The sequence below is a fragment of the Mastigoproctus giganteus genome, chromosome 3, assembly GCF_048544385.1.
Source record: "Mastigoproctus giganteus isolate SK-2022 chromosome 3, ASM4854438v1, whole genome shotgun sequence".
Classification (NCBI taxonomy): Eukaryota; Metazoa; Arthropoda; class Arachnida; order Uropygi; family Thelyphonidae; genus Mastigoproctus; species Mastigoproctus giganteus.
This window is the reverse complement of record NC_143577.1, coordinates 3813258-3917554: the sequence shown is the minus strand read 5'-3', so window position 1 is coordinate 3917554 and position 104297 is coordinate 3813258. Positions and strand designations below refer to the sequence as shown.

At 39.7% G+C, this 104297-nt stretch overlaps 2 protein-coding genes across 3 annotated transcripts; both read left to right on the top strand.

The window, feature by feature from the left end:
• Positions 1-10810: 10810 nt before the first annotated feature.
• On the top strand, positions 10811-59194 carry LOC150087621 (uncharacterized). 2 transcript variants are annotated; one of them, XM_090369171.1, is made up of 6 exons: positions 10811-11142; positions 29068-29118; positions 30195-30725; positions 47934-48063; positions 53912-53989; positions 56979-59194. In XM_090369171.1, exons 2-6 carry the CDS (start codon positions 29077-29079, stop codon positions 57131-57133), a joined length of 936 nt encoding a protein of 311 aa, XP_090225297.1. In that variant the 5' UTR covers positions 10811-11142; positions 29068-29076; the 3' UTR covers positions 57134-59194. The 2 variants fall into 2 exon arrangements, with proteins under 2 accessions (XP_090225297.1, XP_090225296.1); XM_090369170.1 differs by lacking the exon at positions 10811-11142 and adding an exon at positions 23875-23994.
• Positions 59195-68659: 9465 nt separating this feature from the next.
• LOC150087620 (Golgi-associated plant pathogenesis-related protein 1-like) lies at positions 68660-103576 on the top strand. Its single transcript, XM_090369830.1, has 5 exons — positions 68660-68668; positions 81148-81240; positions 86591-86711; positions 90858-90935; positions 103401-103576. Exons 1-5 carry the CDS (start codon positions 68660-68662, stop codon positions 103550-103552), a joined length of 453 nt encoding a protein of 150 aa, XP_090225956.1. The 3' UTR covers positions 103553-103576.
• Positions 103577-104297: the final 721 nt, after the last annotated feature.

The following is a 104297-nucleotide window of genomic DNA, read 5'->3' as shown; positions in this document are numbered from 1 at the left end:
TGATCTTACTTGGATTTGACATTTCTAATATTGACCAGTAAACGGATCTGCATGAACTTGACCTATGAAAACCCCTATACGGGTAGGAACACTGACACTACTTATGTTGTGTGGGACATCTCACCTGAAAACCCCACTTCGGGTAAGATCTTCTTGTTGACACTTCCCTAGAGTTCGGGATGATACATCCTTCCTATGCTTTGAGTAGGAACAGCTTACCTTGCAAGCTCTCACAAGGGTAGGATTTTTTCGCTGATACCTTCGGGTATGGGATGCCAAATGGGGCTCCTCTTTTCTGAGTTCTCAGTCCCTGGGTTTCAGTGGGCTTCCTGACCCAAGGGTATCCAACCCTTCATTCCATCCCTGGCTTCCTCATCTGGAGGACACCTTCTTTCCTCGTCCTTTCATGTTCCTACCTGCTTTTATTCTCATTCTTCGCCTATCACCCATTCTTACACTTTTTTTTTTTTACTTGGACTTCGTCGAGGAAGCTCGGGCAACCGTGGGTGGCGAAGGTCAGCCAGAGAAACAACAGAATACACAACACTGTACACATACAACATGCCACATACACGTCTATCATTTACACAGTCCTGTATACTTCACAGGAGTAAGATGGTGCAGTTGTGGGGACCACCGGTTTTGCGCCTTACCCTAAATACTACGGTGGACCGCAAGACAGGCACATGCCAGTAATCTGGTACACAGAGAGCCAGACTTCAAGCATAAGGTTAAGAGCCAGACTTAAAGCACAAGGTTAAGAGCCAGCAAGAAAAAAAAAAAAAAAAAAGAAAAGAAAAAAGAAGATAGGAGCTAAGGAGAGACAAAGATGAAAAACCAAACTATTATTTTTAAGCCACCCGAATAATTAAATCCATCTGCTGTGCATTTTGTATTATGTCTGTAAATTGAGTTCTCTGGTCGAGTTGCCCGTTTTGCTGGACGAAAACACCCCAGTCTCTGTTTGTTGTTGTTTGGTTTTTATTAGGAGCATTAGCAACTAAGGTCATATTGCTCCGGGGATATGCAATGGTCATTCCCTGAACTTAAGCCTTTCTTCGTAAGGGCAACCCTTTGTTCCATTCACTAATCTTGTTGCCCTTCTCTGTACTCGTTCCAGCAGCTCTACATCTTCTTGAAATGAGGCCTCCAGACCTGTATACAGTACTCAAGGTGTGGTCTGACCATTGCCTTATACAAAGGAATAATTACCTCCTTATCCATGCTAGAAAAATTCCTGTATATCATTGACAAGACACCATGAGCTACTCTTGCAGCCCATCTGCACTGCACAGAGAATTTCATATCTGACTGCACAATTAGCCCCAGGTCCTTTTGATTCTCTACCACTGTCAGTGTAGTAGCACAGAGTTGATACGTTGCTCTCGGATTGCTGTTTCCCATATGTAGTACCTTACATTTGTCAACGTTAAACTTCATTTGCCACCTCTCAGCCCATCTGCTCAACCTTTCCAGATCCTGTTGCAGCATAGCGTCAGTAGTGTCCTTAACAACCCTGCCAACCTTTGTATTGTCTGCAAACTTGGACTTTAAGCTTGATATATCATCATCAATATTATTTATAAATACAGAAAACAATAATGGACCCAACACTGAACCCTGAGGGACTCCACTAATAACATTAGTCCACGATGAGCAGTCTATTGATTACGACTCTCTGTACTCTCCCCATCAACCACCCCTTTATCCATAGCAGAAATTTGCCTCCAATGCCACACTGCTCCAATTTTTGCAGCAGTCTTCCATGTGCGGCAGTATCAAAAGCCTTTCTAAGATCCAAGTATATAATATCAAAGTTATTCCCTGCATCCAGTTCTTTTGTGATTGCATCATAGTATCCAATCAAATTGGTCAGGAAAGACTTTCCCTTAACAAAACGATGTTGCGTCCGAGCTATAACTGAAGTCTTGTCTAGATGATCCTGCAGTGCTTCTTTAACCAGTGCCGCCATTAATTTTCCTGGAACAGAAGTTAAACTCACAGATCTCTAATTACTTGTGTTGCCCTTTGATCCTCCTTTGTAAATTGGGGGTCACATTTTCACATCTCCAGTCTATGATACCTCCCCTGAGTCCAAGGAAGCTCTCATAATTATCGCTAAGGGTTTGCTTACTTCCTTTGCTGCCTCCTTTAATATAACTGGATAGATCCTATCCAGCCCAGGTGCCTCTCTTGTGTTTATCTTCAACAATTTCTCCTCCACTTTACTCTCAGTTATTACAAGATTATTGTTATTATTATTATTAAAATCAGTTTATTTCCCAAGAAACCTTGAGTCACCCCGGGACGGCTCTCTGCCAGAAGGGTGTGAATATTTACAGACTAAGGTGCGAGGAACGCATATACAATTAACAACAGTGCATGTGTGCTCGATCCGAGACATTTACAGGATTAAATATACAATAATGTACAAAATATACAGTAATATACAAAATATATGATTGCATGAAGAGAAAAAGTCTTTGTCATATACAAATAGGCAAGTTAAAAAAAAAAAAAAAAACAGTCTGTTCAGGAGCAGGTGAGTAGTATAAGCTCATAATCTGGTAGCAGTTCTTGAGGATTTCCTTCGTGTTGGGCTTGTCTTCACAGAACCTATCAGGGTGGATCCTAAATTTATTAAAGATCCGAAGACGATTGGCTGGAAACATGTTCCTCAGGGAATCAATGCTTGACAGCGTAAGACGTAGAGGGAGACAGGAGTCGGGGTGCTTCCCTGTTGCCCTCCTAGGGCCAGAGATTAATGTGGATACCGATGGAGCATCAATTCGCCTCTTTATAAGCCGTGCAAGCGTGAGGACATTTTTTGTCATGATGATATGTCTCCAGGGAGTGGTGCTCACATTTGCTTGTAGGATAGATCTGGAGATAGTTAGGGGGTGGCCTACCATCCATCTCAGCAACCAGTACTCTAAACTGAGATACTTCTTAAGGTATGAGGCAGGGGCAGATGACCAAATTTCTGAAGCATAGAGAGGAATCGGCGTAATACACCTCAGGATGTGCCGAACAAGCAGCGCTGGCTGATGCCCACCAACGAGCTCTTGACGCACTGCCCAAAGAGCAGCGTACGTCTTCTGCCTCATTCTGGCAAAGTGAGGCACAAATGTGAGCCCAACGTCCCAGGTGAGGCCAAGATCAGTATGAGAGGTCACCGTTTGCACCGGTTCCTCACTAACAAAGATTTGGATAACATTTTTGACTTTCTTCTTGGTTATCGTCAGTTGTGTTGGAAGGGCTCAGATGCAGCCCAATTGTGGCAAGATAACTTTCCAAGTTCAATATCTGCCTAGAAGCTTGTTGGTTGATATCTTGAATCTGATGATTATGATCTGAGCTCACGAAGAACTTCAGATCGTCGGCATAAGAGACAAAGTTCGGATTCTGAGCTCCAAAACTGCTGCAAACAGGATAGCTGACAGTACGCTTCCTTGTGGGATGCCTCATGAGACGTCAATAGTTACTTGAAAGTCATTGTGGGTCACAGACAGATGTCTAGAGAGTAAAAAGACTTCAAAATTTGAAGTAAGGTATCCGCCAGGCCGAAGTAGTGCTTCAGAATGGTAAAAAGAGCTGGGAGGTGCATTTTGTCATAAGCCGATTTTATGTCGAGGAATATGATATCAATCTGTGATTTGTTGTTAAGGGTGCGCTGAATTCTGAAGAGGGTTTCGAGAAGATTGGTAGTTGTCGATCTCATTTGTAGAACGGTATGCAGGTACTCGGGCCTGTGTGCAAAGCAATGCTGGGCAATTGTTGGCTGAATTACGTTTTCAAAAATTTTGAGTAAAGAACAACTGATGGATATTGGTCGCAGGTCTTTAGGAGATTTGGCTTTCTTGATCTTTGGAATGGGCTTAACATGGTAGGTTTTCGAAATTGAAGGAACTATTCCAGATTGCAGGATTAGTCTGAAAAGGTGAAGAAGAACTATATATATGGGCTGCAAATTTTGATAATAAAGAGTGGGAAACCATCCGGACCTACAGTGGTTTTGTTGGGTAGTTTATTGATGACATCAATTATGGTCTCTCTGGTTATTTCTATTTCAGAAAAGTGTGCCATAGGTAACCAGTCCTCCTGCGAGAGAGAGGAATCAGAGTCAGGAAAATCTGCCTGTAGTAAGTTGAACTGTGCCCATCCCTGGACAAGCTTTTTGTCAATGGCTAGATGATGATAATGCGAAAGGATCCTTCTACCACTCTTCAACCTATTGAGAACAGCTGGGTTAAAGACCTGCCTTTTCTTTTTCAAGAATCAAGCTCTTTCTTTCTTTAAGATGGTATGGTCTGAGGGAAGTTGAGTTTTCTGCCATTTCCGGTAGGCCTTCTGCTTCTTGATGAAAGCCATCTCAGTTTCCTTATTGAAACCCCGATTCGACCTGTTACCAATCCTGGTGATTCTGGCTGCACCATGTAGTGCAATCAACTTCAGTTGTTCCGACAAAAGCATAACGGCAGCCTCCAACGGCTCAGAATAGAGACGCTCCCAGTCAAACCCAATCAAGCATTGAAGAATGATCTCTGGCTTCAGATATTTGGTAGAGAAAGCTATCCTAGGCAATTCAGCGAAGTACTCGTCAGGTAACCCAAGGAAATTACTCTGTAAGGATAGTTTGCATGCAATTGGCGAGTGATCAGATTGGAATCGAAAGTTGCTAGGTAGGAGTCTGATATCTTGTAAGTTGTGGAAGATTAGATCCAGCGCTTGACACGCTCTAGTTGGTTGCATCACTAACCGTGTAAGGTTAAAGGGCCTCAAGGGCATTTCCACGCCTGGGTAGTGGCAAGTTAAAATCACCTGCTACAACAGTGGGAATTTTAGGCACTAAGTCGGTTGCTAACCACGTGAGCAGCTCAGCTCTAGAGTCATCATTGTGGTCTGGAGGAAGGTAAACCAGGCAGCATTGGATTTGAAGAAGAGGACTCCTCAGCGTCAGGGAGACTGCCTCAAAGTTGTTTGACTGGCTCACTCGTGTCCTTATTGGCTGGAATCGATCGTTGAAAAGGATTTCAACATCCCCGCCTCGCCCGTTAATCCTGTGATTCCCAATGTGTTTGTAAGGGATGTTATAATGGGTAAGATCAAGCTGTCTATCCGCCCTTAACCATGTTTCTGCAAGGCAGATGACATCAAACTCATTAAGCAATAGGAGAGTCTGGAGACAATGAAGCTTGTTTTTTAGGCTACGTACATTCTGCATAAACCAAAGAATCTCTCCTTTGTGTGAACCTGGTAGCAAGTCATCCTTTTGTAGCTATGGCTGTTTATCTCGCCTGGATCCGCTGTAAGCGATTGATCTGCTTCTCTCTTGGAACGGCTTTATAAGGGTGCCTACCAGCCAGCAGCTAGAATCCAAGACGATATGCTTTGCATTTGCAGGGCAGGAGATGATAAAGGACGAATAGGTCGGGTGTCTAGTTTTGATAGCTTTTGCGTCTAAGTTGATCCCATGTTCTTGGGCAAAGAGTGCCCTGATACTTTTCGCTTTTGTTGCTGGTCCCAGTCTGGAAACAAAAATTCTCTCTCGGGTTTGGACAGCTGAAATATTACATATCTCAAGTCTCCGCGACAGAGGGACCGAGGTAGGTTCAGTAGGAACCGACATATTAGGCTCCTCGCATGGAATTCTGTTACCTTGTGTTTTCACAGTAAAAACACTTTGAGCGCAAGCCATTTGTGGGTTATGCCTGGGAAATTGCGCATGATAGTTAAATTGATCAGAGAGACAGAAGGCATCCGCTTGAGCATAGATCCGCTCCTCCATGTTTTGGCGTGGGGTTTCTCCCATTTCCATCCTGTTGTAACAGTGATGAGCCTGGCTCAGAACCTGGCCAACAAGCTTCTCCTGACGTCTTTTGAAACTTTGGTGCAGATTAGATTCACCAGGAATCATACACTTGTCCTGGATAAAAGGGCTGTCAGCCTCGAAGGTGGGATCGCGCTGATGGAAAGCGGTGTGAGGGGGATGACTACCCAAAGGGTTCAACATCACGGCCGGGGCTACGATCTGTTCAGTTGTTCTGTCTGCAAAAAGAGGAGAACTGTGCAGATTTTTGAGATCTTTTTCCTCGCTGGACGCGCTCAGTTTGAGTTGGAGGTCTTGGTAGTGCATCATCTGCTTCCTGTGAATGCTCCTGAGGTTCCAGATGGTCCATCACTGACGTCTGACTAGAGGGAAAACAGCATTCATTTTGAGATCCTGAGTTGTTTATTCATTACAAGCACTTGATCGAGAATTTCCCTATTTTAGGCTCTGAGTTTTCTATTTCGTCATTGAGGTAGGCAAGAGAGTCGATTATTGGGGACAGAATTATCTAGCTTACTGCCAGAGTTGAATACACCTCTGGCATTCCCCTTCCTGAATAACTCTTCATGTGTGACATGTTGATGCAAAATATTCATTTAGTTTGTTAGCTACCTGAACACGATAATCAACAGTTGAAACATCGATATCAAGTGGACCAATCTGATTCATCCCATTCCTTCTAGAGTTTACATAAGTAAAGAACTCTTTGCTGTTTTTCTTTGCATTCCTTGCCAAAGATTTCTCGTAATCTGCTTTCGCCTGCCTAACCTCCTTTATAACTTGGTTACAGATCAACTTGTATCTGCTTCTGTGTCACGTGTTAATTTGTATGTATCCCATGCATTTTTCTTCTCTGCCATATGCCTCATTAGTTCATCTGACATCCATTTAGGCCTAAACCTCGAACAATATTTCTTAGTTGGTATGTAAAGCCTAGTAGCTTCCAAGTTCATTTCTTTGAATGCTTCCCATTTTGAGTTTGCTGTTGGTAACATCATCAGTTGGTCCCACTGTATAGAATTTAAATACTGTCTCAGACTATCATAGTCGCCTTTACGCAAGTAAAAACCCTTTCCTCTACCCCTGATGGTAGTTACCATCAGAACCCTCTGCCTCCTGCCCTGAAGCTGTCCATCTAAGGATTTTTCCAGTGATTCCAACCTGTTCCAACTTATAAAGCAACCATAGCAAAGTAGTCAAAAGCTTTGCTGAAATCTAAATAAACAATGTCGAAATTATTCACTCAATCCAGCTCATGAGTGACCTTTTCAAAATAGCGAACCAAATTTGTTACACATGATTATCCCTTTACAAAACCATGCTGGGTATCCTTGAGAATTTCAGTTCTATCCAAATGATCTTGAATTCCGACCTTGATCATTGCCACCATGATTTTCCCTACCACTGAAGTCAGACTGACAGGTCGATAATTTCCCACTTCACTGTTAGAATCACCCTTATGTATGGGAGATACATTGGCACTTTTCCAATCCAAAGTACTATGCACCAGCTCCGTCAAAGGTACCACAGTGGGTAGAATCACCGTCCTCCGTACAACGGGTGGAAAAGACCTGAGTTCGAATCCTGTGAGGAATTTTAATGGGACTTTTTCACAATGTAGCTTAGTTAGTCAGCCTCGGGAGAGGGTAGCATGGTTTTTCTTCCTGAACCTCGGGTTATTCGTACAGCAAACAGAAAATCGACTACAGAACACATGCAATTCACAGACAGCATGCACGGAGAAATACAGCCTTAGTCACTGATGGTTCTAAAATCCAACAACAACAAATGTACGCCAGGACGTGATTGGAGATGTGCGTGCACACATTTCGAAGTAATGTCTGTACGTTGTAACAAAAAATGCGCCACTGATTTATCGACTGCAATGAAACAGTTGCCAATAAAACCGCCAACTTCTCTGGCTGTACAAAAGTACAAACGGAAATTTGTTATTTAGAATTTTGACCAATTGCTCGGGGATGGCGTATCAATTAAGCTTCCGTCCGATGAAGCAACGAACATTACGAAATTCCGAGGACCCAAATTCCGCACAAGCGCTCTCCATTTTGCATTCGCTTAATCAAAGCGTTTAAAGGCTTTTACGACTTTGACCTCCGTGACCTCAATTATAACAGCGGAATCAGTGAGGAGCGGATATCTGCTCCGCTGGGTCATGACTTCCTCCTCCTCCTCTCTTCTTAAGCCAGTCTTTCAGCCCATTAAGTACTTCATCGTGTACGTGTGTGTATTTGTTTCTGTTACTACCAACACCACCAAGGTGAGTCCAAAACCCCTCGTTAAATTTTTCTTAATTCCAGTTTGGCAAGGGACATTGAATTAATGGCTGAAGGGCGAGGGCGGGGGATGGAAGCGCCGTTAATTAGTATTAGATTACCCTCATCACCCTCATTAGCTCTAATCTCACTGATTCCGGGCTTTCATTTATACGTTCTGAGTGGTAGTAAACAGATCTTCCATGGGATCCGTTTACCAGCGACACAAATTAACCTGATTACGATTAATCTGGGTTGTATCCACAAGAGCAGCCAAAAGGCACGATTTACCAATTACAACAGGAATGATTAAATTAGTAACTCGCGTCACGCTTTAGTCAACTAGCTTTGCGTCACTTCACATTATATTTGTGAAAATAATCCCGGGTTTGGACTGGCTACGAAGCGCAGGTAGTTATCAGTGTGTAAGTTCAGCTGTAGAACCCATATCTGGTGACAGATAGGGACATAAAATATACGGGGCTATGCACGGAGGCGCTGTTTTACCGGTGCCATAAAAATTGAAGTTGTCAGTGGGTTTTAAAATTTTCATTTTTCCTTTTTTTTCCAAGCACTGAGTTACATTTCACAGTGTGTTGAGAGAGAGAGAGAGAGAGAGAGAGGCACACGAGATGTGGGTTAATCCATCGACAAGAGATTTGGTATAAAAGTCCAGAACAATACTCTATAAGAATCCTAGATTTCTGAAACGGATCGAACCGGTTGTTTCAAATTTGGGGAAGGTTTCAATAGGACAGGGTACTTCTTGGAGTACTGTGACATCCTTTGGATTGGAACTTCCCCAAGGGGGAGAAGAGTAAATCATACGCTGAAAATTTGGCTTCGATCCGACTCTTCTTTCAAGTAATGCTCAACATCCACACTAAACCAGGGTTCTGTAGTGGGGAACCGAAAAATGAAATTTGGGATAAATCTTAAAAGTTCCAAATATACAATTCTGGGAAAAATCCTTTCTGTGGAAGTCGAGTTGTCACATAAGAGACGCACGATGAAGACAACAGGCGTTTTACACATTTCCGAAGGCGCCTGAAGACTGTTCAAGCGCGAGAACTAAAATGTATCATTTTTTTGAACAACGTAACTACAGATTTTACGCCATCAACAGCGCATTTAGACTTATTATAAACAGGATTATCAATTGGGTAATGTGGACATGTGTGATGTCTTACGTAACGCGGCCCCTAAACGTTAGATGATCTCCGCCACGATTCTCTGTGATGATATACAAAACTCTTTACAATGGCTAGAAATGACTGTAGTGCTACGTGTGCGTAGTGTGTGTGTATGTTGTTTCTGGCCGCTTTGTTACCAGGCAACAGCGATCACCAGGAATGCTGCTTCCCAGTACCCGTCCACGCCACGAGGAGGCGGCTCAACTATACACGTACTAAACTAAATGTAATATTTCCATTAAATATAGGTTTTTCTCCCGAGTAACTGGGGTTTTTTGGTCCACCAAAATAGGCAAATCAACCATAGAACATACTCAATTTACAGACACAAATACGGGTTAATGTAATTAATTACGGGCAACACTAAAATAATAATAATAAAAATTTCCATTAAATATAATATCAATTGAGTAAAATAATTTGAAAATAAAGTACAATATTTTCATTCAAAATATTTTGTTTCTGTGTATTTTGCCAGGGCCTTATAATACGTAGGGACGCTGTTAGCAAATGAATTTACATTAATGAGACTGCCTACGAGTCTTCTGCATCGAAAGAATGACTCGAATGGCCTTCAAAGGTATCCACACCTCCGCTCTGAACTCCCAAGCAGTCCGAGTGTTCCGATTATGGTCCTGATATTCTGATAGTGCAGTGTACATGTCTGACCGCTAATGTTGACAGACCGGTAATGTTGGCTGATGTGCACGACGTTTATCTCTTCATTCACTTCTCGTAACAGGCCACTTCCGTCCGTCTTGGACGACACTGCGGGATCAGAAGCAACGGGTTCATCGCTACTGTAGCTGACGGCTTTTGTTTTTGAACTCCCTGCTGAAGTCGCATGATGTGGTCGGGTTGGTTCCCCGTTAAGTTTAGAATAATCGCCGGAGGAGTCACGAGGCGCCAGCGTTACAGCGTCTGTTAATGAGTTCGCTCGTCATCATATTGCTCATTTCAAGGATGAAAAACCTACGCAACCATCGTCCAAGGAAGCTAGAAGTGAATTAAACGGTGAATCTCGCAGATTCAGTTGGTGGGGCAAGCCGCGTGTCGAGGTTCCCTCAACCAGACAGGATTAGAAAGAAGCCCACAAATAAGAGCAGTCCACGAAGGCACAAACAAACTTAAAACCCCCGGTTGGATAAACCCCTTTATTAAACACTCAACAAATTGGCCCAGCTGTCGTAAGTCATGTAGAAGCAGCTGTCGGATGAGGAGGTCACGAAGCTGTACCTCCTTGGCGACTGTGGTATTGTATGCCACACGAGCCTCGGCTCTGATTTTCCTTTTAACTTTTGTGGCCTAGCTCTGACGTCATTTATTTCTTCAATTATTCGCGAGCAAAGGAATGTGGAGATTTCTCGAAACCGCGATTTTAATTTTTGCTTTCGTTTCAGTTTCCCCTTCCGTCGAACGCTGATCGCGCACCGACACAACACGTACCCGCATCACATGTCTCGTACCCGTACGCGTTCTCTCCTCGCGATGACAAAGAGTGTGTCACGCGCCACTGGCCGAAGACATTTAGAACGCGATAAACACGTGCCTCCCCCTTTCGAACGGGAACTGAGTCGGAGATCGGCCACCTTCTGCAAGGCATCCCTCTCGCGACCACCCTGAAGGGCCAGACCAGCGAAGGGACGTCGGACACAACGGCGTGACGTGTGATCGCTCTTTCGTCTGCATTGCGAATACTTCCGGCAGCCATCTCGCCACGGTAGGGGTTGCTACATTGCCTGTAACCTTTGTCCGAAAGATTAAAACGCTACGACCTACGTAAATTGAGCGCAATAAAGTCGAACACGACAACCTCCCTCGGCAGGCGACGAAAAGCAACGAAAAAGTAAGTACATTTTGAAATTGGACGCACTTTTATATAACTTTATTTAGTTGTAATGCTTTTCTTGCGTGCAGTGGGGAGGGGTGGTTCCCTCCAAGTGCTTCTTGACACAATGCAGGCCATGTTTCGGCTCAAACAATCGGAATCCTTCTGGGTAGCCCGCAGATCCATTCTTCCAATGTGGCACCTGGTGGCGTCAGATCTATGGGACCGCAACCGGCTGAACGCTTCTCTGGTCGGGGAAGGTGAAAGGAAAGCAGGATGGGTACAACTAAAGAAGACAACATACCAGGTCATGGACCCTTCTGACTGTAAAGTCCTGTCATGGCCTCAGAGTGGACAGAAACAGCTGAGGTCGTCACGCCTTAATATTCAATAGTTATTTGCTTGCCTGTTGCATAGTTGGGCAACCACCAGCTATCTAGATGTCAGGGAGATGGGTTAGGGGAGACACAGATACGAGCCTGGCTCCCCTAACTCATTGGCAACTTCGCGATGCCAATACCACCCTCCCCGCCCCTCACTCACTAACTTGGTTTAGAAAGGAAAACGCTCCCTAACAGCTCCTCCCGTTCCCAACAGAAAGCTTCTCTGAATTCCGGCCAGCAATGTAAACTGAACTCATCGACCACCTCGCTGATGCGAGGACTTTTCCAACATCTCATTCAAATTACTTTTCTGCGAATATAAAATACAATCTCCTTTCCGTTTTCAAGGCGCTTAGTTTATATGCAAAAGTGCCTTCACATATACGTTTGTCCGTCCGCATGTAGACACGCCCAGCGGACGGATTTTCGTGAAATTTTTGATTCATAAAGCAAAATTTGTGTCGAGTCATCACAAATTTCATTAAAAACAGATACATACAGAAAAATGGCAATGATTATTTCCTTTTCCATAGAATTTTTGTACGAGAAAAAATGGAAGTCATAGACTAAATTTACCACTCGTATTGTTTTAATGCAGGATTGTTATCTTTAAACAGCCCGTGCACACTTCCATGTATTGTTACGTAACACTCGTGAACGAGGTGTCGTTAGTAAACAGATACATGTATACAGAGAAAGAATAATTAAACGTACACGGGAGAAGAATAATAAATATCGCAGGTTGTAATTACAATGAACGGCTAAATTTTCAGAAAGTAAACTTATAGATTTTATTAAGTGTTCTACAAAGTTATAAATTTAGTAATTAATTGTAAGATAACTATGTTTATTTACTTTTCGCTTCAAACAAAAACAAAACAATAATTCGCATATTACTGTAGAACGAAAAGTCGGAACTAGGCCAAATTTTCAACCTGTGTTCTATGGGTCCTTGAGAAAATTCCATGTCCAGTTACGATTTCACAGCCCTCGTTTCCACCCCCCCCCCACCACACACAAAAATCGGCATGAATGAACTTTTGTTTTCGCATTAAATCGACAAGAAAAAGCGGATTTTTACAAAATATTTAACTTATGTTCTGTTGGGCCCTAGGATGGTTCTAAATTCAATTCCGATTTCATAGTGTTCCGTTCCGGTTTCCTGTACAGAAATATTACTACAAATGTGGAACAGGAGCGTTTGACCCATTTCAGATTAATGCTTACCAGAATAATTTAGGGTTCTTTGTAACAAATTTTCATGTTGATGGGTAAACTTATTTTGTTATAAATCGTGAATAATTATTTTCCACCCATCTGAAATACAACGCAAAATTAACATTTTGCGTTGTATTGTATTGTTATTTGCGTTGTTAAATTAATATTAGCATTAATATTAGTAATGGCCACATGATGCAAGAAAGCCTATAGCTTATGCTGCACCAGCCAAAAAAAAACAAAAAAAAAAAAAAAACACCCAAATAAAACAATGATAAAAAAATAATAATAATAATTAATAAAAGAAAAGGAAATTAAACCTATCATCCTATGCGTTTCCCTCACCCGAAGGTTCTATCCAGATGAGCTTTGAATTTCCCCAAACTGTCAGCCTCTACCACCCATGTAGGCAACTTATTCCAGTAATTTATAACTCGCTGGCTAAAATAAAACTTCCTGCAGTCCAATCTAAACATCTCCCCCCATAACTTGAATTTATGTCCCCTAGTTCTAGCATCATTTATAATCTTGAAAATTTCATCCTCATTCATTTTACCATTGCCTCTGAGAGCCTTAAACACCTCAATCAAATCTCCTCTAAGGTGCCTAGTTTCCAAACTCTGCAACCCACATATTCTTTCTTCATAAGAACGCCCTTTTGCCGATCTCACCAGGCGAGTTACCCGTCTTTGCACCCTTTCAAGAAGCTCGATGTCTTTCTTTAGGTGCGGTCTCCATACTTGAACACAGTATTCCAAGTGTGGCCTTATATAATGGGATTATCACGTCCCTATCTCTACTTGCAAAAGTTCGATAGATCATCGATAGGACACCATGGGCCTTCCTTGCAACCTGTTTACAATGCTCAGAGAATTTCATGTCTGACCGTATCGTAACACCCAAGTCCCTTTCCTCCAGTACTGGGTTTAGTTGAACTCCACCAAGTGAATAAGTTATTTTGGAATTATTGTTTCCCAGGTGTAATACCTTACACTTTGTTGGATTAAAGCATAGCTGCCATTTTTCTGACCATTCCTGAAATCTATTTGGTCTCTCTGAAAAAAAGTGAAGCTTGACAGTGATCATTAACTACTCTACCAATTTTAACATCATCTGCAAATTTTAACATCATCTGCAAATTTAGACATCACGCCCTCTATCCCTTCATCGATGTCGTTTATGAAAATTAAAAACAACAGTGGTCCTAATACTGATCCTTGAGGAACCCCACTTCTTACATCAACCCAATCTGAGGAGTAGCCATTTATCAAAACCCTCTGCCTCCTGCCCTGAAGCCATCCTTCTATCCATCTAAGGATTTTCCCAGTGATTCCAACCTGTTCCAGCTTATAAAGGAACCGCTCATGTGGGACTGAGTCAAAAGCTTTGCTGAAATCTAAATAAACAATGTCGAAATTATTCCCTAAATCCAGCTCGTGAGTGACCCTTTCGAAATAGCGAACCAGATTTGTTAAACATGATTTTTCCTTTACAAAACCATGCTGAGTATACTTGAGAATTTCAATTCGATCCAAATGATCCTGAATTCCACCCTTGATCATTGCCTCCATGATTTTTCCTACTACTGAAGTCAGACTGACAGGTCGATAATTTCCAACTTCACTTTTAGAGCCACCCTTATGTATGAGAGATACATTTGCACTTTTCCAATCCAAGGGAATCTCCCCAGAGTCTAGTGATGCTCGCATAATTAGCCTCAATGGTTCAATACATTCGCTTGCCGCCTCCCTTAAGATTATAGGGTATATTCCATCAACTCCAGGAGCCTTACTGGCATGTAGGCTCGAAAGTGTTTTTTCATTAAATAATCTTGCGAAATTTCAATATTATTAATCACATATTTTTCAACTTCGCTCCCACAATTTCCCATTGCCACAAAAGGCTTTTCATTTTTAAATACTGATGCAAAATAACTGTTGAGTTCATCTTCAACGGCAGCTGGTGTATTTAATACTATCCCCTTTCCCTTATGTAAAGGTCCAATCTGGTTTGTCCTGCTCTTCTTGGCATTTATATATGTGAAGAATTCCTTATCCTCCCCCCCCCCCTCTTTGCTCTGTTTGCTAGTGATTTCTCATAAACTGCCTTTGCCTGTCGAACCTATATAAAGAATTAAGACTTAAGACTTACTGTTCTTGTATATTTAACAACCTTAACACATCCCTTGAAGATTTTTAGGCTCGCTTCCCTGCATTAGCTACCCGCTCACTTGAAACGTTTCTGCCCCCAGAACTTCTAGATAATATGTCCAGTTGGGGTAACAGATAAGAACTCTTGAGGTATGTGCAAGAGTTACTTTGACCAATATTATCAGATAACTAACAGCTTCCCTGAACCTTTAAGGTATCCTTAATAATACTGGCAAAAACGTTTGCACCACCTTTGTTTAAGTGTATCCCGTCTCTACAAAACAAATTCCTTCTACCTACAAGTGTGGGCCATGCTAATAGAAATTTCCCCCCCTAAAGCCTTGCAGATTCCTTCAAGTCTTGAGTTAATCCACAAGGCTCTTAACATATAATCCCTCCTATCGTGTCTGGGCAGGATTGCAGACACAGACATTGTGGCCTAGCTTGCAGCATTCCCTCAGCATGGTCCTGTATTTTTCAACAAATCGTCAGATCGTGTACGTTTAATGTCATTAGTCCCTGCATGAATAATAATATTCTCTTTACCCCCTTAAAATCTGACAATCTGTTGGCGACATCATTAATAGTTGCTCCCGACAGAGATACCCTGGTTCTACTCCACCTATCTTTATTACAAAAAATAATCCCCGTTTCCCTGACAATGGAGTCTCCTAATAAAACAATGTCCTTTTTAACCAGAGTAGTTTCCACTTGGTTTTTCTGTTTCGACGCCCGAATCGGGTGTGCATCACTTGGTAGATTGCTAGAGTCACTGAAAAAAGCACCCGTTTTTTCAGTGACTCAAATTGTTCCATCAGTGCACCAAATTGTAATTTAAGATCGGTGCACTCTTTTACATCGATCACAACGAAAATAATCCCAGGTGAGCTATCATTAGTCACCAGGTCGACCTTGGAAAACATTCTATAGGTTCCGCAACGGATTAAATCATGACTCACGATACCCTGTGACGTGTTTAAGGCAGATCTCGTAACTACCATTATAAAATTAGCTAAATAGCAATGAAAATTAACTTTAAAAAATGAGATCTATAATATTATAAAAATCAAACTGTTACAGGAAAACCTATAACAATATAATCCAACAATATCTAAATAAATCAAATATTTAAAAGCACTAATCAACAGTAATCCAATCCACTTAACTGAGAAGCCCTGACGAAGCGCGTCCGCTCACCTCGAATGCCAACACTATTATGGATTGTTGAATTGTGCATAGACTTGCACAATTCAACAACGAACTAACTTGTTGAACTGTGCAAGAGTATCAAGTTTTGTCTCTTATAAAAATAATATTTTTCCTATTTTATAAAAGTACTAGTAGCTATGGCCCGCCTCCTCGTGGCATGGACGGGTACAGGGAAACAGCTTTCCCGGTGATCGCTGCTTCCTGGTATCAAAATGGTTAGAAAAATTTTTTAGTATAACACACACCTGTCTCTCTTATAGAACTCGATATCATCGCAGATAACCAAGGCAGAGTTGAACCAACCTATGAAAGATGCAATAAAGGACCATCAACGTTCCAAACGGAAGTGTTGGGTGATGTGCTTTGACGATGCAGGGGAGTTATCTTTTTCAATATACAGTACAATTAGTTGGGGTTCTCCCAACCAGGAAGAGATACTAACTCTCCATCCACATGAAATTTTCACTAGACCATTTATCTGCGCATAAAATGAAAAAACAAAACAGAAAGAATCTCAGACCATTTATTAAAAATGGATGTACAGACTCAAATTAAGGTTTTACATCGGGAAAATGAGAAAAATCAAAGTAGAACACGCATTTTATGGATTAGAAATACGAATGTCACATGGCCTTAGATCCCTCTGAGTTCCTTCTAAACAATCCAATTTTGCACTTGCGCGCGCGCACAACACACACACACACACACACACACACACAAACAAACATTGACAGCATGGCGTATTCGCCACTTTTTCATTTCCAGGCCGAGCTTGTTCTTTACACAAATATACGTGGTCTCAATTCTAATCTCAACGATCTCCATTTCCACTTGCAGTCTTCCAAACCCCGCGTACTTTTTCTCACAGAATCTAATTTATCGGTTTATTCAACTACTGCTCATCTCAGTTGCCCAAATTATTCGCTGTATGATTCCTTTCGCCTCAAAGATGGTACTTGTGCATATGTCCGTTCCGATATTCTTTGTCAGAGACTTGGTAATTTGGAGTGTCCTCTTTTCGATCTCCTCTGCCTTAAAATCTCTCTGCCTCATTCTGTCTTTACCGTTCTCCTAACTCCACTAATCACTTGGAGCTCTTTCACTTCCTCTCTTTGCAACTTGACTTTCTCCAGTCCAACTTTCCTAACAGTGAGGTAATTTTCCTTTGTGATTTTAATGTTCACAACTCCAGCTGGCTTCCGTTTTCTAGTCACACCAACCCAGCAGGTCGAGATGCTGAGGCTTTTGCAATTACTAATGACCTAGCACAGATTGTTCATTTACCTACAAGAATACTGGACAATCCTAATCATACAGCCAATACGCTTGATCTTTTTCTCACAAACAACCCTTCTAAGTACACAGTCGAAGTGAGAGGTCCTTTAGGCACCTCAGATCACAACTTGGTGATTGTCTCTTCTCCAATGGAGCCTTTATCTCATGGCTATTCCCAACCTCGTGTTGCTTGGCATTACAAGAATGCAAAATGGGATGACCTGCGAGACTTCTTTTCTTCTTTTCCTTGGTCGGATTACTGTTTCAAAACTTCTGATGTCAACGTTTGCTCAGATCGTGTCAGTGAAATTATTCTTGCAGGAATGGAATCCTTCATTCAACACTCCACTTTAAAATCTCGTCCTTTATCTAAACCTAGGTTTTCCAATAAATGTGCTAAGGCTGTACAAGAGAAGAACGTTGCATGTCGTAATTGGCTTGTTTCTAATTCTTCAGTTTCATATTCTGCCTACATCAAAGCTCGCAACAATTGTAAAGCAGTTATTAATCAGTCCAAACTAGAGTTTGAACAGACAAACAACAGAAAACTTGCTTCTTGCCCTAATGGTAGCCGAGCATTCTGGTCTCTTGCCAAAGCTATTGGCCGCAACTTTTGCTCATCTCTGCTCCCACCTCTTTCAAAAGCAGATGGTTCTGTTATCACTTCGACCAAGGATAAAGCTGACCTGCTAGCATCCCATTTTCCTTCCAACTCATGTATTAATGATCTTGGTAAAACACCTCCCAGCATTCTCAACACGCTCCATTCAATGCTTCCTGTGGTCTTCCGACAGAAGAATGCCAGAAGGATTTTGACGAATCTTGAATCTAAGAAAGCTCCAGGTCTTGATGGTATTTCTCCACTTGTTCTCAAAACCTGTGCTCCTAAACTTACTCCTGTTCTTTGCCGCCTTTTTTCACTTTCTTATTCCAAAGGAGTTTTTCCTTCTGCTTGGAATTTGCTCGCGTCCAGCCAGTTCCTAAAAAGGGTGACAAATCCGTCCCATCCAATTACTTGTGCTCTTTCTAAAGTAATGGAGAAATCAATGAACCGCCAACTCTTAAACTACCTAGAAACCTTCTGTCTGAGCAATGAACACCAGTATGGATTCGTCAGTGTCGATCCACTGGTGATATTCTAGCTTATATAACCCATTTATGGACAACTTCAATGGAAAAGTTCGGTGAAACACAAGTAGTTGCTCTTGACATCTCAAAGGCTTTCAATCGTGTTTAGCCTAAAGGTCTTCTAAACAAACTTCCATCTTATGGTTTGCCAACTGTTTTTTATAATTGTTTATCAAGTTTTCTCTGTGACCGTTCACTGAGGGTGATGGTAGATATCTCTCTGTCCTGTAACTTCTCCACTAACGCTGGTGTCCCCCAAGGTTCAGTTCTTTCCCCCACTCTTTTCCTCTTGTATATTAATGGCCTTCTTCCATTGACTGGAAATCCTATCCATAGTTTTGCCGATGATAGCACATTGCATTCCACTTTCCATTTTGAGAAACCTTGCTATGCTCAAACAGCTCCAACTTCTCGAATATCCGCTACCAATTTTTAAATGTCGATCTACAGGTAATTCTCCAGTAGAGCAAAAACATTTTAGTTGATTTCAGTCTTTCTAAAACTCAGTCTTGTCTTATATCTCGCAAAAAGGATTCTTCTGCCCCTATGCTTATCTTTGGTGACACTCCGATTTCTAGGCAAGTTGATATATCTCTTTTGGGGATTACCCTGACTTCTAATCTCTCTTGGCACAAGCACATTACAAATATTGCTTCCTCTGCAAATAAAAAACTTGGTTTTCTCTTTCGCTCTCGGCATTACTTGGAAGAAACAGCTGTTCACTCTGTACAAATCGCAAATCCACCCCACCATGGAATTGTTCCCACATCTGGGGCGGTGTCCCTAAAAGGTCCCATCTCGGGCTACTAGATTCCATACAGAAGAGAGCTATTAGGTCAATTAATGACTCATCTTTAAGAGTCTCTCCACTCGCTGTCTCATAGACGTACTGTTTCTGCTGCATGCCTCTTCTACAGATACTTCCATGGGCACTGTTCTTCTGAATTGGCTTCTATAATTCCCGATCTCTCCTTCAAAATAGTCCGAACTCCTGCAGCCATCAGCCAACATCCATTTACTGTCCAACTTCAAACTCACAGAACCAACTTTTCATCTTCCTCGTTTATTCATTCAAATGCCGTTTTCTGGTACAACCTTCCTTCGTACGTATTTCCTGAAAATTACAGTCTACAGAAGTTCAAGTCCAATGTCAACAAATATCTTCTTTCGTCTTCTTAACCTCCAACCCAAGCACCGTACTAAGTACTATAGGTTCTAATACCTCTCGTGTTTGGGGTTTTCATAATAATAAAAAAAAAAAGAAAAAAAGGAACCAACGTGAGAGTGAAACCAAGCGCAATTACAATATACCTATACTCAGTGGCTAATCAATCCAGTCATGGTAAACTTTTCGATTTTGAAAAAGGTGGCATTGTTGGAGCCCTACCGACCACAATATAGCAGCTGACAAATATCCTGATGGAAGAATGGTGGTTGAAATCTGGAACTAGATACCTAGTGAAATCTAATCTAGGTAAAATGTGGCCGTACTAGACGTTCAGGTTCTAATTTTTTGGTTGTGAGTGTAATTTTCTAATATTTGCTTTTACTCTTCAAATTTGTTTCATGTAATAATAAATATGTGAATATATATGTTTCTTGATAAGAAATATAAACAATTGACAAGGTCCAATAAATAAACTTTCCCAAATAATACTGCGGTTGAGCGATGATCCCGTGGAGATTACGAGTTCTGATCGAATCATCTCCGTGTTGTCTTCAGAGTGTCCATCAGCAAGCCGCGCATTTTCACGAAGCCAATATGCAAAGGAAGAAGCTGCCTACTGTCAAACCCAGAAGTCCCCCTTCCCCCCATTCAATTTCTCCAAAGGTATTAAGTCCATTAATTGCTGTTATCAAAACGGCTCGAGTGTCGCTTGTGGCCTTGAGCGAGATAAATTCTGCCGCCGATAACCACAGATAACTACTGAAGTTTCTTTATCTGGGGTCAAGGAGCTATTTGTACTGGCGATTAGAAACAGCAGCGTCGAAATTCCTCCCGTTGCCGGTGGCTCGCACTTGGGTGATCGCCTGTTCCGGGCTACATACACCAGACGCCGCAGAAATCCACGTGCCTTACAAGAAGGAAAACTGAAAAACGTCCCGTCCGCCCCTCCACACGAACGTGAGGCACAAAATATTCGCAGGGTAGCACAGAGCGATGAGGTCACGAAAACATAACCCATCCTTCCCACACACACTAAACAGTTCGTAACAGAACCCGCAGGAAGTTTGTATTTCCAAGGGCGTATTTTTAGTTTTGGTTGCTTAGCGTCGTGAGAAGCTGTGTTTGTGCTCAAACGCACACAACAATAAACTCCCCACACTCAACATAACCCCTTGGTTTAAACTACTGCAGCACCCGATGTTTATTAGCTTCGAATGCAAAGCTGCAAGTTTGGAGAGTTGCCCACGATTTCGGAAAATGTTGAACAAATTCTCTGTCTCCATAAGCTGAAGACAATCCTACATAAGCTGAATAATTTAAAAATGTTAAAATGAATCCCCATCAGGGATTCATTTTAACATTTTTCATGTTCTGCCAAAATTCACCGATGCTTTAGAGATGTATATTTGCGTGAAATCGAAAAGATTGCACACTGACCTGTTTAGAGTGGTACACAATACCGCGATTTTTACTGCCACACGATTGAGGAAGTTGTTGTTGTTGTAGAGTTTTTTAGAAGCATCAGTGACTAAGCCATGTTGCTCCGTGTATATCGTCTCTAAATTGCATGTGTTCTATGGTCGATTTTCTGTTTGCTAGATGAAAAACTCGATTTTCCGGGAGAAAAAACCATGCTACCCTCTCCTCACTTATTATTGTTATTGGTTTTAGGAGTATTGGCGACTAAGGCTATGTTGCTCCATGTATATTGTCTGTAAATTGCGTGTGTTCTGAGGTCGATTTTCTCTTTGCTGGACGAAAAACTCCAGTTTCCGGGAGAAAAACCACGCTACCCTCGCCCGAGACCAGCTGTTAAAAATACTCAAAAAATTCCTCCCGCCATCGATGAGATTCGAACTCAAGTCTTTTCCACCCGGTGTGGGGAGGACAGCAGTTCTACCCACGAGAGCTAGGAAGTAGTAATAATAACTTCAGTTGTCTGCATCGTCTGTAACTAAGTCAGTGGAAACTTTTTGGATAAACACACAACTTCAAAATATGCTCTTTTGTTCGGTCATTGTTCTCCATTTCGCGCATGACATCTAAGGCCATATTGGGTTCTGTATATTTATATCTCTGTACCGAAGCAGAATGGAATTAAGGGTAAGTTGCTACAATGGATAAAAGGGCGGTTGAGTAGAAGAAGACAGAGAGTGGTAAACAATGGACGCTGCTATTCGTGGACTAATATTATTAGTGGAGTCCCAAGGGTTCGGTCTTGGGCCCGTTGTTGTTTTGTATATTTATCATTAATATTGATGAAGGTACATCAGGCTTAGTGTCGAAGTTTGCAGATGATATAAAGATTGGCAGGGTTGTTAATGACAATAACGATGGTATGCTGCTCCTACAGAATCTAAAAAATTTGGGCAGATGGGCTGAGAAGTGGCAACTGAAGTTTAACATTGACAAATGCAAAGTACTGCATATGGGTAGAAGTAACACCAGAGGAATGTACCAACTGTATGGTACTACACTTAGGGTGGTAGAAAATGAAAAAGACTTGGGAGTAATTGTGCAGTCAGATATGAAGTTTTCTGAGCAGTGCAGATGGTCTGCAAGAGTAGCTGATGGTGTCTTGTCGATGATATACAGGAATTTTGCTAGCAGAGATAAGGGGATGATTGTCCCCTTGTATATTGGCAATGGTCAGGCCACATCTTGAGTACTATACAGGTCTGGAGGCCTCATTTTAGGAAGGATGTACAGTTGCCAGACCGAGTAAAGGGAAGGACACCAAGATTGGTGAGGGGAACAAAGGGTGCTCTTAACAAGAAACGCTTAAGTTCTGCAAATTGCAGCGCCTGGAGAATAGGCACTTGTGAGGTGATCTGACTGAGGTGTATAAGGCCCTGAATGGGTTGAGCATGCTGAATTATAATGGAATTCTTCCACTTGCTCAGATTACGAACCTGAGGGGGCATAGATTCAAATTGAGGAAAGACAGCTGTAGAATAGATGTGCGGAAATGTGCCTTTTGCCATCGGGTGGTTAATTGCTGGAACAAACTTCCATCTGTCGTTGTGGAAATTGATAGCTTAAATAAATTTAAGGAGGAATTGGACAAACATTTAGAAGGAATGGTCGTGTGAATTTTTTTTTTTACTGATAATACAAGAAAGCAAGCTCATACGCTTGCTTTCTCGCATCATATGCCTCTATTACTATTACAGTGTTCACGAACGAATTAACATATTGCTTCAAATAAAAAAAGAAAAACCTGGAGATCGGCTAACTGCAGCCGAACCGACATCTTTCTCCAAACGAATAACAACTATAGAAACCACCATAGAGTCACTTAGAACGACCTCTTTTTGGGTGAGAGCTCATTCATGATTACAACCTTCCCCTACGACTGCTACGTTTCCACACTGGTTTTAAAACTTCTGAGTTTGATTCACATGTGCGCGTTTCACGGACGGTTATGGGCTTTTCCACATCGTGGCCGGGTTAGTCGGTTTCGGGAGGCTGTTGCATGATTCTCCTGGAGACTCGGACTTTTCATCCCGCAAGAAGAATTTTTTCCACGCAATTTACAGGCACAAAATAACACTAATTTCCTGAGAGACATACTAAGACGCAAACAAACAGTTCATGAACGTCGCAATTCGCAAAGTGGTTTTGGCCCTCGTATGTACCACAGCTGGTAGAAGCGCCGTTCTCCCCGTACCGAGTAGAAAAGATCTGAGTTCGAATCCCGATTTTTATGGGTTGTTTCACAACGTAGCTGAGTTAACCGGTCTCGGGCGAGGGTAGGATGTTTTTTTCTCCAGAAAACTGGGGTTTTTCGTCCAGCAAACAGAAAGTCGACCTCAGAACATATGCAATTTACAAACAGTATACACGGAGCAACATGACCTTAGTGGCTGATGCTCCTAAAACCCCGCACCAAACAAACAAGTAAACAGCAAAGTGGTTTCGACTCCCACCAAGGGAGAATCCACAGAAGTTCACGTTGCTTCTGTTGGAGTGAATCCTTAAGAGAGTTGGTGGGGGCGACAGAGAACAAGTGAAAGTCACCGAACAATTCGGGATGCGCACCTGCACCATCACTGCGCTCTCCAACGTCCGGGAGGAACCCGCGCTTCTCGGACGTCCCTTTTCTTGTTTCCTCTACCAATCTGCTCGTTGACATCAAAACCTTCGCCAGTCGGTCACCGCGCTTGGAATTCCGTTTCCAGGGATACGGAATATTTTTTTGATTGCGTCCGTAGTTTGATGCCAGAGAGTCGCTCCTGCTGCTGCATTGCGACACCACCGACTGATGCGAACGTGGATTAATCGGATGGGCAGTGAGAGGTGCGGACTTCACGAGCAGTAGCCACGATACCGAGGAACAGTAAGCGAGCTTCATTTTCTCTTTTTAGTTTCTTAAGGGGTCGAGCTGTTCGATGTATGTAAGCTATGCAATTGTTAGTTTTTGTTTTGTTAACGATGAAAGGTTAAGGGCAATCATCGTGAACGGCGGTAGCATTTTGTGTTGTCCCTCTTTTTTTTATTTTTTTCAAAGGCTGACATCGTATAAGCTTGATATTTGCCTCTCCACGAGTAAAATTCGAATTGCGAGCGCTAACAAAGAGGGAGGAAGGGCGGTTTTATGAAATAGGGGGTTCCTAACTGAAACCGCAGTCGTACGCCTCTTTAGCTCCTCTCACTCGATAGATGTTTGTTATTCTAAGCTAAGAATTTAAACATTAAATTACAGTAATGATTTCATTATAATCTGAAAGGAAGTTCCTTGGTTAATTTTCCTTCCCTATCCATTAAGCATTTTGTCATTTTTAAGTGGGTCGTATTTTCCAGACGCTTGCTCACGTGATTTGCAGCCCAATCAAATGCGACAATCTTACTTATTAGCACGGGTGGATCAGCTTTATCAGGGAAGGAGGAGTGAGAAAGGGGTGGGGAAATGATATCAAACGGCTTCTCTTCTAGTACCTCAATTTTTTTTAATGGATGTGTTTGTGGAGGGGCACATTTACCCTCTTTTCATCAATTGAACGCGAGGCGTTAATGTATAATGAGTATATTAATTGTCGGATTAAAGTTTCGAGCAACTTCACATTGTGATCAAGGTTACGAGTGGTAACCTTGACAATTGTGATCGATACAAGACTTCTGTAGGCCAACGCCTGAGCGAACAAATCCAGGAACGCAGTCGGATACCTGAAATGATCAGCTTGGTAAGGTAGTGAAAAAAGAATGAATTTTTATGTTTTGGAGTTTCTCAAAATAATGGTAGGAATCTGTTGTGGGGCCGTCTTCGCCTTCCCCCCCCCCCCCCCCCCCATCTTCACAAAGAAAGAACATGCTGGAATTTTTGGAGATTTTGTACACTGAGATAGGAATCTACGAAACTGCCCTAAAAGAAAAACGAGGAATTTCCCCTATTTGCTTAAATTGAGGAAAATCAAAAACGTGTTGCATCACTTAAAAGAAAATTGGGGAATTTCCTCAATTTTCTTTTGCAGTGCTTAAATGATGTCGCGTGCATCTGAACTACTCGCGTAACTCCTCATCATCTCAGAGAACTATTTAAGAAGTTACACTTGAGTGCAACCCGTACGTAACTTTTATAATAATAATAGTCAGAATGTCAACCGTACGTAACTTTTATAATAATAATAATAGTTAAAGTGTCATCTGCAGAAACCATTTCTCGAAGGGTTTCGAAACGAAATCGAGGCTGCGTGCTGGAGTGGAAAAGAACGTTTGTTGCTTAGTATTGCGTAAATAAAATATTGTTTCGTCTTTCAAGGTGAAGGAGACTGCCCCTTCCTGTTCGAGCTTTGCGTGTCCGGTCACGTGTTTTGACAACCTGAACAGCGTCCACAAATTCATGGAACCATTACGCCACAACTCGGTCATAGACACCTCCTGGCGTTAGGGCATACATCAGCGCGGGTTCGCACATGCGACTGTTGTTCTTAGTTACGTTATTAATGCACTGCTGATCTTTATTTCCTTGACCTCTTGCTGTCTCCAAGAGTCAATTATCTAAAGCGATTTCGAACCTGAATTTAACGCCACCTGTCGAATTAGATGGAATTAAATCCATCAAATTCATTTAATCCCATTCCCTTCTTCGTTTTAAACTGCTTTCTCGACTCCTTTCTCGTGATGTGAACTATCTATAAAGCCGAACGTGTTTTATTTTATTTCAGATTGCAGACCAGACTCAGAATAATGGGAAGAACATGTTTTGGTATGAAGGTGCCGGCGTAAGTCTGTTCTTTTGTAGATAGGTGTTTAACCACAGCAACGGTGTGGCATCCGACATTAACAGTGCTCCCACATACACCGTGCTGCCACTTTATTACATACACCTACCTAGTAGCGTATTGAGCCCTTTAGCCTTCAAAACAGCCTGAATTAGGCATGGATTGAACAAGATGCTGAAAACGTGCAGGAATGGAGTACCATGCAGACATGAGTGTGTCACGCAGTTCCTTGAGATTCGCGGAGGTGTAGGCCTGCAGCAAACAGCCCTTTCCAGCTCAACCCAAAGATGTTCAATAGGATCCGCGGACTGAGCGGGCCACTGCAGCAAAGAAAAGTCATTGTCACATTCGTGGAACAATTCCATAGTGATTCGGGCTTTGTGCACCGGCTTCTCGCCGATTGGCGATCCGGGCTGGGCGTCTTGCCCCACCTGCTTTCTCTCCTCTTCCTTGGCGCCGGGTGAGGTGACGGATTCTCTGTCTCCTCCCCTCCTCGCCATCCCCACTCTTTCTCCTGGTGGGGCATGGGCATGCCCCACTGACATCCACTTGGGGCCCTCTTTCCTATCGACCTCATTCTTCTACCTTTCACCCCCAGTCTTCTTCCCTCTATCTTAATGCAAGCGAATGCCCCACACACCTAAATTTGAATACGTTCAAAATAACTTTCGCCCATATTCTAAGCCTTTTCTATATTCAAGAAAAATTGCAACCCTTTGCAATTGAAATAAAAATAATTAGTAAATTAAAAAATAATTAAAAAAATAATAATAATAATAATTTTTTTTAGGTCCTAGCCACTGAAATCTCAGGAAATTAGGTGGCAGGACCTGCCAGAGTAAATAATTATAATACTCGTGTACCTGATCTGCCTCCACGGGTAGAAAGTGGGGCAACGTTGGGCCTCAGCAGGGGTCCAGCGGCTAAATGACCAGATGAACAACGGTACACAACACTACACATGTACAATATCCATACACTTTTAAATCTCTGGCATTTCCAGAAAACTGGCACACCCACAATTCAAGCAACGCGGAGATGGAGGGGGACGAACCCCTGGTGCCGCTTGACACAAACCACACTTTACATTTTTATAATGGTAATCGTCCTGCTTGTAAAGGCGCAATACACCTTCATAAAATTCTTCAACTTCATAATCACTATGGCTATTTGTTGCATCATAAACTAGAATAATTTGAAGAATAATAGCGACTATTTAGCTTAATAGCACAGTACGCAGTTCTTTCGGTAAAACTTTCCGCCTTTATGATTGAATCTGTTATATCAGGAACTCAGTTCCACCATACCATCCATTATTTGTTCCTTTGTAGTACAGACAATGGCCATATTTTAGTTTGACCAGATTTTAGCCTTTCCTTCGGATCTCACATAAATAATCTCAATCGATGGTTCTTGTAATAGTTCTTCCAGGCATGAATCTGTACTTATAGACAGAATGTTCAGCATTCCAATGTTTAAAGTCCATGTACTTGAAAGTGAAGCGTTTCACTGTTTTTAAGATTTCTTCTTAGACATATGTAGTGAATGAGAGAGAGTTTACTGTAAGCTGTTTGTTGGTTGTCCGGCGAACAACGCATTTTATTGCTTCATATAAAAATAACTTTTTAAAGATAATATTAATGTAAAAAAAAAAAAAAAAAAAAAAACCTTGGCAGTGAGCCATTGCTATTAAGTTCAAAAATCTGTTTGGAAGTGAGTAATCAATTTAACGCATAGGTTAGTGCAGTTGCATCAGTTTAATTCGTAGCTATTTACCAAAGTAGTTAAGTTGGCATCGTTCTAATTATATCTCATATTCTGAATACCTTCATAACGAGTTTCCGTGGTATTGCACTACCTCGAATAAGCAATGCTTCACCAGTGGAGAAGACTAATGGTATTTATTCTCGGCGGATACCACCACCCAGACGGCACCGTTTGAAAAATGGTATAGTACTCTATTATCCTCATACTGTCCCTATTAAACTTAGGAAAGCAAAAAAGAAGGTGTAGTAAAGCGATAGTAGGAGAGGAAGAAAAAGAAGAAATGCCATCGAAAGAGGAAAGGGGCAGTTACTCTTCATATTCACACCACTCAAAAACTCCTCGAATATGCAATGCTTCCCCAGTAGAGAAGACTGTTGTTACCTATTCTTGGAAACTCCGGGCAGCATCAGGCATCCACCTGGTGACCGTTTCAGGGCTATCTGCCCCTTCTTCGGTGGGTGGGTAGGTACCCTGATGTTGCAATAGTGACAACACAGTCATGAAGTATAACTCCACAATATGAGAGATGCCTGAAGTATAGACTATATACTGCACTGTATTTTAGGGCCACGTAGCATGAGGTTACGTGGTAGAATGGCCACCAGTCATCTCTCTCTCTCATGAAATATAATTAAAACGACACCAACTTAACTATAACTACTTTGGTAGATGGCTACGAATTAAATAGATGCAATTGCACTATAACCTATACGTCAGTCATTCTACCACGTAGCCTCTTGCCGTAAAACACTTCGTAGTAATCAATTTAAGTAATACTTTGACTATTAATTTAATTTCTCGACGCACACGTGACACCGAGTATAACGCAGCGAGTGGCCACCAGGAAGCCATGATGACGATGTAGCTGTGATGAAAAACACATAACCGCAGCCATTTAGCCAGAAAGGGTAATTAGTTCTAAATAATTAGAAAAGACGCGCCTAAAGAGTGGCGCGAGTTGAATGCCCGGATGTCAGGAACGCGGTTACATGCTCGTGCAGCACTTTGGCGGTCGACGGCGATTCAGCCGCAGGCAGAAGAGGGCATCCACTTAGCCTTACTGTAATTTGCCCGCATTTCTCTTCGGCGAGATGAACGCGAAGCAACGGAAAGGTTTTCGGGTAAGTTCCTCAAAATGTTCACTTTTCATTAAATTAAAATTGCTGGCAACGGCGGTTTTCCAAATGTGTTACAACCCTCATTTTGTCACCCCAATGGTTTTCTAGGGTCATCACTATCGGTAATATCCCCTCTGCGCTTTCGCAACTCTGTGCAACCATGGCGGTGTAATTTGTGTACTCCGTTCGTCCTCTGGAAACCTGAGGGTCTTCGATGTAATCGTTTCCAAGGTTTTTGTCGGTTATTATGAATTGTGGGAGGAAGCAGTTTCTGTTCACGTGCTAACAACTTGTTTTCATTTTCAGACGATCGACATGTTCAAGAAGTTCACCCACAAGTCCAGTGAAGATGGACAGGTAAGATTAGCTGTGGTTACTCTTTAAAGTTCAACTTCTCGCGTACTCAATGATCGACAAAGAACCCTAATTCAAGCGATAATACCCTATAATAGACAAAATAATACCCGATGAAAGACGCGCTTGTTCTTCTTTGATAACAGAAACGTGCAATGATATCTTGACATTTGCTGTTCAATAACTTAAACAAAATAGATCTTCTCACTTTAAGAGGGCGATGCAGAATTTATTCACTCGACTTTAACTCTAATAAAGAAAGTAGTCGCTGCATAAAACGTCGCAACATTCTTACAACGAATTAGTTTAGATTTATTATAAATAAAGGAATAGAAAATGAACAGTAAAAACTAAAATCTCGAAAAATGCTACAGCCCTAAACCCGGCTATCTGTAGATTTGGAAGATTTCATCAGTTGTAGGCAATAGCAATAGGAGAACTCCAGCAGTGATAAAGAACGAGTCCACCCTTCTTCCTCGATTATTTTGGGGATTTTTGAATATGGGGTAGCAGTGGTCATTCGCTTCATTTAAGGAATTCTTTTCCTAAAGAAGCTTAAAATAAATCGAAGATGACACGATTGCACCCCCCTCCCTTGTAACTTGAATAGGTTAATAAGATTATAAAATAATCTTATAAAGAAATATAATGGCCTAACTTGCCACGATTCGTATGAAATTTAAAATTAAAAAAAAACACATTAAGTGCACTGTCGTGTTGTGAAGAACGTGAAAATTACTTACAGAAAGAAATAATATCCTGAAAAGAAGTTTGTTGTTTAGGATTTTAAGAAGCGAAGAGCGGTAATAGTTGGTCTTGTAGACAAAGACCGCACACAATATTATTGGAAATAATCGTGGCGTGTGTTTTTAATTTCTCCAACAAGAATCATTGAATTTCATTCAATACATTACGCGGAAAGTGCAATCCTCGTTAAAAAATACATTCCATTGCTGAACAAACGAAATAAAAATCAGTCAAAAACGTATAATTAGAACATCTAAAGAAAGAAAAATAAAACCCATTCAAAATATTAGATAGGAAACAATTTAATGAACAATTTAAATATTTCGTTGCAGAACAAAACGGTGATGAAGGAGACGGTCAGGACGATGCACACACAGGAGGGGACGAAACGGGAGGTGAGGACTTTCACGAGCACCACCACCATGCGCACCGAGGAAGGCTTCAAGTCGTTATCGCTGTCGGATGACAACTTCAAGTCTCCGATGGTCACTCAGAGTCGGACGGTCACTTACACCACCTCTGATGGAATGATGTCCAACAGCGAAGATTTCTTCAAGAAGTTCGACAAGAGCAGTTTCACCAACGGATCGGACGTCAAAATGACTATCCAGACAAGATCCGACGTTCCAACAACAAAGACTGTCTTTGCTAGTCCAGCATCCGCGTCTTCCAAGACATCGTCGCCTTTCAAAGCAGCACCCACGCCTTCTAAGGTATCATCACCCTCCAAAGCAGCTCCTGCGCCTTCCAAAACATCTCCATCCAGCCCAGTGAAACCAGGATCGTTTGAAGAAGGCTGTCTTAAAGCCCACAACGACTGCAGAGCCAAGCACGGGGTGCCTCCCCTGAAACTCTCGAAAAAGGTAAGGAACTCCATTTGTGCTAAAAAGTAAGTGTTCTACATGGCAAATAGGGTTCTTCATCCCTCAGGATACATACTTAGATAACAGATACGATATTTCTGCTACGTTAACACTGGAAAGCTTTGCTAATCGAAAGACCTTCATAATTTATTCATTCTAATTACCACTTCTTTCATAAGTGTTAAATTTTTTTTCTAGATTAAAAAGAGTTTTTTTTTATTTTTTTTATTATTATTATTATTGGTAATTCAAGTTATCTCGATATATTAGCCCGAATGATCACAGAAATAAGATTACCTTAATTTACACACTGTAAACTGCGAAAATAACTTCTAATATATTTTAATTAAATAAACCAAATGAAAAGACTACGCACCGTTCCTTTCTCTGTTCCCAGAAGGATAGAATGATGATCAAACTTCTCTCCAGAAGATATCACGTGGAGAATAATTTCAGCTTTAAATCTAGGATTCATCTTTAAACAGAGCAGTGGTCCACTGCTCTGTTTTTTATTATTATTATTATTATTATCCGTTTATTTCCATAAGGAAACCACCCCGGGACGGCATAGTGCCAGGAGGGTGCTAAGTACAAATCAGGGTACGAGATACTACGTGCAGTGGGTTACATATACTGAACACGTAGTCTCGTCCCGAAATATTATATACACATTTTATGTTTAATATATATAGTATTTACACATTGATGATTCTGTACATACATTATACAACTGATATATTTACAATTCACTAATAATTCCATCTATAAATTACATATTTACATAACTGTTACAGAAGGTATATTTTTACAGTCAACAAATTATTATTGTTCTGAAAGCAGAAAGTTTCTCTTTTACTCTAAATTCTTTGGTACTTTGCAGCCGATTCATATTTTGGTAAGTCTGTACGAATCCTGGAAGATCTCTTTCCGGTATGTTGCATCCTCACACAGTTTTTCGGCATCTATGTGTAGTGAGTTAAATATTTTCGCTGCATTTGATGGGAAGAATCTTTGCAGGCTACTAAGATTGTTCAGGACTGGACGCAGTGGATTATTTACTTCCCCGCAACGTCTAGCAGTGACACGCGGTTTGACTAGAATATTATCCAGGACTGGAGCATCCACTCTGCCTGTGAGCATTTGTGCGAGAGTGTGTATGTTCCTGTTAATTGTCCGCTGCATCCAGGGTGTGATGTTAAGGTTTGAGTAGAGAATGGCCCTTGAGATAGTAAAAGGGTGGCCAGCAATTCTGTTAAGCCATCGCAAGAACCAGTACTCGATCCCAAGGACGGACTTATAATGTGAATCTGGAGCTGATGACCAGATTTGCGAGGCATACATTGCAATTGGCAGGACACACATTAAAATGTACTTGGTCGCTAGCTGAGGATCCCTAATTCCTACCAGTTCCTGTCTAGTAGCCCATAAAGCGGCGAATATTTTTGTCTTCATATGGGCGAAGTGTTGAGCAAAGGTGAGTCTGTCATCCCACTTAAGACCCAGGTCCAGGTGAGAGTGCACTTTTACCACATTAGACCCGTTCACAGAGATCGAGATGTCATTTTTATTCTGCTTGCAAGTTATGGTCATTTGGGCAGACTTCTGCGCATTAATACTGAGCCCGATGCAATCCAGGTAGCTCTCAAATTCTCTGATTGTGCTATTTGCCATCTGACAAATACCTTCTGCTGATTCATGGTCTTTGGAAGTGATGAAGAATTTTACATCGTCAGCATATGTTATAAAATTGTAGTACCGTGCAAGAAACGGCTCCAGGGCGGCCGCGAAGAGAGTAGCCGAAAGAACTCCCCCTTGTGGCACTCCTCGCGAGATGGTAAAGCAAGATTGTAGCTTTTGGTGCTTAACAATAAGTTTTCTATGTTCTAGCAGGCTGGTTATTATAGTTAACAAATTTCCTCTTACATTAAAATAATTCTTTAAAATCGCAATGAGCGCTGGAATTGAGACGTTGTCGTAGGCTGCGGAGATATCCAAAAAAATAATATCAATTTGCTCCTTCTCATTTAGTGCTCTCTGCACGCGAAAAAGGGTTTCCAGTAAGTTTGTTATTGTTGATCTACCCGAAATAACTGAGTGCAAATGCGGTGGTCTATGGCTGAAGCAGTGTTGATTGATGGTGGGAAGCAGTGCTTTTTCGAATACCTTCTGTAGGGTGCAGCTGACAGAAATTGGTCTGTAATCCTTAGCCAATTTTGGGTGTTTAATCTTTGGTATTGGGGTTACAATGTAATTTTTCCAGGCTTGCGGGAAAGCTCCTGACCTAATGATTTCCTGATAGATGTGCAGTAATAGATCTATTATAAATGGGCTACTTATCTTAAGGATGAACATTGGAAATTTGTCTGGTCCAACAGTGGCCTTATTGGGCAGATCGTTGATTGCTTTCATTACGCTCTCTTTGGTGATTTGTATTTCACTCAAAGGAGGTCTTGTTGGTTCCTCTATTGCCGAATGGTTTCGCTTGTTTAAATCTTTCAGGAATTCAAAAATTTTGTTACCATTATCAGTGTTCTCAATTTGATTCAGTCCATGCAGGTTACTAAAAGTGTTATTAGCCCATTCCTTGAAAATGCATTCGGTCATATTCTCTGTGCTATTTCTATTGCTAGTAATTCTTTTTGCTCGTTTTAGTTTGTTATGAACAACACTGCAGTGTGCCTGTCGTTTTGCTTTGATGAAATGTGCTCTTTCTTTCTTATAACGAATGTGATCGGCAGGATGACCTATACAGTTTTTGCTTCCTGAGGAAACTTGCTTTCAGTTGTGGGTTAAACCATTCTTTTGTTCTCTCAGATATTTTGATTTCTTTTGCTGCTCCTTCCAATGCTGTTTGGTATAGCTTTTTAGTGATCATTTCTAAAGCTTCGTCTACTGGCTTTTCTTGCAGGTCATTCCAGTTGTAACTAGTCAGGTGACTGAGAATGACCTCTGATTTAATATACTTCACGGAGAAAAGATACTTACTTTGCTTTTCCCAGTTCGTGTGGTTACCCTGCATGTATTTGTGTATCTTCAGTGCTGCTTCTATTTCAATGGGATTGTGGTCCGACTTAAATTTTATGCAGTTTTGCGCTAGCCTTATGTCTAAGGAACTATGATACAACAGGTCAAGTTGCTGCATTCCCCTTGTCACTGGTGTCGGAAGCTGCGTTAAGTGCAATGCACCCAATGTAGCATCCAGCTCTTTCTTGGCCTCCCTGTGTTTCGGAAAAGGCAAATTAAAATCTCCCGCTATTATTGTGTCGACTGATGGCTTTAGATTTGCAGCAAGCCAAGCATAGAGTTCGTTTCTTGTCTCCTTTGAGTGCTCAGGTGGGAGGTATATGATGCATAACTGTATTTTCACGTGCTCCTTTGAAAAGGTAACGCAAATCCCTTCAAAATTATTTGAATTGGTTTTTCGTTCTCTTATAGGCTGGTATTTATTTTGGTAGCAAATTATAACTCCCCCTCCTCGCCTATCTGTTCTTCCGGTTCCCACACATTTGCAGTTTGCTGCCGCAGTTAGCCGATCTAACTGTTTTCCATTTCCCAACCAGGTTTCGATTAGGCAAATGAAATCCAGGTCCTCGTACATCATCATCGTTTGTAGGGTGTGGAGCTTATTTGAGATGCTCCTCACGTTTTGTACAAACAGGTGGATGTGATGTTCTGCATTCCCAGCTGGGGGTAGTTTTCTCGATTGCTATTGAGCCCGATTCCTTGCATCATTTTTAACCAGTGGTCTGGCCCATCTGTCTTTGTAGGGCTTGACTAAGGTACCTACTGGCCAGGCGCTTACGTCTTGTAGGCGAGTTGCTTTATCTGGTGGACAAGAGATTATAAAGGAGGAGTAAGCTGGGTGTCGTGTTTTCACCTGCTTTACTTCCACAGTTATCCCATGTTCGCCCTCACACATGGCTTTAATGTTTCTGGGCTGTGTTGTGGGTCCCAGCCTTGATACAAAAATTTGCTCTCTGGTTGCAACGGAAGTAATGTTGTACATTTCAGAAAACCGTTTGTTTGTTTCAGGTGTGTTACAGGAAGACACGTTAATACTTTCTCTGTGAACTGGATTACGTCGTCGGCTGTCCTCGGCGAGAGTAGGCATGAAATTTTGGGATAGGCGGGTTTTTCTACCCTCAAAAGTGTTATGCTTTTTAGGTAGCATAGTGATGTGCGCATAAGTGAGTGGGTTTGCAGGAACATGATTTGAGGGGGAAGATGTAACTCTGGAGTTCGTACTCTTGGAATACATGCATGCTCCAATCATTTCAGTTGATTCCTGTTGTCCTAATATTTCTGAGGCTTCTTTATTTTGGTTTCGACTTTTCCTAGTGGAATGTGTGGAGCCATTTCCTTGTGTTGCCCCTAAAGTTTCACTGGGTTTGGTGCTATTGCTTGCGAGGTCCTGCTGCAAACAGACAGTTCGCGGCTGGGCTTGAGATTCACATATTATTTGGCTGTCTTGTAGTTTTGCAATTCTTTCTGATTTGTTTTCCTCCGAATTCAATTCTTTTCTTGTCTTCTGTTTGTGATTTTCAATGCTTTCTGTCCTCCTGTACAATCCATGCATATCACTTCTACTTTTCTTTGGGTAGCTCTGCCTCGCATAGCAAGTTTCGTCGGTTACGGGAGCCGTTGAGCCACCTTGTGCAACGAGGACGGATTCAAAGCATCCTAGCTTTTCCTCCAGTCGTTTAAGGGTGTGCAATATTTTACTGTTTTGTTCTTTGAGAAGAAAATTCTCTTCCTGCAGTTCCTGTAGCATTTTATGTACAGGGATGAAATTGCTCGCGAAGTTTTTTTAAAGGGTGCTGAGGATTAAAACCAGCACCCTTTTATCAAGGTTACTTTAAAACTGTCACTCAAAATATCCAGCTATGGGGAGATTATATCTGGCTTTAGAGCCATATAGTAGTTATGGAAGTTTAATTCATGGCCGACTTTGAACTTGCCTTCGAGACATTGTTTTCTGATGCTAGAAACGGCAATGGCAAAATGAATGCAAGAAAGCAAGCTCAATACGGCATCAGTGTCAAACACAAAAAAGAAAAAAACTTTTTTTTTTCACTTCATCTCTACTAATCATTTGTCCAATTATTTAAATTTATTTAAACTACCCACTTAACAACGCCAGATGGAAGTTTATTCCAACAATTTGGCTGAAGGCAAACTTCCACAAGGCTATTCCGCATCCATTTCTTTTCAATTTAAATTTATGCTCCATTGTATACTTTTTAAGAGAGCAACGATATAGTCACCATTTAGTTTACTCGACCCTTTGATAGTTTCAAATATTCCGATCAGCTTAGTCTGCAGACGTTTCGGTTTCAAACGCCAACTCAGAACACAAGCCTCTCTTCATAAGGGTTCCCTCTGTTTTCTGCGCCCATTTAGTATTAGTATTAGTATTAGTAACGGCCGCATGGTGCAAGAAAGCCTATGGCTTATGCTGCACCAGCCAAAAAAAAAAAAAAAATCCGAACAAAACAATGATAAAAACAAAAAAAAAAAAAAATAAATAAATAAAAAATAAATAAATAACTAAATAATAATAATTAATAAATAAAAAAAATAATAATAAAATAAAAAATAAATAAAAAGGAAATTAAACCTATCATCCTATGCGCTTCCCTTACCCGAAAGTACTATCCAGATGACCTTTGAATTTCCCCAAACTGTCGGCCTCTACCACCCATGAAGGCAACTTATTCCAGTAATTTATAACTCGATGGCTAAAATAGAACTTCCTGCAGTCCAATCTAAACATTTCCCCCCGTAACTTGAATTTATGTCCCCTAGTTCTAGCATCATTTATAATCTTGAAAATTTCGTCCTCATTCATTTTACTGATGCCTCTGAGAGCCTTAAACACCTCAATCAAATCTCCTCTAAGGTGTCTAGTTTCCAAACTCTGCAACCCACATATTCGAAGTCTTTCTTCATAAGGACGCCCTTTTGCCGATCTCACCAGGCGAGTTACCCTTCTTTGCACCCTTTCAAGAAGCTCGATGTCTTTCTTCAGGTGCGGTCTCGAGCTTCTTGTATCCTTTCTAAAATGAGTTTTCCAAACCTGTAAACAATATTGAGCATGTGGCCAAACATTACATTACATAAAACGGGATAATCACCTCCTTGTCCCAGCAGATAAGACTACTATATACCATTGGCAGAACCCTATGGGCTATCACAGCAACCTGACTGCACAATTACCCCCAGTTCTTTGTCATTCTGCACTACCTTGAACGTGGTACCGCACTGTTTGTGTCCTATTACGCTTCAATCGCCTTAATCCGTCTGCCTAATTTTTGTTGCGGTAGTATACCTTGAATAAACTTAAGACAGTAATCTTTGCTCCTTCTTCAATATTGGTATTATTGAAAACAGTAAGAGATCCAGCACTGAACTGCAGGGACTCCACTAATAACATAAATCAAAGAAGAGCAACGCCCATTTATAACCACCCTCTGCCTTCACCTTTATTCATGGAATTTATTCAATGGAATTCATAATTCTCCTTGGACCTACAGATCTGCAAGTTGCACAGAAATGAATCTTGCAGGTCTGTAAATAGTCAAATTCGCATTTAGGCATAAGCCAATCTTGTGCCTTCTTTACAAAAGGATACGGAGAGATCCCCCTCACTATCTGAAGGGGGCCTTCCCGTATCCTTTTGTGGACATAAATTTTTAATTACATATTTTGGGGCCTCTTCACACGTTTCAGCTTATAGCCTTCGTCATGGCTAAAAGAGACATTATCTTTTTAACTGCATGGACTTCTCCTGAATCCAAGGTTGCTCTTAATATTATAACTAAAGTTTGATTGCTGCTTTTTCTGATTATTTTAATACAATTGGACAGATAGGGAGATCCCACAGCCCCAGGTGCCTTGTTCAATTTAAGCTTTAACAATTTCATTCCCACTTTCTTCAGTTATAACTCAGTGTACTTTTAGTATTCCTATCCTAAAAACTTCTCAGGTGAATGTGGATACAAAATATTTATGCAGCACGTCAGAAATCTAACCTGAACAGGATCATCAAGGTTGTGCCACTCATATCTGGTGACTGATTCATATCTGGGTGACCATCCCTTTCCTTCTAATGTAAAGAATTCTTTGCTACTTTTCTCTGCATTGTTAGCCAAAGTCTTACCGTAATCTGCCTTTGCTCATAATCCGTCTAACCCCTTAACGACTTGATAGTAGACTAATTTATACTTACTGTAGGTATCTTCATCCCCTGATACTTTATAATCATCTGATGCGTTTTTCTTCTCTGCTACTAAACTCAACATTTCATCTGACATCCATTGAGGTCTGACCTTTGTATTTGGTCTATCTGTATAACTGAACGTCTGTGTAAATTTTTCGGGTCGAGCTCCCATTTCCTCTACATGCAACCCGTTGTACTCTGGTACTTCGCACCTCACATTGTAAGATATCTTCCTGGCACTCCTGGGGTGGTCCGCATTTCGTAAATAAATAAAGATAATAATAATAAACACTTTGACCAATATCTCTTAATTGGTTTAAAAGCCTAGTCTCTTCTATGAGCATATAATTATATTACAACTGAAGTATTATTTCTGGAAATACTTCAGTTGTATTCTTCTGTATATTCTTTGTATATCATGTTGCTACAAGTGTTGGCCAGAATAATGGAGGGTCTCGCATTACACCTTCACTTGGGGCCGTCTGTTACGAGAATGTGCAGTGGTGTCAGGAAATAATTCGTAACTGAAGAGCAGCCCCGTCAGAAGCTCTCCTGCTAGAGGTCTCGACCTGCATTAATTGCTCATCAGGATCCGTTCCGTTGTGGCAGTTCATCGTTGAGAAATCCGCGCAGCTGTTCTACGGCTCGTGTTTATTGGGTGACAAAGGAAGTGGGCTCGCTTATTCCGTCGCACGTTTCCTTCCGTAGTTCAATTATAATAACGGTGAAGTTCCTGGTTGTGGAAAGTATGGCCGCTCACATCCTGCGAACACCCGACTCACTGGTTCCGAGAAAGGCTATTGCGGAAAATCGAATTTACAAGCGCGTGGAGGGCAATTGGAAAACAGGGGTGCAAAAATAGCCTGAGAGTGGTTTGAATCCGGTAGGCCACCTTCGGGATGAGCATGGGATGCTGGATTAGTGCATGAATCAGTTGTTACTCAAAGGCACTCAATAGTGGCAGGAATAAAATAATTTTAACTCGTATACAGTACATTCGCAAAAGTATTAGAACGCCAGTTATTCATTCCAGACTCCACTGTTTGAAGGATACACTCCAAAAAATGCGCCCGCTGCATCGTAACCCATAGTCGCAAGCACAGCGGTCACGAATGCTATCTTTCCACACCATAGGGAGGGTTTTTCATCCAGAAAAACAAGCAAACCGAGTACTGTACGCTCGAATTAGAGACATTAGAGACTGGTGTATTAATTAAGTGGTCGTTACTAAAGAGGCTGCCGTAGCCGAGTGGTCATGCAAGAGGGTTCATAACGTACATCTTGCGTGACTGCGGTTCAAGTCTGTGACTGCTCAATAGGGTGCTATTTGTTTTTGTATATTGTGAACTCCTCTGACGGTGTAGTCGTCCCAGAATATGAACATAAAATTTATTTTATTTTAATCCCAAACAACCAACAAACATGTCATCCAACAATTAAACACGTTTCAACTCTTCAATTTCTGCATTGCAACCCGTTGGTAAAACTTGGGGTACCAACTTAAAACGTTTACAGTTGCTCCTACTTGGTAAATAACAATACTCCTTCTGTTCTCTGTTCAATCTACCCCTGCATAAACATTACGTCATTTTAACCCCGACATAAACACATACGTCATCGTGTAACTCTCTCATTGGTGCCGTTGCAGTTGGACTTGATTCCATGGTGTAAATTTGTTTGTCAAAATTAAAGTTGGAGAGAACGGAAGAAAAGTACATATTTGAATTATCTTAAAGTGCTATATTGTAAATCATAGTCCTCCCAGACCTTATTTCGAACCCAGACCCTTTGAAGATGTCTGGGTTCGAAACCTGTCGTAGACTGAAGGAATTTATGAAGCCGTTTTCAGTCAAAGCTGTAGTCAGCCGATTTGAGGGATGGAGTAGGGTTCTCCTTCTGCCCAGGGGGAGAACCCCACATGCAAATCGGCCGTGAAGACACTTGTACAAATAAAAACTAAACTATGGCGCAATATTGTCCAAGTTGATGATGCTTCTAAAGGCTAACAATAATGATTCAACCCTGCAATATGACCTGAGCTGATAATGCTCCGAAAACCCAACAAATGGTGAATAAACTACAAGTTCAGCAACGGTAAATATTAGCGCTGAAGTGCTGTTGTTTCATGAACTATTTCAAAAGTTCATATCTTTCACAAATGTATGTTATAAATATAAACATTGAAAAGTACCCAAAAATACTCGTCTAAAATAAATTATCGATTTGCCTTTTTCCGCAACCAATCTATAAATATTTGGTTCCATTGATTTTGTTTTATTGTATTATAGTAAAGCACTAGTTTTATAGTATTGTACTTTAAATTTTACAACGATAAGTATTTTCAGATGCGGATCGGATTAATTAAATACACGGGCCGTATGTTTGACAATCAACAGCATGCATTAATGAGCCGTGGTAGCGCAATGAATGCATTCCGTCACCTGAGATCGAGTTCTTTACTTATTTATCCACAAAAACTCAGACCATCCCGGGATGGCAATGTGCCAGGAGGGCGTGCTATTCACAAACTGAGGTACGAAGTACCACATGTACAACGGGTTACAAGCAGAGTACAATGCGGGCTCAACCGCGATATTTACACAGAATTTACTTATATACAAAAAGGTTGAAGTGATATACGAAGTTTGAAAATTATACATGTAGTCTGAAGGTATACAAAATTATTTTTAGAAAGGCATTCGTTGATCAGGTGAAAATGTCCATCACACATTTATCAGTTGATAACAGTTCTCTGGGGTCTTTCTGTAGAGCTTATCTCCACATAATTTATCCGGATTGATGCCTATTTGTTTGAAGGTCTCAAGGCAGTGATTCTCATGCCTCCCCACCTACTACAAAATACCTTTGAAGTATAGCGAAGTGTTTTTTCGGATATAAAGTTTAAGCGACAATTTTTCAATTAAAGTTGAAGAAAGCCACGATGCCAGGTCGACGTCCTCTAGCTCCTTAGGCGAAAAATTCTATCAACTTTGCCCAGGAAAAGAATGGACATAATGGGCATTGCGCCACCAACAGTCATCTAAATCTTCATAAGTTGGTTCTGTTTTTCCTGTAGCCACCGCTGACGAAGGAAATCGTCTTTCATCGTTTCCATACGCCACCGTTGACGGGGTATCGAACTCTCGCTATGACGAACATTTCTCAGCGATGGCCTGGCTTCTTGGAACGCTGCCTGTGAATGGTTCGCGTCACTTCACACGTCCCAAAATAAATAGGTTTAAGAAATGAAAATGCGGATGATTACGACAAACGCCGGTGACGAGGCTCTTAACGAACCCGCGAGAAGCGTATTGTACTGGCAAATGTCCGGGTTGCCCCAGACAGCGATGCCGTTCTGGCGGATTATCGAAAGGAATCAATCAGTTGGCACTTTTCATCTTTCTTTACAAAATCTATGTTAGGCCAGCCCTAGAATTTGCCTCACAGGTCTGGTCCCCACATGTTGCGTACCAAAAATTAGAAATTGAAAATATTCAAAAGAGAGCAATCCAGTACGTTTGCTTTAAAAGTGGCCTTGAATACTATGAGAAATCCTACCAAGAGTGGTGTGTATTCTTTGGACTCGAAACGCTGGAAAAAAGAAGAGATAAAGCCGATTTACTCCTACTTAACCAACTAATAAATGGTACCCTGAATTGCCCTCATCTCGTCTCACAAATAAATTTCAACGCTCCGACAAGAGCGCTAAGAAACCATCCACTACTGAAACCATCCTATGCGAGAACAAATTATGGATACTACAACTTCTACAACAGGACTGCAAGATCAATGAACAAAGCAAATATTGAGATATTTGGTACCCCCGGACACTTCAAGAGGCAACTGAAATTGCTAACCTCATCCGGTACCTGACTTAAAATAGACTCTTCTTTTAAGTTCTAAGACTCTGATTGTGTGTGAAGAAATACCAGTGCTCTGCCTGTTCACTTAAATAGGACGGATGAGTCCTTTTATTTATTTAGTTTATTTTATCTGTACATATACTTTTTTCTTTACTTTGGGAAATGTATACTCCAAGCTTTTTGAAGCTATGTAATAATTCTTTGTAGCTGCACCCTCAGGCACGTTGTTTGCTGTTTTGTAGCTGTTAATAATAATAACAATAATAAGGTGACACTTTCGGAGGGTGAGAACGCAGTGACTCCTGCCATTATTCATCCCGCGGGAGGTGGAAGTCCCGTGTTGCGGTGGAATTATTAACGTGGCCGGGATTATTATTTAATAAGGCCACTGTCATAATTTGCAGTTCGTGGAAATTTCAGCCAACATTAAAATCCTTTCCCTCCGAGACCCCTTACTGCCAATCGTGAAATGGAAGTCAAATTGAATATTTCGCTTCTAACTCGGAAAATGCGTCACTCAAGAATTTAATAAAGGACTGACCTCGAGATGTATTTATCCATAAATTCACTCATACTCTCCAAACCAGTCTGCAAAGCCTAAAAAACTTGACTTCCAGTAAACCAAAAATTAGTAATACAATTCGTATCAATTCCTTTTCGTACGCAATGACATTAAGGCATGGGTCAAGAAAATACAATATAAGTTTAATAGTAATTACATTTACTAATAATTTTAGCAATGTCAAGTAGAGAGGTATGAGGTATATTGAGGGTCTAGCGGCTCCTGGGATTTCTCCCATCTCCGCGAATGTTCTATGTATCGGTGACAGTACCCTGTCAAAGCCAGAGATTTAGAAGTGTGTGGGTCATGAGTAGTGTTATATGTTGTGCCCATTGTTTATCCGGCTTATTGGCCGCCAGGCCCCTAATGGGACCTGACGTTGCCCATACCTCGCCAGGTGGAGGCTAGCCGGGTGTTACCATTGAGTCAATTGTACTCTGGCAGGTCCTGCCACTTACGTTCCTGGGATTTTAGTGGCTAGGACCTAAAATAAAATTGGAACGACCGCGGTTGATTTTAGTTCACTTACATTAAAGCGCTAATATGGGGTTTGACGCTGAAGGCCTGTTTCTGAAGTGCCTAAAAGGTTGGGCGAAATTTTTTTGGTGTACATATTTTAAATTTGGACGTGTAGGGCTATACACTGTGCAAGAGAAAGTGCTGGGAGGGGAGAGTGAAGGCTGGGGGGTGAAATATGAAGAAGAGGGGTCGATAGGGTAGGTGACCCCCAATTACTCAGTGAGGCGTGCCCATACCCCACCAGAGGGAAGGAATGGTGTGGCAGGGAAGAGAGGAGACAGCAAGCCGTCACCTCCCTCCCCTGCCGGGTGTGGGAGTAAAAGAATTGCACTGCACAAGAGAGTGCAGAGCCTTGAGCCAATATGGCTCCGTTGAGGCAGCAACTTGGAGTTTCTCTATCTTCGTCGGTCTTCTCTGTCATTGGTAGCGTTTGGTATCCAGATTTGTCCTCAGCTATGAATACTGGTCAGGTCCGTTGTTAGTCTGTTAGCAATGGCTGTGGTTCTCTTCATCATGGGAAGATCCGCATCTCCATGGGGTTATTCTTGCGATCGCTGGTTTTAGATGATTATTAGTGAGCAGGTTCCTGAGGGAGGTTCTCCTCGAGTCCTCTCCACGCGTGTTCTGTGTCTCTTTTTATTTATTTATTTATTTTATTTTATTATTTTTTATTTTTATCTTCTGTAGATGGCTATCAGTGTTTTACGCCTACCAAATAGTTTTTGGGCATATTCCTTTAGCTCCCTGTATTCCTCTAGTGAGTCCAATAGATGTGATTCCAAGTTCTTGGGGAGGTAGTGTATTGCAGTGATCAGTCTGCACCTGAGGTCCTCATAATGGGTGCAATCATACATAATGTGCTCCCAGCACTCAAGCTCCCCACAGGCACAGCTAGGATCCACCTCAATCCCCAGCGCTGCCAGCTTGGCTTTAAAGGCCCCGTGACCAGTCAATATGTCAAGTAGAGTGGTCAAAACTAAATTGAGTCCAATCCAAGTAGATTATTTTTTTATTTTATTTTTTATTTTTGTGTTTTTGTATGGGCGGCTCCTAGAACAGAAGTTCATCTCCGCCTCGTTGCTCTGTTCAGTTTTTATAGACTCTGTAAAGGTAAGGCCGGTGTGTGTCTTATAAAAATAAATAATATATATATTTTTTTTCTTTTTCCAAACCGAATCCACACAGGAATATCCCAGATTGGATGAAGATAGATGAAAAGGAAGGGGAGAGAGAGGAAAAAAAAAAAAAAAAAGAAAAAGCTTTTCATCCCGCACGGGAGAAAGTGATAGGAAAGAAAAACTGTGTTTGTGAGCTTATGTGTGTGTGTGTTCTGTAGCGTGATGTTGTGTTTTGGCCTATTGGCTACCTGGAAGGAGTGATCACCTGGACGATTCCTCCAGGTACTCGTCCCTAGCAGAAGAAGGGCAAGGCCTCCCCTACTATCTGCACGCCCTCCTCCCTGGGGAAGAGTTCCCAGGGAAGAAAGAAAAACTTGTATAAGATGAAGAGAGGGAAGGAGTAAAGAGGAGAAGGATTGTTCCGGCCTAGGAAAGTCCCAATCCAGGATGGACAGCTAGAACAACAACGCAAACAAATAAATAAATAAATAAATAATAATAATAAAAAAAAAAAAAAAAAATTTTTTTTAGTGTGAGAGAGGAGCTTTCCTGGTCTGGGGAGCCCCAGCCCAGGTCAGAACGCGAAAAAAAAAAAAAAAATAAATAAATATTTAAATCCCACAACCTGGTCAAGGAAAGGAATAGAGCCAGGATGTCAGCAAGCAGAATGATGTTAAAGGGAAAAAAAATAAGAAAGAAAAGAAAGAGGGATTTTTTTTTTTAAATTATCCCACACGGGGTGGATAGGAAAAGGCTATCAGGAGAGTGCTAGGGCTACTAGTGCTAGCTGATTATGAGAAGAAGAGAGAGACTAAAAAAATAATAAAAATAAATAACTAGTTATTGAATTGCAGAAGCTTCTAGGATGATCCTCCTTCTACGCTTGAATACGTCTGCCGCAAAGTGCTGTAGTGCACCTAAGTTCCTTTTGGAATGGACAAGGAGTTCTACTTGGTCAGGAGAAAATCCCAAAATTGCTGCCTGGAGTTGTTGTCTATGGTCCTCGTAGATAGTGCATTCAAAGAGTAGATGTTCCCAACTCTCGACAGACCCACAGAAACAGAGGTCAGTATTTAGTAGACCTAGTTGGTGGAGTTTCTGGTTGAGAGATCCATGTCCAGCGACCAGAAAGGATGTTTCCATGTTGATTGAGAACCACTTGTTGACCGCTTTGCTGGTTGCGAATGTGACATCCGGTATAAATTTTTTCGTAACAATGCCTTTTGTGGTCGTGTCCCATCTTGTCTGCCAGAAATTGATTAGCTCGTTATAGCAACGAGCTCTTTCCTGTTTGGTATCACTGTCCAGGTTGAGTTCAATATCCAGTATTTCAGTTGGGATTCTTTTCTTGAGACGGTAGGCAAGTCCTCTATAGATAAGGAATAGATCCAGGGGGATGTTTCCAGATATTACTTGCAATGCTGCAGTTGACACAGTTCTACAAGCACGATGGGTAGCAAGAATAATGCTTCTCTGGATGGAGTTAAGCTTCTGTTTGAATCCAAGTAGAGTGGTCAAAACTAAATTGAGTCCAATCCGGTGGTTTCTACAGAGCATCTAAGAAACAAAATATCTGGAGGGGATGAACTGAGTCGCCAAAATCACCACTAGATGTTATCGGTGTGATCCGTGCTGGATAATGTTACTGATTAAACGCATTGTGATAATGTCGCAATGCGTTTAATCAGTCAGGTAAAGCAAAAGCTGTAAAATTCGCATTGTCATGGATAATGTCATAAGGTTCTTGACGAAGAAATAATATTGTTATTACTGTCAATCAATCACAGAACATATCAGTACACTGGAAGCCTAAATGTTAATGTAATCTTTAATGAGTATTAAAGGTAACAATCATAACGTTCGTAAGCGTGATAGTGTTCTAGGTGGCCATGGGGCAGATACGATAACTGTGAGAAAGATTAGTGCAGCCTGAAGAAAGATTGACTGTTATTATTGTAGTAGGGGTTTTTGACCAACAAAAACTTTGGCCATATTGCACTATATATATATATGCCTGTAAATTGAATGCGTCCTGTGGTCGATTTTCTGGACAAAAAAAAACCATACTACCGTCATCTGAGACGATTAACTCAGTCACGTGAAAAATGGCCCATAAAAATTCCTCGCGTCATCGATGGGATTCGAACGGTATAATTTCTTTGTCTATTCTATTATATTTGTTTTGTCTATTTCGGTGTAACATTGTACACTGGTGTTCAAAACTTAAGGATCAGTCAGGTTTTCACCTGTAGTAAAGTACCTCATAGGAGTATCTCATCAGTAGAGTACCTCATAGGAGTGGCCTGGATATGGGAAAAGCATACCAAAGGAACCTCGTGAGGTACAGAAATGGGCAGGCCAATCCATACGAACAATGTCCTCAATTTCCAAAAGCATATCAACAGCTGCAGTGCGATGAAGTGTGGCGTTATCATCCATAAACACGAACTCGGAGCTGGTGGCACCTCGGAACAGACGCACACGGGGAAGGATTACCTCAGTACAGTAGCGCCTTCCAGTATCTGGAGTTTGTACATCCATCCAAGATAACGCCTCCCAGGCGAGAACATCTCGACCACCATAACGATCGATCCCTTTCAGTGATGTTTGCGGGGTGATACCATGTGCCAACCTCTCTCCAGATTAGCTGACATTCAGAATCGCTGCTGAGACTGAATCTACTCTCATCAGTAGAGTACCTTACCCCATTGCGCCGCTGTCCAGTCCTTGTGTTCGATGCATCACTGTAAACGGTGTCTCCGATGGGTAGGTGTTAAAGGAACACAGCGTACTGGCCGTTGGGCAAACAGTCCACCTGTGTGGAGTCGCTGGCCACAGTAAACCGCTATACCCTGCGTCCTGTGTAGCTGGTTTGCAATGGATCCCGCTCTCTGGTGTCGGTCCCTCTTGGCCTGCAGGAGTATATAGTGGTCATCATTGGGCATTGTTTTTCGTGGACGACCACTACTGGTCCTTCGAACAGCTGTACCTGTCGCTCTGAAGGCCGACCACGCACGTGAGACGATGCTATGGGCGATACCGAACTCTGCAAACACACTCCTCGCACTTCGAGCTTTCCAATTATTCGACCTCGGGTAAAGTGATCCAGATGATGTCTACTGGCCATTTCGTTGTCTGTAGCACTGTAAGAATCGTGCTCACCATTCGGTAATTTGCACATAACTGCTGCTTTTATGTTTGTGAGTCCTCTCATCACGATTCAAATTTTTGCATGTGCACAGCTTTCTACTGAACGGCCACAGTTATGTAAATCGCCAGAGGCTGTGTTTCGTTTTATTTTGTTGTCGTAGCCTTTAGAAATAGAGTTGGTTCTTAAGTTTTGCACACCAGTGTAGAATTCTCCCATCTAGAGATTATCAGCTAAATATAGATTTTTTTCGAAATATTTAAAATACATCTGTTTAGCTGACTAGTTCATAAAGTTTGTTTTTCCGCAATTTCTATAATAAATCTTTCTATTAAATGGTGACTTGGGGAGAGGGAATGCATTACTTTTCGATGTCCTACAAAATACTCTCCGCTCAGAGAGTACTTTGTAGGACATCGAATCATACGCGACTCAAAGATTTATCAGATCGCTTCTAGCCAGAAGGAACCCAAATACCAAGAAGGCAAATTTTAATAGTTTTTTGCTACGTGTGTACCTTCTCCTTTAAGATAAAAACCAAATTTTGAATATCACAAAGACTCTCAGCATTTCTTCAGGTAAGAATCTCATATTCTGCAAAAGTCCTTTCCCAATAGACCCCACATTAGAATTACTGTTCTCGTATACCTTACTGAAAAGTATGTTTAAACCGAAGCGTCGCGAGATGATACATATCATTACTGGGTTTCATTAGATGTGTGGTTGGATTTAATAAAGATCTGCGGGTGAATATTATTTTTTTTTCCAATACCTTTCAGCTTTGCGACTACTCCAAGGAATGGGCTAACCACTTGGCCAAGACAGACTCCTTCGAGCATCGTAAGGGAGGAAGTTATGGTGAGAACATCTATATGAAGTGGAGCTCGGATCCGAATTACGTGGTGCCAGGTAAGAGAATGTGTTCAATAAGAGCTGTACAATCTCGGGGTATGATAAGATGACATTTAGAATCCACACCCACAATCCTGTAACAACCGATAAATAAGACTGTAATAAAAACAAAGATTAGTTGGCCGTTTTTGGGAACAGACTGCTTTGCTTATAGTGGATAATGTTATGTGATTTATAGTGTACTAAACAGATCTACGCTGCACAATGCACAAAGTCCTCTCACTCCGGATGGAGAAAGCTGGAATTCGAATCGCGTCAATGATGCACGGAATTTTTGAAGGGGTTTTTCTTCACAGAGTGACTAATTTAAGTCGGTCTCCAGAGTTTTTTTCTTTCGGAATTTTGGGATTTTCGTCCAGAAAACCGACAGAAAAATACACGCAATGACAGAGACAATATAATGATGCCTCATATCCTCAGTTGCTTTGGTGCGTAACTCACGCCTAACCTAACTATACAGGCAAAATGGTACCGATGGAAGAATGCTCCGCTCAAACAGCATTTGAAATGTGGTGAATGTAATATTTCTCCACACCTCCAGCAAGATAGTTTTCAGTTCAGGAATGGGCCCTCACAGGCCATTCAACTTCATACCACTGCGGTTCTATTGGATTCCAATTAAGTTAGAATGGCCGGCAATCTATCGGTGTCACATAATTCTCTCGAAACCATTAATTGGAGCTGTAGTTAACCAACCTTAAATACGGTTTTCCGGGTTATCAATGATCATTCCTACTGCAAGTTGCCATCCAATTTAAACCAGCAGCCCAACACCATACCACAAAAAGCAGGATCAAATTGCCATGTTTCACAGTTTGGTGCAGTTAAAATTTCCAAACTTACAGCGTATATCGAGATTCGCCCCTCCACAAAATCCTTTAACGCTCCTTCAAAGTTAGTTTTCTTGTGACATGTTGATTGTAAATGGTAATTGAATTCATTAGAGCCACAGCACTATGACATCAATAATTTAATTTTTCATTTAATTTACAACCTCAGTGTGGGCTTTGAAGGACTCCAGAAACACGAGACATTGGACAGATAGGGTGGGAGGCGTTGTGGGTAGCGAAATTAACACGGAACAGCAACTCATTCCTCATCAGAAATCTTTCTGCATACCAAAAGCGTGGAAGTTGTCACGGGCAGACACGTATTTCTTCCAATGTGTCACGAGCATTCATAAGACACCGAGCATACTTCCTTTCGTCTGAAGGCTGCTGAGCACGGACAGATGCACAACATCGGAAGTCACCGCTATGCAGCAATGGAAATTGAAGGTTGTGAAATGTAGTCATCGCTGTGAAGAGCCGCCAACGTCATCCATTCCGACACGTACACAAATTGCAACCCACACACTGAGACTGCGATATTAAATTTGCATGTCACTCTACTCTTACAGTGTATGGTCTTACAGGAAAAGAAATTAACGCCTTATTTCTAATGAAACAATTTACCAGATTGGAAAAAATACACAAAAGTTAGTGGCCTGTTCAAAAACAGATGTTGGTGAGGAACTCAATCTCCATCTTGAAAGATGTATTTAAGCAAACACTAATTGAAAAAAGCAACACCTGCAGTTATTTCGTTCAAATGAGAGGCGCAATTATACTGATGTAACCCAAAAAAAAAATAATGCATCACAAATGAGAAACAGAAAAAAAAAAGGTTAGTCCTTGATAATGAGAAAAAAAAAAACAAATTAAAATAGGGGGGAGGGCGTATTCTCTTTCGTGATAAGTATAATGCCGTCTTGAAGAAGGAAAGCAACCAAAGTGATCGATCAATGAATGTTGGTTAAGAGGAAACCTAAGCTCTCCCAACTACATGGTATGCTTTCTTCTGGATGATGATTCTCGACCCTAATCCCAAAGTGCGTTGAGCACAAGGGCACTGTGCTCTGCTCTTAAGGATCGTACTGGCAGACATTAGCATTACTGACCACAACATCATTTTCCATTGAGCAAGTAAAAACCAGTTTCTCCTTTTTGAAAGAAGCGGCCGTTGTTATTGAATAAGCAAAATAGTATATTAAAATTGGAAGGATCAGAGAGTTTGTTCCAAAACACGGTTTAGGAGAGAATATTCATATTGCTTTGTTTGTTATCCTCTGCTAGGTTCTGAAGAAAGTAAACTATACATCTGTCTCAAGGCTTCAACTACAAATCTGTTCCTTATTGACTGACAACATGCCGATTGAACTACTTTTATTTCTTTTCTAATCCTGTTTTACCTTTCCTAATGCTATATGCTCGTTTTAATTGAGGACTAAGACGTTTCTTTCTCTGCGTTTCCTTCAGTTCAATTTTTTATTGAACTGAAGAAAACACTTCGTTTGTCTAGTTAAGAGGATTCACTTTTTAGAGGATCAAAAAAGAAAAAGAATGGGAATCGTAAAATGAAGGGCGTAGTCCCCTCGACAAAAATACATTAAGAACCATATTAGTTTAATACCATAATACTTTTATGACTTTTTCGCTTTTCACTCAATTTTTTTGTAGTAATCAGATAGGAGTCATTGATTATTCATTATTATTATTATCAGTTTATTTAAGTAACACCCCTGCATAGACATTATCTAGGAGGGTGGCTAATACAGACATTCTACAACAAATTAGACGGCAACATTGAAAATCAGAAAATACATAAGAATAAATAAATCAATAAATGCATCAACAGTCACTTGATGCAAGCAACAGTCACTGTGAATGAATCTCATAGAATTTCTGCAGTTCTCACAGAGTCTTTTGAAGACACAAAAATCGTTCATTACAGATGATCAAGAGTTAGTATTAGTAATGGCCGCATGGTGCGAGAAAGCCTATGGTTTATGCTGCACCAGCCAAAAAAAAAAAAAAAAAAAAAAAAAAACCGAATAAAACAATGATAATAAAATAAATAATAATAATTAATAAAAGAAAAAGAAATTAAACCTATCCTATGCGATTCTCTCACTCGAAGGTACTATCCAGATGACCTTTGAATTTCCCCAAACTGTCAGCCTCTACCACCCATGTAGGCAACTTATTTCAGTAATTTATAACTCCCTGGCTAAAAATAAAATTTCCGGCAGTCCAGTCTAAACATTTCCCACCGTAACTTGAATTTATGTCCCCTAGTTCTAGCATCATTTATAATCTTGAAAATTTCGTCCTCATTCATTTTACTGATGCCTCTCAGCGCCTTAAACACCTCAATGAAATCTCCTCTAAGGTGTCTAGTTTCCAAACTCTGCGACCCACATATTCGAAGTCTTTCTTCATAAGGACTCCCTTTTGCCGATTTCACCAGGTGAGTTACCCGTCTTTGCACCCTTTCTTTAGGTGCGGTCTCCCTACTTGAACACAGTATTCCAAGTGTGGTCTAACAAAAGCCTTATATAATGGGATTATCACGTCCCTAATCTCTACTTGCAAAAGTTCGATAGATCATCGACAGGACACCACGGGCCTTCCTTGCAACCTGTTTACAATGCTCAGAGAATTTCATGTCTGACCGTATCGTAACACCCAAGTCCTTTTCCTATAGTACTGGATTTAGTTGAACTCCACCAAGTGAATAAGTTATTTTTGGATTACTATTTCCCAGGTGTAAAACCTTACACTTTGTTGGATTAAAGCATAGCTGCCATTTTTCTGACCATTCTTGAAGTCTATGATCATTAACTACTCTACTAATTTTAACATCATCTGCAAATTTGGACATCACGCCTTGTATCCCTTCATCAATATCGTTTATGAAAATTAAAAACAACAGTGGTCCTAATACTGATCCTTGGGGAACCCCACTTCTTACATCAACCTAATCTGAGGAATAGCCATTTATCACAACCCTCTGCCTCCTGCCCTGAAGCCATCCTGCTATCCATCTAAGGATTTTCCCAGTGATTCCAACCTGTTCCAGCTTATAAAGCAACCGCTCATGTGGGACTGAGCCAAAAGCTTTGTTGAAATCTAAATAAACAATGTCGAAATTATTCCCTATATCCAGCTCGTAAGTGACCCTTTCAAAATAGCAAACCAGATTTTTTAAACATGATTTTCCCTTTACAAAACCATGCTGTGTATCCTTGAATTTCAATTCTATCCAAATGATCCTGAATTCCACCCTTGGTCATTGCCTCCATGATTTTCCCTACCACTGAAGTCAGACTGACAGGTCGATAATTTCCAACTTCACTCTTAGAGCCACCCTTATGTATGGGAGATACATTGGCACTTTTCCAATCCAACGGAATCTCCCCAGAGTCTAGTGATGCTCGCATAATTAGCCTCAATGGTTCAATGCACTCAAAAGGGGGATTTTCTTTCTTTAGGTTTCTTATGGTTGATGCATACTTCTGATCTCCGCACGATTGCTGTATTCTTTTCCCGAAATATTTTAACTAATGCACCCAGTGGCCAGTTATTGTATGCAAAGATCAGATTTAGGTCATCAGGTGATTATGTAATAACAAATGTTATTACATTTGTTATTACATGATCACCTGATCGTTTTCACCTGATCAGGTGATTATTACATGATCACCTGATCGTTTTCAGCTGTCTTACTTCTGTGTGGATTTCGTATCCCTGAGCAAATATGGCTTTTATGTCAATTGCCTGTGTGTTCGGAGCAAGCTTGACTTTCTCCCTTGTTCTTACGGCCATAATATTGAACCTCCTTACCATCTGTAGAGAGGTTTACAGGCGCCGTATCTGCATTAACAGTGTAGTTCGAGGATTGTGTAAACTGATACGAGTAATTATTCTGCAATTGGCTACTGTAACCATCTGAATTGGAAGATGTTCGCAAGTTGATTGCCTTCGACAGCCTCTGATTCTGTTCACTCCCATTAGTCTTCTGAGATGAGGTGTTCCTTCATGTTTTTGTTTTGATTATACAGCTGACATTAATAGCACGTTGAAAGGGTGTTACTGGGATAAAATTGAAGAAATTTGCTCTTAAAATGGGCCATAAACAAACATAAACTTCTTCCACAGTTAAGGACAACTGAAATGGCCAGTCTGATCCACATTCACATGCTAACCCATGCTGATTAACTTAAAACGCCTTACCACGACTATTAAAATGATCGTTGGCAAGATTTCGGCACAATCATTCTGAGAAATGTGATCTTGGAGAGTCTCTCAGCCTTCCCTCAATGCGACTCAAACTCTGTGCCCACATCTCAGCCGTCTCCATCTATCCAGTAGGTTTCTGCCTTTTCAGCTACCTTCATGAGCCCAGTCATTGGATGCTGACCTTAATAAGTTTGCTTGTGACAAGGAATACAGATGCCGCATCCTTGAATTATACTTTCCTGTTCCTGATCCTTCTCCTCGAAGCTCATCTTAATGCTGCAAGCCAACAACACCATCTGATATGAAGATGGCTTACGAACTTTTCAGTATTACAGTCAGCAAAGATGAACTTATTACTTCTGTATATTACAATATAAAATTATTTGTTTCCATCTAAATCTTCTTTGTATATTGTGATATAACTGTATTATACTTTGTTTTCAGCTGTACTTTCTTTTATACGCCTACATGTTTATTTTATTTTATTTATCTGTATGTTACTTATTATTTTTAATTATAATTTTTTAATTTTATTAATTAATTTTTTTTAAATTTTATTAATTAATTTTTTTTGAATTTATAAATGTTCACTGTTTATTATTATATTGTATTATCTCTGTAAACCCCTGTCCTGATGGCCGTGAAGGGCAATATTGCAATATATCGATTGGATTATTATTATTGCAATAAAGATTTCTCTGTTAACTGTACGTAATGCGACTTCCTGAACTTGTATTGAATCTCAAAAAGAATCATTTTTTACCACTCATCTTCTTGTCTCGCAGGTTCCGAGCCCGTAGACAGTTGGTACAGCGAGATCCAGTTTCACAAATTTGGAGAAGAGCCTAGAAGCCTTAAGTCAGGTAAGAAATTTGATCTCTTTTATTTTCTTTTTTAAACTAAGAAAGAGTAAAAGTTTTCCAATTATAGTATCAAAAAGTCAAATTGTTTTGTCTTCAGCGCAATGTTTTATTTGTTTATTTATTTTTTTATTTTTCTGTGCAATTTCTTTGACATCCAGTTATCGGAAGAACTTACTCTAGAAGACGCTCTCCAATCCGCTCTTATGAGAGGATAAAATGCAAATGCAATGAAACGTGTCAAGAACAGCATAATTGTCCAGTCTATCCAGTTAGGCATAACATAATTGTCAATTATGACAATTATGTCATAACTGTCATAATTGTCATCAAATAAAGCATAATTGTCTTTATTTCTGTCTGCCTAGTTAAGGTTCTCTTCCTGCCTTTCAGTCAGGTCATGATTGTTCCTTTGCGTAGCGGAACAACCTTCAGAGTGCACACAGTCTTCCAGGCAGATATTGCGTCCCAAGGCTTCAAGAATTGATCCTTCTGGGTGGCCCAAGATGCCATTTCCTAGGTCGGTCTGCGAGAGGGTTACTCTTGTTTTAAGTTCAAGACAGTTGACCTGTTCTTCGCAAGTATCTTTCTTCACAAGTGCCATGATTCAATAATTCTTCATTATTTTTTCTTGTTTGTTGCCTACAAGCGTCACATTCAAACTTGCGTTTTCTAGTTTTATTCAATCTCTTAACATCGATGGAAGTACAATTAGGCTTATTGCAATAATTTTAGTGACAAGCAACGCATTTAATTATGAAGTCATCATTCATCAGACATATGAAGCAAATAAATCGCGTGGCTGATGCGCTAAAACCTGTCATTCTGAATCGAGTAAAGAGCTACTATGATAACTTGACCAGTTGGTACACTATATGATGAGGAATCAGTAGTGACAAAATCACTTCATAACGGATTGTGATAACAGATCGTTAAACGAGGCAGTCAGCGATTCCTCAGTTAGGCCTAACAATATTACGATTGGCAATAAACTAATATTAACAGTTTACATTAACAATATTAAAATTCATAGCCATTTAGGGAATAACTTACCATTTCTCGACAACAACTGAATTAAATAAAGCACAATGAATACATTAGGATATTAAATAAAGTGCAGCACACTTAAAGTCAACCATACGAACAACGACACTAGCGACACCCCTGGATTAAAACTTTAACCTGCATTTTTTTTTTTTTTTTTTTTTTTGTTCATTTTATAATTTGTATCTGTATTTGAATTACTGCTTAATACTATACCCCAATATGAATTTACTTTTTTTGCGTTTAGATGTATATAATCTTTCTTGAATTAGAAATGTATACAATCTTTGACAATATAACCTCTGTACCGAGAACTTGAATCGATTTTTGAGGGAAAGGTATTGGATTGTCAGATGGATCACCGTGGTAATAAGAAACCGTTTCACGATCTTAAAAACTAATACCAATTCCTGGAGGCATTTGGTCACATCAATGATTGACACCAGAACCTTACGTGATTCTTAAGAAAGAAGCAGACGCTTCCAGGCCGAGTTGAGGGCACATGTCTTTCTTATACCCAAGATTTATTTCCATCCACATACGATTCAAATATGCTATAAATATAAACATTTATGAGAGGGTATACGAGTATATTAAAAGGAATACTCGTAACAGGAATATTCTAGGGAGAACTGCTAGAATAAGCAGGTTTTTCTCCACTCGTGATTAATCTGTTATAAAATCTCACAAAAGATTCATTTTGCAAGGCCCTGCTAAAATGTGCCTTTTGATTAAAACCCTAGTGTAATATTTGTAACTGAAATAACTAAGCTGTGGTTCCTAGATGTCAGAATATTAATCTGTGGATTTAATCGTCAACTATTAAGTTGCTTATCATCTTTTCTAAGTATTTTTTCTTAGCGAGAAAGTGCATTGAACCATTAATTACGAGGGAATTACTGGACTCAGGTGAGATCCCTGTAGATTGGAAAAATGCCAATGTATCATCAATGCATAAAGGCGGTGTGGATAAGAGTAGAACGGTCAATGGTAGGGAAAATCGTGGAGGTAAGGACATTTAGATGCAAATGAATTCTGAAGGAAACACAACATCCTTTTTTTAAGGGAAAATCATGCTTAACTAAGCTGGTTGGCTATTTTACGACGCTTACTGATCAGTAGGAAATAGTTTTGACTTTTTATTTAGAGTTTAACAAAACACTTGACTCAGCCTGCATAACGTGGTGAACATGTTTGGATTACTGATTATCCTCTTAGACTGATCGCAGCATGGTTACAGAGCAGGAAGCTGTTTGATTAATGGCTACCTTCAGATTAGTCTGATATTAGACGTGGAATTCCCAAGGATCAGTTCTGAAACCACCGTTTTTTCTCATTTTCGTAAATGATATCGTCGAAGATAGAAAGAATGATGTGATGTCAAAATTTGAAGACGATGTGAAGATTGGGAAAGTGGTTAATAATTGGCACTTGAGATTCAGGAAGGCCAGAAAACTGGCGGGTATGTTTTAATGCATCAAATTGCCAGGGCTTACACTTTGGGAATAGAAATCCCTTAAAATAACTTATGTACTTGTTGGGGTTGAATTAAAAACCGTAGAACAAGAAAGTAATTTGGGAGTTACGATACGGTCGGACGAAGTTCTCTGAGCAGTGTACACAGGCGGAAGATGGAGGCCCAAGGTGTCCTATCGAAGATTTATCGAACAATTGTAAGACTACACTCGAAATACTGTATATGGAGACCGCACCTAACAGAGAAAAAAAGTAAAAGACATAACAAAGCCCTTGGAAAGATTACAAAGACGGGCAACGTGCTTAGTGAATATCTAGAAAAAACATTCGAGAAAAGACTACTTAAGAAGATATGTTCTTTGCATTATTGACATATTTCGAACTGAGATACGAATGGCCACCCAAGGGGGGGGGATCCTTGTTAGTTTGTTGGTTGTGTATTGAGATTTATTCTTTCTCTATCTTTTTGCAGGTCACTTCACTCAGGTCATCTGGAGAGACAGCACAGAGGTTGGAATGGCATCTGCACGCAGCAAGTCGGGAAAAATTCTGGTAGTTGCCAACTACAGCCCAGCTGGAAACATGCTCGGTCGTTTCGCAGAAAACGTGCCCCGTCCCAAAAAATGAAGTAACTGTCTAGTCTAGTCAAGTTTACATTCCTATACAATATTTGTGCAATTCGTAATCAAGGTTCTAGTCTTCAGCACTTTTTGAGCCGGTATTCTTTTGCTGGAAGAAATCTGTTACTGTTATGATTTATTTTTAAGTGTTCAAGTCCAGAAGAAACCTTTTTTTAACATGACACAAATGAAACCAAAGAGCATTGTGCAAACGTTGTGTCCTACATTCCACCAGTCAATCGGTTCTGTTGTTCAGAATTGAATATTGCTTTTTATATTTCACATCTGCCGGTTTATTTAACACGTGTATATTCCAGATTTTGTATATTATTGTACTATTATGATTATGTTATTATTGTACTATTATGATTATTTTATTATTGTAATACTAAAGTGCATTCCTTTCGCGTTTACTTCTGTTTGCGAAGCTATCGAATTCCTAGTCGGGAGCAATTTTTCGACATCTCTTTAAAAAACGTTTACTCCAATTAACTCTCCATCTTAATCTAAGAATACATTTTTCCTCCAGTAGTGTTTAGCGCTGTGTCCTGTATTGATTTGTATTTTAATTTCATCCATCCCAGGGATAACAAGATCTCATATTGCGCTATTTGGAAAGAAACCCTCACAAAACTTTCCCGCCGTGTAAATTGTTTATCCGTCAATGCGCAGTAAATTAATTTTTAATAGTATTAAGCCAACACACTTTCAGCCTACACACGAACCAACCTTTGCGACTAATGCTATATGATTGTCGTTTTAAAGCACCCTTCACGACATTAAAAGTATTAATGCAGTTGTTTGCCCTTAGACTTTACCCTTAGATTATTCTAAGTGGCTTTTGATATTCAGGGAATTGATTTTTATGGTATTTTAAATAAATTTAGATATGATTTTTAAATAACTTTAACGAGGAAGTTTTAATAACCACAAAATAATTCTCTTTTGAGAAGTGTTGTTTGAAAATGACGTTTCTCTGAGGCAACTCCTTGCCAAGGTAGAGTTGGTTTCACGTACGAGAAATAAAACCAGACTGGTCTTTCCAATACAAATAAAATAATTTTTATTAATTTTGAGTGATATTGACTCACACCCCTGCAGCTAATCCCTTCTACCTATGACTTAAAATTGCCATTTCGTAAAGCAACCTTCGCGACTACCAATTAAAACGTTAGACAGCAAATTAAAACACGGAAATATTGAACACTAATTTTTCATCAGATAGATTCGCAAAGATGTAGAACAGACCCTCAATAAATAAAATGGCAGTGCGTGTTTTAATGATTATTTCGTTTTGTCTGGTGTATTCCTCTCAGTTAATAGTTGATGTTCACACCTTGTCATTTGGAAGGAGTTGCCTATTACAGCAGTTCTGCCCGCAATTGCTCATCTCTGGGCATTGCCTTTGGATACTCAAAATGGCGTGTGAAGCCTTACTTCTGCGATCCGTGCCTCAAATCTGATGCCATCCGTTTTAAGCATTCAACAAAGTTAGTAACGTAAATGTATTTCAAGTAGACTTCAATACTTCTTGTACCGTATGTGAATGAGGCGTCTTTGACGCCATCAGCTTTTTAAAGCTTCTTGCAGGGAGAAAAACGCGATTATTTTTGCTAACTGATTTTCAAGGAACACCCATCCCCCAAATTTCGGAAAGGACAGCTGAAGATATGGTTGAGGTTGTTATATAACAAAGCAGTGAGAAAAACATTGGGAATGCGTTTCATGACGTGGAGAGAATTTCGGAGAAATAATAAATGCTATTAAGGATTTTACAGGGATTAACGCCCACAGGTTCCGCAAAATCCAATAGTTTTTATAGTTATTGTTAAACTGTTGAAATGTATAGTTATGAAATATTTCATTCAATGAAAATGTGAAAATGAAATAGTTATGAAATGAAGCAACTTCTATAAAGATATTAGATTACTGCTAGACGAGAAGCCATTAGGTAGTTTTCTGCGCTGTTTATGACTTTCCATGCAGGAAAGAATTCCTAAAAACTGAATTTCTAAGTCAATGGAGTATTTGTAATTCTCTGTATGAAGTTTATACAATAAATTTACTTATGTGCGATTTTTTGTGTTGGTATTAATCGATGACACAAAAATAAAAATTCCTACCACGGCCAGTTAGACCGGCGGGGAACCTATTATAATCTGTTAACGAAACATTGATTAAATGAAATCATTTGATTAAAATTTTATTTCATTTTAGCATTTATTAAAGTTTTCTTTTAATGTACACTATAAACCAAAAAAACAACTTAAAATACCACTGCATTCAGTTTTATACGTTTGTGTGATGTGCAAAGATAGGAGCATAAACCAAACCGAAAACCATAAAAAGAACTGTTCAGCATTATTAAGTTTCCCGACTTTGGTTTATGTTCCTTTGTAAAATCTGCCCTCGCGAGTGGCTCAGTTGATCTAATCACGTTATAAACACACCTGGTGAAAAAGATTCGAAAAAGGTTCGAATCCCGTTAAAGACGTAAGGAGTTTTATGGGCTTTTTCTTTCACAAGGTGGCAAAGTAAGTTAGTCTCAGACGAGGATTACATCGTTTTATTTTATCTCCGAGGGAATTTGTTTTAAAAATTTGAGATAAAACCGGGAGAATTGATATTTGGATGAAATCCTTATTAAATATAACCGCAATGAACTGTAGTCTGGATTCAATAAAATATTTGGATTCATTTGAAATTTGATGCTCTGAAATTGCCAAAATTTGTGATCCCACTGAAAACATGCGATCGTAAAGATCTCAAAATGCGGTAGGCGTTAATCACATTATTAATGGCCACACAGTGCAAGGAAGCCTATGGCTTATGCTGCACCAGCCGAAAATAAATAAATAAATAAAATAATAAAATTTTAAAAATAATAATAATTAATAAGAGAAAAGGAAATAGACGACCTATGCGTTTCCCACCTCCTGTAAGTAACTATTCAGCTGATCTTTGAATTTCCCCAAACTGTCAGACTCTACCACTCTTGTAGGTAACTTATTCCAGTAATTTATAACTCGATGGAAATAAAACTTCCTGCAATCCAATCTAAACAACTCCCCCCGTAACTTGAAAGTATGGCCCTAGTTCTAGAATCATTTATTACCGTGAAAATTTCGTCCTTATTCATTTTACTGATGCCTCTCAGAGCCTTAAACACCTCAGTCAAGTCTCCTCTGCGCCTAGTTTCCAAGCTCTGCAACCCACATATTCGAAGTCTTTCCTTATATGGACGCCCTTTTGCCGATCTCACCAGCGAGTTACCCGTCTTTGGACCTTTTCAAGAAGAACAATGTCTTTCTTTAGGTGCGGTCTCCACTCTTGAACACAGTATTCCAAGTGTGGTCTTACAATAGTCTTATATAATGGGATTTCTTTACTGGTAAAAATTATCAGCGCCGATAGTTTGATAAATAATTCCATCAAGTGTCAGCTTACCGAAACAAATCTACCAGTTTCAATGATGGCGAAATAAAGCATCGCTATTTTTAAAAAATGAAAAATAAAGTTATATATTGTTATTTTTCAAAATATGAAGGGCAAGTGCAGTGTCAAGGTTAAGTTCACGTTGTTTATTTTTCTTTGTATAAAAGTTTCGTATTCTAGAATACTCGCACTTCCAGCTTTGCTTTTATTAAAGTGTTTGCATTGAAATTCTTAAAAGAACTACAATAATAATACGTAACCGAATCAATACGGTATTTTGTTGTTGTTCTAAGCAGTTTCTCTTAAAACTGGCTCAGAAAAGAACGGAACCCAGCAACGTACGTTCGGTGCAACTTTTACGATCCAAAAAAAAATTCCCAAATTTTATCTAATTATCTGAACAAAGAAAACAAAGAAAAAGAAAATCATTTTTTCTAGCTACGATAGTATTCATTTTTTCTCGAAAGTGTTTTTTAAAATACATGTATTTTTTAAAAACTATACATAAATTCCCATTTGCATAATTTTATATTTAGAAGCATTAAACTTCAGTTGTCATTTTCAAATCATATATGCAACAGATACAATCCTTTTAGATAATCGTGGCATAACCTAACCCAATTGTTAACCACTCTTCTCCCCTCTAAGTCATTGGCAAACTTTGGCACTTCCCTTGTCAATATCGTTTATGAAAGTTAAAAACAGCACACGGGGGTAACCTATACACCGAGCCCTGGAGCTCGGCGACACTGATCCCCATTCCTTAATCTAGAACAATTTGGGATTACTGGTAAGAACTAATCTTACCAGTAATTCCAATTCATTCTAGTTTATATAACAGCCTCCGAGAGAAGGTATCAAAAGCTTTACTAAAGTCTAAGTCAAAACTGTTACTGAATCCAACTGTTTAATGATTAAATCATAGTAATTTAACAAACTGGTCAGACCCTTACAGACTCATGCTGGGATCTAGTCAAAATACCATTCTCATCCAGATGGTCCTGAATCGTCTCTAACCAGAGATTCCACGATCTTACCTACCACAAAAGTCAAACTGACTGGTTTATAGTTACTCAACTCTTCTGCGTTTGTGTATTGTGGAGATCCCTTCTCCAGTTCAAAGGGATCTTCCCAGAGTCTAACGACACTCTCATTACCATTCTCAGCGGTTTTCATTCACATTTTTAAATTATAGCTGAATATACAGATACCAACAATACCTGAAGCCCTCCTTTAATCTCAATAGCCTATCAAACCGCAATTATTTACAAAAGTGCAAACCATTTACAGTATTATTTAAAGAATGTAATTAGTGACAAAATTAAAAGAGGAAATTATTCACAGTATCATATAAAAGTAGATGCCCAACAGTTATTTTATATGTTGGTCGTTCCAGCTTCTTTCTAGTTCAAGTTTCTTTATACTTCTATAGTTCAAGCAAGATGTAAGCTTCAGAGAGGCTCTTCACTCTGTACTGCTTGATTTCGCAGTATTTCACAGAGTGGTCTATTGCCAATCAATTGAAAAGGGTGACTGCGTTGTTCAGAAAGAAGCTCTTCAAACAGCACAGGTTGGACAGTGCAGAATGCAACAGTAGGGAGTGGTTGTCATTACTGCATCCAGCACGTGTAGTGGTGATAACTCCATGAAGACTGGGGGCGTCAATCACACCAGTTAGGATCTGAAACAGAAGAAGAATATTCAACGAATGGAGAATATGAAAAAAGTAAATGCAACCAGTTAAGAAGAGAGTAAATCAAATGGATTTACTCTCTTCTTTTTTGTGTTCACTTATGAGAAGAACCTCTCCTCTAAAGTCTACACTGCACAGGGGAAGTGCGGTGACCTGTGAACTTCCAGCTCTGCACCAAGAGAGGCGATGACGTGCATTGTTTTTTTCATTTTTCTCCCTTACTATAAATTGTTGAGTTTTAATAAGTTTCTTTATTAAATGTGATTAGATTTCAGTGGACGCAGTTAAACCAGTGTCGTGGCATTATCAGATGTTGGCAAATTTGGCGTTTGTTCGCCATCTTTTTTGGTTTGGTTTGGTTTAGTGAGAATGTGGAAGCATAAACACATTCTGTAATGTTTTACTCAACTCTCCAAACCACTCCAGTTGTAAACAACTCGGACTTACAAGGAGCTGCGCAACCATAGTAACACAAAACATTCTAAGAAGTTCCATCCCCCTTCTCCAACGGTTTTTGATCTCAATAACACTTATCTCAATTCTATCAACTATCTATCTCTTCTGTTCTGTCCTCAGTATCCGTTTCAGCTGTCGATTTGCTAACCTAAAAAGACACGTCGAGTGTATTGAAAGGGTCCAAAGACTTGGCAACGCACCTGTTGATATTGGCATGTCGGCTTCTGAGCTCTTAGTAACCAAACACCCTAGAAAGGTTCGCACTGAGGCCTAGTAAGGCTCTGAGAGGCGATAATAAAATTAATAAAGGCGAAATTTTTTAACAGTGATAAATAATTCCAAACGAGAACCATCTCTTCTTCTTCTTAGGATTTATTCCGTTATTACAACGGTTCTCCTCAGCCTATCATCGAAAAGCCATTCCTTTATTATTTTTTTCCATTTTCTTCTATCTTCCCAATCTCCGTCCACCAGCCCTCTTCTATTTATAGCTGCTCTCACATCCTCTATCCACGTCCTTCTTTCTCTTCCTCTATTTTCCCTTCTTCATGGCTCCTCTGGGCAATCTGTCATCCTCCATTCTGTTTACATGGCAAACCACTCCAATCTTTTCTCCTCTATTTTATGAATGATGGTTTTTTTGAACGTTCACTGTGTTTCTTATCACGTCATTTCTAACTTTTTCAGTCCTAGACTTTCTTTCCGATCTTCGCCAAAAATCCATCTCAACAGCCAGTAGTTTATTTATTATTAATTTTTTTATTATTATTATTTTTTGTCTTTCAGTTAAGGTCCACGTCTCACATCCATGTAATAAAACACTTTGTAATATTGCATTATATATTTGATATTTAGTTTGTTAATAACATTTTTATTCCATTGTACAGAATTAAGCATTCCAATGACCTTTCTACCTTCACCCAGTCTTCTCTCAATTTTCTGCGCAGACGATCCATCAGCCTGGATAACTGCACCCAGGTATTTAAATTGCTGTACAGTTTTAACCTGTATTCCATCCAACCCCAGAACGCTCCCACTTTGATTCATGTACTCTGTCTTATTAAAATTAACTGTCAGTCCCCATGTTTTATATTCTTCTAGCAACTTTCTGCCCATGTAATTTACATTCTGTACTACCACAACTTTGTCGTCTGAAAACAGTAGATTGTAGAGGTACTCATTTTGACCAAGGGGAACACCCATTGAACTGCACTTCTGTGACCATAGTCTGAGAACAACTTCCAGGTACAGCTTAAACAAAATAGGTGACAAACAGCATCCTTGAAATAGTCCTTTAGAAGTCTGAAATTTTCTTGATATATTTGAACCAATTTTTATACAGCATGTACAACAGCGGACAAAAAAACTGCATCACTTGTGAATTTTACAAATAATGTGTTGTTCGCTGCATTGTGGGTTGCAGAAATGTTCGAAACGCATTTGTTAGATGGGATATATATCTCTGTGAATGAAATCCAATAAAAAGACTCCACCTGATATGCCTAATTGCCATGAATATCTTCCCAAAGGGTAAAATGCGTAATTAATGTAAATATGAGAAATCATGCAAATGGCAATCATGACAACCAAACATAAATTTTATTGCATAAAACATATACAAACTGAAATGACAAGTTAACGTAATATTATGTACTATAAATCAGCAAAATAAGTCCTCAATATATTGTTGTTCTTCCTCGAGTTGCTACAGCCTTACAACGATCTGGCAAAGTTAATAAACTTAACTCGCCCCACACCCTTGCTAGTTATGCATCCCCAGACCATCTGACCGGCGGGGAACTTGACAGTCGTTTATGCAATCCGGATGGTATGCCTCCGATTTTCGTCTTCTGACATATCGTTTCCCATCCGAGCCGTGCAGGTTGAATTTTTTTTTTTTTTTTTTGAAACTCTACAAGCGTCCTACAACTATAACTCAATTAGGCGATGAAAATTCCTGTGCTCCTTTGCTCGGATGGCTGTTAACTGACTGTGACTTTGTTATTGCTGATTGACTGTGACTTTGCTACTAATGACTGCAGGACTTACTGGATTTAACCTCAACTGTTTTTAAGGTTTGTGCCTACTTCTGGGTTTGTGCAAAGTTTTGTCGATTAAATGGTACTGTTATCCTTAATTATTTTCTTTGAACTTTTTTTTTTTTTATGTTAATATGCATAAGATTACTTTCATTGTTTACTTTGAAATTATCTGTGTGTACCTCAATGTGTTGAGGTTTTCTTTTGTACAGTATTTAATCTTTGTATAGTTGTATAAGTTAACGAGGCGGAGATGAACTAACGTTCCAGGTGCCGCCCAAGACAAATAAATACATACATACAAATACATGCAGGTTGAATTTCAATTCGTCAGAAAAGATGACGGTGTCCCATTGCTCTTTTGTCCAAGAAACATGCATTTTAGCCCAAGCAAGTCGTTTCTTCCTTATTTGTTGAGTCAACAAAGACTTCTGGGGCCGATAGGTATGCAGACCACATTCCGAAAACCATCTTTGGATAGTTGGTGCACTTGTTTCAACACCATCTCAAAGTCCAGTTTTAGATCAGGAGCACTAGCATGGCGATTACGAAGGCATAGCCGTTTCAAATATCGATCTTGGGAAGGCGTACTCACTCTCTTATGGCCTGATCCAGGTCTTCTCTTCACATCACGCTTTAATTTCAGCACCCGAGATACTGTTCACCGGTGGCAGCCTATTTTATCAGCGATAGCACGCGTAGGAAGCCCTTCCTGGGACAGAACAACACTACACTTTATTGGTGTCAACTGAACATATGGAGCCATGCTTACACCTCCGAAAAACAGAATACTAATGAGCGTGTATACCCTTCCAACGCCGTATTTATAGAAACGGCTGATGCAATACCTTGCAATTACTGTCTGATGCAACAGGAGTGTTATCTACATTTGCTTTGCGACAAACAAAATAACTGTAATCAAACAATATCTTATACTTTTCACTATAAATGTTACTTTTTTAAGGTAACGCAGTTTTTTTGTCCGCCACTGTATTGTAGATTCTTGTATTCCATCTGATATACAGAACGTGTTGTAGTTTGCAGATTCTTCTAATTATATCAATTAATGGCAGGCTTATTGATATTTTTCCATAGCCTTCCACAGAAGATTTCTTGGCACATTATCACACGCTTTCTCTAAATCTATGAACAGCATACCTACATCTTGGTTTGTAGGCTGACATTTTTTTAAGAATTTGCTTAACAGTGAATAAATAGTCTATACATGAGCGTCCAGTCGAAAAGCAACACTGTTCCTCCGAAATAACAATCTCTTGTTCCAGTTTTGATTTTATCACTTTTCCAAATAGTTTAGCAATAGAGCTCATAACGAAGATGCTCAAATTCCCCTGTAATTGGAGCATCTTCTTGTCACCTTTCTTGAAAATTGATGTAATGTTTCCGATTGTCATCTCATCTGATATTTCTTCGCCATCGCATAATCGCATAATTTGTTGAACAATCGAGTTAGTAGATTTATAAATTTTCGATCTCCATATTTAAACAGCTCCATGTTAATTCCACCTGGGCCCGGTGCTTTTCCATTTTTTTGGCATTTTTATTTACAGTTCTGTAATCTGAACGTTTAATCCTTTTTTCATGACAACTGTCTCTGTTTCAGTTTCTCTAAATTCCCCTCTTCCTTCATTCAATAGTTGTTCATAATAATTGACCCATTCCTCCAGATCTAGCATTTTCAGTCTAGCATTTTGCTTATGAGGTTTCCTTAAACTCTTTAATACTCTCCACGCCTCTGCAGATCTTGTACATCCCGGTTTGCTGTTCACATTGGCACATGCTCTATCCCAGGACTCGTTCTTTGCCTTTACTTCAGCTTTCACTTCCGTTTTTTTTTTTCCTTTATATATTTTTCTATGAACTTCACTTTTTGAGCTCAGCCATCTTTGGCTTCCTTTTCTCCTTTACTAATTCCTTAATTTCCATGTTCAGTCAATCATTTAGTTTCATCTTTTGAGATTTTCCTATTCCCTCTCCAGCAATTTTCTTCACTGTTTCCTTTAGGTATTCATATATATATTTTGCACTCTACCCGTAGGTTTCATCTAATTCCTGGTCTTATCTTCGTTGATACCAACCACTAGCGCTTTCATCTTTTAGTGAATCCACATTGAATCTTTCGGTGTCAAGTTGTTAATTCCTCTCAAAGTCTTTCTTCCTGTTCTCCTTCCTTTTTTGGCAAATCCATGGGAACGACAACATAGCCTTCACCAACAGTGATCAGAACCACAATTTTCTAACAAAGACCATAAATATAAATTACTGAAAGAGATTCAGCTGCCTTCATGTGAGTGGACGAAGCTGACCGCTTGGAAAATTCAAAAGTCAGCTGGATAGGTGCCTACGAGCTGAGGGAATCACACAGGCTGTTTATTTTTCTAATTTGTTTATTTTATTATTATTATTATTTTATTTTTTTGTCTGTGCATCAAAAGAAAGAAAGGAAGCCTGGGCTTTCCTTCCACTACAGAGCTAACACAGTAAATTGTTTACTATGGCACCCTCAGAGATTGAGAGGTGCCCGATTTTAAAGAGGTAAACCTAATGGTTGGGCAATTTTAGACCAGCACATTTCAATGATTAGTAAGCACAAACAACTGAACTTATTGACATCCCGAAACATTTATAATGACCACTTGTTCTTTCGTCTGTTTTTGCAGGATTTAAACTTCATGGATAATGCAAGGGGAGTCCACAAGAGCTATCGCTGGATTAATTGACGAATTTCAGGTGATTCATTTACATACAGAGACATTAGTTAATTATTGATGTCAAACTTGACTCTAACGAGTCAAGATTATTACTTTACTAATCACTACTTTCAACGGATTGCTTTAGTTTTCTTACAACTTTGGAAAAAACTTTGATTTTGTGTACCGCAAGGCAACTGCCATCGAAAAACTTCTTTAGAACTCTTTTATCTGGATGTTGCCACCTGCTATCTGAAGAAGGGCCAGTTAACTCTGAAACAGGCTGTCATAGTGTAGAAGTCTCATCTTTTTAAAAAAATGGCCAATTAACCTTTAGCAGAAACCATCTGTTTGAAAGCAATGTAATTCAGGTTCCAAAGGCAACTGTTTTCTGTTTTAAGAATTAAAACCATTGCATTATCTATATTTCTTAAATCCTACTGGCCGCAAAAATTGATGAAAGGAGAAGACAGTACTGCAAGCATTTCATAAAGTAAGAAATGTTACTGTTTTTTGCATGGATTCTTAAAGACAAATCGTTGATACGAGTGCTGGATTATCATTGTTCTCTTAATACTTCCGGATTTTAAAGCGAAGATTTTACAGTTCTATTAGAATAAACCGATACTTCCCCACAACTTGTGACATCCCTAAACCGGGACAGAAATCAACTGAAAAACACAAAATGGAAGGGAATGACTAAGTAGTAAATGCACGTCGACATGCAGAGACAAACTACACGTCAGAGGTTAACCAACAACCTATGAAGTGGATGCTCCCAATGAAGTCATGGTTCCCTCTATTTTTTTATTTTTCTTGCATGGGGTTCTGATTCACCGTAAGAGCAAATTCTGAAAGAATGGAATAAATAATATTTTTATAACAATGAAATGGAACGGGAACTTCCATTTTAATTCCAAACAAACAACTGCAACTGATGACTGTTGTAGTGAGATGGCTGTGGTACTCTTTGTACTGATAAATAACTGCTTAAAGCTCCAAACTTAGATAACAATGAAAGTTGTTTTCTGCCACCACATGAAGATAATAAACATCACGCGTGTTCAGTGAAACTGAATTCGACTCCACACGTTCCACGTGAGGAGTCGAATTTGCTTTTCACAGACTTCCAAAACAATATCGGGTATAAAAAGGGCCGGCTGAAGTTTAACATTACGAAGATTTCGAAACAAACCTTTACCATGGGTGAGGTAAGTCTATTCTATTGCAGAAATATTTCACGCGAACTTTCCGAAATTTAAAATGAAAATGGCTGCTTCGAGTAATTACATGCGAAGATTCGCTACAATTCCCCTATTTGGCCAATGGTTGTAAATAGTATTTTAAAGATACCGTTTAATTCTCTCCATTGCCCACAAAGAAATTTATTACGAACTAGTTAAGAAGCCGCGATAAATTCCTTAAGAATAGGTACAATATTTTCATAGATATACGAAAAACTGGAATTTCCATTCAACACAAGCAGAATGGAAATTGCTGTTATTTTAAAATTACAAAGAATAAATCAAGAAAATTGATTGCTTGTACACATAGTTGTGATACTGTGTCCAAGTATGGAGACCGGAACTTAAAAAAACAAAACCTTCGATCTTCAAATGATCGAAAGACGACCAAAAGAGAGTTGGATTAATTGACGAATTTCAGCGTTGTTCATTTACTTTAGTAGCATTATTAGTTAATTACTGATGTCAGTTTTAATATCAAGAAGTTATTGCATCTGCTGCATAGCTTTGCGCAAATGTTTTCAGATGGCCACTCCATAAGGATTCTGAAGTAAATTGAATATCTAGTTATTATTGAGAAATAGTTCGTTATATGCATAAAAGTCGGGTCGATTTTCCAATTGACCATTACTGGCACAGGTAAATCAAGAACATTGGCATGCACCTTGATGTAGCCAAGAAGCATGGCTACTTTCTGCTTTCATCATCTCAACAACTGGATGCGTGCTAGCGAGAATTTGTGCCTGAATTATTGCCATGCACTCGAGGGGATCTACCACTGGGAAGGCAGTTGTCCAACATCGTCACGATTGCATTTTATGTGTTCCAAGTTCATTTCTTTCACTCTCTGTGCGTGTAACATTAATAGCAGTTCAGTGTTTTCACTCCCTTTTAGATAATAGTTTTTATCTGATATACAAGTGTGGCAAAATTTCCCAGCTCAGAGTTAGGAAACTATGTTGAAATGGATAACTCCTTTGCAGTAAATGGATTTAAACGAAACCCTGTATTACACCAATGTAATCGGCAAAGTCCTTCGGCAATAGCTATTTTGTGATTAACCGACGAATTTGCATTTGTCAAAACCTACTTTTGACTTTCACACGTAATACCTATGGACAATTTTTCAGGGTGTTTTTTCCAAAGAAGAAAAACCATTTTTAAGGTAAACACTACTGATGGACATGGTTCAGTTCGATTTTCAGTTCGCGTAAAATTTTATATTTCACCCCACAGCGAGACAAGGCATTTTCCAAAAGAGCAAGGATTAACGGATTTAAAATCCTTTCTGTACTACATACAGTATAATGTACCAATGTAATATATCACTACATACTACAAATTTATAATATAACATATTTATTTATATTTATAATACTGCCGCCCGTCCCCTTTATTAGGACCATGGAGATCTAAGCTATTAAAAATATATAAATCGAGAGGTTACATGGTGTGATTCATGCAGGAAAACGTTACGAAGGGCCTCCGCCACGACTACTGCGCAAATCAGTTCACTGGTAATGAGGAGAGCGAGTCTCACGAACTTCCCAAGAACTATGAATGCGATGTGTGTTAATAGCTGCTACAGTAGGGAGAATGGCTGCACGTGTTCGAAAACTTTAACGAATGGAAACCAGCTCGGAAAAATCTGTGACTAGACGCAATTTCGACCGAAATTTTAGGCGACAGAAAGAAGTGCTCGACTTCTGGAGCCGATTATCAGGTACAATCATCGCCAAATGAAGGAACAATTAATGGCTACATTTACAGGAACGTCACAGAGCATCAGTAAACACACCGTACAAAGAACCTTTAGAAAGAATGCGCTAGGAGTAGGACCCCTCCATGGAAGCCACTGATCTCGAATACCAATCGAAATATACGGCTGGGTCTACCATTGAGTATCTGTGACTGAACTAAAAAGGTGCGTTCGTCAACCCATTCCTCTGCTCACGGCACTCCAGGAATCGAGAAGAATTTTGCTAAATTAATGGCTCAATATTCCTCGTATCACTTTTCAACAACATGTTGCCACATCATGCAATAACAGCGAGTTTATTATTTTTTTTTTGTTATTATTAAAACCCCAAACACGATAGGTGTTATAATCTATAGTACTTAGTACCGTGCTTGGGTTGGAGGTTGAGAAGACGAAAGAAGATATCTGTTGACATTGGACTTGAACTTCTGTAGATTGAAATTTTCAGGAAATACGTACGAAGGAAGGTTGTTCCAGAAAACGGCAGTTGAATGAATAAACGAGGAAGATGAAAAGTCCATTCTGTGAGTTTGAAGTTGGACAGTAAATGGATGTTGGCTTGTGTTTGAACAGTTTTGATAGAGAGAGAGAGAGAGAGAGAGAGAGAGAGAGAGAGAGAGAGAGAGAGAATTATAGAAGCCAATTCAGAAGAACAGTGCCCATGGAAGTATCTGTAGAAAAGGCATGCAGCAGAAACAGTACGTCTATGAGAAAGCGAGTGGAGAGACTGCGTTAGAGATGAATCATTAATTAACCTAACTGCCCTCTTCTGAATGGAATCAAGAAGCCTGAGAGAGGTTTTGGGGGCACCACCCCAGATGTGGGAACAATATTCCATGGCAGGGCGGATTTGCGATTTATACAGAGTGAACAGCTGTTTGGAAGAAAAGTAACGACGAGAGCGAAAGAGAAAACTAAGTTTTTTAGATGCAGAGAAAAAAATATTGGAATTGTGCTTGTGCCAAGAGAGAGAGATTACAAGTCAGGGTAATCCCCAAAAGGGATATATCATTTTGCCTAGAAATCGGAGTTTCACTAAAGATAAGCATAGGAGCAGAAGAATCCTTTTTGCGAGATATAAGACAAGACTGAGTTTTAGAAGGGTTGAAATCAACTAAGTTGTCTTTGCCCCACTGGAGAATTACCTGAAGATCATCAGTTAGGTGAACACACTATTATTTCGTGGTCCTAACGAAGTGACCAAGTAGAGTAGTAGTTAGTTGTGAGAATGTTGAGAGTTCTTCCGAATAGCAGTGTAATATCTCGTTCCCATTCTGCATAAAGTTATGTGACAAAACAATGACGTAAGCTGTGACACTAGAAAGCTGCGCATATAAACAAAATTTAGATAGTATTTTGACTACCACTACCAAAATAACCACATCCAGTTTTTTTTTTCTTCTTCTTTAAATCGATAGTTTAGTTGTACACTTGCTTACTTTGGCTAAAATTTAATATGGAAGGATAAGCGTAAAGAAAGAACAGAAGCAGAACACCTTAAAAGAAAGAATGAGAATTAAAAAAAAAAAAAAAAAAAAGATTGGATGTTCTTCAGAAAGCGAAATCCAAATTTTAACAATAAAACCTTCGTAGTGTGTGTATGGTGATTTGAACATGTGAACCGGATGAAACAACATAGGCTGCCAAATGTAGTACTCACAGGAAGAATTGGAGATAAGAAACCACCAGGAAGACCCAAAAGAGAATGGCTCCAATGCCTAAAGGAAAACACAGGCTTTCAGAGCTATCAACAAATGATGAAAGATCCAAGAGACCGACAACAATGGAGATCGATATCTAAATATAGGGATCCAACCCGTACCAAACGGAAGAGTAGAATGCTAATGATGAGTGTGTGACTTGTACGAGCTAATTTTACGTTACTGTTCGCCTCATTTCATGAATCGTTGCACGAGACAAAGCCTCCCACTACGGCTGTAGCTGATTGACTAGAAACACGCTGGTTGCATTTTCAGGCGGAACTCCTTCAATACAATATTAAAACGAGATTTAACAGAATCAGAAATCTTGTCGATCCGAAATCAACCGTTGGCACTTCGATTAACGATGGCTAAGGAAACAGTTTTCAGGCCGGAAATTCTTAATAAAATCTTGGAATGGTGAAAGTGCTCGCTGGAGCAGACACGTTGCGAACACTGATGGATGCTTCATGTTACCTGTAGCGAAAAGTCAAAATACAGCGCGATCAAAACTTATCCAGAAATAAGCATCGAAGAAAGTGCTGCTATGGTGGATAAACAGGAAGAAGGGTCGTGTCTATATCGTTAAAAGAGAATTTTTTAACATGTTGAAAGCTTTCTCGTAGCTTCCGTGAAATGTATGATATTCTTTCTTGTCACTGATTCACTAATCATGGCTGACAGCTCGCGCCAACCAAATTAACGTCATCATGCCAGTGAAGTTTTTTTTTTTTTTTTTTTTATGCAAGTACAAGTCGTGCTTTCATACTAATATATGAAAGCACGACCTCTTTAGGTAACCAAACTTTATTATACAGGGTGATTCGGGAGGAACAGTAAATATTTTGGGAGGTTATAGTATCGATTATTCTGACTAAAAATGTTCATATAAACATGTGTCCAATTCTCAATGGATAAGGAGATACAGCTGTTTGAAACTGGTGTGCACAGCTCCCTGAATCAGATGTGACCAAGAAGAAGTAGTTATAACCTGACGCTGTTTGGTGTTAGAAGTGTTGTTAAGAACCATATCGGCATATGCTCAATATGCCGGTATGTTGTTTGTGGTGGAAGTGCTGCTGCTGCTTGTAGAAAATACTGTTGACGGTTTCCTAACCGCAGAATACTGCGTGAGACTGGTACAGTTCCCATAATTCTTCTGAACGTGCAAATGAACAAAATGCGGATGAAACAGAACGCATTCTTCAGTCGGTAGAACGTAGTCCTACTATTAGCACACGAAGAATTTCTACGCGTATCGGTGTTCCACAGACAAGAGTATGGCGAATGACGGCTTTTGTATCCATTTCGCATACAGCGGTTGCAACACCTTCAACCAGGAGACGATTGCAATTTTGTCCGTGGATAAATGCTAATCGCCGATTAATTCCATTAACACTATTCAGCGATGAAGCTACTTTCACCCGTAACGGTATCAACAACACCCCTCACTCTCATCAGACGAAAATTTTCAACATCGCTTCTTTGTGGTGCGGTATTATTATTAATATCAATTTATTTCCAAAGGTATCATCGACATTGGTTGGTTGATTGGGCCTATTGTGTTACAAAGCCGTCTTACAGAGCCCATTTACCTAGAATTTCCGCAAAACAAACTTCCACTACTATTGGAGGATGTTCCCTTGGCTACAAGGATTGGTATGTACTTTCAGCATGACGGATCAGCATCGATGAAAAGTGCATTATGCAAAGAAAAGGTGAATACAAGAGACGAATTGCTCGCTCGCATTTTGGATACTGCTGCCCTCATAAAGGAACGCCAAGACGACCTCAGAAGAACAACACGCCATATTACCACAAGAGTTGCAAAGTGCACTGAGGTTGGCGGTGGGATTTTCGAACATTTATTACGAACTATAAAAAAAGTATCAATTATTTGTGTTTTGTATCATTCAAAAAGTCAATGAATACAAACAATAAGTCATTTATCGTTCTTTAATACCTCCCATAATGGCCAGTTTCAAACAGCTGTATCTCTGTATCATTTAGAATTGGACACATGTTTATATGAACATTTTTACTCAGAATAATCGATACTATAACCTCCCAAAATATTTACTATTCCTTCTGAATCACCCTGTATATGCTTGGATTACCTAAAATTTGGAGGGGGACTTAAGCTAGTCACGTAAAGTTTCAAATGCAGGGGCTGTTACTAATTGACAACCGCTGTCTGAATCAGTGGAAAACGAGTGACAGTCGATTTATCATGCAGAGATTGTAAACTTATCGAGTTCATCTAAATCATCTAAAAAAAGAAATACAACTTGGCCTTTATATAGTTTTATGAGCTTTACGTTATGTTAATCAATATTTCATATTTTTTATGACTTATCGTATAACTATTATCTATTAAAGTCTTTAAGAATAACACTGTACCTGTATCATTTTTATAGTTCTCGTGATTTTCCACATGACTACGATGTGTTAAATTTGTTTATATATTATACTGTTTTAATTATTCTTAACATATGCCAAAATAACATTATTTAAAATTCTAATGTAATTTAACTATCTATAAATGAAACAAATGCTAGATCCTGATTAAAACTTTCTTTAAATATTTTTCTTACTTTTTATTTCTACCAGACACCCTACCTTCTTGTCATTATGAATTAAAATTTCAAATTCGCTGTTAAAAAAAAAATTTCTTAAACTGTTGTTTAAGAAACCGTCTAGCGGACACGCTGTTGTAAAATGTGCACCGAGAACAGAAAAACGTTGAAATTAAATTTTGTTTTTGTCGTGGAAATTAAATTTTAGTGAAGGTGTATTTTCATATTTTGTAACCAACACTTTCAACTATTTCAGCTAAGAAACTGTCGTTATTGTGCTTCACTCCACCTAAAAGCATCCATTAGCTCACTAACAAAGAGATCTTTGCGGTGTTGTCTTATTATGCATTCCAGCTCATTCCAAAGATATTCAACTGGGTGTAAGTCGGATCTCTGTGCTGTTCTGAACATCCACAATCCTTCCTTACTTGACTTACTTACTTTAAAGGTGTAAGGGCCAGACTTCCAACTCTGTACACTGTACACACAGAATTGTCCACAACGTCGATATGAGACAGCATTCGTGGTTCCATGCGCTTCGACAAAACAAATGCACCTTATCTATAATCGAGAAAACATCACATTTTGGGAATCTGTTGGAACTGGTGCAAAGAAGAGCAACAAGATTAGCCAGGGTAGCAAAGGAAAACTTTTACCGAGAAAAAACTTCAGTTCTGTAAAATGCAGCGCCTGGAAACTAAACACCAGTAAGGGAACCTGATTGAAATAAATGCTGATGAGATTTTTACTCTTTCTTGAACAACACACATAAGGAGAAAATTTTAAATTGAAAGGACAGATGAAGGATTCATCTGCGAAAATTTGGTTTCGGCCAAAGAGTAATTGATTGCAATGCATCCATCTGGTAGTGGGCAGTTTGAATAAATAGTTAAAAAAACTCTTGGCCATGTCACCATGATGAATATTATCGTTTCTAGTATTTGTACTGTACTTAGCAGCAATAAAGAAATTTTATCAAATTTAAGAAAGGATTGGTCAAATTGTTAGAGGGAATGGACAGATGAGGTGGGCAGTTCTTTTTTTTTTACTTTCGGCTGAGACTATATAAGTTTGCTTTCTTACATCATTTGCCGCTACTAATACTAGCTTCTCAACTTTACAGTTGCGACAACACACGAGTACAGTAAACATCCTCCAAGTATCTTCAACACGCAAACACATCTATCCGACTGGAAGATAGTGTAGCGTACCTCGTCGCTCCCCAGGATCACTTTTCACTGATTTGCAGTCCAGATTTAGTATGCCTTGTGTCACGACAAGTGATGGCATACATTAGGTTTCTTATGAGAGGCTTGTGGACTGCAGATGTTCAGTGAAAAGTAATAGGCATGCACTCTCTAAGTGTCACGGAAAGACATAGCTGGTTTGTATGTGACCATTTGCATCTCCAGACTCAGATTCTTTAGGATCTGAAGGCTAGGTGAGGTAAGCAGTACTCTCAAAGTACATTTACTTCTCTCATGTCTAAATCCCAAGACACGACCCAGGGCCCCTCATTTATTCTGGGTTTAACGTTACCTCTGAACACCGATCTCCTCATCATCATCAGCCATTTTCAATCCACTGCAGGATGAAGGCCTCTCCAGCAACTTTCCAGTTCCTTCTGTTTTGAGCACTAGCCATCCATTTACTACTCAAAAACTCATGAATTTCATCTATCCATCTCCGCCTTTGTCTTCCAGGTTTTCTTCTAGCTCCTCTTGGGTACCATTCTGTTATTTTCTTAGTCCATCTGTCATCATGTCTTCGAGCTATGTGTCCTGCCCAAGACCATTTTAGTTCTTTAGTTTTGATAAGAATGTCCTTTACTTGAGTTTGCTGCCTAATCCATGTGTTTCTCTTCTTATCTAACAGTCTTATTCCCAATATAATTCGTTCCATTCTTCGCTGTGTAGTTCTTAGCTTCTCTTCCATTCTTTTTGGTGAGTGCCCAAGTTTCACTTCCATAAGTCATGGTGGGGAGTATACATTGATTCATTATTTTATGTTTCAGACAAACTGGGATATTGCTCTTCAGTATGTGACTATATTTCCTGAATGCTATCCATCCAAAATTTATTCTTCTCTTGACTTCCAGCCATTTATCATTATTACAGCTAATAACTTGTCCCAGATAAGTATATGACTCCACCTTTTCAATTACTGCTCCTTCAATCATTATTTCCCTTTCCGTGGCATACTTGTTCATCATTACTTTTGTTTTAGCCATATTCATCTTTAGTCCAAAATCCTTACTAACTGTGCATAACTGATTAAGATTTTCCTCTAATTCTTTGGGATCGTGGCTTATGACCACAATGTCATCTGCAAATCGTAAATGGTTTAGGTACTCTCCGTTCACATTGACTCCTTTCTGCGACCAGTCTAATCTTCTGAAAGCTTCCTCAAGGGCAGCAGTAAACAGCTTTGGAGATATTGTGTCTCCTTGTCGAACTCCTTTCTTGATTTTAAATTTGCTACTGTCTTTGTCTAGTCTAATAAAGGATGTAGCACTCTCATATATTTTCTTCAAAATCATAATATATGGAGTATCTATGCCTTGTCTTTCCAGTGCCCGGAACATTGCCTTATGCTGTATGGAGTCAAACGCCTTTTCATAATCCACAAACGCCAGGCATAATGGTGTTTTATATTCATTTGCTTTCTCCATTAGCTGTGATATTACGTGAAGGTGATCCATAGTTGAGAATCCTGTCCTAAAGCCAGCTTGCTCTTTCGGTTGATTCTCATCAAGTATTCTTTCTAATCTGTTAGTAATGACCCTTGTGAACAACTTGTAGATATGGGATAACAAGCTAATTGGTCTATAATTTCCAATTTCTGATTTATCTCCTTTCTTATGCAGCAAAACTATGATTGCATTATTCCACTGCTTAGGCATCACACCTTTTCTAATGCACTTTGTGAAGAGCCTTGCCAGTTTTTGTGTTATGTCTCTTCCTCCCAATTTTAACAACTCTACAGTAACTTCATCTTCCCCTGGGGCTTTCCGATTCTTCATTTTCTTCAATGCATGTTCTACCTCATCAGGAAGAATATCGGGTATGTCGTATGTGTTGCTACTTTGCAATCCATGTTCCCCACTGCTGGTATCATTCCCTCGCTCCTTGTATAATTCTCTATAGTAGTCTTCTGCTATTTGAATTATGCCTTCTCTGCTGTTTATAAGTACACCATCACTATTCTTCAGTTTCAGTATCATTTGTCTTTCTGTATTACTGCTCATGGCTGCTGATTTAAATCCTTTGTTTTCCCTTAATGCTTGTTCTACTTTTCTTGTGTTAAATCTTCTTATGTCCTCTCTGAGTCTCTTTCTAATGGCTTTGCATAACTCAGTATACTCAATTTTCTCCCTGTCAGTGTTTTTCTTGCTCTTCATTTGTCGTCTTTGGTTCATCATGACAAGTGTTTCTTGACTAATTTTTTCTTCTTTGGATTTCTGTTTCCCTATAGGTTTCTTGGGCTTTATCACTTTCAGAAAGTTGTAATATTCCTCGTCGATATCTTGGTCCTGAGCAGTCTGCAGAAGCTCAAACTTGTTCTTAAGTTCCAGTACATACTGCTTTTTCTCCTCCTCTGTTATTTCAAAGACCTTTGTATTATTTACTCGAGTCAGTTTTTTCCTTTCCTTTCCTACATCTATATCAAGTGTACATCTTACCATTCTGTGATCACTTCCAACATTTACCTTATTCAGGACGGTAACATCATTCACAATATATCTTCTGTTAGTGAGGATGAAGTCGATTTCATTAGTTGTTAATCCATTTGGACTCTTCCATGTCCACTTTCTGTTCACCCTTTTCTTGAAAAAAGTGTTCATTACTGACAGTCCTTGAGATTCTGCAAATTCCACAAGTCATTCACCTCTTTTATTTCTTTCACCAATTCCAAAATTTCCTACAGTTCCTCTTTCTGCGCTGTTTTGCCTTTTTCCAACCTTAGCATTGAAGTTCCCCATAATAATAGTGTAGTGGGTTTTCTGCTCATCTAGAAGCCTCTCAATTTCGGTGTACATTTCTTCAACCTCTTCATCATCATGGCTCGATGTTGGTGCATAAATCATTATAATCTTTAGCTTGTACCTTTTAGAAATCTTGAGTATTAGCCTTGACAGCCTTGGTGATGTACTTTTGAATTCCAAAATGTTGTTTTTAAAATCTTTATGGACCAGAAACCCAACTCCACCTTCACTCCTTTCACTGTTTCCATTGGTGTACAGCAGATTTCCACTTGATAAACTTATAAGTGATTCATTTCTTCTTCTTGTTTCAGCCAAACCGATGATATTCCAATTCACATTTTCTAATTCCTTTTCCAGCTCTAATATCCTGTCTTCACCGATGAGTGATCGTACGTTATAACAGGCCAAGTTCAATTTCCGTGCATGGCAGCCTGTTCGTACCCAGAGATTCTTAGCACCCTCTGCTTCCACTCTGATCCTCTCGCTGCCGTAAGAGGGAGAGTGAAAGCTGCTGGGGACTGAGGGCCATTTGTATTGTTGTGCTCTCATTGCTGGAGGGTTTGGTCTTTTCCTCTTCACGCTGACCAGGCGTCTTGAAGAGAACCACTCTACACGTTCGTTGCCACCTAAGTGACGTAACAGGGCTTACCATCGAGAAGGTGTGCATGAGTGGATTTTAGGGAGGCAGGCCAACCGGACTTCTCCTAAATCTTCTGTAATAGAGAGATATTGGATCCATCAGTGTTTTAGGCTGAGTGTCTGATAACACACAGGATACCTGTTCCCCTCTAAGCCCCGATCTCCTCAGTGTATTGCTAATCTTAAAATGTTTAAATCCTGCTAATCGCTGATCTCCTTTATAGACCAAAATATTTGCACATTATTTTAATAACTTACCGGTTCTCGAAATCAATGATTTCTCATGGCTTTTGATAGAACAGTGAGGAAGAAGAACATTATTGTACATAAAAGTGAATTCATCTAGAACCTCTAAAAAACTTCATTTTTTCAATGGTCTCGTAAATATCCATTTGAGCAGTTGAGCATCCTTCCTCGAAAATTTGGAAAACAGTGGACTGTTCTTCATGATTCCTTAACTATCAGACCACCGACGCAATAGTGGCTCCTTTCCATGGTGGCACTGAGATGCGACCACCTCGAAGATATTAGGGATCTGTATTTTTTTCATTGCCTTGTTAAATCGAATGTGGACTCATCTTTAAAGACAAGCCGATAGGTTCTATTTTAGATAAGGTGCCTAGCTGCATCACGTCATATAAGCTATGCCAGAGTTTCTCAATTGGTGTTACGCGAACATTTCCCAACTGTTTTGTTAAATATTCTAACAAATATGATCGGTTTTCTATATATAGATATTTTGGTGCCGTTTAAAATAAAAGTAAAATATACTAGACATATCTATCCAAAAACAAATTCTCACGAAGTAGTTAATGTGAATTATTTGTCTCTAGTCTAGAAAAGAAAGGGTTTTTGAGGCATCGAAGTGAATGAACAAAGTAAAGTTTATATGGATTTGGTTTTTTTTTTCTGCCAATTTTGGTCCCATTCCAAAGTGGTCCGGCACTCCGAAAAGCTGCAACACACTGGGCTATACTAGAAGTGTGGATGATTAGCTTTAAACTTCTCTTCCTATGGATTCTGTGAGAAAGAGGGACCTAAATGTTATCTCTGTCTCCTGGTGCTTTCTGCACTGTAGTACATTAATTATAATTACCGTCCTCGCCACATCGGATGTAAAAGGCCCGAGCTCGAATGTTATCAATAACTGGAGGAACTTTTATGGGCTTTTATCATATCAGGAGAGGACACCGTGCTCTCCTCGTCTGAGTCGGTCTCAGGCGAGGACAGCAAGGTCCCCCACCCCGGAAGAACCGAAAACTCTGAATTTTTCTAGCTAAATGGACAAATTGACCAGGGAAAATGCATTTACAGACATAATACACACACTTGTAATTCTCGGTAAGCCATAATAATATGACTTTTTTGGTCTGCTGATGTTGCCATGTTCTTTAAAATGCTATTTTTAACACGTTTAAAGCTATGATCATCTCTCAAACGTTTCTGCCATCATCTTGCCAAAAGGCTTCCAGCCTCCAAATCTTGTTTACTGCATTATATTTGAAACGAGAGATGTGATGTTGTAGTGCACATTTTTATAGCATATCTGGTTGCGCGTTTCGGAGTTACAATTATATTATGGTATTACAGAGAGATTTATCATGAAAAATTACACAATGACATAAATTTTATCGTAATTTGATATTTCTATACCAGTGTGGTTAAAAATGATAATTCACATCAACCATTCCGGTGAATCTAACGAATAGTATAAAGAGTACTTGTGAATATGTTATGGTATTTTTGTGTACATGCTACTGTATTTTAATTGTGGTTTCTCTTAACAGATTAACAAAAATAAATTTATCGACGAATGTCTTAAAAGACACAATACTCTACGGGCAAAACATGGTTGCAGTCCTTTGACTCGCTCTCAAGAGGTATGTTTTTTATATACTTTCCGTCTTGTATTTATTTTAAAGAATTTGGGTTAAGTTCATTTCAACACCTGAAAGTGCAGTGCCAATGTACAACTTGCTAATAATCCATGTAAACGTACTGGTACATACCGGAAGTTTGTCGCTATCACATGTGGCACCAGATGTACTCTCATATTTTTATTTTCATATTTATATTCCAGGGGTAACAGTGCAGTGCTAGAGTTTAGTATTGCTAGAATATAAGATATTGCTTAGTGCCCTGCCTATACCTCCACGGAAGGCGGCACCTCACATTGTCTCCAAGGAAGACAACGTCTTCGGTGGAGACAATTTGAAAAGACATTGTAATTTGAAAAGACTTTAAATTTGAACTTTTCAACGTAATTTGAAAACAATGTGAAAAGACGTTGTCTTTTCACAATGACTAGCTTTGCTGTGGTATGAAAAGACGTTGTCTTTTCATACCATAGCAAAGCTAGTCAAGAAAGTTGAGCAGAGATGAGTATTATTGGTTCTGGTATTTGTACTGTACTTAGCAGCAATAAAGACGTCGCGTACTTTATAGATAGAATGCATGGACGTTTCATAACCTTAGATCATCATCATCTGTCATCGTTCCGCTGTTCCAGGGGTCGACGTATGAGGCTTCACCACCATGTCCTGTCCATGTACTTCTCTCCGTCATTGAATTCACTCCAGTTTCCTCCCCTGTTAATGACGTTGTCTTTATCGTGTCCTGCCACCTCATTCTTGGTGTCCCCTTGGTCTTTTGTCCTTTAATTGTAAATCAAACATTCTTCTTGGCAAACGCCTCTCGTTCATCCTCTTGAAATGTCCAAACCATTTCAAATGGGACCTTTTCAATCCTATTCTGGAGTTTTTCAACCTGAATTCTCTCCCTAATCACATCATTCCTGATTTTGTCACGTCTTGTCTTTCTGGCTATGTTCTTCACAAATCTCATTCCTGTCCCCTGCATTCTGCTTTCATCCTTTTTCCCTCTTACTCCAAGTTTCAGATGCATACATCACAAATGGTACGTAATAGGTCTGATACATAGCCTCCTTACACTTCAGTGGTATGTTCCTGTCCCAGATCAGATATCTTGTCTGCCTATAGAAATTCCCGCCCGCTTGCATCCGTCTACTTATTTCTTCCTCTATCACTCCAATCTTTGTAATGGTGCTGCCTTGATACTTGAAGTTGTTATCCATTTTTAGCTATTTCCCCACCATTGTAATGTATCCCTCAGGCTCGCCACTCCTCTTTAGAATCATTACTTCACTCTTCTCCTAACTGAAAATCAGTCCAAATTCATTGGCCATACCAGCCTACATATCAACTTGATATTGCACTTCTTCCCATATGCAGAGATCATCTGCGAAGAGCATTACTTTCATCTGGTCTTGTCCAAATTGTTCTGTCACTCTACATTGCACATTATTTATGACAGCTATGAACAGTAGCGTGACAAGACGCCTCCTTGCCTCAAACCTGATGTTATTTCGAAGTTCTCCGTCAACCCCATCACTGTCCACTTTCTCTCTGTTCACGGCATCAAACGCTTTCTTTATGTCCAAAAATGTCATCCATAATTCTTTATTGTGTATTGTGCTAAAACCTTAGTTGCTTTGGCTAAAACTTTAGTGGCGTTTGCAAAAAAAAAAAAAAAAAATAAATAAATAAATAAAATAAAGTTCAGCAGTTGCAAATGAAGTTGTAAACTAACCTCTTGGCATGCACAAAGTATAAACTGAAATTTTATATTTATACAGGGTGTTTCAAAAATACACATAACTTCAGGAATGAATTCCTCATATATAGACAATAAAAATATTTTATATCAACATAGTTGCGGAAATGCTTGGTTTCCGAGTTTTGAAGGTCTGTCTATGACACTTTACTGTTCACATCACCTTATAGTAATTGTTCAAAATGCCCACCTTCTGCTTGAGTACCACATCGACGTCTCATGGACTCGCGAAGACGATGCCAGTTCCTGGCATGATTCATATTGTCTCACAACCTGCCACAATTAGATTGCGGAGAGTTTCCACATCAACTACCGGAATCGAATACACCAATGGCTTTAAATGGCCCCACAAGAAAAAGTCTAGTGGGTTTAAATCGGTGAGCGTGGAGGCCAGACAGTTAGCATTAGCATTAGCATTAGCATTAGTAGAGGCATTTGATGCAAGAAAGCAAGCTTATGCAGCATCAGCCAAAAAAAAAAAAAAAAAACCACTTCCACTTCACCCCTCTGTTCGTTCAAAATACCTGTCCAGCTGAGCCTTAAACTTATTTAGGCTATCAACCTCCACCACAAGGGATGGAAGACCAGCCAGTTGGTCCACCCCTCTACTTCAGGAGTCGTAGATCTTGGTCGTCCTCTGTCGGCAGCATGAGGTGTAAAGGTCCCATGTTCACAAAGACGGCGATGGGCACCTTCAAACATTTTCCTGTCTGGACATCTTCGTTTCGGGAACCTTTCGTGGTACCAAAGACGAGCTTCCAGAGCATCGCCAAACCGTACATAAAGTGCATATCCGCTTGCTCCTGATTTGAGTACATGGTCGGAATGGAAAACCACCAGATTCTGTTAATACCTTGTGATGAAGGAAATCACCTGCGGGAAATAAGACATTCCGGTTAATAACTCGGGAACCAAGCATTTCCGGAACTATGTTGATATAAAATATTTTTTTGTCTACATATGAGGAACTGATTCCTGAAGTTATGCCGTGTATTTTTGAGACACCCTGTATATCTCAAAGTCCTATGAAGAAAAGGGCATCATTTTCAGAGTCAATTCAAAATGACAACAATCATAGCGCTAATAGGACCAAAATACCCTGAGGTGAATGCTAGGTACTAAATGCAGATTGATAAACGTTTTGACCTTATCACATTGCAACGCCAAACGATCACAAGTATTTATTTGGGCGGGCGTACTTATGGAAGAGCTTCTAGCCTAGTGCGCAGCACAGTTGGTAGAATCGCCGTCCTCCTTTACACCCAGTGGTAGATTAAGGCACAGCCTAGTAGGGCCCTTGCCTGGGGTGCCATTCTTTAATGGGTGATAAAAACAGAAGAACAATGAAGCAAGAAATATATATATCCGTAGTAAAAGGGTGCGGAAATACATACCTTGACCCGGCTCTACCCACACCGTGTGGAAAAGACCCGAGTTCGAATCTTGTTCATGACATGAAGAATTTTATTGGACTTTTTCGCAACGTGACTGAGTTAGTCGGACTCAGGCTAAACCCATGCTACACTCGCCTGAGTGTAGCATGGGTTTTTCTCCCGGAAACTCGGATTTTTCATCCAACAAACAGAAAATCGACCACAGAACACAAGCAATTTACTGACAGTATATAAAGAGCATTATGGCCTTAGTCGCTGATGCTCCTAAAACCCTACAATAACAACAAGAGCTTCTAGGTTTTATTCCAACGCTAAAGGAATTGGATCAAACACGAAAAAAATTAACAATAAACGAGTAATTTTTCTATAATTCTAGGCTCTCATTCTAGGCTAACTGTCCCACGAAAAATATTAGGTGACATCCCGATTATTTGTTGTTTATTATTAATTTCTTTCTTGTGAACCAGACAGTTTATTCACAGAATACATTCACCTCAAGACCAGTTTAGTATAACACTTTAAAACTGAAAGTTGTCTTCGTGCCTATAATAAACAATCGAGCCAAAACTCGTGAAACATTCGGTTTTGCAGCTTCATATCTTATTATTTTTAAAATTTTATTTTTTCGTATATTATAGTAGTTATTTAAATTCAATAATACTGTGACAGCGCCATCTCTTTTTCAGCGGCGTCAACAGTTTGCTTTATAGTTTTCTGACATCTGTTAGTTAAGTCACAGGTTAGTAAGGTACTCTGTGGCTACCCTAAAGTTGCAGTTTTACTTTCATCCTCAACAATTTAAATAACACTTTCCTCTTGGTTATCACAAAATCATTTAGTTTAGTGGCACCACACAGTTACATGTACCACCAAACATTCCTAAACACTTAATGCATGAATGTAGATGCAAGATATATATTCAGTTGTGTCGCAACCAAAACAAGGTCATCAATAGCTAACTATGCCTTCACACGTCTAGCGGACCAATGTGGTTTGTTCCTTTCCTTCTACATTAAACATGAACAAAACTCCTTTGCTACTCTTCTTTGCATTCCTAGCCAAATACTTCTATGTATAGTAGTTGTCAGTCTCATGCAACAGACTTGAGGAGGATCTCTCTCTCTCTTTTTCATTCCTTTGAGGGCATTAACCCTTTTCCTCTTGCCCTCATAATAAGTCCATCAGAATGCTGAACTGGTGCTTAATCTCCTCACACTCTGTAATGAAAGCACACAGGGACATCCCCTTTGGGCATATCATGTCCCGATAACTTGTTTCTTTAGAAAACAGTACATTATACAGCTACTATATAATTTTTAAATTAAAAATAGCCACAGTAGTGTTTTGACAATAGTTATTTTAATATTTTCCACTGGGTTTCCTGGACTTGTATACAGATATTTTTCCTAGGGACTACAAATTTGTAATTGTGGCCCTGGATATTAAGATATGCTACAGCTGCAGTTTGGCATCATATATTGTATTGCAGATTGTGTAGTGATTAGCATTTCTTATGTAATTAAGGGAAAATTTTAATGAATAAAATAAGTGATTTCTTCTCATAGCAGATAAGTTAGCCTGTAGACTTATTTAATGGCTAACGTTTGTAAGGTATATTTGAAGATCCTATGTAAAAAATGTGGTTAATCAAACTACACATGATTACCACACAGGTGAGAAAAATTTTGAAATGTTTTTCCTAGGCAACACAGAATTTTATTTTTGACTGGAACTGCTATCAGTGTGGCAGCGAAGAACACAAAGAATCATAGAAAGTAATAAGAATATGAGATGAATGCTGGTTGAGGAAACCAATAGTTTCAGTTCCTTTAGACCAGTGGTTCCGAACCGTTGTGTCTCGGCACATGCTGTGACCCTTTTCAATTAGGAAAAATTCCATTGAGTTCGATGGCAATCACTATTCCGGTGTGTTGTTAACTTAAAGTGTGCCTTGAGTGTTAAAAGAATGGGAACCACTGCTTTAGACAAACTAAAGGCATCCTAAAATTTGGTTACTTTAAATACTGAATCTATTAAGTTATGGCACTCCTGATCTCTCGTGTTAAATTCATTCATTTTAAAAATTTAGATGAGTAAAAGGCCAAACGATGCATGGACATTTTTGCATAATTTAAAAAATAAAAAATAATTATTATTGTACTACATATCAAATCATGTTTCTTTCTGTTTTAAACTCTCTTAGTTGTGTCAATATGCTCAACGCTGGGCAGAAAGACTTGCTAAATCAGGACAATTCGAGCACAACCCAGATGGGAAGTATGGCGAGAATCTGTTTATGGGCAGTGGAGGACAGTCAAATAAAGGTAAATTTATGTATTTGATAATCGAGCCCTCATTTCACAATTGTTTAATAATTTTTTAAGTCAAAAACAGTATATTTTTCACATTAATTACTGTACTTTTGTGAGTCATAAAAATCTTACAAAACATCTACATTTATGGAAATATATTTATCTACTTAAGTTATGTTAATCCGAATAAATGAAATAATGTTTAAACTTATGAGCAGTGTCTCAGACAAAAACTAAACTTAAATAAAAGATTCCCAAATTTTTATACCTTATGTCCTCCTTAAAATATTTCACTTCCCTTCTTTCTATATAATTAAACTGCATCAACCAAAGAAGGGATTTTAAAAAATGCTTAATACAAACATTTCCCTAAGGCAATGCTCCACACTTTAGGAAACTCTGGCTTAGACTATCTATTCTGATATTCTAATCTAAAATAAATAATTTATTCTAATATTCCATTATTGCATTTATTCTACTGGAAAATGCAGCAGCCTGGAAAGCAAGGTGTAGGGGATTTCAAGCCCTGCTGTCGCTCATCGTGGAACCAGCGAATACATGAGCTGTGTATGTAAGGGTAATTAAGAGTAAGAGAAGGTGTGTGTACTAATATACATGCACTAATGCTAAGAGCATCGTAAATGAATTTGATATATTTGAAGTACTGATGAGTCATCAAATGCAAACATTGTTGGGATAGCTGAGACATGGTGTTGCTGAATTTGAATACGGGCAGTACAATGTATACAGGAAGGACAGACAGAACATGAGGATTGTGCTTAGTTAAGAAGCATATTAAATCTAAGATAGTGTGCATCCAATCAACATGGGTTACTAGTGCAATGTTGAGTGAGTCTGGTGTGATATAAGCATCGGGAAAACAGTACTTATATCACATCAGATTGAGAGTAGGAGTGTGTTATAGGTCTGAATGTTATAGGCCAGCAAATCTGAATGTCTCATAATGGGGTATTTAAACTTTCCATGTTGACTAGACTTTATGGTTGGTCACTTACACACTAGCAAGACTTTTGTAGATTTCTTGGATAACTGTTTTCTACCGCAACAAGTTAGAGAGGCAACAAGAGGAAGCAGTACTCTTGATTTGATTATCAGCAGTGATTCTCCATGCATTAAGAATTTGCAGGTTAAAGACCTGCAAATTTTTAATGCATCACTGTGTGACAGTGATCACAGTGTACTAATGTGTAATTTAATTTAAGACATAGCTACTATCAGTGTAAAGGGAAAGGCTTTTGCTTTTGTAAGAGTGACTACCTCAGACAGTTTTTAAATTCTATGCAACAGAACCAACTGATTATGTTACCAAAAATTAAATTCTAAATTGGAAGTATTTAGGAAAGTAATCAAATTAACTACCAGGCATTTGATACCAACTAAAAAACACCATTCAAGGCTTAGACTTAAGTGGATGTCAGATGAACTATTGAGACACGTGGCAGAGAAGAATAATGCATGGGATGCATATAATTTATCAAGTGATACAGAAACCTATGATAGATATAAATTAGTCTGTAAACAAGTCACAAAAGTGATTAGGCAAGCTAAGGCAGATTACGAGAAATCTCTGGCAAAGAATGCCAAGAAAAGCAGCAAAGATGGGAGTTTAATGAATTCCATTGGCCATGATGTCAAAGGGTTAACTATTGATGATCCTGCTGAGGTTGCTGACAAATTGAACAGATATTTTGCATCTACATTCACACATGAGGGAAGTGGAACTTCCCTTCCTACTACACTCAAGGAAGTGGAAAGTGAAAAAGACCTGGGGGTAATTGTGCAGCCAAATATGAAGTTTGCTGAGTAGTGCAGATGGGCTGCCAGGGCAGGTCATGGAGTTTTGTCAATGATATATAGGAACTTTGCTAGCAGGGACAGGGAGGTAATAACCCCATTATACAAGGCAATGGTCAGGCCACACGTAGAGTACTGTGTACAGTTCTAGAGGCCTCATTTTAGAAAGGATGTAGAGTTTCTAGAGCAAGTACAAAGAAGGGAAACAAGATTGGTGAGGGGGAACAAAGGGGTGCTCTTACCAAGAAAGGCTTAAGTTCTGCAAATTGCAGCCCCTGGAGACTAGGCACCTGTGAGGTGATCTGATTGAGGTGTTTAAGGCCTTGAATGAGTCAGCAAGCTGAATGCTGATGGGATTCTTCTTCTTGCTCAGACTAAGAACCTGAGGGGGCACAGTTTCAAATTGAGGAAAGATAGTTGTAGAATAGATGTGCAGAAATTTGCCTTTAGCCAGCGGGTAGTTGATTGGCGGAACAGGCTTCAATCTTTTGTTGTGGAAGCTAATAGCCTAAATAAATTTAAGGCAGAGCTGGACAAGCATTTGGAACGAATGGAGGGATGAAATGGGAGTATTTATTTAATTTTTTTTTTTGCCGATGCTGCATAAGCTTGCTTTCTTGCATCGTATGCCTCTACTAATGCTAATGAGGAATTTTTACAGGAGGGGATCTTGGAAGTTTATCAAACTCCAGTAGGGAGCTAAATGACTTTGTGATAACTGAAAGGAAAGTGGAAGATAAATTGTTGAAGCTAAACATAAAAAAAGGCACCTGGTGCCTTTTTTTATGTTTAGCTAGGATCTATTCAATCATATTAAGGGAGGCAGCAAAGGAGGTGAATGGGATCTATTCAATCATATTAAGGGAGGCAGCAAAGGAGGTGAGAAAACCCTTAATAATGAGAGAATCCTTGGATTCAGAGGAGGTTCCTATGGATTGGAGATGTGCAAATGAATTCTCAATTCATAAAGAGGAATCAAAAAGTGACATGAGTAATTACAGACCTGTCAGCATAACATCTTTTGCAGGGAAAATAATGGAGTCACTGGTTAAAGAAGTAATGCAGGACCATCTGGACAGGAATGCAATTATACTGCAGTCACAGCATGGATTACTATGATACAGTGACCAAGTGACTGGATGCAAAAAATAATTTTGATATCATAACTTGGATTTCAGGAAGGCTTTGATACTGTTGCACATAAGACTGCTGTATCAACTGGCACAATGTGGCATTAAGGACAAGTTATCGCTATGGATAAAGGGATAGTTGAGTGGAAGAACATGCAGAGTGGTTATCAGTGGGCACTGCTCTTTGTGGACTAATGTTATCAGTGGAGTTCCCCAGGATTCAGTGCTAGGCCCATTGTAGTTTTCAATATTTATTAATGATATTGATGAAGGTATATCAGGTTTAATGTCAAAGTTTGCAGATGTTGGCAGGGTTGTTAACGACAGTAATGACGGTATGCTACTGCAACAAGATTTAGAAAAATTAGGTTAATAAGCTGAGAAATGGCAGTTGAAGATTAATATTGACAAATGCATGGTACTGCAAATGCCTGGTACTGCATAGCAGTAAATTCAGAGTAACTTATCAACTGCATGGAACTACACCCAGGTAGCAGATATGAATTATAATTGTGCAGTCAGATATGAAATTTCTCTGAGCAATGCAGACGTGCTCCCAAGACATCTCATGGGATTTTGTCAATGATATACAGAAACCTTGATAGTAGGAATAAGGAAGTGATTATCCCCTCATGTGGCCTTACCATGGTAAGGCCACATCTGGAGTATTGTATACAGGTTTGGAGGCCTCAATTTAGGAAGGATGTAGACCTGTTGGAATAGGTGCAGAGAACAAAAGAAAGGCGAACAAGAGGATACTCTTTATCTAAAAAGTCTTCAGTTCTGAAAATTGCACCATCTGGAGACTAGGCCCCTCTCGGGTGATCTGATTGAGGTGTTTAAAGCCTTGAATGGATTGAGTAAGTTGAATGTGAATGCAATTCTCTTTCTTGCTGAGACTACACACATGAGGGGGCATACATTTAAGTTGAGGCAGGATGATTGCAGGATAGATGTGCAGAAGTTTGCCTTCAGCCAGCAAGTGGTTGATTGTTGAAATAGACTTTTGTCTGTTATTGTATAAGTGGATGATTTGAATAAATTTAAGGAAGAACTAGACAAATTCTTGGAGGGTAAGAATGGGCGAAGTGTGTATGTGTTTTTTTTTTTTTTTTTTTTTATTTGGCTAGTGCTATATAAGCTTGCTTTCTTGCAGCTTTCCACTACTACTACTACTACTATTTGTTTAATGAAATCTTTGTGTTGTTTGCAGGTTCGTTTGTTGCCGATCAGTGGTATAGTGAAATCAAGAATTATAAGTTTGGAAGTGAAGGGATGGGTGGTACTGTTGGTAAGTAAATAATTATTTGAATTCAAGAACTACTGTGATGGATAGTTGCAAAAAATAAAATGAGTTTTACTATGAAAATTAAATTTATCATTAAGATTGTTAGATTAACAAAGCAATCAAAAATGCACTGCCAGCTACCATTAAAATTCAAGCTGAATATGCTTCAACCATATTGAAATTCCAGCTGCATTTCACAGCCCATATGGATTTTATGTAATTGAGCATTACTATTAACTTAGAACTATGTTGATGCTTTGAGCAAACCAAATGCAGGAATTTGTGTGGTTTGGCAAAGGGTCTCCTCTAACAAAGTATGCATGGCCTCATGTGGCATACAGCCAGTTCAGTGACTCAGTTTCACTATCTTTGGTTCAGTCAACAAGACAAAGTTTTATCATCATCCTGATACAACCTTTATGTTAGTAGAATTGTGTAAAGATAGATAGTTTGCATATCAAAAATGTAGAAGTCAGCAGATGACATGGACAGTAAAATAGTATTACTGTATATGTCAGCTACCAAAACTGACAGTACTGTAGTAATCTTTTCTTTGAAGAGGTATGAAATCAAATCCCATCTGTGATGTTACATTTTTTTTTTTTTTTGTTGTATAAGCTCTTTATTAGTGGTCACATGTCTTTTAGCGGTCACATGTCTTACTTTTAAGTGGTCACATGTCTTACATTAGTGGTCACATGTCTTACTTTTAACTATATATATATAACGACTTAGAGTACAAACGTAACAAATAATTAATACATACTTGATACGGAAGTTATATAAAGGGAACTCGTAGATAACACTCGATACCGAAAAATAAATATAGCGTTATAACTGTGTTGAGATACAAGTTTAAGGTTTTAATTTTGTTCTGAAATTGTAATTTTATTGACATTTAAATCGAAATCATGACTCTGACCAGAGCAGCAAAGCAAAAGGCTCAAGCTAATGGGAGTGCTGTGACTCAGGGGAGAACTGAGGGGGGCGGTTGCCCCCTGAATCACGGCCTTTTAAGATGCACTGTTTGCTTGATGTTTGCGGAGCAATCGGGTACGGGACATGATACTGCCATGGGGGATGTCTTTGTGTGTGCACGATGCAAGGAGTGCAAGGAAATTAGGCGACAACTCGGCGTTGTTATGGGCCTATATGAGACCTTGAAGGACAGGGTGGATGCCCTCGAAGGAAATAAATTGAGGGCCCATCAAGCTCTCAGCTGCCCACATCAACACCAGACTTGGTCATCTTGCAACACAGAGGCAGCCCCCAAGGCAGAATGCGCTGGTCCAACAGGAACTAGTAGTTGTTGGTGACTCAATTGTCAGGGAAACGGGGAACATGCTTTGTAAAAAGGATAGGTGGAACAGGACCAGGGTATGTCTGCCAGGGGCAAAGGTTGATGACGTTCTTGAGCAGATATCATCTTTTAAGGGCACAAAAGGTGATATAGTTGTACACGTTGGCACTAATGATATTAAGAGTAGGAGACCAGCGGAATTACTTTAACAAGTACAGGTCACTGTTGAAAAAAAGCCGTGAAGTGGGGTTAAATTTGAAAGTGTCTGCAATTCTGCCCAGACACGATAGGAGGGAGTATATGATGAGAGCCTTGTCGATCAATTCGGCCCTGGAAAGATTGTGCAAGGCTCAAGGGGTAGAATTTTTTTCAGCCTGGACTGTACTTGTTAACAGGAGAGATTGCTTCTACAGGGATGGGATACACTTAAATAGAAAGGGTGCAAGAATATTTGCTGATGCTATCGAGGCAGTGTTAGGTGGGTCGGAAAACTGCTAGCTTGGGGGGAGACAAAGATTAATGGATTAACAGTAGCCACTGGCAGAGGTGAAAGAGATTCTTGCACTGCTTCTATTGGAATGAGCAGAAGCCTGAAAAACAAGATGCAGGATATTTCAGAGACTGCTGGAAGTCATTGCGGTACAAGTAAACACATGGGTTGTGTTAGGGTAGCTAAGAATAGAAACAGGTGCATGTATACTTGCGTGTACACTAATGCTAGGAGTTTAGTAAATAAATTTGATGAATTTCAGGTATTACTCAAAACATCAAAGGCAGATATTGTTGGGATATCAGAGACGTGGTGTCACACAGATATAAGGAATGCAGAACTGGAATTTGGGGAGTACAACGTCTACAGAAAGGATAGACAGGATAGGAAGGGAGGAGGAGTTATGCTATTAGTTAAAAAACACATAAAATCCAAGGAAGTGAAGCCAGTTGACATCGCCGGACAGTGCAGTGTTGAGTCAGTTTGGTGTGACATAAGCATAGGTAAATCAAAATTGAGAGTAGGAGTGTGCTATAGGCCTAATGACTCTGATGAGTATAATAAGATACTGTACAGGGAAATAGAATGGGCCAGTAAATCAGAGAGTCTTATAATGGGGGATTTTAATTTCCCAGATATTGACTGGAATTTGTGGGTTGGTCACTCACACACTAGCAAGGCTTTTGTGGATTTATTGGATGATTGTTTTCTACACCAGCATGTTCGGGAGGCAACTAGAGGGAGTAATACTCTTGATCTGATTATCAGTAGTGATTCTTCATGCATTAGGAATCTGCAGATAAATGAACCACTGGGTGGCAGTGATCACAGTGTGCTGAAGTGGGATTTACTCAAGGAGGTAACTACCATCAGAGGTAAAGGGAAGGGTTTTTGCTTTCGTAAAGGCGACTATGATGGTCTGAGACAGTATTTAAATTCTATACAGTGGGACCAACTGATGATGTTACCAACAGCAAATTCAAAATGGGAAGCATTCAAGGAACTAATCTTGGAAGCTACCAGGCTTTACATACCAACCAAGAAATATTGTTCAAGGTTCAGGCCTAAATGGTTGTCAGATGAACTAATGAGACATATGGCAGAGAAGAAAAATGCATGGGATACATACAAATTAATGGGTGACGTGGAAGCCTATGATAGATATAAGTTGGTCTGTAACCAAGTCACAAAGGAGATTAGGCAGGCAAAGGCAGATTATGAGAAATCCTTGGCAAAGGATGCAAAGAAAAACAGAAAAGAGTTCTTTACCTATTTAAACTCAAAAAGGAAAGGGATGAATCAGATTGGTCCACTGGATGTTGATGGTTCAACAGTTGAGGATCCAGCTCAGGTGGCTAACAATCTAAACGAGTATTTTGCATCTACATTCACACATGAGGAGTTATTCAGGAAGGGGAATGTTGTAGGTGAAGTAAACATTGGCAGTGAGCTAGATGATTTTCTAATAACTGAGAGGAAAGTGGAGGAGAAATTGTTGAGGATAAACATAAAAAAGGCACCCGGGGTGGATGGGATCTATCCAGTTATATTAAAGGAGGCAGCAAAGGAAGTAAGCAAACCCCTAGCCATAATTATGAGAGCTTCTTTGGACTCAGGGGAGGTACCCATGGACTGGAGATGTGCAAATGTAACCCCAATTCACAAAGGAGGATCAAAGGCTGACACAAGTAATTATAGACCTGTTAGTTTAACTTCGGTTCCAGGAAAATTAATGGAGGCACTGGTTAAAGAAGCACTGCAGGATCATCTGGACAAGAATTCAGTTATAGCCCAGACACAGCATGGGTTTGTTAAGGGCAGGTCTTGTCTGACCAATTTGATTGGATACTATGATGTAGTCACAAAAGAACTGGATGCAGGGAATAACTTTGATATTATATATTTGGATCTTAGAAAGGCTTTTGATACTGTTGCGCATGGAAGACTGCTGCACAAATTGGAGAAGTGTGGCATTCGAGGCAAATTGCTGCTATGGATAAAGGGATGGTTGAGTGGCAGAAGACAGAGAGTGGTAATCAATGGACACTGCTCAACGTGGACTAATGTTATTAGTGGAGTTCCTCAGGGTTCAGTGTTGGGTCCATTGTTGTTTTCTGTATTTATAAATGATATTGATGATGGTGTATCAGGCTTAATGTCCAAGTTTGCAGACGATACAAAGGTTGGCAGGGTTGTTAAGGACACTACTGATACTATGCTGCTGCAACAGTATCTGGAAAGGTTGAGCAGATGGGCTGAGAGGTGGCAAATGAAGTTTAACATTGACAAATGTAAAGTACTACATATGGGAAACAGTAACCCCAGATCAACGTATCAACTCTGTGGTACTACGCTGACAGTGGTAGAGAATGAAAAGGACCTGGGGGTAATTGTGCAGGCAGATATGAAGTTCTCTGAGCAGTGCAGACGAGCTGCAAGAGTAGCTCATGGTGTCTTGTCAATGATATACAGGAATTTTTCTAGCAGGGACAGGGATGTGATTATTCCCTTGTATAAGGCATTGGTCAGGCCACACCTTGAGTACTGTATACAGGTCTGGAGGCCTCATTTCAAGAAGGATGTAGAGCTGCTGGAACGAGTACAGAGAAGGGCATATAGTGTGCATAGTGTGCATAGTGTTAGGGTCGGGCGCCACCTGTGGTTTCCCACATCTGCGCCATATGTACACTGTGAAGAAATACAGAACACTGTAAATGCCAGAAAAAGTGTAGTGTGTTGAATGTGTAGTTTTGTGTTGGGTTCTGTTGTATGTCCTGGCATTTGGCCGCAGGGCCCCTGGTGGAACCCCACGTTGCCCGCACACACCACTAGGAGGTAGCCAGGCTGCCCATTATTCTCTGGCAGGTCTCCGTCAGAGTCGCCTGAGCTTCCTGAACGGAGACCAATTAAAAAAAAAAAATAAAATAAAATAAAAAAAAAAATAAAAATAATAATAAAAATAAAAAAAAAAATAATAAATAAAATAAATAAATAAAAAAAAAATAATAATAAAAAAAATAAAAATAAATAAAAATAAATAAAAAAATAAAATAATAAATAAAAAAAATAATAATAATAAAATAAAAAATTAATAAAAAAAATAAATAAATAAAAAAAAAATAATAAAAAAAAATAAATTAAATTAAAAAAAATAATAATAATAATAATAAAATAAAATAAAAAGTATATAAATAATAAAAATAAATAAAAAATAAGGCAGAGTGCGGCAGTACAGGGTGTACGGAAGAAGATGGAGGGATGAAAGTAAGAGTAAGGGGATGTAGGTAAGGGCATCCCATAAATTGACAGTGGAGCATATGCCCCACCAGGAGAAAAGGGGGAGGGGATAACTCCAGAAGGGTAGAAAAACCACTCAGCGAGAGTGCTGAGTGTGACTTATATTTTGCGGTGGAGTGGTCAAGACCACTGGAGCCTACCAAACCATATGGAAAGTTAGCAGGTAATCCTACTTTGGATGTTCCAGGGTTAGCAAGTCGATGCTGGTAAAACAGTCAAGTACAGATTTTTTTTTATTTCGAGTTTGAGTAAGTCCTTTACAAGTTTCTATCCCTGGCTTGAGTTGGTTGTAGAGTCCTACGCCTAGAAAAGAGGTTCTGTGCGTACTCCGTTAATGATTTATAATATTGTTCTTCAGAAATTAGCAGGTGCTCCTGTCCTTGAGGTATGTGTTGTAGCCTGGTGTACAGTGTTCCTCGAAGATCGTTATAAATTGGGCAGTTATAAAGAAGATGGTCCCAATCTTCAATTTCTCCACATGTACAGTAGGGGTTATTGATGATTCCCAAGGTAGTCAACTTATGATTTATAGAGCCGTGTCCAGTTATAATATATGTACAGTAGAGGCCAGGAGAGAACCAAGGCGGTGACTTTGGATAAACTAGTTTGACATCCGGGATGAATTTCTTAGTTATTAGGCCCTTGTCCGTCTCCTCCCATCTTGTCTGCCAGATTTGTAGTAGCATGGCAGCTAGTTTTTTCTTTTCTTGCTTGCAGTCAGTGCGGGTGTCGATGGTATGTCCAAAGATGGTAGCTGGGATTCCCCGCGACAGGCAGTAGTGCAATCCTCGACGGATAACCTCCAAGTCAAGGGGGAGGACACCTGCAAGAACCTGTAGGGCCGGAGAACTTACTGTGCAACAGGCCCTGGTAATGGCAAGCAGTATACTTCACTGAATTGTTTCCAGTTTGCTTTTATTGCGAACAATTATTGCTCTATGGTACCAAATCCCAGATCCGTATGTAATAACAGGGAGGAATATAGCGTTATACAGGAGTTTGAGTGTTCTCCGGTTCAGACCCCAGTCACACCTGCTTACTCGGACGATTAAGGCTGCATAATTTCTGATTTTTACTTGAAGGTATGAGAGGTGTGGGAAGAAGGAGAGCTTTGAATCCAGGATGATACCCAGGTGTTTTAGGGAAGTTACCAGCTTGATGGTTTTTCCTTGTACCTTGATCTGAGGTGGCCTTGATATTTGTAGGGTGCCTTTGAGAAGTATGGATTGTGTCTTCTGTGGAGAAATCCGGAGCTTGTGTAGAGTTGCCCAGTCCTGTAAGATCTGTAGTGCCTGATTTCCAGCGGCCTCGAGAGCTGCTCTGGTGTCCGCTGCGATGGAGATGGTAATATCATCTGCGAATGCTTGGATAGTAACAGAGCCCAGATCCAGATCAAGTAACTCATCAAGGACGATGTTCCAGAGGAACGGGCCGAGGACCGAACCCTGTGGGCAGCCTCTGTAGATAGATTTGGTGAGCTTCTGGTATGGTGAGGAAATGGTGATCTTCCTGTTGGAAAGGTAACTTTCTATACACCTGTATAAGTTGGCTGGTATGCGTGCCAATCTTAGCCTGCGAAGAATGCTTGGCCACCAGAGCATGTCAAAGGCCCCGGCAAAGTCAATGGTTATGAGGAGAAAGTACTTGTAATTAGTGTTGGCTGCAGCTTGGGTTATTTGGTAGAGAGCATCCTCTGTGCAGCGTCCTGGGCGAAATCCATACTGTGAATTGGATTGTAGGCCAGCTTCTGTGTAGTGTGTTAGGAGTCTGGTATGGAGGAGGCGTTCAAGTAGTTTGCTCAATGTGGACAAGAGGGCAATGGGTCGGTATGAGTTAGGCTGTTCTGGAGGCTTCGATGGATTTTTCAGTATTAACTTTAATTCAGCTATTTTCCAGCTTTCTGGGAAGGATCCCTGGGTTAGGCATTTATTGAACAGGTTAAGCAGAAATTGGGGATTTACCTGGGCGACCTTTTTTAGTATTTCTGGTTCAATGCGATCTAATCCTGGGGATTTTTTATCCTTCATTTTGCCAAGGTCTTGCTGCAGTTCTTCAGTGTTAAATTCTTCCTCCACAGAGTCAATGTGGTAATTGTCATTATCTATACAAATTTGCTGCTGTTGTGTTGTGAGATGATCGGCGTCGCTGATAAAGAGAGTATCCAAGATATTCATCATGGATTGCTCCCATGACGTTGTCATGGTTCCTTGTGGTGTTATTGTGGAATGGACTACTTCTCCTCTTGGCAATTTGTTGGTAGTAACTCGGTACACCACTCCCCAAGGGTCCGAATTACCAGTAGTGGTAACCAGCCGCTCCCATGTAGTTCTTTTTCGCTGCCTGATCATGGAAGTGTATTGGTTCCTGGTCCTCTTGTAGTCTTCACGAAGGGCTTCCACATCAGTAGCTGGCCAAGAGGTGCGAGCTCTCTGAAAAGCTTTCCTCTTGTTATGAACAGTCCAGCGTAGACGTTCGAGTTCCTGAGACCACCATGGTACAGCACTTGGAAGAGGTTTTTTCTTGGGCATAGATTGATTGCAGGAGAGGGTGATGATGTTAGTTACAAGCTTTTGATGCTGCTCAGGATTCGGGGAGAGGATATCAGAAGGGTGATCCATGATTGTTGACTGGAGAGAAGTGGTGAACAGCTCCCAATTGGCTTTGCTGATGGCATAGCGGTTGATATCGTAGTGCGGAGTAGGAGTTGATTCTATATTTCTTGTGAGGCTGTATGTAATTGCTCTATGGTCGGAGGTGGTCCAGGCTTCATTTACTTGCCACCCCGACACCTTACTTGAGATTGATCTTGTAGCAATTGTTATGTCTATTGTAGACTCCCACATAGTACTGGAGAATGTTGGGAGGTTATTGGGCCTGTTTATTATATTAAATGGTGAGGTGGCTAGAAAGTCTTCCAAAAGCCGCCCATTATGGCAACCAGGTCGGTCAGCTGTGAGGCTGTGCCAAGCAGGAGAACGGCAGTTAACGTCTGCCCCCAGGATGATTTTAGCGTTAGGTAGAGTAGTGGTAACAGTTCTTAGGTAGTCAATAGCTGGGCCGATGTTTTGACTGGGTCTACAATAGAGTGATATTAAATAGAAGGCACCTAAGGGGCCAATTACATGGGCACACACTGCCCAACCTGTGCAGAGAGAAGAGATTTTGGTGACCATTATGTTCGGGTTCCGGATGACTATGGCAGCCCAGGGAGTATTATTTTATATGTGAGAGGATAGCCTCTAACTTTCTTGGAGTGGGTGTATGGTTCTTGCAGTAGTAATATATCAATGTTTTCTTCATCTGCCTTTTTTCTTATTTCCGCTGCTACTGCACGTGCTCGCTGAGCATTAAGTTGTATAAATTTAATAACACTGTTATTGAATGGCTTAGGCCTCACTACCATAGTCGGTCTTCAGTTGTTGGTTTCGCTTTGCCTTGATGTAAATAGGACATTTGTTGTCCCTGATTGAATGGGATGCATCCAGTTTTACTGCTTTGCAGTTTGCGCACGTCGGAGCAGATAATTTGTTTGGGCAACTGCTATAATGATGCCCTTTTTGGGAACAATGCCCACAGGTAGGATCCGTCTGTGTGCATGTGTGGGTGGTGTGCCCAAAACGACAGCATCTAAAGCATTTAGGAACAGCCACATGTTCCTTGAAGCGGTGGCTGCTCCAACCAATAAAGATCCTGTCTTGAAGTTTTAGCTGGTTCCACGCTTGTGGAGAGAGATCCACTACCCAATTGCAAAGGTTGGGAGACTTTGACTTGGTGCAGTATTTTGGTTTTATGTGCTCCTTGTCTCTTTTTTCTTGGGTCGAGTCTCGAATGTTCCTGTGTAAAATTTCGTCAGCGATGCTGTCTGGAGTAATTTCCCGGTTCAAGTCAAAAATAAGAATTGATGGACCTTTCTTCTTGGGGTATTCTGCTGTTAGACCGAGGGAACTAATTCTAGGATTAGAAATTATTGCCTGGGCCTCTTGTTTTGTTGCAGTCTCAATTATGACACCAGTGTTTCTAGTTTTCCTGATGGATTTTATTTTAGTTGTTTTTAAGTCGTGAGCAAGCTGCTGAACCACAAGAGTTTTAACTGATTCGCTCGAGTCTAGCGATGAGTTGTTTGTAGCTTTCAATAGGACAAGGTGAGGTTCTTTGAGAAGCGTTTTCTTTTGATGATGATCCGTTAGTTTGTTGGTGGTAGTTGTATCCGGTGGAATCGTCCTCAGTGCTTGGGCGTATGCAAGGGGTGCTGTAGTATTTTCATTCACTCTTTTATCTAGGAAGGCGTCAAGTTTCGCTTTGGTTCTCTCGTGTTCCACGTTCAAATTTGATAGCACATGCTCCATTTTCGACCACACACGGATAATTTCTCCTCTAACTGCAGCAGTGATTCGATTATCCTTTTGGAGCATGATGTCCTCCAGGTCCAGGCGCAATGACAGTACCTGGTCCGTGATGGTTCCGTTTGGTAGTTGGGTAGTAGTTTGGTAGTCATTGTTGGTTGTAATTGTCTCTTCATTTTGGCCCATTCCTGAGTTTCGGGTTCGTGTGAGGGCTACAGAGCTCTCAACCTCAACGAATTGTTCCTCAAAGTCAGACATAGTTGGTGTGTGAATATAAGTTGGTAATTATGGCTTACGATTTGCGAGAGTTCGGATTAGCGGGGTTATTCCTACACAGGTGGTAAGTATAGTTCGCAAGGGGTAAAGTGGTAGTTCAATTATCTCTGCCAATGTTTAGAAGCCAAGATATGCGGTATAATGAGAGTCAGCACATAGTAGAAAAATTAAAAAGGACTGTTTTTCTGCAATATGTCAGACTGGAATATTTTAACTCGTTCAAAAGTTACACACGGGTTGGGGGAAATAAGTCAGATGCAAGAAAACTTCAGTTAAAGCAGCTTGCCGGCCTGCGGTAATTGGCAGTCTTTGCTCCCGTTCATTTGCAGCGGTAAGTGTCGCAGCGGTAACTCACTCCCCTCGGTAGTGAGACATGGGAAGCTATCCAGCTGTGCTTTGACCTCTTTTAGGTGGGGTGATCAAAATACTGTACGTTTGTTAGTGTGACCTTGTACTGCGAAGCATTCCGTGGGCTGGTTTAAACAATGAATAGCTGGCTGGGAATTCAATATTCAAAATTGCTAATAAAAATTTACCTGGTCATTCCATAGTGATGCTTTCATCAGATTTAGATACTCAGGATACTTGGGAATCGCTGGATATCAAATACTTGACTTGGATAGAAAAATAGAATTGAAACAAAATACATTAAGCAGGAGCACAAGGCAATGCGACTGTCTTGCGTGGGCACGTCCCAACAATCACAGAGAAGGGCAACAAGATTAGTGAATGGAACAAAGGGTTGCTCTTACGAAGAAAGGCTTAAGTTTTGCAAATTACAGAGCCTGGAGACTAGGCATCGCCGAGGTGATCTGATAGAGGTGTACAAGGCTTTGAATGGCTTGAGCATGCTCAATGCCGATGGGATTCTTCCTCTAGCTCAGAATAATCACCTGAGAGGGCATAAATTCAAATTGAGGAAGGACGGATGTCGGATAGATGTGCGGAAATTCGCCTTTAGCCAGCGGGCAGTTGGTTTGTGGAATAGACTTCCATCGCTTGTTGTTGAAGTTGATAGCCTAAACAAATTTAAGGCTCAGCTGGACAGGTATTTCGAACGAATTGAGGGGTGAAATGGGAGTAGTGGTTGTTTTTTTTTTTTTTTTTTTTTTTTGGCTGATGCTGAATAAGCTTGCTTTCTTGCATCATATGCCTCTACTAATGCTAATGCTAATGTCACTTGTACATGCCATTAATTTGGTATAAAGGCAATAATGCATTTTATTTTCAATAAATTGTGTAATGCACTCTCTCTCTCTCTCTCTCTCTCTCTCTCTCTCTCTCTCTCTCTCTCTCTCTCTCTCTCTCTCCCCCCCCCTATTTGTGAACTAATGTTATTAGTGGAGGCCCCCTGGGTTCGGTGTTGGGCCCACTTTTGTTTTGTATATTTATCAAAGATATTGATGAAGGTACAAATGCGAAGTACTGCATATGGGTAGAAGTAACCCCAGAGTAACGTACCAACTGTTTCATTCTACACTTAGAGTGGTTGAAAATGAAAAAGACCTGGAAGTAATGGTGCAGTCAGATATGAAGTTTTCTGACAGTGCACACAGGCTGCCAGAGCAAGTCATGGTATCTTGCCAATGATATACAATGGAGTAGTAGAAAAATGCTAGTAGATAAAAGGAGGTGATTATCCCTTTGTATAAGGCAATGGTCAGGCCACGCCTTGAGTACTGCATACAGGTCTGGAGGCCTCATTTTAAGAAGGATGTAGAGTTGCTTGAGCATGTATAGAGAAGGGCACCAAAATTGATGAGGGGAACGAAGGGGTCCTCTTATCAAGAACAGATTAAGTTATGCGAATTGCAGTGACTGGAGACTAGGCACCTGTGAAGTGATCTGATTGAGGTGTATAAAGCCTTGAATGGGTTAAGCATGCTGAATTCTGATGGAATTCTTTCACTTGCTTAAATTATGAACCTGAGGGGGCATAAATTCAAATTGAGGAGACAGTTGTAGAATTGATGTGCAGAAATTTGCATTTAGCCAGCGGGTGGTTAATTGCTGGAACAAACTTCCATCTGTCGTTATTGCAGTTGATCGCTTAAATAAATTTGAGGAGGGATTGGAAAAATTTTAAAGGGAATAGATGTATGAATATTTTTTTTTTTTTTTTTTTGTTGGTTGATGCTACATCACATGCCTCCATTACTACTACTACTGTTCTTGTAGCTTGTCTGCACTGTCAGAGAACTTCATATCTGACTACACAATTAATCCTGATCTTTTTCATTTTCCACTATGCTTAGTGTAGTACCACACAGTTGGTACATTACTCTGGAATTACTGCTACTATATGGCATACTTTGCATTTTGTCAATGTTAAACTGCCATTTTTCAGCACATTTGCCTAATTTTTCTAGATCTTGTTCCAGTAGCACATTTTGATTGACTACTACACTGTCAACCTTCATATCTTCTGCAGACTTAGACATTATGCCTGTTAAGACATTAAATATAGAAAACAATAGCAGACCCAGCAGTGAACCCTGAGGAGCTCCACTAATAACTATATAGTCCATATCCCAACATAAAACACAAACAGTGGTAGAAAATGTTACCATAAAATAAGCACAATACAGAAGTATAAAAAAAGTTAACATAAATGGGCAATTGATAATTAATAAAAACTGCCATCCATCCAAAATTGAAATTTCTGTGTTTCTTATTTGATTTTAAAGATAAAGAATTGCTCTTCTAATTAAGTTTTGACAGTGTTTGTATAATTTTAAAAAGCTATTATAATCATTTAACAGGTCATTTTACTCAGTTAGTATGGAAGGGATCAAAGAAATTAGGGGTTGGAGTGGCAGTGTCACCTGATGGTGGCATTTATGTTTGTGCAAATTATGACCCTCCAGGAAACATGGTAGGAAGTTTTAAAGAAAATGTTCCTCCTCCTAAGTAAGTTTTAAAATGACTTGGTGTACAAGTTGATCGTCCAAAGATGATGCCAACTAAATTAAATGATAAATCCTATGATGTGAGCAAGAAGACAATTGTAATCTCTTAATTTTTAACTTGATTGTATGTAGATTATTCAATTAGAAAATTTCTGATCAAAATTTTCTCTGTATAAAATGCAGTTCGTGTTTAGTGACATTGTTGTCTCACTAAACATACAGGTCTGGAGGGAGACCTGTATGTTTAGTGAGACAACAAAAGATAACAAAAACATTGTTGTCTGTTAAATTTAATTGCAAAATTCAGAAATAAGATGAAAACTAATTGGATGTACTAAGCTGTAGATACTTTATACTGTCTGGAAATTCAATAAATTTTGTAAATAATGAAACTGGTCCTGTGCTTATAGCTTTCTTATAGAAAAAAGTTTCAAATTCAAAGAATTACATAAACCAACAATGGCAAAATATTAGCACCAAACAAGGTTTTAACTCACAACAGTAAATATAAATATAAATTAAAGTACAAATGAGAGTAAATAAACAGCAATACTATAAATAATCTATAATTACAATTAAATGGTTAGGAGAAGGACAATACTGCCAGTCAAAAAACAATGTGAGTGATTACAAACCATCGACATCGCAATGATTAAAATTTCAATACAGTTTGAAATGGTTTATTTTATCAAAAGAACAACAAAAGCATGATTTTGCAAAGGGAAATGAGTAAAATGCAATAAATAATTC

What these genes read in the sequence shown, in the direction of transcription:
- LOC150087620 (XM_090369830.1), top strand. An exon ending in CTTTGACTCGCTCTCAAGAG is followed by an intron (nt 81,241 to 86,590) that starts GTATGTTTTTTA and finishes AAACTCTCTTAG; the next exon opens with TTGTGTCAATATGCTCAACG. An exon ending in AGGGATGGGTGGTACTGTTG is followed by an intron (nt 90,936 to 103,400) that starts GTAAGTAAATAA and finishes ATCATTTAACAG; the next exon opens with GTCATTTTACTCAGTTAGTA.
- LOC150087621 (XM_090369171.1), top strand. Translation starts at nt 29,077, where the DNA reads ATGTTCAAGAAGTTCACCCACAAGTCCAGTGAAGATGGACAG. An exon ending in CCCTGAAACTCTCGAAAAAG is followed by an intron (nt 30,726 to 47,933) that starts GTAAGGAACTCC and finishes AATACCTTTCAG; the next exon opens with CTTTGCGACTACTCCAAGGA. An exon ending in GCCTAGAAGCCTTAAGTCAG is followed by an intron (nt 53,990 to 56,978) that starts GTAAGAAATTTG and finishes ATCTTTTTGCAG; the next exon opens with GTCACTTCACTCAGGTCATC.